This window comes from Onychomys torridus, chromosome 11 (assembly GCF_903995425.1).
Source record: "Onychomys torridus chromosome 11, mOncTor1.1, whole genome shotgun sequence".
In the NCBI taxonomy this organism is placed as follows: Eukaryota; Metazoa; Chordata; class Mammalia; order Rodentia; family Cricetidae; genus Onychomys; species Onychomys torridus.
In genome coordinates, this window is record NC_050453.1 from 15,065,736 (window position 1) to 15,207,971 (window position 142,236).

General features: G+C 50.0%; 3 protein-coding genes and 1 long non-coding RNA gene across 7 annotated transcripts in view; 2 read left to right on the top strand and 2 right to left on the bottom strand.

The window, feature by feature from the left end:
• Positions 1 to 10,749, bottom strand: part of Parp1 (poly(ADP-ribose) polymerase 1) — a 69,391-nt gene extending 58,642 nt beyond the window's left edge. Inside the window, 1 exon segment of the mRNA XM_036202588.1 lies at positions 10,660 to 10,749. Coding sequence (XP_036058481.1) covers positions 10,660 to 10,749 — 90 coding nt within the window.
• A 28,669-nt stretch (positions 10,750 to 39,418) lies between these two features.
• On the top strand, positions 39,419 to 93,994 carry Stum (stum, mechanosensory transduction mediator homolog). Of its 2 annotated transcripts, XM_036202194.1 has the most exons (4): positions 39,422 to 39,824; positions 83,181 to 83,360; positions 87,023 to 87,031; positions 87,871 to 93,994. In XM_036202194.1, the coding sequence occupies exons 1-4, from the start codon at positions 39,623 to 39,625 to the stop codon at positions 87,903 to 87,905; spliced, it is 426 nt and encodes a 141-aa protein (XP_036058087.1). In that variant the 5' UTR covers positions 39,422 to 39,622; the 3' UTR covers positions 87,906 to 93,994. The 2 variants fall into 2 exon arrangements, with proteins under 2 accessions (XP_036058088.1, XP_036058087.1); XM_036202195.1 differs by lacking the exon at positions 87,023 to 87,031 and having other exon boundaries at positions 39,419 to 39,824.
• A 9,014-nt stretch (positions 93,995 to 103,008) lies between these two features.
• Positions 103,009 to 142,236, bottom strand: part of Itpkb (inositol-trisphosphate 3-kinase B) — a 94,859-nt gene continuing 55,631 nt past the window's right edge. For all 3 annotated transcript variants that reach the window (XM_036202067.1, XM_036202069.1, XM_036202068.1), the window contains exons 3-8: positions 116,200 to 116,299; positions 114,928 to 115,141; positions 109,789 to 109,993; positions 107,731 to 107,832; positions 106,533 to 106,604; positions 103,009 to 106,252 (exon numbers count right to left, since the gene is read on the bottom strand). In XM_036202067.1, the coding sequence (XP_036057960.1) occupies positions 106,037 to 106,252; positions 106,533 to 106,604; positions 107,731 to 107,832; positions 109,789 to 109,993; positions 114,928 to 115,141; positions 116,200 to 116,299 (909 nt within the window). In that variant the 3' untranslated portion in view covers positions 103,009 to 106,036. The remainder of the gene's footprint in view (positions 106,253 to 106,532; positions 106,605 to 107,730; positions 107,833 to 109,788; positions 109,994 to 114,927; positions 115,142 to 116,199; positions 116,300 to 142,236) is intronic.
• Positions 138,859 to 142,236, top strand: part of LOC118592957 — a 4,520-nt gene continuing 1,142 nt past the window's right edge. Inside the window, exons 1-3 of the long non-coding RNA XR_004946171.1 lie at positions 138,859 to 139,078; positions 140,731 to 140,934; positions 141,295 to 142,236. The exon at positions 141,295 to 142,236 is cut by the window's right edge and continues 1,142 nt beyond it. This is a non-coding gene — a long non-coding RNA (uncharacterized LOC118592957). The remainder of the gene's footprint in view (positions 139,079 to 140,730; positions 140,935 to 141,294) is intronic.

Here is a 142,236-nt window from a genome sequence, read left to right on the forward strand (position 1 = left end):
ACTGACAGCTTCAGGTCCTGGGGAAACTGGAGAAGAGGGTATCCAGAAGGATACTCTTAAGTCTAAGTGTTGAGTGTCGCCCTTCACCTCTGCTTGCTTATACCTCCTGTATGTATTGAGCCTAGCCTTGGGACAGGGACCAAAAGGGACAAAGGAAAAGCTAAAAAAGAACAGCACAGTTTCTGTTTTCAACAATTTCTCTAACCTGACTATGATTCCAACCCTAACTGTTACCACATCCCTGACACCAATCCTAATTTGATTTTCTTTTTCTTTCCTAACTTTTTTTTTTTTTTTTTGAGACAGGGTCTCACTCTGTAGCCCAGGCTGGCCTCAAACTAACTGCAATCCTCCTGCATAAGACCCTTTGTTGGACTTACAGGTATAAACCTCTATACCAGGCTTTTAACCCTCACCTCTGTTCCATGACGACTTCTGTGTCAACCCAGATTGCCATCCTCGTGGTGATACTATATTTGTAAAATGTGATTTATTTGTATATTAATAAAGTTGCCTTGGGGTCAGAGCAAGCCATAGCAGAAGCTGGGTGGTGGTGGTGGTGGTGGTGGTGGTGGTGGTGGTGGTGGTGGTGCACGCCTTTAATCCCAGCACTTGGGAGGTAGAGCTAGGCAGATCTCTGTGTGTTCAAGGACACAGCCAGCATGGAGACACATGCCTTTAATCTCAATACCAACCATAGAAGACCTGGAGGTCTGTTCAGACAGGCAGTGATGAGGAGGTCATGTGGCTGGGTTTACAACCAATGAGAGAGCAGAACAGAAAGTTTATATAGAAGACTGGACACACAGAAGTAGGTCTCTTGTGGAGAGGAAAGACAGCAGAAGCAGTGAAGGGTAAGGCTCTCAGCTATTGCTCTGACCTCTTGGTTTTTAACTCTGCAACTGGCTCTGTGTGTCTTATTTAACAAGCCGGTTACATCTACACATCCTAGCTTGTCTTCTCACTACACCCTCGCTCCGAAACCAAGTGCACCCCGCCAGGTGGGCTGCTCTGACAGGGCCTGGTGTCAGCTGTCCACACCTCTGCCTCACACAGGCTGGGTTAGCAGCATGTGGTGGGGGCAGTTGGCTGGGCTATCGTCTTCTGGGACCTGAGTCCGCCAGCCTATAAGGATACTGGTGGAGTTGTGTGACCAGTTGGGAACAGAGAATGCCACTTCACCGACTTGGAGTTGAAATACAATTGCAGCCGATTGTGCTTATTTCTTTTTCACTGGCTTGGGTTTAGTAGTTTTTGAATTCATCCTTTAAGTGTATGTAAATTATCCACGCCAGCCCTGAATCCAGCAGTTTGGGAAAGGACTGTGATTTTTCCTATGATGACTGTAATTTTTGTGGGAGGGCTCTGTACCACCTCCTACGGGCACTGTCTCTGGGCTGAGGCCCAACTGAAGATTCAAACGAGGCATGAAAGAGCATTAGCTAAATCCACAGGAACAACGAACGGTCTTTAGCAAGCAGAAGAAAAGCAGCTGATGCTCTCTATTCCATACCATTCAAAAAATGTGTCTGGGATACGTGCAAGGTTCTAGGAGCCACACCGCCTGAGAAGGCCATGGAAGGGGACACAGGGGTGAGGACACAAAGCCAGAACAGAACTCACCCTCACCACCTCTGCCCCCCATTCCATGTTGCAGTATCAGGTCTTCTTGTGTATCCTGTGGAACTGAACCCCCTCTTGTGTGAGGCAGTGCCCTATGGAGAAACAGAAGTATGTGGTCCGCAGGAATCTTGGGGGAGCATCACTGAAAGGTGGGAGCAGGGAAAGGCAGCTAACTAGGGATGTTTGGGCACCCAGGCAGTGCTGTTCTCCAGAAGCTCTGGACGGTGCTGGCTGAGGGGGAGGAGGGGAAGGCATCCTTTGAACATGAGGTTGGAGCCAGGTAAAGGAGGAACTTCTGAGTTGGGTCACAGTCTTAGAAGGATATAACTCTTTAGGGCAGAGATGAGAGGAAGTGGGAAGGTAATGGGGGAGTGGTAGGAGGTGGGAGGGTAGTGGGGATGGGAATTTCCAGACTTTTTCTCCCTGCTAATGGTGGTTTGTTTTAATTTTTTGAGACAGTCTCTTAAGAAGCCTGATCAGCCTTGAACTCTGCATTAGTTACTTCTTTTCCTTGCAGAGGTAAAACACCTTCCTACTCTTGAGGGTATTTGTTCATCTAATAAAGTTTACAAGATGAAGTATCTCAGGCTCCCAGTTTGGACTTTTCTGTGGGAGTGTCTTAATTTAGCACACGGGGACCTGATCCAGCTGCACTCTATCCAGAAGGCATGAAGAGGCCTTAGGGCTTTCTCCTCCTGCAGATTCCCACCCCAGGTCATTGCAGCCCTGCCCTGACCATGTTCCCTGTTCTTGGTGACACTGGGACCACCTGAGAGAGCAGCATTGAGTCCAGGAGAACTAAGTCCACATTCGAGCTTAACTGTTAGGAAGGATAAATGAAACATTTTATCTAAGAAGTGCCATTTTTCTCTGAGGCCCCAACCTCCCAGTGTCTGGCTCGCTGTAGATGCACAACAGGTGTTGAACAGTTGAGGAGAATGCAGCCAGGATGGGAATAGGGCCTGGAATCTCCAGAGGGACTTGGAAGCATATTCTAATGGGGTCCAGGTCAAGAGGGGTCCCCTGGGTAGCCAGCAGTATCCTAGAGGGACCGGAAATCTCCTTTTCAAAGTTATCAAAGTAGCATGGGCATGCTTGTCCTTCATTTGGTGATGTCAGAAGTCTTCTCCCACAACAGTGGATCTTTACTCTTTTGTGGCCCACTTCCCAGAGATCACACACTTAGCAAAGTGGCCTCCCCTTGCAGATGGTTTCTGCAATAGAAAAAAGGGTGGAAATTGGCTAAATGTCCACCCCAAGGTGAGTGAGCGCCCTGCAGCACGAGACGCAATGAAGCCTCTTCTCATGTGTCCATATAGAGTAAGACACATGGAGGGCAGGAAACGAGACGAGTTAGTGTAGTGTGTTACCAGAGAGAGAGAGAGAGAGAGAGAGAGAGAGAGAGAGAGAGAGAGAGAGAGAGAGAGAGAGAGACAGAGAGAGACAGAGAGAGAGAGAGAGACAGAGAGACAGAGACAGAGAGAGAGACAGAGAGAGAGACAGAGAGAGACAGAGAGAGAGAGAGAGAGAGAGAGACAGAGAGAGAGAGACAGAGAGACAGAGAGACAGAGAGAGACAGAGAGAGAGAGAGACAGAGAGAGAGAGACAGAGAGAGAGAGACAGAGAGAGAGAGAGAGAGAGAGAGAGAGAGAGAGAGAGAGAGAGAGAGAATATCTGTATGTGTGGTGCTCATGATACGAATGTTACGCTAGGTGCTCAGGAACACCCAGCTGGTAATGCCACATTTGAGCAAAGAACCAAGGCAGGCAGAGTTGCCCATGTGTATGGGCACATGGGGTCTATATGTAGAATCATGTGTTCAGTCATCAAGGAAACCAGGCCATTCAGTTTGTTGCCTCTCAGGGAAGAGAGGCTGGATTTGAAACAAGGATAAGAGGGATTCATTGGACTATTTTTTTTTTTTTAATGTAGCCAGGCATTGCTTACTGATGGAGACAGTCTAAGAAATATGTAAGGAAGACTTTGTTAGGTGATTTTTGCCATGGTACAAAAGTCATAGCGTGTATGACATCAACCTAGGTGGTACAGGCTGATCACTTGACCGAGTTTCTTCCTTTTCTCTTCATTATTATTCCCTGAATGTTAGAGTATAGCAATCATTTACACAGCATTCTCATTGTATCACATATTACAAATAATGTTCAGGAGATCTAAGTCTACAAGAGGATATGAAGCGATTATACAGAGTCTATGCTATTCCATATAAAAGCATTAGGAATTTTGTCTTTGAAAAAGATCCCGGAGCCAATCTCCAGTGTATTGGGCAGCTTTCGGTCATTGCTGCAAAATGCCAGACACACCCACTGCTGTGGATATCACTCTGTGTAAATAAAGTTCTGATTGGCCAGTGGCCAGGCAGGAAATATAGGCGGGACAAGAGAGAAGAGAATTCTGGGAAGTGGAAGGCTGGATGAGACACCACCAGCCGTCGCCATGAGAAGCAACATGTAAAGACACTGGTAAGCCACAAGCCATGTGGCAAAATATAGACTAACAGAAATGGGTTAATTTAAGATAGGAGAAGTAGATAACAAAAAGCCTGCCACAGCCATACAGTTTGTAAGCAATGTAAGTTTCTGTGTGCTTTCTTGGTTGGGTCTGAGCGACTGTGGGACTGGCGGGTAAGAGAGATTTGTCCTGACTGGGCCAGACAGAAAAACTCTAACTACAACCCACCTTCTGAGGAAAGGTTCAGGTGAGCTAATGGTTTCAAAGGTTTTTGTTCCCAACCATGCTGCTCTAGGCCTGTGATGAGACAGCACATCATGGAAGCGGGTAGGCTGGACCATTCACTTCGGGGCTTCACAGTCCTCTTCTGGGCATAGCCCAAAGACACGACTTCCTCCCACTAGGCCCCACCTTCTTGAAGGTTCCATATCCCTCTTTCCAATAGCTCTATGGACTGATGATTGAGCCTTCAACACATGGGCCTTTTGGGGGACATTCCAGAACCAAACTCTAGCAGCTACCTGGAGAAGGATTGTGTATAGTCTTCTACACAAATCCTCTTCTCAGTTGTACACTTAGCTTTCCTTGCTGCCCCCAGGTTCTGGGTGCCTCGGGCTTTCTGCTCACAAGGAGCCTTCTTCCCAAACACTTCAAGCCTGCGTCTCCATCTGCTTGCTTTCTCTCAGACTTGGTTGAAACCTGTCTATAACTATTTCCTTTTATAGTCTCTTTCTTTTTGTGTTTATGTTGTCAAAAAATGCACCTGCTTTCCTGTTAGTGGGATTTTTAGGTGAAAGGCTAAACATAGGTATCTGTGTCTACTAGGCCTCAGTGTTTCTCTGATGGCTCCTGACCTCCTCCTGATGTTCTCAGCAGAGGCTGAGCACTGGTACCACAGCTTTCCAGCATGTCTGGTAGTGTCCAGTCTTTGGCGTCTCCTGCTGAGGAGTCAGAACCAGTGAGAAATGAGTGATCACCTCTGGCTCCACCTGGGGACACTGTGACACTGGGAACCTTTGCCTGTGAGGATGACTTCTAGGGTGTCATTTGTTTTAGGGGCCAGCCCGCTCAGTCCCGTTCTGGCTTGGTGGTGGGGCCCGAGAAGCTGATAGCAGAAGCCAGCCTGGGCGCAGGAATTCTGGCACCAGGATCAGTGGTGGCTGGGAGAATGGAGACAAGAGAACATCAAGCACCCAGCTGTGGGAGGGGCAGTGGTCCCAAGGGGTAGCACATGGTGCTGGCTCTGCACCCATGCAACGGCCAGAGTCAGTTGTTTGGACAGACAGTCACTTGGTCTTGGGATGTCCAGCCTCCTGAGGAAGGTACCTAGGCCTGATTTTAGGGGAGGGAGAATACTCATTTCCACGCCTGCCTCAGGGCAGGAGTGTAGAACAATACTGATCACAATTATTGGCATGGAGATAGAGGAATAGCAAGTCAGACAATGGGTCTCTGTGACTTTGAGCACAAGTCACAGCTTGCAATGTGACTCCCATGTAACACTTGTCTCCTCCATGTCTTACCATTCATATGACATCACCTCCTGGGACCCATGTTTGGGAACTGCTGTCCCAAGGCTATCACAGAGATGGGGATTGATCAGGGCTTCCTGCCAGTTTGGTGGGTAAGGTTCAGGAAGGTGACACATTGTCTTGCACTGGGAACATGGCAGGTTGCAGAAACCCTGAGCTGGACTAAGAGAGAGCCAATGTACATCTACATAGGGAACGTTTCATGGGAATTATCTCCTTTAATCCTTCCAGCAACAACCTGCCATGGTCAGGCTTCTCCATGAGCAGACACGGGGGCAAAGCCCAGGGGTTGGACAGGTTGGCAGGGCCCAGCTCGTACATGACTGATCCAGGATCCAAACTGTCCTGACCTGAAGCCAAAGGCCATCTTTCCCCCTCTACCTCTCTGTCTCCAAGGCGGGAGTCATGTTCCTTCAAGAGCTGAGTGGCTTGCCACCCTGATTTCAATGCTTCTGGTGAAAGTTCCAGAGCTGATATTGAAGCCAAGCAAAGCCCGGGATTAGCCAGTGGCTCCGTTCCCTGAGGATTTCTCCCCTAACCTCAACCCTCTATCAGAGGTAGCTAAGTACCAGTGTTAGGGGTGGGGACATGGGGGATTGTCCTAGATCACGACAGGGCTGAATGTTCAATTCTTCCTTCCTTCCTTTCTTCCTTCCTTCCTTCCTTCCTTCCTTCCTTCCTTCCTTCCTTTTCTCCTTCCCTCCCTCCCTCCCTCTTCCTCCTCCTCCTCTTCCTCCTCATCCTCTTCCTCCTCATCCTCTCCCTCCTTCTTTTGTCAAGGGAGGAGTTTTCTGTACATACCTGGCTGTCCTGGAACTCACTCTTGGAACTGGCCTCAAACTCAGAGATCTGCCTACGTCTATCTCCCGAGTGCTGGGATTAAAGGTGTGCACCACCACTGCCCAGCCTCAATCCTTTCTTGAGCCTCACAGGTCCATCCAGTTAATTGGGTTGGAGGAATCTGCAAGCTAAGATCAGGCGTTCACCCCATCCAGGGGGCTAGTGTAGACTGTTCTTCTGTGTTCAAAGTTGCACACCCAAATCCACTTCTAGCCGCTGTCCTGTCTCTGAGAGAGGTTCAGATAGAGGGGAAAGCCATAGACACAGGGGTCCCAATGTAAAAGAAGAACTAGAAATAGCCTCAGCTAAAGAAGTCTGGAGCCGGGCGGTGGTGGCGCACGCCTGTAATCCCAGCACTTGGGAGGCAGAGCCAGGCGGATCTCTGTGAGTTCGAGGCCAGCCTGGTCTACAGAGCGAGATCCAGGAAAGGCTCCAAAGCTACAGAGAGACCCTGGAGATGCGGGAATGGCTGGATAGGGACATAGACAGGCACAGATATTTAGACAGCCACAGAGTATCTGTGGGCAAAGGCACCCTGAAAATAGCTGCCACCCCGGCAGACCGCTTTGCAGGTCCTTCAGCAGCCATGCAAGTGAGGCACGTGTAGACAAGACGCTATCCATCCTGGCATTTTCCCCCAAGCAACAGGACACGGGAACGCCATACACCCTGGGTTTCCTCTGTCCCTTGTTCCCCATCTGTCATTTGCAAAAGCGCTTCATTCATTGTGCTCTGGGGTCTGTCTTGTGGGACCTGTGCCGGCCGGAGGCGTAGCTCCAGATGCAGTGGGCTGACGTGGTAAGTGGTACCCGGTGGAAATGCTTCTCTCAGCGAGTGCTTCATTGAGGAACCCAGGGGGTTCTGAGAGGATCAGGGAAGATGTCCCCTGAGGAAGTGCTGCTGAGGCTGGAGCTGAAGAAGCACAGAAGTGAGACAGAGCTCTGTAGTTGGGAACGCCGCCACCGTGAACTGAACAGTGACAGGGGTACAAGGAGAGTGGAAGTGAGGCAGGGGCCTCCTTAGCCAGTTGCTGTCTGCTGGACCTCTGACCACCCCTGAGCATGCGGACCCCCACCTTGTTCCTCCCAATTGCAATCCCAGGGCACTGTCACCCTCCCTGCCCCACTCAGGTTATTGGGGACATTGCCTGGTCCCAAGATTACATAAATTATTCCCTTCATCACATAACCTGCCCTGATGTCACACGAGTCTTGGCTAAAAGACCTTAGGACCCAAGCCATAACTCAGAAACCCTTTCAGCAGAGTAAGTGGCCCTTCAAATCTCAGAGTAAGGAAGGGGCGCCGGAAACTCATGGTACAGTCCCCTTTAGTTCTGCTGTTTGCTGGGGGTTGGGGGGGTGGAATTCTGGCTTGACCTCCCTGGAGCCACGGGATGGGGGGGCACCCCCAGAACCTGGCCCTGACCCAGCCTACTCCCACCTACCCTCCCCTGGGCTGATTGTCCCCACCGGAACACCCTGAAGGGCACGTGGTGGGGAGGAAGAAAGGGATGCCATCACTGGGCTTTGCTGGGTGCTTCCGTACATCCTGCCTCTCTACAACCAGACCTGCTCTGTCATTTCCTTTGATTAAGGTTCTGTTTTCCCTCAGCCCACTGGATCCATCTTCAGTTATTTAATTCTAACTGTAATAAAAAAACAAAGCAAAAGCATCGAACTGCACAGAAATGCATTATGAGGCTGCCTAGCAAACGGCAGGCCTGGGAGTTGCGGGGTGGGATGGAGCAGATAGGAACCCACAGGGCTCTGTCATTTCCTGGTGCTCCTGCACTTACATCTGAGCATGCCCACTGAGGCTGAGTGAGGGCTGGGAGATGCACTTAGCATATGCCAGGGGATTTGGGGGGCAGGGGGAGAGACTTATGCTGACCTTGATAGCAGGGGTTGTCTCCTTTAGTCTTAGCCACTTACTTTTGGGGTGCATGTGTGCCAGGTCCTGAGTCTCTCCCTAGCTGTGTTGTACGGTTCATATCCCAGCACCCTGTGGGAGACAGCTTGAGGCACACTTACAGAAGTTTTGTCTTAAACTGAAACCACATGCTCTGATTGCCCCATCAACCCCGACTCCAACCATACTGTCCAAACTATTCTTACATGCTTTTTGGGGTGGGGGAAGGCAGGCTCTTACTGTATTGCCTGGGTTGTCTGGAACTCTTTCTGCCTCAGCCTCCTGAGGCTAGGCCCATGGGTCCACACTGCTGTTCCCTCTCTTGGAGGGTGTCTATCTTGGAGCCTCATTGCCTTCCCTCTACTCTTGCCTCAACCCTAGTCAGCTCTGACACCCAAGTCTTGATTCTCTCTGGCTGCCCTAGAACTCTCCTCTGGACCAGTTAGCTCATTCTGTAGGAGAGACAACTGTCAAGGTCTAGAACAACCTCTACTTTGAGGTTTTTAAGTACTTTTACAGAAATCTACAAAGTCAGCACCAACACATTTTCCCCTACATAAGAGTGTATGCGTCTTTTCTGTGTCTCCCTGTTCTCAGGCCTAGCACCTTGATCTCACCATAGTGTGCTATAAAACCCAGGCACAGGGATGGAGCTCAGTTGGTCGAGTGCTCACCTAGTGTGCTGGCCAGTGTATGTCAACTTGACACAAGCTAGAGGCTTTTTAGAAGAAGGAACCTCAATGGAGAAAACGCCACCGGATTGGCATGTGGTGCATTTCCTGGATTGATCCTTGATGTGGGAGGGCCCAGCTCGCTGTGGGAGGTGCCACTCCTCTGCTGGTGGTCCTGGGTGATGTAAGAAAGCAGCTGGGGTGAGCCAGTAAGCCAGAGCCTCTGCTTCAGTTCCTGCTTCCAGATGCCTGATTTCCTTTGATGAAGGACCAGGATGTGGAATTATAAGCTGAAATAAAGCCTTTTCTTCCCAAGTTGCTTTTGGTCATAGTGTTTAAACACAACAATAGAAACCCTAACCAAGACACCTAGCACATGTGAGGCCCTGGGTTCGAGCCTCACTGGTACATAAACTGGGTGTGATGGTGCACACTTGTAATTCCAGCACTTGGTTGGTGGAAGCAGGAGGATCAGAAGTTCAAGGTCACCCTTGGCTATCTTATGAGTTTGAGGCCAGTGAGGGTTACACAAGACCCTGTCTCAGAAATAATTAAGTAGATAGAGAGATGGCTCAACATTTAAGAGTACTTGGACTCAGCGTGGGTCCCAGCACTGACTTCAGGCAGCTCACACTTGTGCCTGACTCAAAGCTGAGTCCAAGCATAGGTTCCTACTGGGGTCAGGTCAAGGAGGCTGGCCACATCTGAGCCCCAGTTGCTTCTTTTAGACCAGAAATTCCCACAAGAGGTTTAGATCCAAAGAATTTCAAGAGTTAAACACTTTCATCGTCTGCCTAGGGATAGAACAAGCCCCGGCAGTAAGCATCCTTCGTGCCCTGCGGGGCTAGTTCTGACCCTGCCATTCTTGTGGAAGGACTGCTGGGTTCCAGTGGAGGTCCGGAGTCACCAGGAGGGGCACATCTGTTTCAACACTTCACCTACAGGGTCCATTGCTCTGTGCTACAGAGCAGCCGCAGTCCTGGCTGAACCTGCCCATCGAGCATTGGATGGAAAATCCGCTCTAGAGGCTGGCGAGGTGGCTTGTGGGTAAGAGCACGTGCTGTCCTTGCAGAGGACCCAAATTCGATTCCTAGCACAATCATTTATAATTCCAACTCCAGGGGCCAGGATGCCCTCTCTGGCCTCTGCCTCTGGCCTTCACCTGTGGCCTCTGTGAACACGTGTGAATTGACTGACAGGTACATCACCCCACTCCCACAAATTTTAAGAATAATAAAAAGAGGAAGAAAATCAAGTGTGAACTCTAGAGCTGCCTGACTTGAGGGCCCCTCCGGAAGCCCACTTTTAGGAGCTGGTCTAGGTGCTGACCTCAGGCTCTGGGTCCTGTCCTTAGGAGGGACAGAGGAGGAAGCCGGGGAATTCTGTGTCGGCCAAGAACTCAAGCTCTGGGTCCAAGCTATTCTGAGTTTGACACCTGGCTGTGTCACAAGCTGGGTGGCTTTGGGAATGTTGCTTAACCTCTCTGAGGCTGGTTTCCTCATCTGAAATATGGAGTTAATCATGCTTCTTTCTCTGGAGGCCCCTACGTGTAAAAGGCTTAGTGGAAAAGAAGAGCTTGACTGATGGCAGCTGACACCACTGCCACTAGATCACACTGGTGGCTCAAGGCGGCCATTTCCCCGGATAACCTGACTGGGTCCATATTCAGCTTCAGTATGTTCCTCCTTGGATCTCAAGGCGGCCATTTCCCCGGATAACCTGACTGGGTCCATATTCAGCTTCAGTATGTTCCTCCTTGGATCGGACCACATGTCGTGTACTGCTAGGCAGGGGACATCAGAGGGAAATTCCGTGTTACGTAATATGCTTAAAGGTATCTGTGTGGGGCTGGAGAGATGGCTCAGTGGTTAAGAGCACTGGCTGCTCTTCCAGAGGACCCAGGTTCAATTCCTAACACCCACATGACAGCTCACACTGACTGTAACTCCAGTTCCAGAGGATATGACACCTTCAAACCAATGCACATAAAACACATTATTTGTTTTTAAAGGTACACGTGTAAGGTACTTGATACTGCCCACTTTCCAAACACTGTCTCTTCATTTGTCTCACTCAGAGCATCTCTAGCTTTAACAGTCCATTTCCCTGAATTTTGTGTTTGGTTCGTGTCCATGGGAAGATTAGGACCTGGGTTGAGGTAGTTCTATATTCTGCCCTTGCCCAGCAAACATGGGGCCCTGGGTTCAAATCCCAGAGGGATGGGGCGACAGGGTCCCCTGATTCAGGGTCCTGAACCTCCCCATCCCAGGCTAGAGACAGGCCTTCCGGGGATAGGTTGGGGCAGGTTCCAGTGTGGATTGGGAGGAGAGATGGCCCCTGTAGGGGCCTCTAGGGCAATTGTCCCTCCAGGACAGTCCACACTGAGCAGGACTTATTTCAAAGAGCCTGCAGTAGAGGCTGTTTTCAGAGTCGTTCAATAGCAAGCGCTCTCACAGACTGCCAGATAGCCCATCTATCCAGCCATCTTTCTATCTCATGTGGATTCATGGATCACATCTCAGATCTCTTCTCCACTCAGAAGCTGCCATGGCTGGAAGAATGAAGAATGGAGAGCTATTGCTCACAGTGTTGTTTGCTCTTGGGATCTCCCTTAATTAGTGTTCTAGTGCTGTGAAGAGACATCATATCCAAGGCAACTTATGAAAAAAGAATTTAATTATAGGCTTGCTTATAGTTTTAGGTTAGTCCTTTGAGCATCATGGTAGGGAGCATGGTGGCGGGCAGGCAGCATGGTGCTGGAGCAGTAGCTGAGAGCTTACATCTGATCTACAAGTTGCAAACAGAAGGAAGACTGGGCCTGGTGGCTTTTGAAACTCACTCCAACAAAGCCACGCCTCCTCCAATGAGGCCACGCCTCCTAATCCTTCCTAAACCATTCTACTAACAGAGGACCAAGCATTCAAACAGCTGAGCTTCTGTGGGCCATTCTTACTCACACCACCACAGGGACACAGAGCTGTGGGCAAGAATAGCAGAGTCCTTATACCTCTGCAATGGAGATCACTACAATTTTCTGCAATGAAGATCTGCAGGATGACTGGGGTATGTGTTGTGAAGGACTGATGTCACAAGTGGACAGGAGGCTCGACCACATGCTACAGCTGCTGCTTCCTGGTGCCCTGTACCTGTTACCTGCTCACATGCAATGCCCTCGCTGTGGCACACCAGCTGGCAGGTGGGGGAGATGGCACAGCATGCACCAGGCCATCTGTTTCTCACATTAGGAACGTGAAGAGGTGAGGCTGCAAGGCCTGCTTCTCAAACACTAAAGCTTAATTGGGCCAGAAATACTCCCCAGTTTCTGCTTCTGCAAGACAGATCTCAGCTGTCACCAAGCATCTGTGGCATCCGGAAGGGACAAGCAGAGTTCTGTGGGCTGGAAGCTTGGAGAACAGATGTCTTTCCTCTGTACCAGTTATGCACACAGCGCTGTTTTCTTTCGCCTGGACACTGTGCGTGACCATCACTTTTCAGGGCTCGCCTCGCCTGCCTGTGAAAGCTTCCCTGAAGAGCGCTTCCTCTCCTGCTCAGAATCCTTTTTGGGTTTCTCTGCTGTCACAGTGAAAAACAATGATGGCCAGAACCAGCAGGAAGGAGAGTGGGCAGGGGGATGGGGTGGGGAGGCAGCACGCTCATTTATTTCCGTGTTCAACAAGTATTTATTGAGCACTTACTGTATCCAGCAGTGATCAATCAGGGCAGAGCTTGCATTTGTTGCTGGAGAGAGAGATACACAGACAACAGTCTAACTTACGTAACTGATGGTATCTGACAGTGAAATCGGCTTTGATGAGAAATGAAGCAAGTTGAGAGGCGGGGGGGAGGGTTTGATTTGGATGGGAAGGTCAGTTTAGAAGGGAGCAGAAAGACCAGCAGATGTGAAGGTCCCTTTGGGACCATCCAGGCTCAGCAGGACCAGGTGTGTGGCACTGGGGACATCATGGAGAGTTGAGATGGGGAATACACGCAGATGGCACCCACAGTCCAGAAGTGAACGGCTAGATGTGTGTGTTATGCTCTGGATCTTGTGAAGGAATGAATTCCTCTTTCTACTCACATTCTTCAGTCAACATGGAGGTCAGCCCATGACACAGCCACCATTTGACAGAGGAAGGAATGGAGCCCAGAGAGGCTATGACTCTTCCTAGTTCACTCTCCTGGGGCGGAGGGAGGAAGCCAGGCTCTGACAGAGCTACCTGTGGCCGAGTCACATGACCACAGCACAGAGCTGCCTCCTCATGCCCTGTCTGTTTCCTGTTTACCTTCTTCAATGCCTGTCCTCTTTCCCTTTCCTCTACACCCCTTCCTGTTTTTTTTTTTCACCTAGCCCTCATGATGGGCAGCTGTGGGACTGATGTGGGATGAAATTGTTCCCTAGATAGCCCCGCGTGGAAACTGAGGTTCTGGTTCTGTGATGACCAGAGAACAGGTCTGCAGGGCGTGGTCACCTCAGCTGCGTACGTGGAGGAGCCTGAGCCCCAGCGGGCAAGACTGTAGGCTCTGTGTGCAGTAGTTGAGGCTAAGTGCAAGGGTCCTCCTTAAGCCAGGGGCATGCATTGAGTCCCAGGTACATGAATTGCTTTCCTTGTGTAGTGCATGCTCACAGGGGGAAAGGGAGATTCTGGTGGGAACTGGCTTTATTTCCAAAGGTCCCTGTAACTCGTCACAGACCACAGGCAGGCCAACTCTGTCAGTCTCACTGCTGGCTGGAATGACCCTCAATTCAAAAACTTCTCCAACACCTCTCCTTACAGAGGCTTTAAAAATAGCCCAGGTACTGCCAAACAGGCTCCTCCTAGACTCAGAGCAGGGTGAGCTCCAGGCCTGTAAATCACCCGGTGGATGACACTTAGGCTACTGCCCTTAATCAAAGCAACAAAAGGTTAACAATGGACATGGAAGGGTGATGGTGGGGAGGTTCACTGATTTTCCTGATATCACTGAGGACTATCTGTCCTTAATCCTGGGTCATCTTCCTCTTCCCCCCATGCCCAATCTTCATACTCTAGAAGCCCAGAGAAAGGCCAATGAAGGCACTGAGAGGTTGGAGGCACCAAGGTTTTCCTAAGCATTGTACCTAGTGGGTTTATCTGGTGCTTCTGAGGTTTGTGGTACTGTCACACTGACTGTCTGTCCCCTCAAAGAGGATGCCATCAGCCAGTTTAGTTATATGGTGTATATGTATGAGTATGAACAGAGGCTAGACAGAGGACACCAGGTAGAATGTTCTCTTCACCCATAGGCAGCTGTCTTGGCACTTGGGCATGAAGCAATGATTAGCCCTTGCGCTGCCCATAGACTTGCTGACAAGTTGGCCAGCCCAGCACAGGGAAGCGGGTGCCATGTGAAGCCTCAAGTGAGGTCAGCTTGTGGAGGACAGTCTGAAACTGGACAGTTCACACGATTTCACTTATCTCAGCCTTAGGATGGGCTCATAGACACAGGGTATGTGCTGGGAATTGAGAACCGGAGCCTGAGGAAGCCTTCCCCATCCTTGTGGGTGGCATGTAGACTGATTTTCTCTGTCCCCTGTGTCCCCAGCAAAGGCCAGGCCAGAAAGGTCGTTTGGGAGAGAGTGTAGAGAGGGGCAGAGTGCTTTTTAACGTAGTTTAAAGGGAGAGATGTTGGGAGTGGGAAGAGGGGAAGGTCAGGGAAAGGAAAGAACCCCTGCCCCTATGTGTGCATTTACAAGCCCTTCCCGATGCAGGAGGGAATGAGAGCTGAGAGAGGAACCAGGAGAGGTAGTCCAAATGACAGGGTGAATACTCACTGCATGATCATGTATGCTTGGACAACAGAACAAGTCGGGGATCACGGTTGGCAAGCATGGGGAGTCCTTGTTTTGATCAGCTTTCTGCCGCAGCAATGAAATAACATCCGCTAAATCAACAAGAGAAATGGTCGATTTTATTCCTGTTTTCGGAGGTTATGAGTTCATGGCGGACTGGCCCTGCTGCTTTCAGACTATGGCAAGGCAGTGCATCTTTGTATGGAGCTCTTGGGGGTACGAGCTCCTCACCTCATGGCCTCTAGGGAGAGAAGGAAGAAAAAAAAATGAAATGAAAAGGAAAAAATCAAGCAAGCAAGAAAACAAAGAATGAAAGAGAGGTAGTTTCACAACCCCTTCAAGGATTTGCCCTCAATGACCTGAAGACCTCCCAAGAGACTCCACCTCTTAAAGGTACCAACGCCTCTTAATATAGCACTACTCCGGTGACTAAGCCTTTAATATACATTCCAGATCCAGAAACATTCCAGATCCAAACTATAGCAGTCCCCCATGTGCTGGTAATTCTGCTGAGTGCTGGGGAAGGGAAGGTAGCCTTGGGCATCTGCAAAGCTTCCTGGGAGAGAGCTGTGCTCAGGCTGTCTACAGTGAATCTGACATGTGACTTGGAATGTAAGTTTCTCTTTGAGAAACTGTGGGCCTGTGTGTATTTTAATATTTTTGCATTTTTTAAAAATCATGGACAGATCTATTTTCCAACTGAAACCTGAAGAAAGGTTGAGGTTTGGGTTTTCCTTTGACTAGTAGGGATTGGATTGTACCATCTCCCTAGCTGTGTGGCCCGTGACCAAAGATTGGTAGGAACTGGGCTAATCCATTTCTGTCATCACCTTTAAGGTGAGTGGCCTTGGGTTTGAATGAAAAAAAGGAACTGTCTTATTTACAATTACCAGGATGGTCATCTTGTAGCAAATTCTCCAAATTACTTCATCTTATAATATTGTCAGCACACGAAACAGGTCCAAACCAGTGTCTCATTCTTGTCAGATTAAGGGCATTGAGCCATCCTCCCCTCTCTGTAGCTGGCTCCAGGGGTATTCTGACCTTTAAAAAAATGTGAGATAGGCCGGGCGGTGGTGGTGCATGCCTGTAATCCCAGCACTTGGGAGGCAGAGCCAGACGGATCTCTGTGAGTTCGAGGCCAGCCTGGGCTACAGAGTGAGTTCCAGAAAAGGCGCAAAGCTACACAGAGAAACCCTGTCTTGAAAAACAAAAAAACAAAAAACAAAAAAACAAAACAAAAAAATGTGAGATAGAGTGTGCTATGTGTGTTCAAAGCTTTGCCAACAGATTGTAAGGGGTATAGACTGTGAGCCCAATAAATACATACAGCAAATTGCTCCAATGCATATTGAATGGTACAGACAATTTTAAAAACTGTAATAGAAAAGTTCACATGAGTGACTAATTTTCTATATTTTAATCCTCCCTCTGGGTATTCCTTAGGCCCGTTGTGAGATTTGAGATTGGCTGACCCTGTCCTGGCTTGGGAGATGTCCAGAGTATATAGCCTAGCCCTTGTGGCACCAGGGCTCCAGGCCCTCTTCAGTTCAGAAGCAGAAGGTAGACCCTAGTCTGTGATTGCTGAGCTCAGGGTCTGGCATCCTGACTTAGGAATGGAGCTTTGTTGTGATTGATGGAGTGTAAATCCTGCTAAATAGATTGCTTCCATTATGTGTCTTTGGCTGGTAGAACACAGGATTCTAAATGTTGCTTGGTGTCGGGGCGGGGCAGGGGGGTTCTGTCTCTTTCTAGAAGCTCGAATACCTCCTGATGCTGACCCCATACCTGGGTCACTGACTTCTGAGCAGTGATATCACTTTCAGCTTCTGGGCTCAGCAGTGAGGTGTGTTCTGTGTGTGTTCTGGCACTGAGCCTGGAGCTGGTTCTCCTGACTGGCACCTCCCCTTTGCTGACCTCTTCTTCTTGGAGCTTTGGGTGGCATCTGCCTTACTCTGAGTCTAACCACGATCTCATGATGATGGCAATGGTGATGGTGATCACGGTGATCACGGTGGTCATGGGGAGGATGATAATGATCGTGGTGTTAGGGGTGATGGAGGGGATGGGGAGGATGGTGGGATGATGACAGCCGTTTCTGTACCTGCACTGCCCCCTCTTCCTTTTTCTTTTCATAGAAATGTTCAGATATCACGAGGAAGGAAGAATAGTAGGGAGCCCATATGTCAGCCAACTTCAACATTTTCCAACTCCTGTGACTCTTGTTCTCTCTGTTCTCTGTGCCGTGGCTGCTCATGCTCTTGTCTGTTGGAGCATTTCAAAGCAAATCTCAGATGCTATTTTAGTCACAAGGATACACGGCCTGCAGTCTTTTTCAATTTATTTATTTTATTTTATGGGTTTTGTTTTTTGGTTTCTTTTTCAAGACAGGGTTTTTCTGTGAGTAGCTCTAGCTGTCCAGGAACTTGCTCTGTAGACCAGGCTAGCTTTGAACTCATAGAGATCTGCCCACCTCTGCCTCCCTGGTCCTGGGACTAAAGGCATGTGCTACCACCACCTGGCTAATTTATTTATTTTATTTTTTTTTTTAAGAATTTATTTATTTTAAATTTTGTGTACATAGATGTTTTTCTGGATATATGGTTATTTATTACTTGGGTGCTTGGTGTTCATGGAGGCCAGAGGAAGGTGTCAGATCTCCTGGAACTGGAATTATACATGATTGTGAACTGCCATGTGTGTTCTGGGAATTGAGTTGGCATCCTCTGGGAAGAGCAAGCAGTGTTCTCAACTCCTAAGCCATCTCTCCAGCCCTCATTCTGAATTTATAATGAATATCAGGTGTATATATACACTTCTCTCTAAGCCATTATCACACTTAACATAAATTTACTTAATTGTCTCTATATAATTATCTTCATGTGATTATCTTTTACCAGTTGGTTTTTCTAAATCAGGAACCAAAGTTTGCACATTCATTTGTTGAAATTTCTCGACTCCTTCTTGACTCTGTCACAGCCCTTCCCCTCTGTCAGGCCTGTCATTTGTGAAGGGGCCAGAGTGATTTGTTGAGGGCACACAGCATTCTGGACCGGGGAAGCTTTAGCCTCCTTTCACACTCTTTGCTGTGTACTCATTTAGGCCTAGGAGCTTCAGCAGCCTCGGGGTGGGATGGTGGATCAGGGTTGTGCCCCCCGCCACCCCCCCACACCCCGAGAATGTTTTATCACTGACATTGGTGGGGGCAGACAGACTTGCAGTCCCTTTCAATGCCGGTTCAACCTTTCCTACAAAGCACCCCGGGTTTGGATCCATTCCAGGCTGGGATAGTTCAGAGTACTTGCCCTTCTAACAGCCTGCTAGCTAGAGGCACAGACTGTCTGGCTTGCTCTCTTGTTCCATAAAGTGGGCTCAGGGCCTGCCAGCCTGGTGGTCTTGGTAGCCCAGCCCTGTCATGTGACTTTTCAGTCACATCCTTTCTTCTGACTTACTGTCCAGTTATCTTCTGTAGAGACGGATCTCCCCTCCTTTTCCTTGTCTACTTTCAGAGGAACTGGTACTTAATTGAGCAGTCTTGACTGCTTTTAGCACAACTTGGGCACGCTGAATTCTTTTTGTGTTTGACTGTACAGGATACACTCTCCTAAAGATGAGAAAAAAACCCCAGGTTTCTATCTTGAATTCAAATGTAAGGTCACAGGGTTTCTACTTCAGTTGGTTGGGTTTATACTTTTTCTTTTGGTCTGTGCTGAAATGCTTGGTTTTAATGACTTGGAGATAATTATTTGCCGATTCCACCATGTAACTGTAACGGTTTCACAATAGCTGTGAATGTGGCCCCTAATGATGTGGTTATTGAATGTAGTGCCAGACCTCCGCTTCACACATGTCCCACCAGGACTGTATTGTCACAGTTCTCCATGTGAGAGTCATCTGGAACAATTATCTTCTTCATGTTGTTACATGCTGTTAGGCACATTTCTTTCCACTTATTCTCAATGTCTCCGATTTGCATATTGCTTTGCAAATATGTTTTAAAAATCTAAATTTGAAGTTAAAAAGTGATAAACTAAGAGGCACTTTAAGCTGCCTCGTTCTTTGTTTTTAATGTGTATGAGGGTTTGTTTGCATGCATGGAGGCCAGAAGAGGACATTCAATCCCTGGAGTTATAGACAATTATGAACTGCCGAGTGGGTGCTGGGAACTGGACTAAGGTCCTCTTTAAGAGCTGCAAGTGCTCTTAACTTTACCCTGAGCGATGCATCTCTCCAGTCCGAGCTGCCTAGTTCTTATCTCTACCTCCTTCATCTATTCCTTCTCTCTGTGTAGGTGGCTTTTATTAGTACTTGATGTCCATTCATTAATCTTTAGAACCACAACAAATGTGTGCGTGTGTTCATAGTCTCCCCTCCTGCATTGTAATTAATGATGGCGCTCTTTGGTGGTGGTGGTGCTCTTCCCAGTGAGACATGGAGTTTCTTTCTCCTCTTAGAACTGGGCCGGCTCTATGGTTGTTTTCACGATGATAGTGTAGCAGAAGTGATGCCATCTTGTTTCCAGGCCCTTGGCCTCCTCTTTGGTTCCTCTTTCTCCTTTGGTATTCAGGTTTCAGCTGCCAAACAACAAACCTCAATCTAGCCTGTGGCCGTAGAAGGCCTGGTCCTTACCAGGCTCCCAAGGCACCCAGCACCTGAGTGACTCATCTCAGACATTCCAGCCTGTTACCTGATCACAGGGGTATGAAGGACTCCTGTGGGAATCAGAACCCCACAGCCAACCCACATAATCATAGAATGAATGAATGCTCATTGCTGTTTTAAAACCACCGACCAGCATCTTACACAGAGCATTCTATCAACATCTCCTCATCTTGCTCACTCGATACATCCTGAGGTACATCGATTCTTAAGTTCATGATGACCCAGGTTATACGTGGAGACCTGAGGGATAAAAACTAAAGCAGCTTGCCTGGGCTATACAGCTAGAGCATAAGCCTGCTGGGGCTGCTATAATGGAGTACCTCACACCTTGGCTGAAATGATGGGATTTCATTTCCTTGAAGTGCTGGAAGCTAGCAGCCCGAGATCAGGGAGACAGCCATGCTGAGTTCTTTGAGGCCTCCCTCTGCTTTGCTTGCACATGTCATCTTCTTGAGTGACCACCCCTTGTGCACAGATACCCATGGAGTCTCTTTGTGGGGCCTAGTCTCCTAGTAAGAATGCCAGTATTGGATTAGTGCTGTGGAATGTCTTTCTGTATGCTGTGAATATGTGATGCTCCCACTGGCTAGTAATAAAATTCTTTTGGCCTTTGGCAAGGCAGCTTAGAGGCAGGCAGCAAATCCAGGCAGAGAGACAGGAGGAAGGTGGAGAGAGATGCCAGCCAGCCTGCTGCCTGAGGAACAACATGCCAGCAGACTGGTAAAGCCACAGAACAGGTGGCAAAACAGATTTCTAGAAATGGGTTAATTTAAGATATAAGAGCTGGCTAGCAAGAAGTTTTAGCCGTAGGCCATCCAATTTGTAATTAATATAAGCCTCTGTGTGTTTACTTGGGGCTGAGTGACTACACGACCAGGCAGGACACAGGAAAACTCATGGCTACAGATTAGGGCCCTTCCCCAGAAGCCATATTTTAACTTAATCATCTTGTTAAAATCTGTGTCTCCAGGGCTGGAGAGATGGCTCAGTGGATAAGAACACTGACTGTTCTTCCAGAAGACCTGGATTCAATTCCCAGCACCCACATGGTAGCTTATAATTGTTTGTAACTCTAGTTCCAGGGGATCTGACACCTTTATACCAATGCACACAAAATAAAGTTAAATAAATTATTTTTTAAAATGAGTCTTCCCTTAAAACAAACAAACAAACAAACAAACAAATCAACCAACCAAACAAACAAAAAATGGGTCTCCAAATTCAGCCATATTCTGAAGTATTGGCAGTTGTAGATTTTACATATGAATTTTGGGGCTTATGTACATTTGTGACATCTCCAGTTTGCATGATTGCATGTAGGATGTGCGCCCACACATAAGGTCCATTGGTGATGCTGGAGCATGCGTTTTTAATCTTATAAAATGGGCTCCAAAGTGATAAGAATGAGATGGATAAGAATCCAGAGTAAAACTCAATCCAGAAAGCATAAGAAGAGGGAGCAAGGTGGGGCCAGAGGTGGATGGATCTCCAGGCAAGTGCTTGCTGCCAAGCCTGACAGCTTGAGTTTGATCCCTGCAGCCCACCAGGTGGAAGGAGAGACCCGAGTCCTGTAATTTGTTCTCTGACCTCCACACATGCACTATGACATTCACCCTTGGAACTGTCTGGAGTTCTCATGTGCCTCAGCTAGTGAGTCCATGGGAGATAGATGGGTGAACAGAGAAACTTGCATTACACAGAGAATTAGCTCATGTGGCTATGGAAATTGAGAAATTCTGTGACATGCAGCTGTCAAGCCAGACTTAGAAGAGTCTAAGCCCAAGGCCAAGACCAAAGGCAGAAGGCTGACTTCACAACTTGAAGACAGAGTGAGGTCTCTCTTACCCAGCCTTTGCATCCCACTTGGCTGTAACTGCAATGGATGGGCCCAGTCTATTTGACACACGCAAAATAATGCTTAGTCATATAGGTCCGTGTCTGACTCAGGGTTTCTGTTGCTGTGAAGAGACACCATGACCGTGGCAACTCTTATAAGGAAAACATTTCATTGGGACTGGCTTACAGTTTCAGAGATTTAGTCCATTATCAGAATGGTGAGAAGCATGGTAGCATGCTGGCAGACCTGGTGCTGGAGAAGGCACTGAGCATTCTACATCTTGATCAGAAGGCAACAGGAAGTGAACCTTCACACTGGGTGTGACATGAGCATATATGAGACCTCAAAGCCTGCCTCCACAGTGATATACTTCATCCAACAAGGCCACATCACCTAATAGTGCTACTGCCTATGGGCCAAGCTTTCAAACACATGAGTCTATGGGGGCCATGCCTATTCAAACCACCACAGCATCCCATGATCCAATCCAGTTGACACATAAAATTACCATCACAGTGGGACTAAGAAGGGTCGGAGAAAGAAAATCCCTAACTTTCTCTTTATGTAACTAACTCTCTTATCTCATGAACCTTGGATCAGCTCTCAGAAATTCCTTGGGTCCATTTTTTTTCAAAGAGGAGACTGGCTTGGCTTTGACAGTGGAAAGAGCCTTGCAGTTAGCTGCTCAGGAGGAAGCCGGGAGTCCTGGCTGGTGATTAGGCAGCCTGCCTGGCTCAAGCCCCAGCAGCCAGAAGATGAAAGGAAGGAGGCCAGCGCTGTGTGGGGAGGTGCTGGGCGCAGGTGCCTTTCTGCTCTTGAATGCCTCAGCTGGACTCTGCTCTGAAGGTTCCCAGAGCCAGAGGCCCGAGGGAGGCGAAAGGGATAGATACTGAGGACAGCAAAGCCTGGTAGATGGAGAATCTGTTCGTAACTGACAATGGTAACAGTGCCTGTTCCTGAGGGGCATTGTGTAGTGGCCAAAGGCTCTCATACTGGGTCACTCACCTAGAAACAAATCTAAAAAGTTTTTTTTTGTGTGTGTGTGGGGGGGGGGGGGGGGGGTTATAAGCCTTTATTGTGTTTGTTCTTTCCCATGGTGTATCTGAATTTTATTTATGTCTCTTTCTATATATATATCCCCAGTCCCAGAAGTTCTATCAGGATGATTATGATCACTCCTTTACCCAGAAGCCTCAACTAATGATACCTTTGGTATGAGCTGTTTTTAAAACAGACTTACTTTATTTTATGTGTATGAGTGTTTTGCTTGCATGCACATTATGTGCACCATTTGTGTGCAGTTTCCTGAGAGGCCAGAAGAAGGCATCAGAACTTCTGGTACTGGAATGACAGACCATTGTGAGCTGCCACATGTGTGCTGGGAACCGAACCCTGGTCCTCTGGAAGAGCAGCCATGCTCTCAGGCACTTGTAAACTTTTCTTCTAAGACATTCAGAATCGCACATGCTGTGTGCAGACATTTCTTGGATTTCTTGTGGAAAAAAAGGAATAAAAAGGAGGACATGACTGCTCCTAGGTATGGTGGAGGAGATTATTGTAGATATGGGGAGGACATAGAAAAGGGTAGAGAGAGACAGAGACATCTGGGAGAGTCCAGAGAGGACATGATCAGCAGACTGAGCAGGGACCATGTGAGGGGAGGGCAAAGATGGGGGAAGAGCCAGGAGGCCAGGAGGCCCAAAGGGTAAGAAGGACCACCATGGCCCAAATGGCTGGATTATATAGGGAAGAGTGCCTAGGGGAAGGGCAGCCCAGGCCCTGGGCTGGAGAATTCAGGATAGAGGGTGGGGTATGCCAGCCAGGAGGACCCTTCACGGGTGGGGACTGAGGGATGCTGGGAGAACTTGGCTGCCAGGTCTGCTTTGATACATTAATAGGCCATTTGTCCCGGCTTTGAGTCCTAGGTTGTGAAGGGCTGGTGGGGGTGTGCAGGTGTGTAAACACGTGCACAGATTTCAAGGAATTACAGCAAACAGGTGTGGGAAAATTGGAGCTGGATAAACTTACCCAGCTCTTAAAAAAAGGATCTTATCATCTACCCTCTGATGTTAACTTACATGAAGAGGTTATGAAAATTATTAATTTTTAAATAATTAAGCAAAAGGCAGCCCTCAGGAGGTATCATCAATTGCTTATTAAAAATGAGCACCCAGGGATTTCTGTGCAAGACAACGTATTTGAGTTGCATCCCTGCATCTCCCTTCTTCAAAAGCGATCTCAAAATAGGGACTTTATGAAAAAGGAAAAGTATAAGTATGTTTCACTGACAGATGCAGATGCAAATACATTTAAACATCAGCAAATAAAATACTAAAATGATTCTAAAACCATTTCATACACTTAAATTAGATTTATCTTGGGTATTTGGAAAGTCTAATACTGGAAAATTGTAAATGCACTCACCATATTAGGAGTCTAAAACAGAAAATCCACCTCATTATCTCAATAGATATAATGTATCTTTGATGAGTTTGAATAAAGTTACACTAACATAATTTTTAACATTAGGCACAAAGACAATTTTCTTGACAATAAAACCAACCAACCAACCAACCACCCAACTCCCCCCCAAGACAAGTAACAAGATAGCTGCCCCCTCCCCCCCATATAGGTAGCACCTCTTTCCAGGCAGATAATAGCCAGCTGATCTAAGATTGGCCCAAAGTGGCCGGTTTCATGATCTACAAACCATGTGGCCAAGTGATCATGAAACCCCATGGTGGGCTTTGTAATATAAGGATAGGGTTACCTATCCTTATATAAGGATATAAACATAAGGATATAAGTAAATAAAGACAAGGATATAAGTATGTAAGGATAAGGATATAAGTAGATAAGGATAAGAAGTAGCTCCCTAGTACTTGGTTCTCAATCACAGTTCTAGTTTGACCTTTTGTCTTACCTATTGCTGTGAAGAGACACCATGACCAAGTCAACTCTTATAAAAGAAAGCATTTAACTGGGGCTGGCTTACAGTTTCAGAGGGTTAGTTCGTTATCATCATGACAGGAACATCACAGCATGCAGGCAGGCATGGTCCTGGAGAAGTAGCTGAGAGCTACATCCTGGTCTACAGGTGCGGGGGTGGGGGGGTGGGGGGTGGGTGGGTGCTGACAAGGATTTTTGAAACCTCAGAACCTATCCCTAGTGACACACTTCCACCGACAAGGCCATACCTTCTAATCCTTCTATTCCTTCTCAAACTGTCCATGTACAGGAGATTTAGCATGCAAATATATGAGACTATAGGGGCCATTCTAATTCAAATTACCACACTTTCCTTACAAAAGAGGCTCAGAGAGGCTGAGCAAGGCACTCAAGGGCACACAGCACATAGTGTTAAGAGTTGGGGTTCAACCTAGGCCTTCTGGTTGGGGAAGATAGGAAGTCAGTGAGTGTTGCACCCCGCTTTGAAGAACCTGACTCTACAGAGGTGAAGGAGGTCGAGAGGGCCAACAAGGTTATCAGCTGGGATGTGGATTGGGGGAGGAGGCAAGCAAGCGCTTCTTAGCCTAGCTCTCCCTAAGGAGGAGCTTTGGAGCATCCTCCAGTTTACCTTCTGGATGCTTGTCATTCATCACAGCAGGAAGGGACCTGATGGATGCCCCACCCCAACCCCCGACCCCTGGCTCTGCATCTCTAGTGTGGTGGGGAGTTCTTATCATTTGGTTCCTATGATTTCAGTAGGCTATAATGATACCTTTACATCTGAGCATTTGCTTGACCCCTTGTCCTGTTGTAAATCAGTGTCCACCTCACTTGAGACTGGTATGATGCAGAGCTAGGGGTTGGTTCTGCAATCTGTGGGATACTCCTGCTCTCCCAACGGACCTGAGAGGTCAACCAGGCAAGGTGGGACAGAAGTAAATACTGTTCTTCATTGCAAGGGGATCTGGGTAGAGAGAAGAGCACTTTTCCTTAGTGTCTCATGGAGCCTTGCCAGTTCCAAGGTAATGGGAGCCCAAGGAGCTGAAAACTCAAAGTGCTGGGACCCCAGGATGCTGGGACTGCAAGGTTCTGGGTCCCCAGATGCTGGGACTGCAAGGTTCTGGGACCCCAGATGCCGGGATTTTGAGGTGGTGGGATGTTTCTTGCCTTCTCTTCCATTCCTGACCTAACCCCTCCAGTCCTAGGGATGGTATTGTCTGTCTCTGTTATGAACACATCTCCAGCAGCCTTCTTGATTCTTGAGTTCCCAAAGGAAAGCATTCAGGCAGGATAACCACTGGGAACTGAAATCAAGGCAGGTGAAGCCAGTGATAGGTTCCACCATCATGATTTATGCATTTCCCCGACTTGTCTGTGTTCTTGAGTCAGGGTCTCTTTGTATCTCTGGTGCCTGGCCAAGCACCTGGTGTCTTCCACTGTTCAACACTATTGTTAAAGTATTACTACCAGGTCACAGTGGACCAATAGGGGGTGTGGCCAACCAGGGGTGAATGGCAGCTCAGAGAGATGCCTTATCGTCTATTTGGGAGAGCCGGTGGCACTCCAGCACAGTCCTTAGGACCCATGTGCTGCTCAGCTGCTACTGAAATAGAGTCCAGCAGCCACTGTCTGCATTTCAAAATCCATTCTGAGAGATGAAAGGCAAAATCTGAGGTCATTTGGTCCTTTACAGTAAGGTTTCCATGGTGACCATGACCAAGGCCTGGGGCAGGGGGCAGCCTGGCTCTCAGGGCCAGGTCCAATCTGCCCCACACATCACATATGAGGCACCCTCTCCATGTTCTCTTCCATTATCAGAGGAACAGGGCTGCACGTCCCTTTCCACCCCCGTCCCTTGTATCAGATGAGCCATGCTTTTCTGTAGAGGGGAGAGGTTGGGTAGGTCTGTCCCATCATACTGAGATGCTGACCCACTTTTGAAGTCCCTTGAGCTCTAGGGCAGGTGTTCCAGCCTCTTCGTTCTGAGAGAAGTCTCTGAGAGATAGTTTTTTGAGTGTTTCTTCTCTGCCATATTCCTCCGGGCTAGAGCTCAGCTTTGTAGCTGAGAACAGGCTTTTTTCCCTCAGTGTCCTCACCTGAATTGAGGCTCACCCAGCACGAGGAAGTTGTTCTAAACAGGGTGTTTATTTGTATCTCCACCTCACTTCTCCCCCAGTTAACCCTTTCCCTGTGGCTCTTCCCTCCTGTCCCTTCTCCATCCTCTCATTTTCTCCTCAGACGCTCTCCAGCTCTCTCACTTTACCAGCCTGGCTTCTGGCAAGCTCAGACCACACTCTGCCCTCTCTCCTCCTGTCTCTTTGGAATGTCTCTTGGGAGTCTCTGCCCTTCCTCTTGGATCTCCAGATGCTGTCAAAGGCTGTCCTTGAATGAAGGCCCAGCTAGGACAAAAAGGTAGATAGTTCAGGCTAGTACATGGCACGGCTGTCCTTCATTATTGGAGCAGGCTCGCTGGGTGGCTACTGAGGCCCACATCAGTTTTGCTGTGCCGGACTTGCCTCCCTGCGCCCCCTCCCCTTTCCTTTCCCATGACTTCCTGTCATGCTAGCTGTTAACTCCAGAGGCAAGCCCGGGATGGGTAGGCTGGGAGCCTCATAGACAAGAGAACTGTGAAGATAAATGAGGTCAAGCTGGTCACAGCCACCAGCTCAGGGCTCATAGACTGAGCCTCACACTCAAAGGGCAGCAGGTGGTTACCCTTTGGGCTTCTCTGTATGGGAGGTTTGAACTTGAAGGAAGGAGTCACTTTGTCCAGTCTTTGGGTTACCCTGCCCCCTCAGGTACGTTTGCAAGGCAACTGGGAGGTGCCCTTGGAGACATTTTGGCCTTGGAGGCCAGTGGAGAGGTGAGGGTCCCTGGGGTCCTCTGGGCCAGGAACAATGAGTGTTTAGTCTAAATCACCTTCATCTGCTGGCTCTTGCTCTAGGCGGCCTATGACAAGTAATATCCATTTCACAGGTTGTCCGGCCGACCGAGGAAACGTCTAGCACAAAGCCTCTCTGAGGACCAGTGGTTTGGTTTATTCTCCAGGAGAGGAGAGTTCAGAGATGAGACTGCTAGGGATGCTTTCAGGCGTTTAGTAGTTTCTACTGCTTTGGAGCTCCACAGCCAGAGTAGGACAAGGGAAGCCGCCATCTTGGACCTTCATGGCCTGGCATGCCCTCTGTAGATGCCTGCCATTCTTAGGATGCTCAGCCACCTTTCCCTCTTTATATTATTTTATAGACAGGAAGTGGGTACACAAGTCACTTGACCAACGTCACACGGCCACTTGACTGGCGGGGCTGGGATTCAGACAGATGTGGTCCGACTCTGGAATGGATGTCTTTAGGCACTGCAGGATTTCACCCACACAGGTTGAGCATTCCTATTCCAAATGTGAGGGTGTTGCAGATTTGGTTTTTTTTTTTTGGGGGGGGATATTTGTATATACATAATGAGATAGCTTGGAACCCTAATGTAACCATAAAAGCCACATCTGTCTCAAGTACACCTTATACACACACAGACACAGACACACACACAGACACACACACACACATACAGACACATACACACACAGACACACACACACATACACATACACACACACATACACACACATACACACAGACACACACACACATACACATACACACACACACAGACACACACACACACATACACAGACACACACACACAGACACAGAACTTGCAGTTAATTTTGTACAATATTTTTAGTGCACCTGTTTTGACTGGCTTATTAAGTCAGACATGATATTTTCCACATGTAATGTCATGATGGTGCTAAAACATTTTAGATTTTGAGGTATTTGGAAGTTTTAGATCAGGAGTATTCAACCTTTAAAAAAAAATGTCAGGGTCAGAATCTCCTTTCTGTGCTTCCTCCTCCTGTTTTCTTTCATTCATTCCCCCCTGGAGATGGAGCCCAGGGCCTTAGCCTCAACTTTCCTGCTCCGGCAGGTCCCCCAGTTTTCCAGCAGTCGGCCCTGACTTCCCTCTTCCAGATTCTGAGGTTGAATGCAAAGCCCACAACTTTCTGTGATCGACTCTCCTGGAAGGCGACCCAGAATGCGCCCAGTAACTTGGTGTGTCCGTGTGTCTGTGCATCTGTGTGTCCCCCCCCCCAACTTCCCCACTCCCCAGTGTGCAAGCTACTTTATTGAACTCTGAGAAAATGCCTCAGAGGCTTTCTGGAACATTCTGCTCTGCTATCCCATCCCAAATCACTGGGTGTTTTACAGCAGAAACATTTTATCAGGAGGACCTGAGCCTAGGACCCCCTGCTGTCACCATGCTCAGGGTGAGGGCACCCCCACTCCCATCCCCGGAGCATCAGTAGAGAGCTTTGCTTTTCTGTCCACACTTTGGGCTCAGTCCAGACCAAACTCTTCTGGGATTTGCTGTTTGTTTTTACTCTTGACCAAAGTGGCTTCTTTCTGTTGCTTAATTTTCTCTTTTACATGCTAGCTGTCAAAACAATGAATTAGTTTGTTAGCATCCTCAGTAGATCCCGGTGAACGGCTTTTAGTCATCCGTCTCCTGAGTGTAACCCATTTGACCCATTTCCGTCTTTTGGTATCACCACTAAGCTCCCATCGTCACACCCCTAGCTAGTGGGGGGCTCTTTGGTGGACCTGACTGACCCTAGTCACCTCTTGCTGCCTCCTCGGGGGCTGGTGTGACCCCAGGCTGCATGCTTCCCAGGGTCATCTCTTCTCCCACGGTGGGTGGGAGAGGGTCTAGCGGAGGTATGGAAGAGTGGTCCCCAACCAGCATCTCTGGCAGGGAGGAGTGGGAAGATGGGGAGGGAATCTTCTCTCTGTGTCTGGCTTACTCTGAGAGTATGAACTCACTTCCTTTGGATTGAGCTGTGCTGGGCAGCATCTACCTAGGATGGAGTTGGAAGAGTCTCCCCACAAAAGAAGGCCAAGGCTGAGGAGGGCAGGGTGGGGTTGGGGCCCATGCTCCCTGGGGATTCTGGGAAGAACTGCTACAACTCTGCAGGGGCCATGGTTGCAGGAGGCCCCTTCATGGGCAGTCATGAACTTGGCTTCTCAAGGGGGCATCCCTGTTCCAGGCTTAGTTGGGCAGAAATAAGGTTACCTACAGACCACGAATCCTGGGCAAAAGGCACCTCAGGAATGGATTGCCCCTTGAGGAGAGTCAGAAGAACAGTTCCCACAGCTCTGCTTCTCTCCAGATCAGCCTTTCCCCAGACAGGGTAGACTGGACTCATTGGCACCTTAGAGATTTCATTGAGTTTAGAGGCAGTTTTGAGGTGGTTCCCAGGGCTCCATCTACTTGGTATGTACCCAGGTGACTGCTGACAGATAGCAAAACAAAGAGCAATGGGTCTAAGACAAAGATCGGGAAGTGAAGCATCCTTCTACTGGTGCTGAAGGCAAGGCAGATCTTCTTACTCTGTCTCTGAACCAGGGCTCCCTGCTTTGCCTCACTTTCCGTTGTCTAGTTGTGTTCTGAGTGTCAGGGCTCTAAGTGGGTGCCTAAGGTGGTGTTTAGTTCCCCACTGAGCCAGTTGCTCTATGCTCTTTGCAAACTGGTTGTCCCAGGATGAAAATATCATGCCCATATTATCCCAGGAAGCTACTCCCAGGAACAGTTTTCAGTTACCTGCTACTACACTCCATCCCATCCCAACCTGTAGTAGCTTGAAAGAGTGATTTATTATTTAAGGTAGTTCTGTGGTCTGGCTGGGGTTGAAGGGCAGGTCTGTGAGTGACTGTCTTTAGCTGGGAGGTCATCAGAGGTTGGGACACACAACCTGTCCTCCTCGGGGCCTCTTTCCTCATTGTCTTAAATCATTTGGTGGTCTATGAAAAAGTCCTTGAGTATAGCAACTGAACACAGTAGGAGTTTCTAAGCAAGTAAACCCTAATTTGCAAGTGTGTCTAAAACCTAATGCTTGGACTGAGTATGGTGGCACATGCTTTTAATCCCAGAACATAGGATGCAGAGGCAGGCATAACTCTGTGAGTTTGAGGCCAGCTTTGTCTACATAGCAAGTTCCAGGCCAGTTAGAGATATACAATGTGACACCATCTCAGTAAGCAAACAAATAAACCACCACAACAAAAAACCTCAAACCCCAACAAACCTCAAGAAACCACTCTGAAAACATACAAACAAAAAACTAATGTTTACTAGTGTTCTGTTGGCCACAGTAAGTCACAGGACCAGCCTGAGAGTCCAGGAGATGGGCATGGATACCTAAAGATGTGGTCCCTTGGGGCACCAGTTTAACTACATGTACAACATCGTCCACTTCAGAGCTGAGCAAGGGAGGAGCAGACCTTCCTGGCACAGCCTCCTGGTCTTTAAGCTGCAGAGGTAGAGTGGGTGAGGGCAATAGGGCGGTGGGTGAGGACTATGATGAGAGCTACCCAATAGGGAAACATCTGCTTTCTGAGGTAGTGAGTTCCCCCATCGTGCTGAGTATTCAAAGACTACCTCTTTCCAGGCATGGTGTCAATCCCATCACTCAGGAAGTTGAGGCAGGAGGATTATCAGTTCAAGATCAGCTTGGGCTGTGACTTAGCAAGACTCTATCTCAAGAAATAAAATGAAATATGAATGCATCATCTCACTCCTTGAAAAGATTCTTTTTATTTGTTTTGAAGACCACCTCTTGAGGGTGCAGAGGATTCTCACTTGCAAAGGGAGCTGAACTAAATAATGGATAAGCTTCCTTTCAACTCTAAGTCTATTTTAAGCTTCCCTGGCAGGCCAAGAATATTTGTCTCACAGACAGCAAATTCACATGTTAGACCACTTGCCAGGGGCTGAGCATAGGGATTGCAGTCTTCCAGGTGGGAAATGATCAGAGGGGAGGACTTAGGGTCTTAGTTAGCTTCCTTGGGTTGGGAGCTACCTTTGAGCTCTTATTGACAGCTGCATTGATGTGAGAAGGTGGGACTTCCTGTCTTGCCAAAAAGCAATCAAGAAGGCCTCCTTGGCCTTGAACAGGAGTGTCCAAACTTGCAAGAATCAGGCAGGCCCTACCAAGTCCCTCAAGAGGCTACCATCACTGGTTAGGAGACAGAGGTAAGGCTAACTCCCACCCCTCCTTGAGGGATCTGGTCTGACAGAGCTCCACCCTTGTGTTCTTGAGATAACATGAGTTTTTGATGACTTGAGTCTTTGTGTATGCTTATTTTAAGAGAGAATTCTAGGGTTGACTATCAATGACTTAGAAGACACCTAGAGATTCCACCTAGGAAAACACCGCCAGTCCTCATGCCTACTGCTGTATGTGAGCACACAGGGGTTAGGGTCACAGCTCCATACACCTTTGGTGTCTGGGGAAGGCAGCTGAGGTAAGTAGGGGCAGGTAGGGTGGATCCTGAGTCAGTTTTGGCACAGGCCTCAGTCTGTGCTTTGGCTTGGTATGGTCTTGGGGAGTGTGGTGCTTCTACCTAGGGTGGCACTGGTCTACCTGTGGTAGTGAGAGAAGCCGGGGCATGGCTGTGGTAGAACTTGGTGTGTGTGAGGCCCTGGGTTCCATCCAAATAAAGGTGTTGAAAGGCCTGGAGACCAATGCTGGGTTAGCTCTTCCTTAGGAGTCTGAGGGGAGTCCTACAGTAGATCTGACCAGAGTCTATACCATCCAGTGCCAGCAGCCAGCCCCTGTCTATGTGAGCAGACTGGTCCCTCTTCTCCAGAGCCCTACTGGTCCTTGGGTACTTGGCAGTGAGATTCAGGAAGAACTCTGTCTGGTCTCAGGTCAGGCAAGTGGTCCCAGGGCAGCAGATCCAATCCTATCCACCTGGAAATGAAACTGATGGGCAGTGATCAGGGCTGATGCCGGTCCATGGGAGGAACACCTCCCAGTGAGAAGCCACATGCTAAGGTACACCTGTCTTCTGTGCCCTACTACGTACCAGGATGTCCCATATCAGTTCTTACTGCCATCGATTCGGCCACTGGAAGCGACACAGATTGTCCTATGGATGGCTTTGTAGGCTCAGAGCCTGAACTTGGTGTCTGGGGATCTCCTACGTTTTTTACTCTATCCTTCGTGGTGTCTCCTGGGTTGCCACTAAGGGTTAGCAGCCACTGCATTCCTCTTTGGGAAGAGACGACTTCCAAGCCCCCTCCAGCTGTTGACTGAGTTCGTATCTGAACAGCTGGACCACCAGGAACCTTGGTTTTGCTGCTAAACCCACCAGTGCCCTACCTCAACACGGCTATGGTGTGTCCCTCAGAGAGTCCCTGATTCAGAGGCTCCCAGCTTCTCTTTGAGGGTAGCTATCTGATTGACAGGTCCAGCGAGGGAAGTCTCCTTGAGAAGGATTCAAATGAGTAGATTCGGACCTCAGTGATACCTCCTTTTGCCATATTGTACAAGTTACAGGCACCTGTCCAGCTTAGAGTAGGTAATACAGGGTGTAGATGTTAGGATGTGGGAGTCCTGAGCCATCCTGGGGCATATTTTCTATACCTCTGTTGTAGAGACTCCAGACCTAATGCCCTAACTCTTCTTGGCCATCTGTGACCTTTTGTTCCCCTCCTGACCCATTGTGGTAGTTTGAATATAACTGGCCCCCATAAGCTCATAGGGAGTGGCACTATTAGGAGGTATGGTCTTGTTGGAGTAGGTATGGTATTGTTGGAGGAAGTGTGTCACTGTGGAAGCAGGCTTTGAGATCTCATATATGCTCAAGCCATGCCCAGTGTCTCAGACCATGTCCTGTTGCATGCAGATCAAGGTGTATTAACTCTCAGCTCCTTCTCTAACACCATGTATGCCTGCATGCCGCCGTGTCTGGACATGATGATAATGGACTAAACCTCTGAAACTGTAAGCCACTCAATCAAATGTTTTCCTTTATAAGAGTTGTCATGGTCATGGTATTTCTTCACAGCAATAGAGACACCCATTGGCCCTGTGGTGATCTAAGGCTTGCTCTTTCTTTCTTTCTTTCTTTCTTTCTTTCTTTCTTTCTTTCTTTCTTCCTTCCTTCCTTCCTTCCTTCCTTCCTTCCTTCTTTCCTTCCTTTCCTCCCTCCCTCCCTTCCTTCCTTTCTTCCTTTTTCTTTCTTTCTTAACTTCCTAATGATTCTTTGTGAATTTCACATCATACACCCAAATCCTATTCATCTCCTCATTCCTCCATATCCACCCTCTGCCCTTGTAACCTCCCAAAGAAAACAACAACAAAATGTATAAAAAATCTCTCCATGGTAGCTGCAGTATGTCTCACAGCATACCTTTTTGCCCAAATGGCTTTAATGGCAAAGTTCATTGCAATGAAGACTCAGTTTTTCATCTTACCCTAACACAGTTTCCTCCTAGCTGTTGGGCAAGGTGGAAGTAACTGGAGTAAGAACTGAATCACCCAAAGGGGCCAGTGAGTTAGTCCCATCAGGGGTCTTATCCTGAAGAAGTGGCTGTGGTGGACAGAGATGGCCGTGACTAGTTAGTCAAATAACTGGTGTATTTGGGTGTCAGAAGGCCACTCTTACTCTCTTCAGAACATCTGCTTTGCTCCACAGGACCATCTCTTGTAGTCTTAGGGCCATCTCTTCACCTCCTGCCACCCCAGAGGGTGACTGGCCCAGCAAATCACCTGCACTTGTATGATGGTGTTTTGAGGATATCTGGTCCTAAGGGAATTGTCCTGTCTCCTCTGTAGAGTGTTACTAATGGTGATTATGGTCATAGGCCCACTAGCTGAACACTGCCTAGGGGCCAGCATGGTGTCCAGCTTATGTGAAGTCCTCCAGTGTGCTTTAGGGGCAGGTACTACTATTTGCCCTATTTTGGAAATATAGAAGCTAAATCTCTGAGCTTCTAAGCTTGGGCCCAAGATTATAAAGTTGGTGAGTGGCAGAGGAGGGTTCTCCTCTCTGGAATGTCAAGACACCAAACCTGGGTGATGCTCTCTCTTACAGACTCAGACCACCCTGTCATTGGTGGTAGGTCTCATGTGCCCTGTACATGTCCAGGACATTGTCATGATTGGGACTAGCCATGCCTGGGAATCCTGAGGCTGTCCCAAGTGTCCTGAGTGGTGTTAAGGGTGCTGGAGACAGGGTAGAAAGAGCTGCCTCTGGGTGTTCTGGTTCCCTTTGCTGCAGAGCAGCACCCCTCCCCCACCTCACCAAGCCTCAGAGGTACTGACATACGTGCCGCCGGGTGGTTAAGAAAGAAACAAATCAACCTACGCCAGGAACTAGATGCTGAGAGGGACCAGTCTGTGGTGCCTGCCAGAATAACAGAGCTTCATGTCCCCATGTGTCATCACAGGAAGCAGGGGACCACGCAACCCGTGCCAAAGCAGCTGGGGCCAGTGTGCCGCCTCCTGAAGCAGGAGAAGGGCTGGCAGGCTGAGCTGGGCAGCTCAAGCTGCTGGTCAGGGATGCTGGTTAGCGGTTGAAAGGCCAGGATCTGCAGGGACAGACTCGAAAGCAGCTCACTAAGAGGACACTGTTCTCTGCTGCCCCATCCTCGGAGACTTGTGGATGAGGAAGAGAACAGCCCCTGTTGTCTCAGTTGGCTTTGCGTGGCTTTCTTTTCTTTGTTTTCTTCTTTGCAGACAGGATTTCAGGGATATCCGGCAAGCCTCGGACTCCCTACATTGGAGAAGATAATCCTGAACTCCCGATCCTCTTCCCTCAACCTCGAAAGTGCTGGGGTTATGGATATATGCTACCATGCTGGGTTTATGTGGTACTAGGGTCAACTCCTGGCTTTATGCCATGCCAGGCAAACAAACACTCAGCCAAGCTCTTCCTTGCTTTGTTTTGTAGGATACTGCTTGTTTAATGAAATGCCATGATGATGAGTATGACTGCACATGACTCACACTGTCTGTTGGATTTAGAGTCTTCCCTAAACGCCCATGTGCCAAAGGCTTGGTCCCTAGCTTGGCACTATGGGGAAGTAGCGGACCTTTAGGAGGCAGACTCTAGTAAGAGTTGTTAGGTTACTGGGGATATGTTCTCAAAGAGGGCTGTGAGACTCCACCCTCTCTGTTCTTTTTAGCCAGTCTGCCCACCACAGGTTCCCACCATGAGGTGGAATGTCAGGGTGGATTGATCACAGACTGGGCCAAAATAAACCTGTTTACAAACTCACTATCTCAAGGGTTCTGTTACAGTGGTAGAAAACTGGATAACATACCACTCTTGGGGTGTGGAGAAGGTGACCTTCAAGGTCAAAGGCAAGACTCCCTGTCTTTGTGTCCCTTCTTCCTGGCCCCAATCTCTCTGTCTCTCTCTCTGTCTCTGTCTCTCTGTCTCTCTCTGTCTCTGTCTCTCTGTCTCTCTCTGTCTCTCTGTCTCTGTCTCTCTCTCTGTCTGTCTTTCTCTCTCTGTCTCTTTCCTTCCCTCCCTCCCTACTTCCCCTGTCTTTTCTCAGTTTGGAGAAAGTCTTCAGTTCTGCTACTTCTGAGAAGACATCAGTGAATTGTGGTACATCAGGGTGTTGTATTGGTTGGCACCAGGGTGAGCAGGCAAATTCAGTCCATTGATTGTCTGGGATGGGCCAGCCTCTGCTAGCCATGGGCTGGGGATCTGGGGCTCCAGGTGGTACAACTGTAGAAACCAGGCTTGATCTTAAGGATGCTCAGAGCAGAAAGAGGTGGATGGTTGGCGTCTCTGTCTCCATAAAGTGTCCTTGTTCCCTCTCCACTTGGTGCTTTGGTGAGGGGGAGGAGAGCAAGCCCGACCTTCTGTTTCTGGGGTGTACTCATCATCTATGCTTCCTAGCAACCCCTCTTCACACATGCCCGCCCGCTCAGGTCACTGGAGCCTGCAGTCCCCTTCGGCTTCTGTCAGGAATTCCCGCGTCCCAGGGAATTTCCAGACCAGTTCAGAGACTGACATCTTCCAGAAAGCCCTGCCCTAGTTGTATCTGTGTGGAAGGGAAGAGATCTAGGGAGTGGATAGAGAGAAACTGATCAGGCAAGATCTGGAAGAGGGACATCCTCACCAGCGAGGAGGTTAGAATTCTGCAGGCTTCTTGCTCACCTCGAAGATGGCTTCCTCTGAGGCTATTGGGAGCCTGACCCTCAACCTTTGGGGTGGAGGAGAAGGATGGCAGGCAGCTGGCATGGTCAGGACCTGGCTAGATGAACTATTGGTTTGTTTTTGTTTTCTTCTCCTGCCAATCAAGTTGACTTATTGTTCAGGTTTTCAGCGGTGATTACAGAGACCCTCAGACTTAACCACTGCCAGCTTTAATCAAGAGAGTTGATCATAAGGATGCTCGGAGGATTGATTACAGCTTAATGGATTTATTAGGAGCTAAATAGGCCAGCAAGTAATCGGCTAAGTGAGGCTGGCTTGTTATAGAAAAGGAGCGAAAGCTAAATGCTGGGGGGATGGATCAGGGGGTGCTGGGGAGATGCCAACGAGAGTGGGAAAGAGGGCAGGGTCACGCAGAGTGAAATGAGCAAGTGGAATTGTGTGGTCCTAAGGAAAAAGCTTTGGGGGGGATCATTTACCAGCGAGTCTTAGAAGCGAAACAGTGCAACAAGCTGATTCCTGATCCTCCTGCCTTCCCTTTGCCAGGATGGACTGCAGGTGGTTTCTCTTCACACTGCAAGTCCAAAGACAGCCTCCCCCGTAGCTGCTTTTCCATCAGTTATTTGATCATGGCAATGAGAACCGTGACCAATGTGCCCCCAAACACAGCAGCTCCTTCCTGCCAGCTAATTCTGCCTAATATCATTTGGGAACTGTCTCTCCCATTCTCTGTCTTTACAGGTCAGGAAGAGTCTACCCTCAGTCCTTGTGGGCATGTGACCCAACCTTATCCTCCCCAGCCATCCTTCTCACTGCTGGCTGAGTGCTCTTGCCGGCCGACACAGTCATAATGCCAGTTTTAAAGCCTGGGCCCTCGTTCTTCCGAGAAGAGGTGGGCTGCCCTGTATTTAAGTCTGGGTAGGTGGTTGAGTCCCCTGCAGAGTTCTGTGGACCGGTGTGACTTCTGGAGGAGAGGGTGTTGTACTTCTTGTGGTTCTGAAGTCTCCATTCTCAGGAGGGCTCCTCTCACAAGTTCCATTTGAGAAACTGGCTACCATGTTTTATTGTAAAAAGTCCAGGTCACAGGGACACTGAATGGAGGTGACCTGAAGGACCACCCCAGAGGATCCAGCTTTCAAGCTCTCTTACTGAAGCCACTGACCTGAGAATATTTTTAGGAGTGGATCTTACGGTCCCAGGAGTTACAGCCATCAGCCATTTGAGTTGCCTGGGCACAGATCTGGACACAATGGAGTGGGGTGGGGGAGCTGCCTCTGCTATGTTCGCCCTATAGGGTATGGTCATTTGAAAAATAGCCACGTCAAGCTGCTCAATTTGAGGGCCACTTGTCGCTCGCACAGTAGGAATACATGGAACTCGCATGATGCCATATGCCTACTTACAACGTCAGTGGTTCTGAGACAAAAGAATGAAGTCCCCATTCCTCTGCCCTTCAGCATTAGGCAGCTTCCTGTCCACCTTAGCGCTCCAGGTCCCCAGCTTTACCGCATGTCTGGATGCTCCCTGCTTCCCTAGGCTCCCGTGTGTTGGCACCCACAATGACTCTGCCTGGGTATGAGGAAGACAGCCAGAGGAAACTGGGGACATGAAAATCTATTTCCTTCTCTGGGTTCTTTTTCCCCAGGACTAATAATGGTAGAGAGACCTAAAAGCAGGTCCAGATATTCTGTGAAGGAGTATTCACAGAATGGAGGTTAGTTTCTGGATCTTTGGATGAAATGACATTTGTGCTCATAGGGTTCTAGATGGAGATGCCCTGCATTCACATTTTCATGGATGGCTATGTGCAGTTACTTAATCTCTCTATGACCACTTGCTTCACTTATAAAACAGAGTCATATGTAATACTTCACAGAGTTAAGGCAGGCATTACATGTGGCTAAGAGTTCAGGATGGTGCCCAGCAGAGGATGTTTTGATAAATGTTAAAATAAAACACATCTGCAAGTAGTTTCCTCTAGTCATTAAATCTTGTGTCACTTTCTTGGAGACATCTTAGTAGTTGATGGCACCCCAAAACTGGCCCCATAGGAGAGGGTCTCAGTCACAGCACCTTCGGCACCTTCCCACATCCCAGCCACTATATTTGTCACTGGCTCTATGGTGCTACCATTGTAATCTTGATAATCCTGCAGTTCACCTAGTACACTTTAAACCTATGTATCTATTTAGAAGTGTAGTCTCGCTCAGGCTGGTCTTGAACTTGATAGGAAGAGCACCTCCTGCCTCTACCTCGAAAGGGCTGGGATTGCAGACATGAAGCACCATGTCCAGTTAGAGAAGATTACTTTTCATCGATTTACTTATTTAAGGTGTAGATGAAGAGTCTTATTGGGAAGACCGAATTCTACACGAATCTGTTGACTTGGACGCTGCCAAGTCCTTTCATTTATTCCCACTGGTGCATTTTCAACACCAGGAGGCGCTGTGGTCGCAACTGGTTTTTAACCACCAGGTAGTCTGTCATAAACCGCCCAAATGGCCCGCAACACCGGTCAGGGCATGGCCCTCATTACCCACTCCCTCAAGAGTTCTCTGCGTGAATCTGTACGCGAGACAGCGTGTGTGTGTGTGTGTGTGTGTGTGTGTGCGCGCGCGCGCGCGTGTGCGCGCGAGGGAAGGGAACATCTCTTGTAGACATGCATGGGTTTATAAAGCTGCAAGCTACATCTCTCCCTGCCAGCCCTGTCATCATCTGTGATTTGAAACACGTTGCTTTTGCTCCGTGACTCGAAACGCAGAGTGAGCTGAAGACTTCCTAGATTTCAGGCTCCACGCGTCCCTGTCCCCCATCTCCCTAGCATTAAATGCACACACCAGAAGAGAGGCTGAACCTTGAGGTTTTTCCAACTGGATCAATCTAGTGCACGCCCAGCTCTCGGGGACCTTGAGTGAGGTTCTCAGTTCACTAGTGGTAGGAGGGTGAGCCTCGTCCATCCCTCCAGGTACCTGGACCACCAGCATCCTTGCGCTTTCCTCGCACTTTCTTCGCTCGCCTGGGTCTCCATTGCTGGTGAATGATGTAGGGGAGAGGTGTGGAGGGGGCGGGGGAAGGGGCCCGGAGGGGAGGGGCGAGGGAGCGCTGTCACCGAGTGTCACGCTGCCCCTCCCGCCCTCCACTCGGGGTGGGGGCGTGGAGCGCGGGAGGGCGGGCTTCTCCGCCCGCCTCGCTGCACCCGGAGCGCGCTGGCCTCCTGAACCGGGCGCGGAGCGCGCAGCCCAGAGCCGGCAGCCGGCTATTGCCTGCCCTCGTGTCCTGGGCGGCTGTCGGGTTCCTGGAGAGCGCGTCCAGCCATGGAGCCTTTGCACAAAGACGCCGAGACGGCGGCGGCGGCGGCGGCTGTGGCAGCGGCTGATCCCCGGGGGGCGTCGTCGTCCAGCGGGGTGGTCGTGCAGGTTCGCGAGAAGAAGGGCCCCTTGCGCGCCGCCATCCCCTACATGCCCTTCCCGGTGGCTGTCATCTGTCTCTTCCTCAACACTTTCGTGCCGGGCTTGGGTAAGAAGTGGGGGGGAGGGGGCGACCCGTGACCCTTGTAACCCCCGCGGCCCCTATGACCTGGGCTGCCTGCTGGGAAGTGAGCAGGGCAGGGGCCCGTGGGTGTGCCCACCGGCCTCAGGCTGTGCTCCCACCACTGGTCTTCTGGCAGGTGGCTGATGCCTGTGGAGTGGGCATCCTGAAGGAGAGGTGCCACGTTGGGGTCTCTGACCCGCAAGCGCAAGCAAAGTGGCCAGGTAGAGAAGAGCTATAAACCTGGAGGAGAATCTTGGAATCTCAGGCAGGGACCCGACGGCTCCCTGGCTCCAGGCTAGGCTACGGTGGAATCTTGATTCTTCTTCCCTATCAAGCGCGTCTCTACTTCAGGAAGAAAAGAGGCAGGACAGGAGGAACTCATGGCTGTGGTTGGGTTTGACCAAGCCCCAGGGAGTCTGAGCAGTCGATTGAGCTGGGGCGGGGGGTGGGGGAGGCACACAGGTTTAGGAGACATACTGTACCAGGTCATACTTTCATAGGGTGCGGAGCCTGTAGGGGTGACAGCTCTTTAGCCAGAGTCTTTTTTCCCCGGTACCTGCATTTTTGCCAGAACCCCCGCTGTACACTGAGGGAAGGCGGGGGGGATGATTTTATTATTTAGTTTACACACATGTGGGTTTGGACTGCATGTGGCCAGAAGTGAGTCTGTAAGAAAGCGGAGAACGCTCCCCAATAAGTCTGTTTCGGGCTCTGGCTGTCTGGACACACCCTAGCGGCATCGCTGTCCCAAAATAGTGCCTAAGGGTGAGTAGAGGTAGAGAACTAGAGCTTTCTGGATCTCTTCTCGCCAGACCCCAATCTCTGACTGCATGCCCCTCCTCCACCCCCCACTGCTTGCCACCAGTGGACCCTGCACACCGAGGAGACACCCTCAGCAGCGTGCCGGTCTGGCAAAGCAGGCATCCTATGCATTCTCCAGAGAGCCTACCTTTGCCAGCCAGCCAGTTGCCTGCGCATGGCTGCAAGTTCCCAAAAGCAGAGGTCAGCTAGAAGTGGCCTTTTGCTTCCCTCTGGCCTTTCTCACGGCCTTGCTCCTAGCAGGCTCAGCAGGGACCTCTTCTGTGGTGATTTTAAAGGCCACACCCACTCAACCGAACCTGTTGGTTTTGCCTCTATGATGCTTAAGTCTTTCTGTCCCCAAGGATGCTGTGGCCAGGAGTCCTGTCTGAGTAGAAAGTCAGAGTCTTTAGCCGGGCTTCTCCCTTGAAAGATGCTTTTCACCACTTTTGATGTCATCAGGCCAACTCTAAATGATACTGCTGCTGGTGGACAAGCTAGTGTTAATTTCCATCCATCAGAAACGTCCACTTACTGCAGTAAAGAGAAACCTCTTGCCCGTCTCTCTGACACACCAAGATCACAAGGCAAGGTGCATCTTGACAGAATCTTTTTCTAAGTGTTGAAATGAACATATCATAGGCTTTTGAGAAAACAGATGCTGTGGAATCAGGTGGGCAGGGCTGCACTGAGCTGCTGCTGGAGAGGAAACTGGTCCTCGGAGGTGGCAGGGTCCACCTGTTCATGGTGTACCAATGCACGTCCTTCTGGTATACTAAGCCCTACTGCTGCGATAGCATCCTTTCCACTCACCTCTAAAACCTTACGCCAGGGATCTAGCTTTCTCTCCTTCCCAGCTCCCTTTGTAAAGTCAGAATCTTGAGGGAGTTTTACACACAACACACACACACACACACACACACACACACACACACACACACACCTTTCTAAGAAACCTGGATAAAAAGAAATAAGCAAACTACAAAGAAATGGCAGGCCAGGGGCTGGGGATTTAGCTCAGTGGTAGAGCGCTCGCCTAGCAAGTGCAAGGCCCTGGGTTCGATCCTCAGCTCAAAAAAAAAAAAAAAAAAAAAAAAAAAAAAAAAAGAAAGAAATGGCAGGCGAAATGTGGTCCATAGACTTGAGTTTTCAGCAAGTTAACCCAGGTATTTTTTTTCATATTTGCCTCTGTTGCTGCTACATAGTTTTCTGGGTGTGCAGGCCTTGGGATCTAGCCACAAGGAATGGGAGATCTCAGGCCCTTCGTAGGTAGGGCTTCTGATCTGTAAGTTTGAGATTCATGGCTCTCTAGGAGACTGGATTAACAAAACGTGAGAGGTTAAAGCTGAAGACTTATTATTAAAAAACACTCTAGAAATGGTGGGTCCATCTCTCTCTCTCTCTCTCTCTCTCTCTCTCTCTCTCACACACACACACACACACACACACACACACACACACACACACACACACACACCTTTTTTCTTTTTCAGATAAGTTCTTGCCATGTATTCCTGGCTGTCATGGTACTTGCTAGGCAGCCCAGGTTGGCCACAAGCTCAAAGCAATCCTCCTGCCTCAGATTTCCATGTGCTGGAAATCATTACAGGCTTGCACACTGCTGCCCTCTGCTTTACCCTGTTTGTCTCATCTCTGGGTAGGGTAGCTGGTCCAGTGGCAGCTCTGCTGCTGGGTACTCCTCATCTTTCAGCTTCCCTCTGCACCTGCATGGTGTCCTGGACCCCAGACCTGGAAGGCATCCCCCACGCCCTGCCTTCCTGCTACCTCCACTGCCTTGGCTGGGGAGTGGTTTAGACGGTCTCAACTCCTGGAAGTCCTTCTCTTGGCTCAGGTCTACTTCTGCTAATCCTCCTGGCTTGTTCAAAGCTCCAGAGACAACTGAATACTCAGGCTTCTTCTACTCTTTGATGAAATGCAGCTTTTAATCCATCTACCCATTCATTGGGCCAACACAGACATCACCATATGTCAGGCACTGGGGATGTGAGGATGGATAAAGCAGCCAAGACCAAGGGCTGTGCTGGAGAATTCACATCAACTTTGAATTTGCTCAGTGTTGGGAGGGCAGCAGGAACAGAGAGTCTCAGCAGCAGTTCATTCTCCCTAGGGGTGGAGTGGGGCTGTAAGAGGATGCTTTCCAGAGAGGCAGTTGTAGGGAAACTCATCCTGTGGTCCCACACACCGCTCCCTATAGCACCCACTCTCTAGAAACTGCTCAGACCACTGACACAAAGGTTCTTCCTTTCTTCTGGAAATTCCTTTCTTACAAGTTCTTTCCTTTTTTTGCAACAAAGAGGGGAGCTGGCATTGGCTGAATGAAAACTACCCACCACCCCATGTTGCTGGTTACTCAGGCCCATCCATCCATGAGACCCACCCTGGAGGAGCCATATCCTTTAAATCCCCCAGACTCCTCTCCATCCATGCAATGGTGTTCCTTGGCTAATAAGGCCTATCCATAAGAGTGATGCTCCCTGCCTGGGTCAGGCATGGGGAGGAGAGATGATTTATAATCACTTCCCGTTGTCACCGTGAAAATGTTTATTTATTTTTGTGGTGTTGGGAATCAAATTCAGGGCTCTGCATGTGATAGACAAATACTCTACCACTGAGCTACACATCCAGGCTGAAAAACAATTCTTCCAGATGGTGATGTGATGGTGAGGAGAGACATCTTCATCCCAATCCAGATAAACTACTGATAAAGGCGATTGCCAAGTAGTGTGTGTGTGTGTGTGTGTGTGTGTGTGTGTGTGTGTGTGTGTATGAAAGTTAATTGTTGTGCCCTAAAATGGTCCGAAAACGTGTCTGTTAATGAAGGGTAGGTATCATTATGCTGCCATATATAAAAATTATTACCTGCTGTGATATTGGTGAGATATAACTGTTGATGACTCAGAGAGAAAGAGCAGGTAACATGAAAGCCTCGTCCACTGAGCATTGACTACTCCATCAGACCTTATGTTGGCCGTCAATCTACTGCTGACTGTCACATAAACATTTATCTCTCCCTTAACTCACTGCATATACTCTGACAGGGCAGAGGTCTTAGTTCAACAGGGATGCCTCAGGCGGGCTCAGCTTCTAGTTCTTCCCTTTAGACCAAGGATCAAACTGATAACCAATCAGCCCCTACCTTGCAGTGTCTTTTGTATTGATGACTTCCTGTTACTAGTTTGAGAATTTATGTGTTCATCTAAAGAAACCTCAAATCCCTCAAGAGTAGAAACTATTTAAAATTTTCTCCTTGAACTCAGAAGCTATAAGCGGACACATATTGACATATTGGGATAGACATTAAGAGCACCTGGCCTGGCACCTTTTTAAAATACATACATGAAAGGGAGTTACTTGAAAAGGCTTCTTCAGCAGAGTAAAGGAGTATCTGTAAGAAGACCATGAGCTCCAGGAAATAGCAGATCTTACTAAGACAGGAGAAGGGAGCCCATTTCTCCCTTGGGCACTGGGCTAGTGCTAAGCATGGCTAAAAATCTGTTAAGATCACAGTTGGTTTTAATGATGAGGAAGCTGGCTGCTGGACAGCTGAAGAAGAAAGAGAGCATCAGAAGAAGGCAGCTAAGGCAGAGAGAAGGCAAGGGAGGGCAGCATGCTGAGGCTGAAGAATGAGAAAAGACTGGAGGGCCAGAGAAGAGACACCACAGAAGTTTCAGAGAGTTGTAAAGTCTTCAGGGCCAAAGGTCTCAGGCCCTGAGCCAAGAGCTGACACTGGCAGGTGTAAAAGGCTAAATAACCCAACTTCCTAGGTCCAAAACAGTAACAAAACAATAATACTGTTATCTATACAATATACAAGGCCTATACAAGGGCTGCAACACTTGTGGGCTAAGGATCTTGGTGCTGGAGGCCTGAACGAAAACTCTAATGCAAAGATGCTATCTGTCGTTGCCTGCTGCTAAACACTGAGTGGGAGATAAAAGCTGCCAGTGGCCAGGGTTCAAGAACTTCTTGCCTACTCATGGCTCCTACCTGGGTAGAGCAAAAATACCATCCTGCTGACTGGCAATGCTACTCAGGCCAGCCAGGAAAAGCAGCCGAGCGACAAGCTTGCTCAGCAGCCTAGAAGTCAGCCAGTCTTCATTAGTGTAGGAGAGGCGGAGGGCCCCATTAAAGAGGTCTCTGAGGGTGACATGAAACCAGGGCATTGCACACAGTAGAGAGTATTACTGGGGAAAGCACAAGAAATTAAGATCCTAATGGGGAAAAAGAAGGCAAACAAGAAAAACTGAAGTCAATTAGTGGGCTCAGCTTGGTGGCTTATACCTTCAATCCCTGTGCTTAGGAGGCTGGAGCAGGAGAATTCCAAATTGAAGGCTGAGCCATGTTAGCAAATAAGAGTCTGCATAAAAACAGGAAGGAAGGAAGGAAGGAAGGAAGGAAGAAAAAAGAGAACTACACCCAGTAAATAAAAAGACCATTCAAAAGCATTAAGATCCAAGTGTGAAACAGCCCAGTTAGATCAGAAGTCATCAGACTTCAAAGCCAGAGGAGGAAGATTTCAAATAATGGCTGGGGAAGAATTTTGAGGCCATTATCTCGGGATGTGTCACACAAGGAATGTTTCTCCTATCAACAAGAAAAAAGTAAAGGCAGTCAGAAACTCCATGTTAACAAACACAGTTTCATGAATGGCATATATGAGCCTAAACAGGAGGCCATTTAAAGTGTGGCCCAATTGTGAGTAATGTAAGTGATAGAATGTACAAAAGCATCTTTGAAGTCTGTGTGGTGTGCGTCCTTGGTGCTGTGGTACAGGATATGGGCTCTTTGGCTCTGCAGTGGGAGGTTTTGTGTTTTGTTTTTGTTTTGTGTGTCTGTGTGTGTGTGTGTGTGTGTGTGTGTGTGTGTGTGTATGTGTGTTTTGCTTAGTTAAAATGATGTAAATGCTGCCTTATGGGATTCATCTTCTAAAATCAACAAAACACTGCAGACCACTAGAGAATCGCCACAGAGGAACGTGTAAAGACTTGCCACCTTTACAATATTAAATGAAAACCAGCCTAGAGAAGGCAGACAACACAAGAGGAAGTAAGTGGGAAGGTGAGGGACTAAACCGTTGTTCCCAAATCTTCCTTATCCTTCAGAAAAGAAGGATGCACACTCTCCCCTGACGCTGTAAGGCTTATCCGCCTCTCGTGGAGGAGGGTACTTCCTCCTCTGTCCTTTGACTTCAGGCCTGGCACATGATGGACGAACTGTTCATGCTGAACAGATCCTGTAAGAGGTGCTTGGAGGTTCTGCCCTCTCTCTGAATCCTGGCACATTGGAAGCAGGGTATGACATGCCACGTGAGACCTGAGTTGGAATTGTTAAGATTTTGGTGTTGGTTTTCATTGCTGTTGTCCTGGAGTATGCACCAAAACAGACTCATGGGGAGAGGTGTTAGTACCCTAATTAGATAAGGTGGGGAGTGAAGAGATGCTCCTTATAGTTGATAGGTTAGTAGAGGGTACCAGGGTGACCAATAGGTCAACTGTGTGAGTAGCGTATTGGGATAATGGGACAATGGGGGCATGATGGATGAAGTCAGAACAAGAGTAAAGGGAGATGATGGACCAAGCTGATTTTGATATTTCATAGCAGAAAGTCAACAAAGTCAATGGCATCCAAAGGTGATAAATCAGGAAGCAGCAATGCAACATGCTCTCTGAAGATTGGGAGAATGAAGAATTGGCGCCATTTTGTTTCCTGTCCAGTGGTTCATCCCAGCAGCATATATACATGCAGAAATTGTGTCTCTTCTTTCAAAGACAGTCTCTCTCTCTCTCTCTCTCTCTCTCTCTCTCTCTCTCTCTCTCTCTCTCCAAGCCAGAGTTTCTTTACGTATCTCTGGATGTCCTGGAACTTGCTCTGTAGACCAGGCTGTCCTGGAACCCTGGAACTCACAGAGATCTTCCTGCCCCTGCTTTTAAGTGCTGGGATTAAAGGCATGTACCACTACCTAGCTCTAAAGCCAGCCTCTCTTGAGCATGCGTCTGCCTCTGGCCATTTTACAGTTCTGTCCTCTCTTTTGTAACAAAGCTCTCTCTGGAAGTGTCCTTGTCTGTGATCTCCAGCATGTTTCCCCTCTTTCTAAAGTCTTTACCTCTGCCACGCACCTAACTTGCACTTGTCAGGGTCACCATTCTCCCCCAGGCTGCTAAATTCAGGGGCAGTCCCTGTCCCTCCTTGCGCTGGACTCCTTGAAACGTTTCTTCCTTTGGCTTCCTGTTCCTTATCCCCCATGCCTTCCTTTCCTTCGCTGCTCTCAGCAACTTCTAGACGTGGGAGTTCCCCAGGGCCTCGATCTTGACTTTGATCTCCTCTCTTCTGCCTACTCTTGCTGCCTCGGCTTTAAATCTCAGCTTCATGAGGATGACTCCCAAGCTCAGATGTTTGGCTCTGTCCCCGCCTCAAACTGCAGAGCCTTACATCCACCCCAGCACCTCCCTCCCAAAGCACAGGGTATCCCAGACCCGACCTTTCCAGAAGCAAATGCCAGCTTCCCCCCAAGCCTGCCTTTCTCTTACCTCTCTTCCGCTCAGTGAAAGTCTCTGGCTGGAAACCAGACTCACCCTTGACTCGTCCTCGCTCACACACATCCCTGAGAAATACTCTTTTCTCTGTTGTCAAATTCCACTCAGGCCCTGACAGCTTCTCGCCACTCTCTAGCCTACCTCTACCTTTCTTCAAATTATTGTGACAGCTCTGTGTGTATGTGTGAGTGTGTACAGTTTGTGTTTATGTGCACACACATTTATGTGCATGATGTGGGGATGCTGTGTGTGTGTCTGTACAATCTATGTTTGTGTACACATGTATGTGTGTATGATGTGGGGGTGCTATGTGTATTGTGTATACAATCTGTGTGTGTGTGTGTGTGTGTGTATGACATGGGAGTGCTCTGTGTATAAAGTCTGAGTTTATGTGCATAAACATGTGTATGGCACAGGGTGCACATGCCACAACATGTGTATGGAAATTAGAGAACCACTCAGGCATCCGTCCTCACCTTCCACCTTATTTAAAACAAGGTCTCTGTTGTTTTTTCTGCTGCACACACCAGGCAGAGTGGGCCCTGAGCTTCTGAACTCTCCTGTCTCCACCTCTCACCTCCCCACAGGAATCCTGGGTTACAGACCTCATGCAAACTCCCACTGTGCTCTTGGCTTTTACATGAATTCTGGGGATTCAAACTCTTGTACAGCAAGTGTTTTTATCCTCCGAACCATCTCTCTGGCCTGTTGGATTTTGAGGTAGGGCCTCCCTCTGCAGTCCAGGCAGGCTTCCTGAGTCACAACACTCATCTTCGATCAGTCCCTTCCTTTTGTGTGTCTTGCCTGCGTGTGTGTCCATGCCCCTGGCATGCAGTGCCTGTGCAGCCAGAAGAGGGCGGTAGAGCACCTGGGGCTGCAGTTACAGATGGTTTTGAACCACCAAGTGGGTGCTGAGAATCAAACCTGGGCCCTCCAGAAGAGCAGCGGGTGCTCTTAACCACGGAGCCGTCTCTCCTGTTCTGTGATGGCTTCACTGTCTGCCCTTTACAGGTGTCTCTTGCAGTCTGTTCTCAACATGTCAGCTAGCTCAATCTTTTCAAAATGTGACCAAGTTAGATCATTTCACTTTTGTTTTAAACTCTCAAAAGCAAACAAGAACAAAACAACAACAAAACTAAACCAAACCCCCTCAAATAGCTCCCACAGCACTCAGTAAAATCTCATGTCTTGTTATGACTCATACAATCCTAGGATGGAATTTTTCAGTGGGACATTATAAAGGTCATATGGGAATTTCATAAATTTTATAAGTCTTCAACAATTTCTGGTACCTAAATTACAAAAAGTAAAAAAAGATACAGGGAAAATTAATCTAACAATATATTTCACTACACACACACACACACACACACACACACACACACACATATATATATACACACATACATACACACACATATATCTCCAAGGTATTATCATTTCAATATATAACCAACACTAAATTATCAATGAGACTTTGGTGTTTCTTTTGGTGTGTCATGAGTTTCCAAAACCTGACAAAATCCAGCATGTGCTTTACACCTGCAGAATTTTAAGTGATTATGTAAGCTACGCTCATGTTTCTTCTGAGCTATGACTTGGGAACTAGCTACAGCCAGGAGCAGACACTGTCGGAGGAGGGGGCCTTTCAGGGATGAGGAGGCCAGCTGCTGAGCAGAGGAGATGATTTGTGACTGCCTTTTGACAGACCTGTGCTGCACACCTACTGTGTGACCTCTCTGCTTAGGAGCTAGAGTACAAAGACACAGCAGATAGGTCCCAGCACGCAGGAGCTGACGGTCTCCCCAAGAAGGAAGGCCAGTAGATACAGAATGAGGTGTGTGCTTTCTTGAGGGTGGCTGTAGCCTTTCTGACATAGTCAGCTGCAGTGAGGGGATGCTTTTCCTGGGAAACTTGAGGACTTGGAAAATGAGCATCAGAGAGCCTGACCTGGCTGCCTGCGTCTGGGATTCTAGTCCTTGGGAGGCAGAGACACAGGATCACGAATTTAAGACCAGCCTGGGCTGCATAGTGAGACTCCATCTCAAGGAAACAGAGCAAAAGAAAACAAGACAAAGTAAAGAAGGAAAGAGAAAAGGAGGGAAATGGAAAGATGCAACAAGTTCAGTGGAATGACAGGAGAGCGCTGAACAAGATGCTCCCTGATCTCTGTTAGACTCACTTTGCTGCAAAGCATCATGGGCGGTGTGTGAACCAGAAGGCTTCAGACCTGAGTGTGGTCCCTCATGTGGCTCCTGGGAGACCTGTGAGCAGCTCACTTAGCCTCTCCTGAGCTGGTCTTCCTGCCTGGCCTCCCCACAGGTCATTATGCTTTGTTAACCAAAAATACTCAATGGGTGGAAATGTCATCATCCGTGAGTGTGCCGGCATGTCTTCCGTTCCCAAGGTCACTGAAGGGATCATCCTCAGGCTGACACCAGAACTGGAGGACATAGTGTGTAACTGACAATTGTACCTGCCCAGCATGGTCCTCCCATGAGTCCTGTGGAGCCAAGACCTGGCAGTTCCCTCTGGGTATTCGTGCTAGCCACCACAATAACAGTGTGTCTGGGACAACCAGCTTACAAGGAGAAAAGCTTGATTTCACTTCACAGTCTTGAAGTTTTCATAACCACACTTTGGGACTGTGGTGAAGCGGCTCATCATGGCAGGAACCTGTGGTGGAGGTAAGCTCTCACCTGGAGAGAAAAAGAAGGGATCCTGTCCTCTCCGAGGGCATGCTCTCAGTGATGTAAGATCCCCTCACTAGGCTAAAGGTTCATAGTGCTTGGAATAGGGTCACAGTGAGAGCTTTCAACACTTGGGCCTTTAGAGCAAGATCTAAAGTATAACAGCACCTGACCAGACTGCCCACATCCAATATGCCAGGGAAGAGGAAAAGCATAGGGACTCTAAGATCTATTCAACACACCAAGAAGAAGGCATCTGTGTGGCATGCTCCGTGTTCAAGGAGTGTGTCCTGAGGCTAACTTCAGAATTTGTCAAAAGGCCATGGAAACAGTAAAATAGTGAATGAGGGTGTGTGTGTGGGGGGGAGCATACATGTACACACACACAGACACACACAGATACACACACACAGAAACACACACACTCAGACACACACAGACACACACACACAGACAGACACACACACACACACACACACACACACACACACACACACACACACACACACCCCTCTGAGACTTTGCCTATGGCTATTTTGCTATGGACACTGGAAGTTCCTGTTTGTGTTTGAGACTTCCAGTCTTCTGAGACCAGTTTGCTGATACATCCTTGAGGCATGCATGGTGGTGGCGACTTAGCGTCCTGAAGCTTCAGTTGGGGTTAGGCCGGGTAGTAGTTGGATCTTCAGCATGGGAACATCCCTACGAGAACCGAATGCTGGTGTCACCTGGCCTGGACAGAGGGCTTTTTCTCAAATGGGATGGGAACAATCTTTTCCTAATTAGAGGCTGAATATAAGGGTTAATTATACATTGTTTTTTATGAAAAATCATGTTACACAGAAGAAGCAATTCTTCTTTAAAAGACTAAAAAGACACAAGAGCAAGGTGATCCTTGATCATGAATGGGTGGGAGCCATAACTAGAGAGGTCCTTGATCATGAATGGGTGGGAGCCATGACCAGAGAGGTCCTTGATCATGAATGGGTGGGGGCCATGACCAGAGAGATCCTTGAACATGAATGGGTGGGGGCCATGACCAGAGAGGTCCTTGAACATGAATGGGTGGGTGCCATGACCAGAGAGATCCTTGAACATGAATGGGTGGGAGCCATGACCAGAGTGGGTCCTTGAACATGAATGGGTGGGTGCCATGACCAGAGAGATCCTTGAACATGAATGGGTGGGTGCCATGACCAGAGAGATCCTTGAACATGAATGGGTGGGTGCCATGACCAGAGAGATCCTTGAACATGAATGGGTGGGGGCTATGGCCAGGGTCCTCTATTTCTTTCTTTCTTTCTTTCTTTCTTTCTTTCTTTCTTTCTTTCTTTCTTTCTTTATTTATTTATTTATTTATTTATTTATTTATTTATTATTTTTTATGTGCATTGGCATTTTGCCTTCATGTATGTCTGTGTGAGGGTGTCAGATCTTGGAGTCAGAGACAGCTGTGAGCTGCCATGTGGGTGCTGGGATTTGAACCTGGGTCCTCTGGGAGAGCAGCCGGTGCTCTTAACCACTGAGCCATCTCTCCAGCTCCCAGGGTCCTCTATTGAGCTGAGCATTCCATCAGCTTTGTTGATTGAGAAGTTTGACCCTGAAGCAAAGATGAGTTTGGTCTGAGTGGAGAACATTCCTGAAACTCGCACAGACAAAACAGCCCAACTTCTCTAGGATGATGGAACTAGAGGGCCTTCTAACCCCTTCCATTACAGAGGAGGAAAGGGGCCTCCTTTCTCCCCAGTGCTCATCCCATTTCCCCATCCATCACCGTAGCCTCATGCTTTTCCTTCTTGGTCACTAAATATGTGTTAAATTAAGGGAATGTGGGAGGAGAAGCACTGTGGACAGCCATACAGCCATTGGACGGACAGAGGATGGCAAGCCAGAGCAGCCAGCTCCCTCCTCTCACACCTCTATGTCTCAATTCATTATATTCCGCTGTAGTTGCTATAGTTGGTGTATCAACATAGGTGCTTTTATCCATGACTACACAATGCCATGCACGTCTGCTGTTGAAAGTTTGGAAGCTTTGTCCAAGTGCCCTGGTATCAGAGCAATGGGTAAGGGCCCTACGTCTTGTTGTCTCAGAGCCAGGCAAGGACACAAATGAAGTCACCTTAGCACCACAGTTTAGAGGTGAAGGGCTATTTGTCTGGAAGGCTGCTGGCATGTTTTCTTTTTAAAAGAAGCATGTTCCCAAGTGGGACCTCTTCTCAATGGGGCAGAATGACACCGTGCCATGGGCACACATTGAACACACATTGAACATGATGAGTGACTGTCTTTCTCTGACCCTGCTCTTGGCACTGGTCAGGTGGATGACATTGTCATGCAGAGACACCATGAGGCCAAGCTGTGTGAGGGAGGACCAACCACAGCTCAGGACTTCCCAGGTCTCCTTGCAGTGTGTCTGTGGCACTCCCTTACTATTGTAGACTTGCTGTGTTGCAGGTTAAGTATATGTCTGCCCATGTCTTAGTTCTGGCCATTATACCTCCCACCCTGAAGTCCTCAGTCACTCCCCATCATTCACTGAACTAAGTTTACAGTCCATGTTGGATCTCAAAGGTCTAGTGAGCCGTAGTTGTGTTTTCTGCCTCTGCCTCACTGTCCAGCCCTTGCATAGCCTCCAAGTCCCACCTCAGACAACCTCCTCTGAAAGATAACATCACCACTCCAGGGAGGTCGGCTCTTCTTTCCTCCAACGGATCAATCCACTCAAGCCATTCTCTGCCTCAAGCTCTGGTTCTTTTGTGACCATCTTAATTCTCTCCTGTGAAATCATATCCTGGAGGGTAGAACTGTGCCCCACCCATCTTCTTCCTCCTGTGGCACTTTCTGCTCTTCCAAGGGGTGACTGTTGCATGAATCCTAATTGGTCTTATAATAAAAAACTGGAGCCAGGTCAGGGTGAAAGCTGAAAGGTCAGAGAAGCAGAGCAAGCCACAACCACCACCTCTTACCCCACCAACTCCTCAGCCTGAAAGAGAGTGAGTTTCCATCTCCTCCTGCTTTATATTCCTTTCTCTGCCCAGCCACATCACTTCCGGTCTCAACCTTCCTAGTGCCGGGATGAAAGGTCTGTGATCCCAAGTGCTGTAATTAAAGGTGTGTGCCACCACTGTGGCTAATTCTGTGGCTGGCTCTGTCCTCTGATCTTCAGGCAAGTTTTATTTCTTAGATTACAAACAATGTATCACCACAGGTGTTTGTTGGAGTGGAGATACATTTACATTCTGACTGTATAGTTGGTGGAGTAGGCCTGCTATAGTTTGGAATGAGTGCCCCTTGAAGGTCAGAGGCTCGGTCCCCAACTTGTGATAGTTTTAGGAGGCCATGGAACCTGTAAGAAGTGGGACTTAGTGGAAGGAAGTTAGGTCACTGGGGCATGCCCTTGAAGGAGATGTTGGGATCCCAACCACTTCCTGTCTCTTTGTTTCCTGGCTGCCAAGGGGTAAGCAGCTTTCATTCACCCCAGACTCCCACCACTATGTGTTAACTCACCTGCCTCAGGCCTAAGAGCGCAGACAGAGCCAAACAACCATGAGCAGAAGCCTCTGAAACTGTGAGTGAAGATAAGCCTTCCCTCCTTTCATTTTCCCTGGTAGTTTGCTGCGTAGTGGAAGGCTGACAAAAACAGCATCCTTACTCTTTGATTCTAGGATGCCCTTATCCAGGGCACACAAGTTTCCACCCACTTCTCAGTCTCCCTGAGTTAGAGGCAGGTAGGTTGGCATTCTCAAGGCTCTGAGTAGGAGAAGTATGTGTATCTCTGATGAGCCTTTGGAGTCTTGACTATCAAAATAGGAATATAGAGCTAAGGTCCACGTGACTTGATCTGTGGGGGGCTCACTGGAAGATCACTCACTAGCCATCATCAATCCTCTCCTTTGAAGTTGTGTTTCTAACTACTGATATGTGTTTAGGAAGTGAAGGAGTTGATCAATCCTTTTACTACTACGACGACTACTACTACTATTATATGTGTGTGTGTATTTCAACTGAATATGAATCTGTGTGTCACGTTGAATGCCTGGTACTTGTGGAAGTCAGAAGAGGATGTTGGGTCTCCCAAAAATGGAGTTACAGATTATTGTGAGCTGCCATGTGGGTGCTGGGACTAATACCTGGGTCCTCTAGAAGAGCAACAAGTGTTCTTAACCACTGAATCATCTTTCCAGCCCTGAGCTGATCAATATTAATAAAGACTGGAGAAACAGAGGTTGGGGAATGGTTCCAAGCTTGTGGGAAATGGGGACTGACCACTAACAACTGTGGTGGTAATGAAACATCTCTGGTATTCTGAAAATGATAGTGGTGATGGTTGCCTAACCCTGTGAGTATACTAAAAGCTGCTAAATTATTAAACAGATCCGTTTTATAATATGTGAAAGATAACTAAAGCCGCCAAGGTTAATGTCACCCTAAAGAGGCATATCGACATCCTGTACCTCCTGATGTGAGTTCCTGAGGAATATGAGTTTTGAGTAACTAAATATATTCATGAGAAAACATCAGACAAACTCAAATTGAATCATGAAAGTTGTCTTAGTTAGGGTTTCTATTGCTGTGAAGAGACACCATGACCATGGCAACTCTTACAAAGGAAAACATCTAATTGTTGTGGCTGGCTTACAGTTCAGAGGTTCAGTCCATTATCATCATGGTGGGACATGGCAGCATGCAGGCAGATGTGGTGCTGGAGAAGGAGCTGAGAGTCCTACATCTTGTAGGCAATAGGAAGTGGTATGTCTCAGTGGGAATGGCTTCAGCATATATGAGACCTCAAAGCCCACCTCCACAGTGACATACTTTCTCCAACAAGACCACACCTACTCCAACAAGGCCACACCTCCCATTAGTGCCCACTCCCTTCGGGGGCCATTTTTTTTCAAACCACCACAAAAGTACTTAGGCAGTTTAAAGACATTAGCCAGGTAAGATGGCACACACGTGTAATCCCAGCACTCAGGAGGCAGATAGGAAGACTGCAAGTTTGAGGCTATCCTGGTCTACACAGTGATAAGCAACTGTGGCCTTGGACCAGATCCTGAAGAAGAAAAAGGTACCAACATGGACACTGAGACAGCTGACAAAACAGGGCCATGGCTGTAGACTTGATAAGATAGTCTATTAATATTTAGCATCCTAAGTTTTATAATTGTGCTATAAATATTTGAAAGAATATCTCTGTTCTCGGGAAACTCATGCCAGTGTATGAAGGCATACCATGAAATCAGCAGCCTATTCACAAGTGGTTTAAAAAAAAGGATGGACTGGGAATGTAGCTTAGTTGGTAAAGTTTTTGCCTAGCTGACTCCCATCCCTGGGAATGATCCTCAGCACCACCTAAAACCTAAAACCATTGTGGTAGCAAGTATGCGTGATGCCAGCACTCAGAAGGCAGAGGCAAGAGGTACAGGGGTTCAAGTGAACATCCTCAGCTCTCGAGAAAGGAAGGAAGGAAGAGAGGGAGGGAGGGAGGGAGGAAAAGGACAAAGGAAGAAGAGAAAACTATCAGGCAAACAGAAATATTAGATATTGGTAAGCTGATAGAATTAGACTGGGGTTCTCTGAGAAATCCTTGATTTTTTTTGCCAGTTTAAAAGTATTTTAAAATAAAAAAATTAAAAAGTTACATAGCTAAAGGCCAGAGATAGCCAAGTGGTTCAGACAGAAATTGTACCTAAATCTCAAATACTGTCCCTAAGGTAGTCATGCCTTCTTAGCTTTCTTGTGGTAGCATTTACCTGCGTTTCCTGGGGTGCCTACCATTAAAACTCCAAGGGCATAAGAAGTGTATTGCCACTGTTTGGAAGTCTGAGGTGCCCCTCGGCCCATCAGCAATGGCTTGTCACTCTGGCAAGTTTCCCCATCGTGCAAAGGCAGTGCACAAGGCCAGATTCCCCTTGGTGGCCTGACAGGTCCTTTGGGACCAATCAAGAATCTGAATGCTTCAGCCAGAACTGGACCGGATGTCAGAAGCACAACATTGTTAGGATGTCTTTCTTTTCTTGGTTATTCTCCATCTCATTTGGAGTTCAGGAATCATTCATGAGTCTCAGAGAAACCAACTCAAACCAGTAGTCACTGCCCATGCCAGACCGAGAGAGGCAGTGTGGGTTAGCGCACAAGAGGAACTGGTTCAGGAATCATCATATGGCCTGACTCAGAAGAGAAAGAGTAAACATGACCATCTTAGGACTAAACTGCTAGGCTTCTGGACTCTTCTACAGAAAGGGTGGTGGCCTCGTGCCCCAAGCTCAGAGATTTGGCTTCTGTGGTCCTGGGTCTGCTGCCCACAGCTAGATTGAGTCTCATGGGTCCTAACAGGCTTATAGAGCTTGGAGATCGATGTGGGCTGGAGGGTAAGAGGACACAGCGGAGTCATGGGTTTGTCGTGTATTGATACTGAATTGCTCAGGCTGATGGCTGGCTGGGCCACTGTATGCTTTATTTTTCCTGTGGTTCTCTAGAACACCGCGGTGGGTTCTGCTCAGGCCCGAGAACAGGCTCAGGATGGAGGTCTTCCGGGGAAGTAGACCCAGGGAGGGGAGGGGTGGATGGTGTGTCTCCCCAGGATTGTTCTGGTGCCTCGTTTCAGTTCTTAGGGGGCTTTTGGGGACTGCCCCCCCCTGCGAAGGGCAATGCTCTGAAGATGGTAGTAGAGTGAGGACCCAGTCTGCATTGAAACCAGGAACCCACTCTTCCCAGTGTCTGGGCTGCTTGCAGCTCAAACGCGGGGTATTCTGATGTAGCATGTGGATTAGCCTGGTCTTTTTGCACCTTCTCTGTGTCTCCTCCAGCATGTGGCCCAGGGCAGAGCCCCAAATAGAATTCCATCCATTCCTGGTGACTTGTTGAGCTGGGCAATGTGCTTCTGGGGCTGAGGCCTGCATTCTCGGGAGACTTCCTGTTCCAACTCTGTAATAAGTGTACTCTTGCTGTGATGATGCCCACTGCTTCTGCCTGGCCCTGCTTTGTACCCATTTGGGGTAGGGCGGGTTATTAGTCCTGCTTTCTTGTCTGTGATGAGATAGTTAAGGAAATAAAATCAGGCCTAGGGGTGCCTAGCTCTGTGCTAGTCCTGTGGGAGCCCAGCTCCCTGTCTCAGCCTCTCTCATGCTTTCAGCTTCGGAATGCCTGAGAAGTTCTAACCCTGCTGGGGAATGGGCTCCCACTGTCTTCTCTGCCCCCTCGTCTGTTTCTACCCTCTTATGATCTGCTCTGCACCTGAAGGCTGTCCTTGGACGCCTGCATCGACACTCCCTGGTCCTGTGCCTTCCGAGGAAGGTTCTGGCAAGGTGGAGGAGATGAGGGGAGAGGTTGGGGCTCCTCTGTTCCCTCTGGCTACCAGGCTATGGCCATGGCTTCCAGCCTTCAGCTCCTCTCTCCAACCCAGCCTTCTGGCCTAGGTATGCAAGCTTTTGCTTTCTGTTCCAAGCTTCTCTGATTTAGAGGTTGCATTTCAAGTTCAAGTGCCCCAACTGGACCATGGAACCCTGAGCTGCCAGCCCTGGCTCACACTGCACTCCCTCTCCCTCTGCTTTTCATGAAGAAGTTGGTTTCTACTTTCCTCCTCCTGGACGCTGTGGCAACAGCCGGCTCCAGAGCCTGAGCATCCTGCTGTCTGAAAAGCGTGGGTGTCCGGCTTCCAGATGGCTCTTGGCTCAGGAGATGCCATGATCCCAGGTGGGCTGGCAAGAGACTACTCTGGGAGGGACGGCAGGCAGCTTTAGAGGGTGCAGCATAGGACTCCCCAACCTGCCTCCTCCCCAGGCAGTCCTGGATCCTGGATCCTGGCCTTCAGAGCTCGGTGCCACCTGCTCTTGACTCGAGCGTTTCCAGCAACAAGACTCAGGTTCTACTTGATCCCCAGGGGAATGCCAGTCCTTTCCTTTGCCCGGAGCCCTCGTTTTGGAAGATGCAACATCTGCCAAGCCTGTGGTGGTGCTGATGCTGCACAGCTGTTGCTCTTCGGTTTTCCAGTGGCAAGAGAGGCTGAAGGAAGCGAATCCTCACTCCAAACAGTGTACTTCCCACTTTGAGGACCCATCATTTTGCTTGTTTACCCTGCTTCTGGTTCCCCTCCTGTGGTGCTGGAGACCCTGTATAGAAGGAAACCATCCATTGCAAGGTTTGATTTTCTTCCCTGCACTCACAGAAAAAGCCTCCAGTGTTTGCACTGTTCTAGCTTGCAGGGATCCCTTGTTATGAGCCAAGTCATCACAACACGCCTATTGTGCTTTAAATCTTACAAAAGACACCAAAAATTAGTGCATCTTCTATTTAAAAGCACCCCTCTTTCCTAGCCACATCAATTGCATACTTAAAAAGCAAAGAGGTTCTGACTGGGTTCCTATGAATCTGGCTTTTTTCCCTTCCCGTGTGAGTTGTGTGCAGACTTCTGAGTGAACAGGTTTTATAATAGAGATTCAGCCAGGCTAAATCACAGTGGCGGAGGCTTATGCAACTGCTAAAAACCTATGAGCTAAAAATGGAATAGTCTTGCAGAGTAGGGAAGGTAATAATATCAGTGATGTGGAAATAGAAAGTTAGGAATGAGTATTTCAGCAACTTGAGTCTCTTTGCCACATTTCTTCGGCGCCGGAAAGAGTTTGGTGTCATTTTCCAGAATAAATTCAAAGAGCGACCTCTTATTAGAGAAGCCAAACTTTGCTTTCATGGAGTTAGCCCTCTGCTCCTAATTAATCTGGAGTCAAGAGCCCTTTCTGCTGACTCTTTGCCAAGAAACACATTGTGTGTTTTGTTCAAATCCCTGCCTTCGTTAATGCCCATAAAGGAACAGATTTTAGATTTTTTTTTATAAGTGGGTTTTTGTTAATTTGCTATTTTAAAAATACTTGTGAGACCTTTACTGTTGCCATGGTGATATGATTTCCATAAACATGATTTTTGTGGGGAGTTTTGCACATTGAAGGATGAGGTTGATATGCTGTGTTGGGGGAAGTAGGTGGTGAATTTGGCAGCTACCTCGGGACTGTTTCCCTCAAATGCTGCAAATACATTCCAAGAACCATGCCACAGCCGGGTCCTGGGTCTCCATAAACACCACTGGCACCTTCAGGACATAGCCAGGTTAGAAAAGCAGGATGAAAGGTCACAGGCTCTTTGCTGGCTGCTTAACCTGTCCAGGTCAGAAGGACCCAAGGCCTTCCCCCAAACCACTAGGCATCAAAAGCCTTTGGGGACTAGATAGCCTGGACCCACCCCAGGAGTGAGGGCTCCTTTTCTCTTTAACCGTACTTTCCCGAACTTCCACAGAGTGTATTGTACTGCTGAGGTGCAAAGACTTGCGAACGTCAATGAGGGTAAACTGAGCGGCTAAACAAGAAAGCATCGACTAAGAAGTAGTTTCTTACCTGGAATGCCAAGGGTTAAGGGAAGTTTGTCCCAAGAGGTAGATGGTCTCAGTGAAGCAGGTACTCAGAAGTTGTGCTAAAAAGCACCAACCCCTCGCTTGTGCCCAACATAATGGAAAGCGGAGTAGAAGCCTGGCCCCCCTGCCTTCATTTATCATGTCTCCCTGACTCTGGTTCAGACTCCCGCTTGACCGTCGTAGACATGGTGATCCCTCCAAGTGTGCCTGGCTACCTAACTGGTCGCTTTGGATTCCAGGAAGAGCAAAGCTTCCTGGGACAGGCCCCCACCCCGAACCAGCGTGTTACCTACAGCGAGGAGGCTGTACCCCCAGAGCACCAGCATTCATCTCCTGAGAGGACTGCCCTGGGGGCTTGTGCTGGAAGGACAGCGGCAGGACCACACTTGGCCAGGACTGCTTAATCATGCACGCACCTTCTCGCTGTCTCTCTTCTCAGTGTGTCCACCTTGGACTAAATCTCCTCTCTCTGGCTTTATTTATTTATTTTATTTTGGTTTGTTTGTTTATTGGTTTGATGTTCATGTCTTTCATTGGCATACTGGGATTGGGTGGCCAAGCCCAGCCTGTTGGGGCTGCCAGAACGGAGGCTTTTGCTCTTGGAATGCCAGCTATGGCACTAAGTGGTATCATCGTCTGTCAGTAGTGCCAACCATCAGTGAAGACTCGCAGAGGAACTGTGTCCCTGGGGTGGACTATACAGAGAGGTGGAGGGAAGGGTAGGGCAAATGAGGAAGAACTGGAAAGGCCATAGGAACTGTAAGTGGCTGTATGGGGCCTCAGGCCCTACCAGGACTCCCAAGAGAACGGGTCAGGATTTGACTCAGCGCTGCCTGATTGAGCACCTGGGCATAGCCAAGGGGTTTGAATCATACAGAAGTATGACTCATAAGGAGTTATGAATTACTAGAAAGCCTTTGTGTTGGCTGCTATTATTTATGTAGTGCCAGAAACACAAAGAGGGCCACCCAGAAGAGGAGGTACTCCATATTGTTTCTGGCCAAACATAAGGTGGTGTGTGAGCCAGATGTGTGCAGGTGTGAGCATAGACTGTCGTTGTTCTGTGTGTGCTTAGGACAAGCATGTGTTGGGAAGTTTGTATACGTTAGAAAGATGCATCGCTTCAGTCCGTGATACATAGTCTCACCTTTCACACCTGTAACTCTCCCCTGTACAAATGGTCCAGGCAGCTGGCAGCTGCTGGTGACGTGTGATTTGCTGAGTGTTTTGTTTTTCATAAGAATGATGAATGAGAGGTGTTGGGTAGGATTTTGTGCCTCCATAACAGTAGTGAGGTCAGGACAGGGCTTATGTCTGGGTTGCTCTGGACTGTGGGTCACACTCTAAGCTCAGGGAGAGATGGCTTCCTCTCCTGCTTACCCACCTGTCCATCTGTCAGCTCTAGCAACGACTCGTTGAGGGCCTGCCAGGGCTGCTTAGAGGACTTCCCAGGCATTTTGAATGTGCTCTAAAATAGCCCAGAGTAGTTTGGCAGGGACAGCTGCAGGAGCGTGGCTCACCACCACCCCGTCCAGGGTGGAAGTGGGAACCGGTACATCGCCTGCCACGCAGCCCCAGACTCTACCCACAACACATTTAATTGAAAACGTTTTAAAGCATCCAGAGCTGGCAGCTTGGCAGGGACTGGTGGGTGGCCAGGAGAGAGGAGCCTGCTGAATGAGGAAAGCATCGCCCATGCACAGGGACTTGCTGCCTGTTACCCCCTCCGATGACCACTGTTGGGGCTGAGCTGTGGGCAGGAGCCTGGACTTTAAGGTACAAAATGCCTTGGGAAAGAAAGCCAGCTGGTTCATTCTCTGAGAAGCAAGAAGCAGAAACAAAGCCATCCAACTGCTGCCCAGAGGAGCGTCTGCTAGGGGGCAGGCATCCTTAGCAGGCTCCCCAGTGAGGGCATAGTTGATGGCCATCAGTCAGAGGCCCAGCTCACTGAAGCAGGGTCTGTCACGTGTGAAAAATTACGTGTGTCCTTCCCCAACCCCATGATCTTTTTCTGGATACTTTCTTTTTAGTTGAAAGAGAGTCCACTGGCTTGTACTCTACCACGTGATAGCTGTACGAGCTTGGTCAAGTGACCTACCTCTTTTGCATTTGAGTTTCTTTTCCTTTTAAAGTTTTTCTATTTTAGTAATCTTTCCTGCCTCCAGGTTACAAAGTTTGCCTCCTGAGTCTTCTGGAAGTTTGATAATTTTTAGGCTTTACACTGTTTCTACGTGTGCCTCAGTTGCTTGATCTGTAAAATGGGGACAATAGTTCCTATTTCTTCAGACTCTCTTAAAGAGAGCTAGTCGAGTTATTACATATACAGTCCTGGAATACATAGTACTTTGCACACAGTGGAGATTAAGTGTGATTATTGCCCAATGAAACGTCACTGTGGTAAAGTCACCTCAGCCTCTCTGGTCTAGCTCCACAGGTCCTAATGTTGTGTGACTCAGTAGGACCACTAGACCATGGGCTGGTCCAGTGGAGGAGAGATTCTCATTCAGACTGTGTCTCTGAGCTTGGTGCCTTGCCTGGCCTGAAACACATGCTTAGTTAATTTGGAGGAATAGAGCTGATACCTAATCCTATACTGCTGACCCCTGACCTCAGACTCCCTTGGGAAGTCTGACAAAGAGTCTGATGTAGCCAGAGCAGGAGTGGAGTGAGCTGTGGTCTGCACAGTTTAGAAAGCACTTCTGGGGGGCCTCAGTGCAAGGTGACCCCGAAGCCTGGACTTAGAGAAAGGAAGTCCCACAGTAACTGCTTCCGACAGCAGCTTGCCTTTGTATCTCCTGTTTATGTCTGTGGTCAGGAACGCATGGGTGAGTGGGAACCCCAAGCCCTTGCGCCTGTTACGGTCAACCCAGAAAATCCCAGTCATCAGGGGCAGGGGCACCGGGGATGTAAGTGCATGTGGTTTAACTCAAACTGACCATGGAACTGCTTGGCAAGGAGTAGTGAGGTCGGGCATCTTAGAAATGCAAGAAGCTGCTGGCACAACAGAGCCACGGCTCAACTGGTCCTTCAGAGAGTCTGCCCCAGTAAGATGGTGCTAGAGCTCCAGGCTGGGCTGGCCCACACTACTCTCTCCTCCTCTGTGAATGTCCTCCTTCCCTAGTCCCTGCTTGAGGTTTGCGGTGACTGTGGCTGCTACGGATCTTCTTCTCTACCCCAAGCCATTGCGCCATGCTCTGAAAGTGGTTCCTCTGAGTAAATGGAGCATTCATTGGATTTTCCTTGAGGTTCAAAATGTGGCCTTTGGCAAGTAACTGTTCACATAAACTAATCAGGGCCCAAGAAAAGACACCGTGGAGTTGAGTGAGGAGGAATGTGCTTTTCTAGAGCAGTGTTTAAAGATACAGCTGGGATTTGTTTCTTAGCAACAGGGCTCATCCAAAGCACACTGGCAGTGTCAGAACACCCGGCAATGCTCGATGCCCGCAAGCACCGTGTAAAATAAAATAAAAACGTACTGAGCAGGAGCCAGGAGCCAAGCACAACTCCTCCAACAGGTGGAGAAACTCAGAACCGCAGACAGATGTAGATGCTGTGGGGTGAGTCTAGGGCACTAGGGTGGGCACTGGGGCCAGGCCACACTCTGCCTCCTTCCCTCCCTCCCTCCCTCCCTCCCTCCCTCCCCCCTCCCTCCCTCTCTCTACCCCTCCCTCCTTCCCTCTATCCCTCCTTTCCTCCTCCCTTCTCCCTCCTTCCCATGAGAACTTCTTTCCCTTGGTGAACATCACTAAGCCTCCTCCTCCTCCAGCCTCCATCCTTCCCAGCCTTAGAGACCCAACATCCAGTCAAAGGACTTTCGAGCCTGTTCACCTGCAGAGTGGGGGGTGACATTTCGAGGAAGCAGTTAGAGACTCAAAGTCAGAGTTTCTTAGCCCCATTTTGTGCCACCAGACCCCTTTACAGTCTAGACTCCTCATGAGAACACCATTATTTTAAAATACTTTTAAAAGTGTATCTAATGGGTTGACTTCTCAAAACACCCCAGTGGTCTTGGCAAACAACTGTCAATAGGAGTGCTGTATGTGGTGATATTAAACAGGACAGGAAGCTCCGGTCCCGGAGTATTGACAGCTGTAACCTTGAAGTAGTGGCGTAAGGGTCGTTTGAGAAGGTGGCTTCACTGCTGCTTGGTGGTGCAGAAACTTCTGTCCAGGTAGAAGTCCAGCTTGGTGCCTGCCCTCTCAAGGAAATGAGCCAATTCCGTCAAGGTAGAGGTGGGCAAAAATTGTGGTGAGATTTTTTTTTTCCAGTGTCACATTGTAGATCCTGGCTGTGTGCACCAGGTTACCCCCCTTATGGCCATTTCCGGTCTCCATCCTCTTCTTCCTATGTCCTGGAAGCCTATGCTTCTTCAATACCCACACTGCCTTGTGTGCACTGGCGTGCACAGACAGACAGGAGCAGCGGGACAGACACAATAGTTGAAAGCGGGTGAAGAGATGGAATGTGATTTCGGCTGCGGTGAGAACTTGTCACTGTGCCATTCAGTAACCCCCCAGAGTTGCCTTTCTTCATAATGCAGAAGGCTTCACAGCACAGGTTTTCTCGGGTCAAGGCCACTGAAAAGTCGTTTGAACTTGCGCAGAGAGCTCTTTGTTATTCTTGGAACATTTTCAGTCTGTTTCCCCCCTCAAATCTACCTCATTTATTTAATCATTTTGTTAAGCGTGTATTAGGTGCCTGAGATGTAGGAGATACTCGGCTACATCTGAGGTCTACAGGAATATTCTTAGGAACCTGCACTTCAGTGGATACCAGGAACCCTAAGATGAGAGGGTGTCGCTGCTACACTTTACCATGAGTACTCTGGGCTGGGGATGCTCATGGTTTGTGCAGGCTCCTTTTAGGAGGTGGGGCATCTTAGTTAGGTTTCCAGAGACCCTGTGCTGGCTTAGCGATGTCTCCCTGGGACCCAGGTAGTCTGACTGCTTGGTCTCAGAGAAGCAATCCCAAGCTCTGAGCAAAGACCTCAGTGCCCCAAGAGGCTCTGGAGAGGCATGTGTAGGAAAGTCGTGGGCCTCACGGTGCTTAGCTAGCCTGGAGAACTGGACCACGGCCACAAATGCTCATGCTGAAGGGACCTGTGAGAAGCCTCTCATTTCATAGATATGGATACTGAGGTGGGATTGACAAACTTCTCAGGGGAACTATTCACATTAGTTAGCATCTTTCGGCCTGGAGCCTTTTAAAATCTACTGAGGAGCCAGGGCATCTGAATGGCCTGGGTTAGCATCTGAGCTGGGAAGTCAGCTCTCTCAGTGAGCAAACAGACTGTGGGAGTGAGGTACAGGGGGACAAGCAGGTGTGGACAATCCCCCTCCCCAGTGACAGTTATGACAGCACCGGTGTGACTTTGCAGGTACCTGGGCTCCCCACCATGGGCTGCCAGACCGCTCAGGGGCTCTGTGTGTCATGGTACTCCTCACACCAGACCTCTGAACAGTGTGCTATGACTGTTACCCTACCCGACAGGAGGAGATGCAGAGGCCTGACTCCAGGAAACCTGGTAGCCTAGCACTAGGGGCCAGCCCTTGGTCTCTGCCCAATATCTCCTCCTTTGCAAATCGTTTTGATCTCAAGGGACCGTAAGGCCTGCATGGAGTGGGCCAGCACAGAGTGACCCCCTAGTAAAGACGAGTGTCATGCTACTCTGTCACTCTGTCATCAGATGAGATGGGGGGACACAGTAGTGTAGGAGAATTGGGCAACACCTTGAGCTGAAGGTTAAGGGTTCCAGAAAGACAGAGTGACCTGAGTTGAGGTTCCGCCCGGTTGCTGCCCACCTCCACACCATTGGAGCCTCTGGGGCTGCTGAAGCAGACAGTACAGGCAGGCTCTAAGCAGGATGAGGTGGCTGAGTGGCCATAAAAAGTTTGGACAGAGAGGGTGAGGGGGTTGGCAGCCAACCAGCCCTTGCTTCTACAGCGCCTGCCAGGAAGAGACAGGAGACAGCTTTTGGTGTCAGAGGACCAGATTCCCCATTGTGCCGTTTCCAACGGGGAGGGGGGCGGGGGGCGTGGGGAGAGAGAGAGAGAGAGAGAGAGAGAGAGAGAGAGAGAGAAAGAGAGAGAGAGAATATTTTTAAGAAACCAACAAAGCAAAACACAAACCCACCAGCCATTTCTACAGCAACTGCATGCTGTGCTGGCCTCTTGTGTTCCAGTCCTTTTTAGCATCGCTGCCGGAGCGCCCCCCCCCCCCCCCCCCCCCCCCCCCCCCCCCCCGCTCCTTAGGACTCCATGTTGAAGGCGATTATGCTGGGTCCAGGCTCCGCCCTCTCGTCTGCTGCTTCTTGCCCTAATAGGAAACGTCTCAGCGAGTTCTCCCCAGGGCTGGCTTTGGCATCTGGCTGGCCTGAACCCTGACTCCCATCTTGGGCTGCTTCCTCCACCCCTTCTCTGCTTGTTTAGATTGCTGGAAAGAGGAGCCCCTGGCCTGCCTTATGGAATACCTCTAAACTGTCTCTTTCTAGGAAGTTCTGCTTTGGGTCGATATCAGTGGCAGAGCTTCCCCGCTCTGGCTGGTGATTCCTTCGATCACACAGTGGGCAGGAGCGTGGCTGTTCTTTCAGGGATTCCTCAGCAGGTAGACTGATAAGCTGTCTTACTTACTCCAGGTCTCAGAAGAAAGGAGATGGCAAGCCATGGAGGGGCTGGATGGGAACTCCAGGAGCTTGGAGAATCTATGTGTTTGTGGGACACAGCTGCGGTGGGGATTCTGGGCTCCCAGGCCGGAGACGCATAGTAGGCTGGCCGCCCTGGTTTTGGTGTCCTATGGCCCCTTCCCAGGGCGGGGCCTCTGTAATCAGAAAAGGATTGGTAGTGTGCTCAAAGTTGCACGGACATGAACTTCATCTGATGGATGAAATGGCTAGACGTGTTTTATGGAAGGAGTCTCATGAGCAGAAATGTCTCCATCAGCCTTCAGCTCCACACTACCAATGTTAACACGTACAAGCACATGCATAGACATATATAGGTACACACATACACAGACAGGTGCACACCAAGAATTACTTATGGCTAGACAACCTTTTTTCTTTCTTTCCTTTTGTGTGTGTTTTTGTTGTTTTGTTTTGTTTTTGTTTGGTTGGTTGGGTTTTCTACACAGCCCTGGCTGTCCTGGAACTCTCTCTGTAGACCAGGCTGGCCTCAAACTCACAAGAGATCTGGCTGCCTCTGACTTCTGAGTGCTGAGATTGAAGATATGCACCAAGTCCAGGCTAGCTAGATGATCTTAATGAAAAACTTCCTTAGCTTGGTGGGGGGGGAGGGGAGACTGAAGGTGCCTCTGGAACCCCAGGACAGTTTGTTACCAGTGGAGTAAGAACAGTCACAAAGGACAGGAGGCTCATAGGCAGCTCCATCTGTGGTAGGAGCAACCATTGCTTTTGGAGGTTTCAGTCCCTGTCTGGGTCAGATGTGATTCCATGGCCTATATGGGTAGGACACCACCATGGAGGAAATGCCACTAACTGCATGGACAGGCTACATAGAGGAGAGCATGGGTGGCAGGGAGTGGGTTTAAAATTCCCAATCATCCCCTGTCTCCTGGCGTTGCCCCAGGTGGGGGCAAGGGCCTGGGTTACTTCTTGCATAACACCTGTGGTTCTGGCTGCTTCCAGAAGCCTCCTCTCAAAAGCAACTTGTCAATTTGTCGTTCTGAGTCGAGGCTATCCCACTCAGCTGACAAGATGTGCCATGAGGCACTGGTCCCAGGGAACAAGGGACCAGAGCTGGGCCTTGGGCAGTGGTGGACAGTGAGGTCATGGCTGTTTGTCAGCTTCCCAGCATGCCTCAGCGTCTTCAGCATGTGTTGGCACCTTGCTCTCACATGCTTTCTTTCTTTTGGTGGTGCCTGGGACAGAACCCAGGGCTTTATTTACGCTTGCTCACGGAGTGCGTTCTTTTTTATTTTCATTTTTTGTTTTTGAGACAGGGTTTCCCTGTGTAGCTTTGCACCTTTTTCCTGGAACTCGCTTGGTAGCCCAGGCTGGCCTCGAACTCACAGAGATCCGCCTGCCTCTGCCTCCCGAGTGCTGGGATTAAAGGCGTGCGCCACCACCGCCCGGCATCGGAGTGTGTTCTTACCAAGTTCCTCTGTCAGCTCTCTTGACAAACGATAGCCTTGCATGCTCTCCTAGACCCCGCTCAGACAGGCAGCCCTCTCTGATGAGTGCTGGGGACTCTACCTGCTGGCCCTGGAGTGGCAGAGGAGGTGCCTTTGTTGGGCGAGTGTAGAATGGCGGAGACACAGCTGCTGGGGGCTCTGCCCTTGAAGTCAGGGTAGATTTCCTTCCTCTGCGTCTTGTGGTCGCAGGTGCTGATTACACAGGTAGTGAAGCCAGTCTTCCCTCTGCCTGGCCAGAGAGGAGGAGCCCACCGGAAGTGAGGGCCGTGGGGAAGGCTGCAGCCTCGCCTGCTGCTGCGCTTCTGGGGGCATGTGCGCACGGCTGGTCCTTGAAGGCCACTCTCCCTGACCTTCTGAGTCCTTCTCAGCTGTCTCTCCAGCATCAGGGTTTTCTCTTCTGAGCTCCCTTCCAAGCAATGAAATAAAATGGGGACTTAACTGAAAATAAAGTTGCATTTTGAAAGAGACTCTTAGGGACCTAAAGGTAAACACTGACAAGGAGCAGGTGCTACAGCTGTGTCAGGTGTCTGGCCCTCCCTATCGCCCCCTACTGCCTGTGGGTTGAACCCAGGGCCTTGTACATACTGGGTAACCACTCAACTGAGCTACATCCCCAGCCCATTATTTTGTATTTTGAGACAGTGTCAGTTAGTTACCCAGGCTGGCCTTGAACTCACTTTGTAGTTCAGGCTCACTTTGAATGTATCATATCCTTACCTTAGCCTCCCAGGTGACTAGGATTACAGGTCTGAGACAACAAAATGGACTTACAGCTGGCTTCTTAAAAATATCATTATTATCTGTGTGTGTGTGTGTGTGTGTGTGTGTGTGTGTGTGTGTGTGTGTGTGAGAGAGAGAGAGAGAGAGAGAGAGAGAGAGAGAGAGAGAGAGAGAGAGAGATTTGGATATGTGTGTAGCATGAATTTTAAATGGTCTTATTAATAAAATCAAACCTGAGGCCAGTTATTGGGGTGAATGCTGGAAGATCAGAGGAGCAGAACAAGCCACAGTTTCCTCACCTCACCAGTTCCTCAGCTGGTCTTGTTTCCTCAGACTGCAAGCTTCTGGGTCCTCATCCCAAAGGCTCTCAGTTGAACTGCTGCTTGAAAGCCTGAATGCTTAACCAGCCAAATGCTTCTAGTTTCTTCATGCCTTATATATCTTTCTCTTTCTGCCATCACTCCCTGGGATTAAAGGCGTGTGTCGCCATGCTGGCTGTATCCTTGAACACACAGAGATCTGCCTGGCTTTGCCTCCCAAGTGCTGGGATTAAAGGCATGCACCACCACCGCCCAGCTTCTTCTATGGCTTGTTCTGATTCATTTTCTAGCCACCATTTTTGGCTCTGTATCTAGTGGCTGTCTGTCCTCTGACCCCAGATAAATGTATTAGGGTGCGCAATATTTTGGGGAACACAATACCACCACATATGTGGGTGTGTGATTGTTGTAGCACTTATGTGGAAGCCAGGGGGTAATTTTGTGAAGTCAATTCTCTCCTTCCACCCTCCCATGAGCTCTTGGATAGGATGGGAACTCAAGTCACCAGTCTTGCATGATAAACACTTTGCCTGCTGGGCCATCCTGTTGGCCCCAGAGCTTGGTTTCCGATCCAGTGGACACACATCTGTGCTTTCTGCACACCCCGAGTACTATCACCTTGCTAGGGTGTTCCCCCGGCCCATCACAGTGCACTGCTTTATGGTCTGGACCTGAAGCCTATGCCACACTTGCCAAAGATGCTGGTCCTAATCTCATCATCCCAGCCTCTCTCAAACGACTTGTGAAATGTCCTGGTAACAGATTGAAAAAAAGAAGACGGCATGAGACACCAGTCCAGCGCTGTAAGGAGATGGCTAGGGAGTAGGATACTGGGCTAGCTGGTAATGGCTCAATATAAAACGCCCCAGAAGGCTCAGGCATGGAAAGCTTCGTTGCTGATGGCTTTGGGGAAGTTACTGGGTTTGGGGGACTTGCCTTAAAGGAGTCATTTGATGGCTTTTGTGTGGCTTTCCCTAGGGACACACGGACAGATACCTACTCACCCTAGATACTGCACTGAGGACAGGCCAAAGAAACAACTTCACCCAAGTCCCATCTGTGGAGCGATGGGTACATTAGGCTTCCCTACAGGCACATGGGTGAGGTGGTACAAAATTGCGGTGGCCTCAGAACAGTCGTGACACTGGAAACTCCCACTGGCATGGGTGACAGTCCCTTGCAAGCCACATGGATGGAGTTGTCCCTACAGGTACCCTTCCACCCTCTGTTGGCTCTGGCATCTCCCAAGCCCATGTGCAGGCGTCAGAGTGCAGGAGGGCGTGGCAGGACTCTCAGGTGAGGGTCTGATGCCAGCCCTGTTCCCATGGGACTGGGGATAGGTCCAATTTTGGGCAAGTGTCTGTGGGTAATCACAGCCCCTCTGATTTCAAGGTTGTAATGGCCATGCCATGCAGGGACAGTGTTCTGTTGCAACGACATGATTGAAAGGTGGTAGAACCCTGAGGTGTGTGTGTGGGGGGGTACCAATTGGAGGAAGTAGGTCACTGGGGGCATTTCCTGGAAGGGAACTTTGTCTCTACCCACCAGCTTCCTATGAGAGGAGCAGTATGCTCCCCTAACCCCCCTCCTACCATGATGCTTTATCATGAACCTACAGCAATGAGGCCAAGAAACTGTGGACTCAAATCTCTGAAGCCGTGAACCGAAATAAACCTCTCTCTTTGTTTTCCTGCTTTAATCTAACACACATGTTGTCACAGTTGGGACCACCAACTCCAGACATGGAAATGCTGTTCTGTGTTAGGCTGGGTGCAGAGGACACAAAGGTATCAACAGGAACTTATGTGTCTCTCTCGGCAGGGAGGGGGTGGGGAGAGACCAGTAGGCAGTTAGATAAGCTATCTGTAGGGTGAAACTTAAGTAATGTGGAGTTCTGGGTAGGCAACAGAAACTGTCAGCCAGGAGACCATTGAGGATCTCCTGAAGAAGCCACACTTGGCTGGGACAGAGGCAGTGGGAAGTAAGGCTGCATCTCTCCTCTGGCCAGGCCTCTAGGAGGGAGGTGGGAAGAAACATGAGTCCAGAAGCAGAGCACAGAAGGCCTCCAGGACTCCAGTCAGATGCCACACAACTGCTGGACAGCCATACGGCCCAACCCATTTCCTGCTCTCTTCCTACCTCACTGCCAACATCTGCCTAGAGACCCTCCGATACTAGCTGTCTATTGCTGCCCTGCTAAACCACCCCCGAATTCCATGGCGTGAACATTTTCTTATGCTCATTAAATGCTGAGTGTCAGGAATTTGGGCCGGAAGGCACAAAAAATGGGGATATCTGGTCTCTGTCTCTGGGTGACTTGGTGGCAGGGGAGAGAATCATCACAAAGTCTCATCTCTTCCAGATCTGCTGGCTGATATGAGGAGGGTTGTCACAAGGCCTTTCCCAAGCATGTCTCATGCAGGCTGGTGTGGCATCCTCATAGCATGGCATCAGGGTTGTAAAGGGCACCGGTGTCCTGAGCCAGGAAAATAGTCCTGTCTTTTCTATCCATTTCTGTTCGTGTCTGTCAGAGGGTAGCTCTAAGAAGAGTGTCTGTGTTCATGACTAATAACCTTTCTGACTATTGATAAGAAGTGTCAATGAATCTGGAGCCATGTTTTAAGAAAACAATACCCTACTTGGAAAAAAAGTTGTAAACAAAACCTGAATGGTTCCTCTGCTTGCGTTTCTAACAGGCTTCGCCTCTGAGCATGAATTTTGCAGACTTGTTTATGCTGCATCATTTAACCCTCTTTCTATATCCCAAGATGACTTAGGTTTCTCTCAGGGACCCACAGTTCCTTTGTGCAGCCGGGGCATTGTGGATAAAGCTGAGCCAGAACAGATTTCATTACTTAAGACAGTGGTCACATTCTGTCTGTGCCAATGATTGATTCAGCGTGCATGTGACTTACGGAGTCCAGGCTGGGCAAATCTCAGGACTCCTGGTGGAATGCTGGGAGAGAAATGCCCTTTCTTCTCTGGACATGTGGTACTTGGGTGTGAAAACTGGAACTGCTACAGTTTTGTCATCATGAAGGATGTTGGCCTTGTGAAAAACTCCTGTTGTGGAACACGGAGCAGGGAGATGGAAAACCCTGGGTTATAGTGAATGATTGGACCAAGAAATCAAACCAACCCTGAATGACTATTAACAACAACAACAACAACAACAACAACAACAACAAACCCATTACTAAGAGTTTAGATTGCTCCAGGCACTTTAAATGTGTGATCCCTATTAAGTTCCTTGCTGTATGTACTTGGACATTGTTCTGTCCCACATCTTTCCAGGGAGGACACTGGCCCTTTAAGATTTGGTGGAGTGAGGCCTGCAGCAGGGACTGGCCTAGGCTCCCACAGCCTGTGAACCCTGAAGTCAGCAGTAACACTCAGCAGGCTGACCCTTTAGCCAACACTCATAACTACCACCCCACTCTGCCTTTCCAGGCTTTTCCAGCAATTCACTGGAAAATTAAGCCCATAGCAGTTGGTTGTGTTCAAAATAAGGGTCCCAGTTGGGGGACTCTTCACTATAGTATGAAATACTCCAGTGTTGTGAGCAGCAACGCCATCCTGGTATGGAAGAAGCCATTCCTGAGTCTGTTCTATGAGCCCTGGCAGGAAATGACCCTTGGCACTGGGGGTATACACATGGGCTCATGGGCTGCCATGTAGGGCATGGTGCCTGGGGGGGTACATGAAAGGCCTGTGGGGAGTCATCAGCCAGACAAAGAACACCTGAGCCTGGCCACACTGCTTCTGCCTTCTCTCCCTGGTCCTCGGGAGGCTGGGGAGCCAGCTCAGCTCACTTAACCCTTCTTTTGTTAAGTGGTCACCTGAATAAATCTAGGATAGCCAGTTGAGCTCTCTTGGGAATGGACTCCTCAGAACCCCCAGGTCTTTCTTCTATCAGCACTGGGTGCCCCAGGGCCGGGGATGTTCCTGGAAGTTCAAGGTTCTTACAGGCAACCCTGGGCCAGTTCCACGGCACCAGTCACTTCTGTCAGGCGTCTGTGTGTCGTCTGTCCCCTTGCTTGCTTGACTGTTACATCACCTTCTCTGTAGCCAGAAAGACGCCGCTGGGGGACATCTTCGTAAAGCTGAATCTCAACAGGTGATTGTGACTTTTTTTTTCTTCAACTGAAAAGAGTATTTGTTTTTGCAAAAAATAGGAAAAGCCACCAGCAGTTCAGCCAAGGTAAAGACAATTTTTCATTAATTATTTTTTCATGAATACGTGCCTGTCCTTGTCCACACATGTAAATATTTTTAAATAATCTCCTTGCACAGTATGCATACTATTTTTGTAATCTCACTTTAGAGAACTTTCCCATCTCTCTGTGTAGCCATGATCAGACTTTTCCTGGCTGCATTAAATGTCGACATACGGATGAAACCAAAGCCGACATGGTGAACTTAGCACTTAGAGTATAATTGTTTTAAAGGTGAAAGGGCTGGGAAGATGGCGTCCTGGGTAAAATGCTTGTTGTACAAGCGTGAGGACCTGTGCTTGTCTCTTCAATATCACACTCCCAGGAAAGCCAGGTGCAGAAGTCCACACCTTCAACCCTAGGGTTGGGCAAAGACCTTAGAGGGGTTCTGGGGACTACTAGCTAACTGGTCTGGCTCCAGATTCAGTAAGAGCCCCTGCCTGAAAAGATGAGATGGTGAGTATGGAAGGAGACACTCAAAGTTATCCTCCAGCCGCACACATGCACAAACACGTGAGTGCACCCCATCACACCTACACAGACGTACACCAAGCAAAACATATTCTTAAAAAGTAGAGTGAATAATAGTGTCATCGGTTACTGTGATTACAATCCTAGGCTTCTCTGATTTCAATTTCACTTTCATATTTATAGTTCATAAGTTCGCTTGTCAAGATTCTGCTCCAGTCCAGACTACTCAGGAGGACTGTCCCCCACCAGTCACTCTCGATGGCTCTCACTCATCAGTCCTCATTAGTTTGCATTCTGAGCATGTCATACATTCCCTTGTCCTCCTGTCCATCCAGCAGACACTGAGCATTACCTTACATAGATGAGGAACCTAGACATCTCACCTGCTGAGCTCACAGTGCCATCCTGCCTCCCCTTCCTCCACCTCCCCAGTGACAGGCTCTGCAGCATTGCATCTGTGGGCTCGCTCTCTTGGTACCCTGTGAGACTCTTGACCGCTAGGATGCTGGCCTTCTGTGATGGCATCCATAGTGTTGCCCTTTTCTTGGTCCCCAGCAGGTGCTACATGAATGGTAGCTGAACCCGTGTGGGGCCGGCCTGAGCTGAGTGTGTCTTTCAGGAAGGGAGAGTTCTAGTTTGGGCAGCTATAAACTACCAACATTTGCCTCTCACAGCTTTGGTGGTTGCAAGTCAGAGAGCAACCAGCTAGAGTGGCTAGGAGCTCATGAGGACCCATCCCACTTCTGTTTATAGAAGGGACACTCAGAGGACACTAGGAGCTTGTGTGTGTGTGTGTGTGTGTGTGTGTGTGTGTGTGTGTGTGTGTCCCCTGTGAGGGCCTGGTTCCACCATGGGCACCAATCCCAGCACCCCAGCCCAACCATTCTCTAAAGGCCTGAGAATACCATCCTATTGGAGATCAAGGTCTCAACATGTGGACTTGGAGACAAGGGCTCAAGCATTCATCCATGGGAACGTAACTTTCAGGTCTGGCGTTAAAGTCTGAGATGTTCTGCTGTGACATGTCATGTGTGTTAACCGTCCTCTGAGGCCTCCACAGTGACCAAAGGAAAGGCTGCAGGGCACACTGGTATTCTTTCTTCTTGGAGTATGTGACCCACGATTTCTGACACCTGAAGGCAGCTCCTTCTAGCATTCCTGATGACCGCCCCGCCCCCCACAACACACCTACCCTTGAACTTCCCTTGGTCTTTGACAAACCCTGGCTTCCACACACTCCAGGGGTGGGGGCCCAGGACCCCTGCTCCTTCTAGAGTTGATAAGCAAAGGGTGACTTTAACACATAATAGGCATTTTATCATGTTACTCATTAGGTGATTGAATGGGGCTCAGTCATGAGCCCAGGTATCTCAGCCTAGCCCCTGTGTCAATGACACCATTAAGGAAGAAGGCAGGTCTAGGCTCCTTCCTCAGCATCTAAGTACCCTGGGAGAATAGCCTCTGGGCCTCATCAGCATTGGCCATGTAGCATTGGCCATGTCCTTGATCACAGACAGGCTCCGGGCAGCTGCCAGCTTGGGTAGGGCCCCTCTCTGCTTTTAATCTCAGGGCCTCTCCATCCGTGGAAATGTCATCTGGCCAGGTTGTAAATTCTTAGGCAGTGGAAGCTGCCTCGTCCTCTTCAGCAAATGTTACCGCTGATCCGTCCCCCACTCTGTCACCTACACGACCATCCTCAGTGAGGCACATGCCAGGTGGGGGTAAGAACAAAGCAGAGTGCTTTAGGGCCTTCCTACTGCTCTGGTCCTCCTGCCCACACCCCATGCCCTCTCCTAGGTGTATCCTGTGGGACTGAAGTCCCGGATCTGTGATGAGACTCAGCGCATCCTGTGAGGTTAAATTTCTCCTCATGCTTAGTGTCTCAGGGAGACCCTCAGGGACAACTCAGGTGTCTGGCTCTGCTCTGCGGCTTCCCCAGATCCCCACAGCCTCTCCAGGTCCAGAGATGGAGGAGGAAGGGAGACAGAGGGCAGACATTTGCTAACAAGCCCAGCGCAGCTGATGCAATGCCCAATGCCATTAAAATTAATGACCGGTTCCAGCTGAGTTGGCCTCCAAGCGGGACAATCAACCCCAGGTCAAGGTGGAGGCATTGAGAAGGGTGGAGGTGGGGCTGGTCTCATTTTCACAGTCCTCATCCTCAGAAGGAAGGTCAGTAGAAGCTGCTGACTTCAGGAGAGAGCTCCAATAGGTCTACTGAGATGATGTCCGCATGAATGGTGTGATATCTTTACGAAGACATCTGGGCTCTTTGCAAAGTTGAAAGCTATCCATTGACCCTTCCTGCCATTGGTCCAGGGTGTAGGTATCAAATTCACAGGTGAATTTGTTCTGAAGAACTTTGAGGATGTCAAGATGATGAAAACATGAAACCCGCCCATGCTTTCCTCACGATACACACCCTGGCTATGAGATGGTCTTGCAAGTCCCTTGCCAGCCAGGATGGGAAACTGTGGGCCCAGGCCGGATCTATGAGATGCTCTCTCTGGATGAACGATTCAATGCTGTTCCATAGGAAGACACAGCTGGCCTTGGAACCCAGGGTCTTGACCGTGCTAAGCAGGCATTCCATTCAATAACAAGTCACATGGCAACCCCAGTTGGGTCCTCCAGTTCTACCTCTCTGCCCTGTCTAGCACAGCTTTCTTCTCAGACTACTTGAGGGTGACCATGCTGACAAGCCAACAGGCTGTGGCCAGGAGGAGCAAGCCTGTTTACTTTTGAGGCTGTACTAGACACTGGCCCTGGATTTTTGTTTTCGTTTTTTTTTTTGTTGTTGTTGTTGTTTGGTTTTTCAAGAACAGGGTTTCTCTGTGTAGCTTTGGAGCCTTTCCTGGATCTCGCTCTGTAGACCAGGCTGGCCTCAAATTCACAGAGATCCACCTGGCTCTGCCTCCCAAGTGCAGGGATTAAAGGCTTGCGCCACCACTGCCCCGCATCCCTGGGTTTTTATGCAGAGATGTTTGTGGCCCTCTACTTCTCTTTCCCTCGGACTTCTCTTGAGGACTAGAGCTTCCTGGGCTTGAGATTAGCCCTACTGCAATCTGTCTGTCTTTACCTCATCTGCCATGAGCCAGGCTGTCCTCAGTGGGGCCTGTTTCTAGGGGTGTGGCTTGAACTTCCAAATGGCTCTAGGGTTAGGGCTCCCTTGCCATTATCTTCCTGTTCCCCAAAGCTTATTTTCAGTCAGGCCCTGAAGATGGATGACTGTGTTCAGCTGAGTGCTGGAGGTATTTAGCTGTCCTTCACTACCACCAACACAACTTAACGACTGTAGCGGCAGCTGTGGGCCACATCTGGGGCCAGGCCTGACTCACCGCCTGGTACCCGGGGGCATGTTTTACTACTGCTGCAGCTTTGCTGAAGGGCAGAGGGGCTGTCCTGTTCTTCTCCAAGCTCCAAGAGTCAGTAAGATCTCTCCCAACCCAAACCCATCACCGTCTACAGCTCCCCTGTGATGCAGAGGAGAAGCTGAACCCCACAAGAGTGCGAAGGACGGACTTTTCCAGCCCCCGGGAGCTATTCTTGTAAGCAGAGACACCACCCCCCCCACCCCCCACCCCCACCCCCCCCCCACCCCCCGCTCTTAGAGGGGTGACTCCATGGCTCACTTTTTATTCCTGGCAGCAGTGGGGGAGGGGATGGAAGGCGAGTTCTGGGAACCCTGCCCAGTGTTCCACCCCAGGCAAGCCCTTCGGGAACTCCCACGAGGTGGGAGAGAGGAGTCGAGGGCTCTTTCTCCTCCCACTTCCTGGCTCAACCTGCATCCTGAGTTCCCTGGGGAAGCTGGGCACAGACACCTCACCAGGTGGAATGGTGGCCAGAGGGACTGTGGCAGTGAACTGGCATGCCATGTGTTTGCTGTGACTCTGTGGGAAGGCCTTCCTCAGGCTGCGCCTGCCTGCTAAGCACTGCCACAGCCAGGGAGGATGTGTGGAACACACGCCGAGGCCTGCAGGCCAGGTGCTACGGAGCACAGATTCCTGTGTTTGATGGTAGTGTGTTATCATCAGTTCTCTGGGCTGGTTGGTGCATTGGTCACCTCAGAAGCAGCACACCCAGGGCCCTGGCCCCAGAGCAGCCCTGCCCTGTGGCATGGAGAGGCTGCCACACTGATCAAAAGGGCAAAACCATGGACACTTGAGTTATTGATAAGGTTGAGTCTCTCTTTCTTCTTTTTTGGTGTGTGTGTGTGTGTGTGTACACAAATATATGTGTGGGTGCTTGCATACATAGAGGTCAGAGGAAAACGACAGGTATCCTCTATTGTTCTCTATCTTAGGTTTTTTTGTTTGTTTGTTTGTTTTCCAGACAGGGTTTCTCCGTGTAATTTTGGTGCCTGTCCTGGAGCTCACTCTGTAGACCAGGCTGGCCTCAAACTCACAGAGATCTGCCTGGCTCTGCCTCCCAAGTGCTAAGTTTAAAGGCATGCGCCACCACTGCCCAGATCCATCATAGTTTTTGAAGCTGGGTTCCTCACTGAACTTGAAACTCAACATTTCTAGGCTGGCTGGCTGGAGAGCTCTTGGGGTCTGTTTGTCTTCATCCTGGTCACTCCCACCCGACCCCACCCCCAACTCTGGAATTGTGGGTGCTGGGGATTCAAACTCAGGTCCTCTTGCTTGCACAGCATATGCTCTTACCCACTGACCCACCTCCATCATCTGGTGGGGTAGTTTTCTGATGCTCTCTATCTGTGAGGCAAATCTCCGCACCCCTCAAAGTGAGTATTCTCAAACCTAGCCGCCCATCTGTGTCAGCTGGGGGAATGCTTGTGTTCTGTTTATTTTGGTGCTGAGGATGGAACTCAAGGCTTCACGCATGATAGTGAGCTACATTCTAGTCTCTGTTACATGTTTTTAGAGAAGCAGTTTCCAGAGTCATCCTTGTGCCTTCACAAGCTCAAGCTGGAACTCTAGAATCCACGTCTTTAGGAGCCTCCATATGTAGCAAGAGTCAGTTTCTCAGCTGATCCTATTTCCTCAGACTGGAAGCCTCTGTGTCCTCATCCGGAATGAATCTCAGCTGAACTGCTGCTCCAAAGCCTAAAAGCTTAACCAGCCAAATGCTTCTAGTTTCTGGTCCTCACGCCTTATATATCTTTCTGTTTTTGCCATCACTTCCTGGGATTAAAGGCATGTGTCACCATGCCTGGCTGTTTCCAATGTGGCCTTGAACTCACAGAGATCCAGAGGGATTTCTACCTCTGAAATGTTAGGATTAAAGGCATGAGTGCCACCATTCTCTAGCCTCTGTATCTAGTGGCTGTCTGTTCTCTGACCCCAGATAAATTTATTAGGGTGCACAATATTTTGGGGAACACAATACCACCACATTCATCAAAGAAAGGGTTCTCATGTGCAAACTGCTTTGGATTCTGTCTCTGTTTCTTTTTCTGTTGCTGTGATAAAATGCCCTGACCAAAGCAACTCAAGGGAGAGAAAACTTATTTTAGCTCACATTCATGGTGGTGAAGTCAGGCATTGGGAGCTTGAGGCAGCTGGTCAGCATTGCGCATGCAGCCCAAAAGCAGAGTGATGAATGCATATTCGACTACTGCTGAATTCTCTTTCCCTGTTTTATTCAGTCCAAGGCCTTCTACTTGGGGAATGGTCCATCCACAATTATGATGACTCTCCCCACATCAGCTAACATAATTGAGGTAATACTCCACAGGCATACCCAGAGACCTGTGGTCTGTAACGGGAATCTTAAAAGTTCTTATTAATAAAAACAAACCTGAGGCCAGTTATTGGGGTGAATGCTGGAAGATCAGAGACACAGAACAAGCCACAGCTACCTCACCTTGCTAGTTCCTCAGGTGATCCTGTTTCCTCAGGCTGGAAACTTCTGAGTCCTCCTCCACATGGCTCTCAGCTGAACTGTGCTGCTCCAAAGCCTGAATGCTAAACCAGCTAAATGCTTAACTGACTCTGCTGCCTGGTTTTCACATCTTATATATCTTTCTACTTTCTGCCCGGACTCCCTGGGATTAAAGGCGTGGGTCACCATGCTTAACTGTTTCTAAAGTGGCCTTGAACACACAGACATCCACCTGGCTCTGCCTCCCAAGTGCTGGGATTAAAGGCATGCACCACCACTGCCCAACTTCTGCTATGGCTTGCTCTGACCCATTTTCTAACTACCATTTTTGGCTTTGTTCTAGTGGCTATCTGCTCTCTGACCCCAGATAAGTTTATTTTGGGGAACACACAATATTTCAGGGAACACAATACCTACCACATTTCCTCTGTTTTTGTCTAAAATTTAGAAAGGTTATAACTAATACAAGAAAAATCATATCCAATAAGTATATACATTATACATAGTCAGGATTACATTAGTGATGTCTAGTCCATTAACATTTGACAGATTCAGGTGAAAAACTCCATTTATATATATTAACAATGTCCAGTCCAGTAACATTTGATAAACTCAGACCAAAAAATTTTCATTACTTATCCTATTTAAAACAAGTAGTTCCTTTTTAAAAGTAAATTCAAAATTTGATATTTTTTCTTATCATATTCATATTCTCTTTTTTCTTTTCATAAAAGTTTCAATAATCTACCTTTTGTCATTTTTATATCTTTCCCTTTTTCTTTTTAGTGTAGATTCAATGATCTACCCATTTATCCTATTATTTCTTTATCTTTTTTCTCAGGGTAGATTCAGTGATCTACTTCATATCTATAGTGGTCTGTCAGTTTCGATGAGCTACCATCTACTGTCAGTGATGACAGATGCCTAACTTGATCTGGGCATGATGGGACAAATCTGAAATCCCAGCACGTGGGAGACTGAGGCCAAGATTTCAAATTGGTCACCTAGGCTATATATTATATCCTGTGGGGGAAGAATTCCTATTTTAGAGATGTTTTCCTTGGCAGGAAGAGAGAAGGGAGGCCCTAGTTACAGGGGCAGAGGGTCAGAGCACCTTAGCAAAAGCCCACAGTGAGTGACAATGGGTGAAGTGACTCATGGATATATGAAAATCATTATGGATGAAGCTTTTAGCTGGGCATGGTACACATACCTGTAGTTCCAGCACTTGTGAGGTAGAGACAGGGTGGCCAGGGTTTCAGGGGCAGCCTCTCTACATGAGACGCTGTGTTAAAAAAAAAAAAAAAAAAAAGCCTTCTCCATTTTGTGTATATGCACACACATGCTTTGATGTTTGTGTGTTTGTGGAGGTGCCTGTCATGAAGCCTGCAGGCCTGAGTTCGATCCCTGGAATTCACATGGTACAAGGAGAGAACTGACTCTTGCACATCGTCCTCTGATCTCTAAACACATGCAGTGGCATGTGTGTCTCCCTCTAATAAATAAATAAATGTTTAAAAAAAGCAGCGTAGGTAGAGAGGGGGTAGCGTGTGCTCAGCACACCAGCTCTGCAAGTAATGGCATCTGTGTTATTTTCACTTAATATTTCCCCCACGCATTTGAGTTCCTCTCCCACCATCTTTTGACATCTGCAGGTTCTCTTGTGCAACGCTGTCAGCCTGCGCTGTCTCGGTCCCCCCCACATGCTACTCCCGCAGCAGCAAGGGATGGCGCCTGCACTTCTTCAGTCCCCCATGGCCCTGTCACTTCTCAGAGGCTGCATTCTTCTTCCAGAGATGCTCCAACCCACCAGCACCTGCTGTCAGATTCTCTCCCTTAAGGCTCCGTTCCCATCACACCCCTCTTCTGCTCACCACTCCCTGGAGCTCTGCTCTCCGCAGGCTGGGTAGAACTTATCCCCACATTCAGAGTCCTCCACAGTGACCCGGCTTCCTCACCTTCATCTCAGCCCACGTCGCTGCTGCTGCTGTTGCTGCTGCTGCTGCTGCAGTACTGTCTAAACTCACCTTTCTCTCTCCACCAGATAAAGTGGGTCTCACGTCCCAAGGCCTTCTTCCCTTCTCTAACTCTGCACAGGCCTTCAATCTCCCCAGGGGTGTATGAGTCCCTGTAGCCCTACAGACTGCAGGGGCAGGATGGAGTTAGTACTGGAGGCAGCCTACACAGACTTACAAGGGGTAACCCTGCCTCATCACCCAGAAGGGAGAGCCCTCAGCTGCTGGGTGCCCCCCACACCACCACCACCACTGGACTGTCCATTCTGTGAAGATGGGAGTTTGGTTTTGCAGCTCCCACGGGACTGCCATGGTCTGGGCAGGCCTGTGTGGCTGGTGAGAGGTTGGCCTTCTGATTGTCATGCTGTTCTGAGCTCCATCCTTCCTTAGGATGGGGTAGGGGGAGTTGTTTGGAAATGCAGAGTCCTGAGTACTTCGGGTGTTCAGGGGTGTTGGATAGCTTGGGTTACCGTGTCTGTAACCCATGCTACAGGTGGTGCTATAGGCTCTGAAGATACTCAGTGCAAGGCTTCTTCTGTGGCCCCCACAGACCACCTGCTGGGTGAGAGGTACTGTACCCTTGTTGGATATCTGAAAGTAAAGGAGATGGCAAGATGGGGTGGGGCCTTCATTGGGGTGGCAGTTCAGATGAGGAGGAGTATGGGGAGGGTCAGGATGAGAAATCAGCAGCAGGACTCAGTTTCTCATAGCCTTGATCTTAGGCATTAGGGCAGGCCAGAGTAAAGCCTGCGTCCCAAAGCAAGTAGGAGCCAGCAAGCTGGAAAGGGGGGCTAGAAACCGCATTCAGCAGGAAGTGGATGGACTATCTCAGTGTCCTCCAGGGCAGGAACAGAGAGAATTGGGGTCATGAGAATGGCCACCAGTCCATGGGCCAATTTCCCAAATGTCTTAATTTAGATCCTGGCCTGCTTTTGAAAGGTCATGGACCTTTGGGGGTCAGTGTGGGGTCAGCTTGTGATTGTGACCTTGAGTAACATACTTAATTCCTGAGTCTCCATATGTAAGATAAAGTGGAGGGCTGAATACCTGCTCCCAAAGATGTTTGTGTCCTAATCCCTACACCTGTGACTATGTGAACTACATGATGAAAGGGTCTTTGAGACAAGATGAAGTGGGGGTTCTTGGGAGATGGGGTTATCCAGGTGTGTCCTCACAGAAGGCAGGCAGCAGGACCAGGGGTCAGGGATGAGAGGACAGAGCAGATCAAGGACTGGGCTTTATGCCACCAGCTCTAGCCACGGAGCAAGGGCCCATGAGCCAAGACCACAGGCAGCTTCTAGAAGCTGGGGCAACAGGAAATGGTATCCCCATACTAGCCCCGAAGGCCCATTCAGACTATCCTGACCTCCAAAGCAGAGGAAGGATGCATTTGTGCTGTGGAAGCCACTAAGCCTGTGGTAATTGTTGTGAGAGCCCCCAGGGAACAGTTATAGAGAGAACAGGCAGGGGGAGGGGGGTGGGGAGCTCAGAACTCACATCAGTGAAGATCTATAGCCAAGCAAAACTCAGTAAACAGCAGAGTCTTCAACAGGGGTGAGAGAGAGCTGGAAAGGGGGAAGGGAAGGGGGGAGAGGAGTGGGTGGGAAAGGGAGGGAAAAGGAGGGGAGGGGAAGCGGGAAGGGGACCAGGAAGAGGGAAAGGAAGGGAATACCCCCCAGGTGGCTCTTCCTCTTACACCCCTCCCCTGTGGGTTGGAGTGGTTGTGGGAACATCAGGGACACTCTGAGACTGTCTGGCTGAAGTCTTGCACGCCACAGGTCCCAGCCCTGTCTCCTAGCAATCATCTCATGGGCTGAGGTTACTTCCTGGCTCTCCATCTCCATCTCTCCGAGACTGACTTCTGGGTCACCCAATGACTCCTGTTTTCCAGAAGCCACAAGCTTGGCCATGGGCCTTAGTGATCTCCCCCCCCCCCCCACCTCCCGAGTGTCACACCTCCTCCAGGTAGTATCCTAACTCTTCACTTTGGAGACACACAGTGGCTAGGACCTGAGCAGGACAGAGGCCCAGAGGACAGAGTGTGGGATTTCCTCTGCTTCTCCCCGGAGCACTGGCGGCTGAACAGTGTGTGTGTGAGTGGAGGGGGGCTGTTGGCAGCTTTGCAGTCTCCCCTGAAGCTGTCCCCTCTGGCCTCTCCCAGGTACCTTCGTCTCGGCCTTCACTGTGCTGTGTGGGGCCCGCACTGACCTCCCAGACAGGCACGTGTGCTGCGTCTTCTGGCTGAATATCGCTGCGGCCCTAATTCAGGTGCTCACGGCCATCGTTATGGTGGGCTGGATCATGAGCATCTTCTGGGGCATGGACATGGTCATCCTTGCCAGTGAGTAATGGCTGGTGTGTTGAGGGCAGAGCGGGGTGGGGTCTGGCCGGGGTGCCAGAGGTGGGGAGGAACCTAGGAGGAATAGGAAGTCTACACTTGGGCCAGGACCTCTCACCCCAAAGACACCTGTATCCTTGGACACTGCTTCCAAGGGCACACCTGTTTCTCTACCCTAGTGCCCTGGCCACCTGTGCCAGAGGCCTCTCTCTACTACAGCAGCCCTGCAGGGTGGGTCTTCAAGGGAGGGCCCTCTCCAGCATTAGTCAAGGAAGCGGTTCTCCCACTGACCCTGGGTAAGCTGGTGGATTCAGAATGAGCTCAGCCTCCTGGCCCACGGTTGTGTGTCTGCATCACAGTTTCCAGGGCAAGAGCAAGGCCACACACTGCCTCCACCCGCAGGAAGCCATGTAACTGTGTTACACACACGCACCTGAACGACTCCTCACTGGCTTGAACCACACACTTCGGTTGGTTGGTGCGAAACTTCTCACTGTCTTTGAAGGTGTTAGGGATTCATCCATCATTGATGCAAAATCGGTTTAGGCATGCAAGTGTTTTGTGGAAGTATATAAAGTTTCAAAATCAAATTTTACCAAAGACAAATGATTATTTCAAAAATAACCTGGCAGACTCTTCAATCAGACATCACCTCCCTGAACAGCTGTTTCCCCATACCTCCACTCCTATTCCTACCCCACAGGGTGGAGGGCCTCAGTGACGGGGCCACATCTCCTCAGTGGCTTGGTTCTTTATTGGTGAAATTAACTCCACGTAGTTAAAAGGGAGGTTTATTTTGTGGGGTAACTTACAAATGAAGGGATAGGTTGCAGGGTCTGGGAAAGGTATGGCACAGTCCGGCGGTGTTCTCTGGAGAATTCTGCTCAGTCTACCTCCTGCGTCCAGGGTTCAGGAACCAAGAGAGGCCTCTCCTTTTGATCCTGGGTCTTCAGCTTCCTCCCTCAGCCCTGCCTTGTGGGTGTGACCATTACAGAAGCCTCAATGGGGGTTGGAACTTCTAGGCCAAGGCTGGGATGGCTACCCACTACAGTTCTTTGTACCCTCTCCCCACATGCTGCTCCTCTCTGGTTCATAGCTTGAGTTGCCAGTGTAGAGGTGAGCTGTGCCAGGTGAGGACCCTGGAGGCAAGAGGAGAAGCCAAGATCCAGAGGCCATAGAATGACTTAGAATAGTCTAGAATGATCCAGAACTTACTTAGCCTCAGCAATTCTTTGGACGATGCAGGAAACTCAGGCACACACAATGCTAGGACCAGAGTCAGTGACTAATTAAATCACCCCACCAGAGAAGGTTCAAGTGTCAGAGCTGAGTGGGACTCAGTGTGGGTGGCCAGGGTGCCAGATCTGATAGCAGGTCTTCCCAGAATTGAAAGAGGAAGTCAGTGGGCTGGACTGTCTGGATGTCCCATAGGTAGAGCCAGGGGAGGCACACCAGGCGGCAGTGAGGGGAATACCCCTTTCTGCTGGGAAGAGCCGCATCAAGGTGAACTCACCCCAAATCTGATGACCCCCTACACTGAGTCTCACTCCCACTGTTGACTTCCCAGGGGCCACTAGGCCACTTCTCCAGGGACTCTGCAGGCCCCAGATCCCATTCCCAGTTAGATCCTAGGAGGTACGGCTACTCTAGAAGACCTGGGAAGGCTAGACCAGCCTCACACCACTGGCTTGTCTGCTCCTTAAACAGGCCTCGGGTCAGCGGTGTTGGGATTCTAATAAGAGAGTTAGTTAGCTTTCTGTTATCGTAACACACCTGGGATAAATCAACCTATCGAGAAAAATGAGTTCCATCACCCTGAGTTTCAGAAGACTCGATCGAGGCCTGGTGGGCCTTGTTGCTCTGAGTTGTGACCAGCCATCACTTCATGGCAGGACAAAAGCCACTCACTTCATGCCTTGGGAGGGGAAAGGAAGGGAAGAAATGAGTCTCCAGATCCCCTTCAAGGGAATGCATCAAGTAAGCCAAAGACTTCCCATGAGGGGGCCAGCCTTCATATCTGGGCCTTTGGGGGACGTTCCAGGTCTGCCATGGCAGTAAGGAATGCGCCAGACTAGGTCTCCATAAATGTGTGTTGATGCCGAATCTCAGTCCCAGAGCTTCCTGCATCCAGATGCTCTTTGGCCTGCCTCTGATTACTGCCCATTGAACCCATCAAATGCCATGTCAAAACTGAGTTCAGGACCCCAAGTAACACAGCTTAAACTTGAAATGTCGTGAGTTGAACCACTCTAAGTCAGGAATCTTTCACATTTGTCTTTGGTTCTCCTTAATCTCCAGGAACAGGGCTTTAGACCAAAACCATAAGTTTAAGAGCACTCTTGTTAGCCCTAGATAAGACAACATAGACCCCAAGATGTGTTGATGGGGGTCCATGCCCTCCTTGCCTGCCTGTCTCTCAGGCTGCTGGCTTGGCTGGAACTCTGTGCGCTGGTGTAGGAGCTATAATCTGGTTGCAGGACATACAGATGTCAGGGCCTCCAGCCCAGCTCTTCCTTCTCACCTTCTAGGCTCCCTTGTGGGTTTGTTGGCCCCTTGGGTATTGGAGATGTAGCCAGGGATTTTGTCTTGGCACCAAATTTTCACCATGATTTTTAGGGGCTGCAGAAGAAAATGGGTTCCTGCCTTCTCTTTGCAGACTTCCAGATGCACCCACCGATCTCAACAGCTCCTGCCTTTTCACTTCTCAAAAGGTGGATGCCCCCCTCCCATGAGATGGGCTGGTCTTGCACTAAGCAGCCATGTTTGAGGAGGGGTCTTGGAATATCCCTTTAGGAGGGAACAGCTGCAACTGACTTTGTCCCAGGAACAGTTGGCTAGAGGGCTCTTCCTCTGGCATCACTCACATAAGAACACAGGTTGGGTTTCCATGGCACCTCGGCCACCAGCAAACACAGTATCAAATAAAAACTTCCAAGAAGCATCAGAGAGTCGGCTGAACATGGATGTTCCATCTGTGTTAATAGCGAGCAGCAACAGCCACAGCAGCCTGTCTTGATCGCTGGTCACTACTTGCCTGGTAGCTCTCCTGACTGTTCTTCCTATTGCTACATCCACAGCAGACACTGATCATCATTTGTGACGTTTGTCTCGGCATTAGGCTCAGGGCAGTCATTACCAATTGATCCAAGATGTCTGCAAGACGTTTTCCATTCTCAGGTCTTTCCCAAAGCAGCGGGCTTTGTGGAAATGTGGGTCCGGTCCGTAGAAAGAACTAATAGTGTAGCCCAGAGAGAGCTGGACTGGGACCAGGGCAGGTCACTGCGGCATCTTTAGTTTGTCAGTCATACCTGCCTTCTCTGTACCTGTCCCTCTTCTAAAGCACCCAGAATGCACCCTGAGAGCATGGGCTGGGAGTAGGGAGTGAAGAAGGCAGAGTCAGGCAGTGAGCAGAGGTGTAGGAGCAGCTGGAGGCGGCTCTAGGCAGCCCGGACAGGACGATGTGATACAATCAACCAGAAGAGCTGGCTGCTGGCCGCATCGGCTGCTTGCTGGGAGGACCAAGCCCACCTTGGCTGAAGCCCTGTTTTTGCAGGGTCTTTGGTAGAGACCCCTCACCTTACATTCCCAGTGCTTTGGCTTCTGTGTTCAGACTGTTTCTCTCTCTCTCCTCTTCCCTCTGCTGCCTTGCTTCTCTGCGGCTGCAGTCTCCCAAGGTGAGTCTGTTGGTAGATGTACACCCTCTCTCTTGCAGATACCCAGCCTTTTATAGGTTAGTGGTTAATTGCATTTTTAGCTTTTCTTTGGGAAGGAGAGTGCCTAGCATAACAGGTCCCACACGTCTCCACCATCTTTGGCCACTCAGGACCACGATCATCACTTCTATGCCCCCGACCCCAACCATCACTGGATTGTTAACACCTCCGACTGACAGGTGGCCCACTACACAGAGAGACCCAGCTGGGGCTCCTGGCATTCCTTCTTAGGCCAAGGTCACTGGCTGGCAGAGTCACAGCCTAGTGCCCCCTCCCCTGCTGTCTCAGCTCTGTGATCTCACCCAACCAGATTAGCAAAAATTCCCTCCTATCATCAGTGCTCCAACTTTACCAGGGAGGGATGTGGAGACAGCCAGGGGAGACAGAAGCACTAGTTAGTGCATATGAGGGCCTGGGTTTCATCTCTGGTATGGGAAAACAAAATTCTCACGATTAGTAATGATGTTCTGAAGACGCAGTGTGCTCCAGCCCTGTTCCTGTCCCAGCTATCCAGTTGGTTGAACATATGTCAGACAGTCGTTCCCTTCTTGGATGGCCAACCTCATCCTTTCTTCCTTCCCTCCCTGCCTCCTTTCTTCCCTTCTTTCCTCCATCTCTCCTTCCCTCTTTCCTCCTATATAGTCTTGCCTGTAAATAGTAGATTTTTGCTGCTCACTGTGCAAATAAGGTCCTCATATTATAAACAGGGTCTCCTTAGTATATTCTGGTCTGGGGCCATGTTAGACAAATCTTAAAGGGAGTGTCCCCCTAACTGCCTCTCCTCTTCTCCTTCCTCACAGGGTACAAGGATCAGGGTATCCCACAGCAGCTGTGAGTCTGCAGAACCTGCCAGGGAAGTCCAGGGTCCTGTGAGGGCTGCACCAGGTGACTCCGGGCACAAGGACCTTCACATGTTCTCTTCTGTCGCCTCTCAGATTGGGGTAGAAAGGGAGTATTTAAAAACATACTATTTATTTTGAAAAACACACCTGCTTTTCTCAGCAGGCTCTGAGGCCAACTTCTCCCTCTGCTCCAGAGGGCACAGGAAGAACAGGGCCAGAACTTCAAGACTGGGCGAGAGGCAGGAAATTGACCAAGCACCAGAGATGCTGGGCATGCCTATCCAACTGCCCACTCAACAGACACCCAGGCCTGTCAGGATGGGCTGCTGTAGACCCTGTGCAGGTGATCAGACATTCTTCCAGGCATTAGGACTTCATGGGGCGCTTCCCCTGGGCCCTCACGCCCTCGCTCAGCCATGTGGTTCCCTGTATCTACTCTGTGTTCTCCTGGGGGTGGAGGGTTCAGGGTAGCCAGGTGGAAGCCCAGTGTAGAAGGGTCCCTGGGTCTCTGCAGGTGTCTGATGACACCCCAGCCTTTCAGCCGCCGGGTGTGCGTGTATGACCTTTGCTTCCCAGAGGCAAGGGCGGCACCAGCTCCCCTCTGGGATGATATTGCTGGAATTCCAGATGTTTATATGCAAAACGACCAGACTGAGTCATGAGTGGCTGTGGACCAACAGCCTTCTTGGATGTATTTACTACGGTTTCTGGTCCCCTCTCCTTCCAACATCCATGTGTTTCCGAATCCAGATGGTTTGGTTTGAGGAAGTTGACGGCATCCATTCATTGCTATTTCCTAATCCCTCCCCCACCCCCCAGCTGAGTCTGGGCTTCCCACCCACTGCCAAGCATGCAGCTCTCTCTAGAGAGTCCCGTGAACAGTCAGATAGCTTGGGACCCATGAAATGTAAATAGCCTTGCCTGTTCAGGTCTCCCAAGCAAGGCCTAGGGGACACTGGAGACTCGTCTGCATTTGAAGTGGGAGAAGAGCAACATCATGAGGTTGAGGACTTCCACCTGGAATTCATACATGCTGCCAGAGGATGCGTTGTGAGGCTGAAGTGGCTGGCATGACGTGTGGACCTTGGTGCCCCTTTAAGCGGCAAACCTGGGAGTGATGTACCAGCACAGAGCTAGATCATTAGTAGGGGGAGAAAACAACAGAAACTTTGCAGGCACCAGTCTGATGAAGAGAAAGGCGATCCAAAATTACAGTGATGGTGTGGCTATTTACATCTCCCTTCATCCTCGTTCTCACGTAGGAAGCGCTAACAAGTGGGACAGGCCCAGAGCTCAGTTCCCAGCCGCACTGGCCACGAGCCATCAGTGGGTCCCTCTTGGAGAATCTTCCCTTATCTAACAGAGGCTCTGTCACAGCATGGCCAGGCCTAAAGAAAGGAGCTGTCCACTCACTGCCTTGGTGGATGGAGGCTCTTGGGAAGCAGCTCCCATTGCCCTGGGGTTCCAGCCCCCTACCAGGCTCCTCAATAGCAGTCTTTGGGAGCAGGCCCCCAAACTGGACAGCCCCTGACGTCATCATGAAGAGCTGTAGTCCTCTGACGGCTCCCTCCTGGACTAGTTTGCCTGTCCTACCCTGTGTCTACCCATTAGTTTCTTCCAGAGCCGTGTGGGACCAAGGTGCACCCTCAAACACCTGCCAGGGTCCTGTATCTTCTTCCTGTGTTCCCTTCTGTTGCTTCTGTGTGTCTACAGCCCCTGTGTTGGGCTACCACTCTGGCAGATCACTGCTCTCAAGGAAGCTCCATCAGGCACCAAAGCTGTACCAGACAGCCAGGGCACAGAGAAACGATGGGTCAATGTGCTCTCCTCTACTGCCAGGGCCCCTTACTCCACCTAGCCGGTGATGACCGGCCTTGGCAAGGGCAGCCCCCAGAGTGAGGGAGAAGTCTATGTGCCTGGTTTGGAGTGGGGGTGGCTACTCGGGGAGTTAAAAGGAGATAGCAATTTGCCTTGCTTGTTTCATGACGTGAGCCACACTTAGTGGGACTTTTCTGAGTGACAAGCGTCACCATGAGTTCCAGTGTGGGATGACTTAATACAGGGGTTTGTGAGCTTGGGAAGTTGCCTCCTTCTTGGCACCCCTCCCACTCCAGGAGGCCGATGTGGGTGGACTTAGGAGCCCCCCAGAATAGTGTGTCTGAGGGTTGCTGTTAGCTACAAACAGCAGCCTCTGGGTGAGGCACAGCTTTAGTATAATTCTCAGATGATGGACAGTGGCTAAATTACTCCACATCGTCCAACCTGGCCATTGGATCTAGGTGACCAGAGTTCGTTTACTAAACACCAGCTATCTAGAAAGCAGGACCATCAAGCCAGAAAGTGCTTCATGGCTACAGGGCCCTTTCGGAACAAGGCTGCCTGGATGGCGTTGCTCAGGGCTGCTGTCCCAACCTTGGGAAAGAATTCAGAAGAATATTCCCTGGCTATGAGTGCCAGGGGCAGAGATCAGAGGCACACAGAGAGCATCCTGGTGAATGAAACACTGCCAGGAACTGATGCGACATCATGGTCAGAGTGGCCATTTTTCCACCACAGTGGGACCCCGGAGCAACAGTGAGGCACTGCGTAGCCTGAGCGCCCTGGTTTCATTTTTGTCGCCATGATAAAATATGCTGACGAAAAAGCAGCATGCGAGAGGAAGGGGGCTTTTGTTTTGGTTTCCGTTTTTTGCTTCTAATCCAGGTGATGTACCGTCTGTCATAGCAGAGGAGTCGTGATGCCGGAACTCGAAGCCGCGTGTTGTGCATCCGCAGTCAAGAGCAGAGGGGAGTGAATGCATCCGTGTGTTTGCTCTTTTGCACCTCAGCTAGTTTTATGTACACTTACAAAGTCCAGGACCGTGAAATGGTGCCACCCACAATCAGGGTGGACCGCTAGCTTCAATGAACAATTGTTCAATGAACAATTAAGATAATCCTCCACAGACATGCCCACCGGTCAATCTGATCTAAATAATTCCTCATTAAGACATTCCCCATGTGGTTCTAGGTTTTGTTAAGCTAACACTAAGCAGCAGTATGTAGTGTATTGTGGAGACCACTGGGGACCCCAGACCATGACCAGGGGTCCTGTGGATTGTGGACTGTGGCCACTATGGTACCACCCACTCCCAGCCTCAGACTGATTCAGCTGCTGCCCTGGTTCAAGTCTCCAGCTGCCCTGGAGAGATGAGAAGGAAGTGACAAAGACATGATCTGCTCCCTGCCTCCAGGCCCCAGACCCACCCCAGAACACAGCCCCCCAGAAGGCCCGGCCCGGGTGTTGCCCAGAGCAGTTCATCTCTTGGGTTCTGTGAACAGCCTGTGGAGAGGGGGTTAGTTAAGCTTTCCCATGGAGAGTGGAGGCATCTCCCCCAGACACACACCCCTCAGGAGTCACAAGGAGGGATAGTGAACCTCTTCAGATGGATGGGGCAGTGCCCCCCCCCCTGCCTTCCTGGATCCTTGACCTTATCTGCCCTCAAAGCCATGCCCCCTGGCTTCTACGGGCCCCTGATGGAGGGTGGGAGCAGATGGCAGCTAGAGACAGTTGGTGCTGAGAGCTGCCTGGCTCATGGGATCCAGTTCCTGCACCCCCTCACAGGACCAGTGTTGCACTGATGCATAGAATCGTGGGGTGTAGGATGCTGGGGCCTGGGGAGCAGAGAGGTGAGCTCAGCTGAAGGAGACCCGGAAAATGAGCCACATGGCTAGCATGTCCCCTAGACAGAAAAGGATCAAGATGTGCAAAAGAAAAGCCATCTATACATCTCAAACGCTGGGTCTAAGGCCAACGTACAGTGGCTGAAACCACAAGACAACTCCCCCACCCCCGCAAAGGTCTAAGGTTTCTGAAGGGGGAAAGTGAAGCTGAATGGCTAGTCCTTTTTCCTTAAGAAGCAAATCACAGCTGTCTTTCTCTTTAGCTGGTCTCTTCCCAGCTGGCAGGGTGGCCACCTTAACACATGCCTCCAGCTTACATGAGGTGGGAGTGGGCCATCTAGTCCCTAGTGATGTGCGTCCTTCTTAAAGACCCGCATGAAAAAAGCTGGGGCCATGTACAGTATGCTGGGGATGCAGAAATGTAGTGCTCTGTTAGTGGTAACGGCAGGTCTTTCTCACACCCTCTGGATCATGTTCTAGCTCCACTGTAGGGATCCAAGGGGAGCTTTGGGAAACCCCCAGCCTCCCTAGTCATGGCTTCCTAGAGGCTGGCCTCCTTTGTGGTTTGGGAGGCTTTGGGCTTAGAGAACACTCCGTAGACACTGCCATCACTTACTCCGGGCAGAAGTGTGCCCAATGCAGACCAAGGTTTCCCCCTAGTGGAGGCAGGAAGCCAGGACACCATCTGTGGGCCAGGGGTGGGGTCCACGGGCCCAGCTGTGTGGTTCTGCAGTTAGCAAATGTTCCTTCAGTACTAAAAATGCTCAGGTCCTGAGCTCAGATGAAAGATGCCCTTCACTCCACATCCCTGCAGTACCCAGCTTCCACCAGTGACAGCAAGGCCGGGGAGACCCTTTCTTCAAGGACCAGCTGCTCTGTATCCTTCCAGAGAGTTCTGTGCCCAGGTTGTCGGGGACATGGAGGTCATCTTGGGTATTGCCAGGGACATAGTGTTGTGAAGAGGTCAGCTGAGTGGCGAGGGAGAGGTTCAAAGCCCACAGTCTTCCTCCTCTTCCTGTCGGCTTTCAAAAGCCTCTGGATGTTACTGGCTTCACAGAGGCAGAGTATGATTCCACTCAGAGCATGACCCAGCCTCAATCCCATGATGCACTATGACAGAGTGAATCCCAACCATGGTGGTCCCAAGTACCCTTCATGTCCCGGGGTGACTATGGTCTAGCATCACCCATGTCCCTCTATCTGCCTTGTTCTCTACAGTATAGGAACTAAGCCAGCCCTTCATTTCCCCAATCCTGCCAAAGTCAAGGGTTTAGAGAACCCAGGCCCACCCAGGCAGGGGAGGCATGTTGACCTTACTACTCACAAAGGCTGGCAGCCCAGAGCCGGAAGGGCCCAGATTCTTCTTGGCAAAACAAATACTAGTCCAACATGCCACAACCCTCCACCCTGCAGGGCAAGTGACCTTTTTCCCAGGGAAACACAGAGAAGTACCTCTTTGCCCCAGATAGGCCACCAAAGGTCTGACTAAAGAAAGGATCACACCAAAGTTAATTCTGGGACCCAGTGAGTTTATGGGTTACTTACAGGAACATGGGTGACTCTTGGTAAGCTACGTCACAGAAAAGCCCCACCCCAGCATGGGTGACCACTCAGGAGCGCTGTATCATTGCTATCATCAGCCACCTCGCCCCCAACTCCGTCCCCTACGCACACCGGGGTTCCTCTCCCTTCTGGGCTCGGTATCCCCAGGGCGCCACATTCAGAGGGTGATGATGGCGTTTGTGACAAACTGCTGCAGGCTTTTGTGGAGCTGCGGCTGGCCTTCTCACAGGCTCAGCTGGATACCGTACACAGGCTGCTCTTTTGGTTTCAACAGCACGTAAAAGGAAGACCCTGGCTCTGTCGCTGAATTATGGCAAGTGCTGTGTTGTGAATTCTTGGTTTGGTGTTGCCTTCGTTTGGGACTCTTCTCTCTGTTAAATTAACTGCTGTACATCTTTCGTGTTCTCTGACGATATCCACGGCTTTCTTCTCTCACTCCTACTCACAGAGAGTCCACATGCCCCACTCTGTCCAGGGCGGGCATTACCAGCCCATTCCAAAGATTGGAGACTACTTGGAATGTCTCAGCTCCAGGGAAGAGTCTAGACTTGCCTGGCTGAAACTGGGGCCCAGGTCTGACTTTGGCTAAATTTTCCCAGTGTTCTCAGGCTTGACCCCGCCCCCAACCCCCAGTCTCGGTCTGGGACCCGCAGGGTCCCACAAGGGCTGAGCAGAGCTCCTGCTTCTCCAGCCTTCCACCAGCTTTGAACCCCTTCCGTCCAGAATGCTACTGCCCATGTGATGGAGAACCACCCACAACAACAAAGCCAATGTACATATCTCCATATACATATGTGTACATACACATGCGATCCTGTTATAAATATACAAAGCATGGCATTTCTTTGGCATTCTAATTCGTGTTTTTTTTTTTTTTTTAATTCTTGAAAATACAGTTTTGGAAATCTTCTTTTTCCTCTTTTCTTTGTAATAAACATTCATGTGACCTTTCTGGTGGCTTCTCAAGTTCCCATGTGTTCCATTTCTGTAACCAGACAGATCTCCAACTGCTCTAAACACTTCCATCCTTGTCTCCCTCCAACCTCGGCTGCAGATCTTTCCATTCTGAAGGCCACCTTCCCATCTCCTGGGGGGGCTGACTCAAAGTGCTCTCTGCTCACTGGGCCCCTTGGAGCCAGGGATGCATACTCTCAACAGAGTCCTGGGACCCAAATGGTGCACAGTGGGAGCCCATTTGCTTTCTTGACAGCTGGACTGGCTGGCAAGGGAAATGTGTATGAGATACATGTTGAAATGATATCTTACATAAATGTGCATCTGGGTGTGAGCCGTCAGGACTGAGAGCTGGCTGCTGGCCATCATGAGGGATCTTCTAAAACAAGGAGGGGACGGCAGAGTGTCGTCTACAGCCCAGTCAGCATCTTCACTGGTTGATGCACAGAGACCTTGGGAACTTACCACATTTACTGATGAAGGGAAATAAATACATCACAGATGAACATAGGAAAATGCAAAAGGTGTTCTAAAATCTGACAAAACAGGCTTCAAATCCAAGCAATAATCCATCAAAGGGACATTATGATTCTAAATGTATCTGCCCTGAATACCAGCACATACAATCTCAGGAAACATACTATTGGATGGAAAGCCACAGATGAACCTTAGCCCTATAGAACACAAAGCCAGCCTCAACAAAGACAAGAAAAATTAAAATAATTTCTGTGTCCTGACTGATCACAATAGTATAAGACTACAAATCTTATAGAGCAAGAGAAACTCCAGGACACATACAGATTCATGAAGAATCTAGAAAGTTCTGGGCAGGCTGAAAAAAAAAATCTAATAACATGGGACCCACTTGGGTTAGCAAAAGATCAATGCCTGGAGAATAATCAGCCTCTGTGCTTCCTTGCTCCTGTAGAATGTCTTAGGGCATCTCGGGGTTCATGAGCATCCAGGTGGATAAGTACATCATCTACTGTGGTTGCTTTGGGAGCAGCAGGCTGGGGGATGGAGTGAGACATGCCTGCAGTGGTGCAGTCCGTGGTGGGGCAGTCAGGGACCAGCGCTCGACTCCTCATAGGGTAAGGGAAACGTTCAACCTCTTCCTGTTCCTCAGAGCACCCCACCCCCGTGTTAGCTTTCCCGTGGCTGTTTGTGTCTAACATAAGTGACTCAAAGGAAGAAGACCTGTTTCCCACATCGTTTCAGGGATTTTAATCTATGTTGGGGAACGCGGTGGTGAGGGCATAGTGAAGCAGAGCATTTCACATCATGGCAAGCAGGAAGAAGAACAGTAACAGGAAGGGGCCAGGGCAAGGTAACACCCCTAAGAACAACACACTCCCAGTGACTCACTTTCTCCAATCAGGTCCAACCTTGCAAAATCAAGGACAGAAGGGAGGGCCAAGGTCTCTTCACCTGTCATCCACACACATGTCTGGAGCCAGGTGTGTATTCTTGCCTGCCTTAGCTCACACACTCTGCCTTCCCTACCACAGAGGGAGGGACCGAGAGCGACAGTCTGACCACACTGTGTTCTTCACAGTGCTGCTGAACTGAGGAAATGGTGAGCCTCAGCGGGAGACTCTACAGACCCAACATCACTATAGTTGGGCCGTCTCTGGCCGTGGTGGTGTGTCCCATGCCTGCGACCCCTTTTCTGGCCCATGGTGGACATCTGTTCCCCAACTTGCAGCCAATGCTGGCTCATGAAGTTATGGAATAAGAATCGGTCTGGGGGAGGCTGGAGAGATGGCTCAGCAGTTAAGAGCACCTGCTCTTGCTGGACCTGGGTTCAATTCCCATTGCCCACATCACGGCTCACAATCATCCATAAACCCAGTTCCAGGGGATCCAACAAGAATGTACACGGTGAACAATACATGCATGCCGGCAAAACATTCGCACACATAAAGTAAAATAATTGAATCTAAAAGAAAGAAAGAAACTGCCTGGGAGGAAGATAGCTGCAGCTGGGGTTGGGGATTTAGCTCAGTGGTAGAGCGCTTGCCTAGCAAGCACAAGGCCCTGGGTTCGATCCTCAGCTAAAAAAAAAAAAAAAAAAAAAAAGATGGCTGCCGGTCACAAAGAGCCTCTCACAGTGATACCCTGGACCAGATCACATCCAGGAACTTAACTCCCAACATCCACGACGCAATTGTGTCTGGGGATGGGATATTGAAAAGGTAATGAGGTCATTAGGGTGGTCCCATTCTATGATGACTCTCAAACCAGGGGCCGGAGAGATGACTCAGTAGCTAAGAGCACTGGCTGCTCTTCCAGAGGACCCGGGTTCATCTCCCAGCACCCACGTGCAGCTCACAACTGTCAGTAACTCCAGCTCCAGGGGCAAGGCACCCTCACACAGACACATATGCAGGAAAAACACCGGTGCACATAAAATAAAAATAAATAAATCGGAAGAAAAGGAGGAGGAAACCAGGACACAGACACATTCAAAGGGAAAAAGGGAAGATTGTGTAAGAACACAGCAGGAAGGCAGCCATTTGCAAGTCAGGAAGGGAAGCCTGTTGTTTGACTCAAAGGCCTGTGATTCTTTGTGACTGAAGCAGAGCTAATTAGTGTTATGCCACAAACCAGAAATGACAGAGATGGTCACGTGACTAACAGTACAGTAGAAGGGAAATGTCCCAAAGAAAGACAGGTCACTTGGATGGGGCAGCATGTTCACGAACAGCCCTGGGCCCAGGAGACCTTAGATAGTCCTAGGGTCCAGTCTTCCTCAGTGTCCGGAGGGCTCAGCTGAGCCTTGGGTACCCCCTGGGTTAAACCTAGGAATGCAAATATTAGTTTGAGGCTGTGTTCTTTCTAGGGACTTAGATACTGTAAGCTAATGCCTTATTTGCCCTCTCTGAGTTTGAGCCCTTACCACCACCAAAGGGTCCCTGATCTGGAGAGAACCATGAGGCCTGTGCTTGGCAGAGGTCCACAACTCCTTCCTAGGCAGGGGTGTGTGTGTGTATTCCCATCGAATATTGCAATGCCTGGAGGCAAAGATGCTGTATGGCAAAGAAACTTCTATACTATGGAGGAAGTAGGTTTCATCTGGGAGCCATCCTGGGCTTCTTAGTGTCCAGGCCAGCAGGGGAGTCTGGAAGCCAGAGAACAGAGGAGCCACCTCTGTGTTGGTTTCTAGGGAAGCTGGGCACACATCCAAAGTCCTTTGGAAAAGCAGAAGCAGAGATATAAGGGTCTCCTCCAATACGGCAGTGCCTCACAATCTGTACCTGCTGCTCTCTCTGCATAGACAACGGCCCTCCTCGCTGTTGACACCCAAGTCTTTCTTGGCTAATCTTAGCCTGGCACTCAAATTTACCAGTGTGACGACACAAGCTGGCCTTTGCTCCACCAGGGGGCACACTCCTGCTTTACTCACACCCATGTGATACTGGGGAGACTGTCAATCCCAGAAGCCACCCACTTCTGAGCAAGAGTGAGTGGGTCTGCATGCAAGCCCCCTCCTGCTGCACTTCCTGGGATAGCCCAGGATCTGCCTTGAGTCTCTCTCTACCTGAGCAAGATTCCCGCCTTCGTCCTTAGGCTGGAGTTTGTGAGCCTGGAGCTGCTTGTGGCTAAAGTTCCTACTCCTTGGAACAAGGTGCCAACATTACTCCAAGGGAAAGTGCTTTTCGTTTCTTTTCCTTAATGTGACTGATGCACTATTGGTGACCCCGAGTTTATTACTACGGAGTTCAAAGCAACACAATGCACATTCTTAGCACTGGCATGGCGTCTCAGGCACACTGGGAGTCACTGACCAGTGAGTGAGGGCAAATGAACTGGGAAGTGAGTTGCTTCAACATTGTCTAAGCCTTTGCCTCTTGAGCCCTGAGGAAACCAGTGCAGAGGGCAGCAGGTGGGCTTGAGTGTCCCCTAAGACACTAGTCTGTCAGCCATTCCCACTTTGTCCTCCACAGAGCAGGGCCTGGGGTACACATCACCTTAGAGAGAGGGCTGGGAGTCTCAGACACAATCCACTGAAACAGCGCTGACTTCTGAACATGTTTATTTTTCTCCCGCCGGCCATGTCCCTGAGCCAGGTCCACTTAACTAGTGGGTGGAATTCAAAGTGCCTGGCTGCTGGGTGACGAGAGGCACACTTGCATATATCACCCCTCCCCTCTTCTTCCCAAAATGGAGAACCTTTTATGCAAAGGATCCTCTGCATCTAATGGAGAAACAGAATTTGTTTTCCCTGGCTTGCCGCCTCTTTGAAGTGTTGGCTCTTTAGAGATGCCATTAACCACACGCCTGCAGGAGTAGAGGCTCAGAGAGTTTCATGTGACCCTGAAAGGAGCTGGCCAGGGAGAGAAGACACCCTTGGAAGACGATGACAAGCCAAGCCTTAAGAAAGGGTGGCAGGGCTTTCTGGTGACAGGAGTGAGAGCAGCTGGCCTCTCCCCGCGCTGTGGACCCCGAGGCACGATTCCACATGGCAGTGCCATCCACACTGCCTCGCTAACTTCCCTCTAGCTTTGGTCTTGACCTCATAATGGGGCCTGGCATCCCTCCACTGGCTCAGCAGCATTTCCTCCATGCAGGAGGCAATGCACAGCTCAGGAGCCTCCAGGGACACCTGTCTGTCACTGGGAGAAACTCCACATGCCCCATTCTCTTCTTCCATTCTTTCCCCAGGCTTGAGGTCTGACTGGGCCCGCGTGGCTAGCTCTGCATGGATCCTCTGCTCTGGCCACTCCGCTCGGCGTACAGTGTGCTTCCACGTGAGGCTGTGTGTTCCACTTCCTCCATCCTCCAACCCTCTGGAGGGTTCACACTCAGCTTCTACATTCATTCTGGTGGTGCTTCTTTTGCAAAGCCTTTCTGGAGTTTCCTTCATGTCCCTGTCTTAGGTCAGGCCTCTTCTTTCCCCCATGGGGCCCCTTGTTTTCTCTGCTCTTTACACTGTACCACACATACCTGTTACCTGTCCACGGCCTCCACTGTGCCTTAAAGCTGGGCACTGTCATTTACCAAAGCAGGTTTGTTGATTAAATGCATTCCTTGACCAGCTTCCTTGTCCTAGGACCGTCTTGCAATGCACCTTGATGTCCACAAGGAGGCAGTCTCCCTGGTGGGGCCTTGCTGTTTCTCAGCTGTCTTGAATGCACTCCAGCATGAATTCTCAGAAAGAAGCATGACTGAAATTGGGATTTTTTTTTTCTCATTGAAATAGAGCAGGGATGCTGTTGTCGGGGGCTGTCGCAGATCCTGTTTGTCCACAATGTGCAGAAACTATTTTTAAAATGGCACGTGCTGCCGCGCTGAAAAGCACAGACGTTCATGTGGGATGTTCTTTCCTGCCCTCACTTTAAATCCTGTTTTGCTCATTCACAAGTTTGGAAAGGTACAGGGAGAAAACACCGTGACAGATAATAATGCTAGTTGTAAGGGGCCCACCTTTGTGACCTGAACTCTGTGGTCTCTAAGTGTCCACGATAGCCCTGGTCCTCAGGAGCGTGTGTGCAGAGTAAGGGGACCACAGGGTAGGACCCCAATGTCTGGTGGATATTTTTTCTTGTGAACTTTTTATTGGGATCTATCATGGGTTGTGACTGTCACCTAAAGTGTCCCCTGGTTCTGTAAACCCCCCCTTTGAGCCTCCCCACATCTGCAAGGCGCAGAAACGCCTCTTCTCCAAGCTCTGTTTGCTTCCCAGTCTCACTTCTCTGTTGAATGTGTCATCTCTGGCCTGTGCATGGTGCGCCAAATGCCAGGAGCCGGGCCACAGCTGTCACAGTGAAAACTGAAATTGAAAAAATGACACACACGCTGTTTCTTGGCGTTCTCAGGAACTGGATGTGTCTTCTGCATTTCTGTGGAAGGGCATGTGAGCCAGCCTGTGAGCGGCAAGCAGACTTGGTTCTGCACCCTCAGTCTGCTGGGAAAGGACACTGGGTGTCACAGATGCTAACACTGAGCTTCTGGGAGGGTCACCCAAGCCTAGAATAAACATCCTCTCACTGTAGCAGGCCCAGGTCCCCAGCCCCATCTCCAGGCCTGCAGGGCCCACCAGGTGCCTTGACCCTGCCTGGCCTTTGGTAGCTCTGCCCCCATCTACCCCGGGCTCCAGCATTCATGGGGCTGTCCTAGTAATCCTGTGGCACAGCCAGGTACCAGGGAGACAGACATGCAGAATCACAGGCAAGTCTTGAGTTTGGTCCAATGCCAAGGTCTGCTGTTTCCTAGTCATGTGATCATGGTAACCTGCTCTTCCTCTCTGTCCTACTTTCTCATGTAGAACATGGGACTGATGAGGTTCATCTCACAGAGGTTTTTTTTTTTTGTTTGTTTTGTTTTGTGTGTGTGTGTGTGTGTGTGTGTGTGTGTGGTTTTTTTTGAGACAGGGTTTCTCTGTGTTGCTTTGTGCCTTTTCCTGGAACTCACTCTGCAGTCCAGGCTGGCCTCAAACTCACAGAGATCCGCCTGGCTCTGCCTCCTGAGTGCTTGGATTAAAGGTGTGTGCCACCACTGCCCGGCCTCACAGAGTTTTTATGAGTATTCAACTACTTTGTTTTCAATCACCTGACACTTAGCAATTCCTAACCACTGATCACAACTCCTTTCAAGCAGGATTTGGCAGCCCTTGTAAGGAGAGAGATAATAAACAATTTTAGTCCTGCAGCCCACATAGGTGGCAGAGTATGTGTCTCATCTATGATTATGGTACAAAAGAGGCCCTAGGTGCTACATAAAGCAGTGGCCTGGTTGTTTCTAACAAAACTTTATTTATAAGGCCTCATTTCTAAGAGGTTGTCTGCTCAGGTGGCTGCATAGTTGAGGGGTGGGAAAGGGGGCAGAGAATGCAGAGTCAGCTCTGGCGTGGGGAGGGGAGGAGACGGACGTTCTCCTGTAGAATTCAGAAGGGTTGGTACAGCCTCTTACGACGGGCTTAAACACCACCTCGGGATGTACAGGAGCAGATATCTATCCTGCGTTCCTCACATGTCCATAACATTGCTGTATATGAGCCTATGGGCACTCCACTAGGCTTTGCTCCCTTGTGCGTCAGTGAAGATGGGGCACCAGAGGAGCCTGCACAGAAGTGGAGGGCATGTAGGAGGGCTAAGGAAGCTGGCAGATGCTGAAATGTGTTCAAGTCCCCAGGCGTCTCCTGCACAATCACAGATTCAGAGCAGCCCCACAGAACTCTCCAGGCTGCTTCCTGTGAAGCCTTGGAGCACCTTTATTTTCAGCTTCCTCCTCCCTCCGAGCCTGAAGGCTCAGTGGTAGTCCCACCAGCCAGGTTCCCTGGCCAGGGGCAGGGGGAAGACTAGCCAGAGGGTATGGCCATGGAGCGCGGGGCTCCCGGGACTTGATAACCGGTGGTAACAGGGCTTGCCCTCCCCACCTTCCGGGATGAGTGTCTAAGTAGGCAGAGTCCTGTGCTGACAGACATGGCCAGGCCGTTACAGAGACTCCAGGGGCTGATGCAGCAGGATTTGAGCTGGATACAGATTCCTACCCTGCCTCCCTAAGGGGTTCTGTCCCCAGTCAGGCAGAGTATCCACTCCCTGAAGATGTCCCACAACACGAAGTTGGTCATAATTATTACCCCATATACCAGCAGGGACCAGTTTCTTGTGAGCCCAGGCTTAGGCACTTAAAAGCGGCCCTGAGATGCAACAGGCAATGGGCCACCCACTTCCTTGGATGCTCCAGGGTCTGCTGGTGACCTCAGGTGAAGGTGATGAAGGCTCTGTGATTGGGTGACCATGGTGTCCTGTGGGTGGTCTGGAGGACAGGTGGCAGGTGAGGTACTGGGGCCCATGTGACAAGGAGCAATGGCAGGCCTGAGGACAGGGATGTAGTCTGGTCAGATGGCTCTGGACAGCATGCATGAAGAATGTGGATGATTCAGGGCCACTCAGTCAACATAAGTTGCTACTGAGGGTTCTCGAGGGAATGTCTCCTTCTCTAGGGCCTAGGGCTTTGGCCATGACCACAGGTTCCCTGGGGCTAGCCAGGAGGGCACTGATTTGACACACTGGCAGATGGCTCACAGGCTTCTCCCATTGGCTTGCTTTCCTTTAGCAAGTGCCTTGGGGCTGTGGGATGACTTTGCTTGGAAGGGTCTGCAGCTTTGCACACAACAGTGTCTAAAATCAGTCTTCGGGGGTCTGAGCTGGGCAGCCTTCTAAAATGCAAACAGCGCTATCCTTTGGTGGCTGTGGCTTATGGCAGAGCTGGAGAGAAGCTCCATGACCCTTGATATGAGACCAGGGTTTTGCTCTCAAGGGTTCCCCTAAGATGCAGCCATGGCTCCCAATTGAGCCACTCTGGGGTCTGGAGCCCAGCGCTCTGCTTCCTACACTCCTCCACTAAACAGGGGTAGCAAGTTCTGAGTTTAAATCTTTTCTCCTGACCCATTACCCAGCCCAAGTTGTTAGACTTTATTTTTTTTATTAATGGTTTTTTGAAACAGGGTTTCTCTGTGTAACAGCCCTAGCTGTCCTGTAACTCACTCTGTAGACCAGGCTGGCCTCGAAATCACAGAGATCTGCCTGCCTCTGCCTCCAGAGTGCTGGGATTAAAGGCATGCACTACCACTGCCTGGCGTTGTTTGACTTTCTGTGCCTCAGTTTCCCCGTCTGATCAGCAAGGACTACACAGTTTTGTTATTGCAGGTGATGCACTGTGAGTGAAGGGATGTATGCAGCACAGAGCCCACCATGAGCAGGGGAACCTTCTTTGTCACTGGTTGACATCCTCAAGCCACTGTTTAAAGGGGCAGCAGAATATGTAGAAGAGACTCCTTAGAAAGAGTGTTTCACATTGTTTGCAGATTAGAGTGTTACCCTACCAGACAACCACCAGGTCATCATAACTCTTCTGTGGTAGTTGAAGGGGGTATGTGTAGGGTGGGGGCATAAGGATCACATGATGCTAATAATGGTCTCCAAGGCCTTTATTGGGAAGGGGGAGAGCATCTACAGTTGACTGATGGGCACTGGGTAAGGGATGTAACAGTCCCAAGGGGAGAGGAATACAGAGGAGGAGAGCCAGTCAGGGTGCAGGAAGGGTCCTCTCCTCCCAAAAAGGCACTGATGGGTGAGCACCCTGGAGCAGGGGGTGGGGCCTATACACACAGGGTTGGCAAAACACAGGCGGTCTTGAAGCTAGATACAGCCAGCCAAAGGTGAATAGCATCGTTGAGGCTACAGCTGCCAAGGGCTCCCACAGACATGAAGGAAAGGCCCCCTGAAGGCAGGCAGAACTTGGGAGGAGCAGCCCAGCCTTTCATCTTAGTGTTTTGTGCAATTAAAACAAAAACAAAATAAATATAACTTACACACTTCTTAAAGGGCACTAACGTCTAGTCTGGGGAAAGTGGCTGAAGCAAAGCCTTCGGAGTGTGCAAAGCAGGGCTGACCACCAAGAAATCTGGTGGCCCAAGAGCGGGAGGGCTCCATGGACCCACATCTGTACACTGGTGCACGTAGCCTGTCCCGTGTCCCAGCATCTGCCTAGCCTGTCTCCACCAGGACTGTGAACATGGTTTACCAGACTGCTAGAGGTCCTGGGAAATTCCATCTGTGCCCTAACCATTCCAGGGGGACAGGAAGGAAGGGCCTCTGGCAAGAAGGAAGGGAGACAACGGTTTGGGAGAAACAGTGTAGGTGCTAGCATGGTAAACACAAAAACCCAGTGAAGCAAAACACCCTTGGTAACAGAATAACCCTAGGGAGATGCCTTTCCACGCTACTTTACAACATACTCAGCGCTAAGCGCTGTCCAGGACTGTCCTAAGCTCTTGCTGACCGGCAGCCAGTCACAGTACCTGAGCACGTTATTGTGACAGGTGACTCCTTCTTAAAGTGCTCAGTGAACTATGTTCTCTTACATACATTAAACTGGTCCCCAGCATCTTTGTTCATAGCAAGTTTGCTTTAGCAAATATTTTTCTGAGATAGCAGGAGGGGAGTTTTGGCCAGATCCTAGCTACAGTCTCTTGGAATTAATGATGCCCCTTCCCAGCCTGTACAGACCTCAGGGTCCCCTCAAGCCCCCGGGGCAACTACAGCTGCAGAGTACCAGAGCTTGCTGCCCGGTTGCTACTGACCTCCCCCACTCCAGGCTGCCTGTCTTCCCAATCATGTGCAGTCACAAGGTCTGGGCTCGCTGATGGGGGTGCGGGGTGGGGGTGGGGGTGTGACCTTTAGAAAGTCAGCCCACACAGGAGCTCACCCCATCTGAATAGGAGCCAGGAAGTTTAAATGGGTTCCTTTTTTAAAATCTGTACTTATACATCCTCGTGGGTCCCACCTCCCGCCCCCACCAACTGTCACTCACCCACCAGCATGAAAGGGGAAACACACGTGTCACATGGGCCAACAGTTCTTCTAGAACCCCAGGGAGCTAGGGTAGGCGGCCAAGAGGACCACCTCTGACCAAAGCTATCTTGACAGGGGTGTCCACATTGATCTACCCCATTTCTCCGTGGTGTCCCCAAGCAGTGCTTGCTGGCCTGGGACCCAGAAGAGCACCTGTACATGTGATCCAGGGTCTCTCAGTAAAAGAGGCAGTGACAAGCCCAGAGGAGCAGAGGATAGCTCCAAACGGCAACCGGGCTGGAGTTTGGTCTTTTAAAAGTCACACAAATCGTCCACTCTTCAGTCAGGTCACTGGCCTCACAGTTGGCCTGGTGATTAACAATGGTCCCACCTTGTGCCCCCCATGGCCCTTCAAGCAGCTCAGGACTCCAGAAAGGAGAAGGCTTGGGACAGCTCTGGGCACCCCATGAACCCTGGAAACTACCTACATGGCATGGAGAAACATTGGTCTAAGCCCTTCTAGCTGGACGAGGGACTCCAAGGGAAATTCAGAAATCACTGCAGGAAGCCCAAATCCTGCTTCCCCAAGGCCTGATACAGCCCAGACTGTTAGAGGTTCTCCCATGGAGGGACTCCGGGTATGGAGGTAGGGGTGCCTGACTACCAGGGATTTGAAGGGATAAGAGATAAGTCTGCTTCTAGGTATGGTAGGCTCTCAAGCTGCTGCCGATCCCTGGAGGCAGGTGTGGGCCTTGAGTGTTCTACCCAGCTCTGGACTTTTCCGTAGCAGGGCAGAACTAGAGCATTAAGCAGTAGCTCTAGGAGGTGGTTTCATCCCTGGAGCTCAGCTTTGCAAAATGACCCCTCTAAATTCATGGGCAGTGGTCCCAGATGGAAGAGCAAAGTTCTTTAGAAACAGTTGAGCTGCTAGCCATACTCCCGGCTCCTAGCCTGGCCTGAATCCCATGCCAGCGAGGTAGGGTCCTGATTTAGCAACTCTAGAAAAGCCACACAGTGTTCCTGGAAGCTAGGGCCTCTCACTGGAGGATTCTTGGCTCGTAAGTCACGTGCAGATCTCCAGAGGTTGTGTTCCCTTACTCCCGGAAATCAGGACCCTGGCCTGGCTTCAGGGGGCCCATGGTGGGAGGCACCAATGGGGCTGTGTATACTGATGGCATCAACCACCAGGGGGCAGAAGGGATCTACAGGTAGCCAGTCTGGGCCTGAACTTATCAGGGGTCTTCCAGAGGGAGGCTCAATCTCTCAAGACCCTCAGCAGCCAGAGAGCCCATGGCCTCTTAGACCCATGCCAGCTCTAAGTACAACGGACTGTACAGGATGTGGGGCCTAGCTTTGGGTAATTCTCTTCCAGAAGGTAGTTCTATTTAGAGAGAATTAGAAACGCCACCTCCAGGCCCTTGTGTGGGAAGGAAAAAAAAAAAAAAAGACCTAGAAAATCTCTTTTCTTTTCCAAAGTGTCCTGTAGTGCAGATGGGAGGCTCTGTTCTAGGTGGGCGCTCAGAGAGGAGCGAAGAATTGGAAGGAAGGAAGGAAGGAAGGAAGGAAGGAAGGAAGGAAGGAAGGGAGACGGGAGAGGCAGAGGCAGCAGGCTAGGCAGCGTGGGTAGGCAAGGTGGTGGTGGCCTCAGGTGAGTGGGCTACCCTGGGACATTTCTGTCAGGATGTCGATGAGGTTGTTCAGCCCTGAGAGGTAACCATCCTCGCGGTTCCCCTCCTGCCAGGGAATGTCATGTTGGAGGGTCTGGCCTTCCGGGAGGGGTGTGGTTTTCCCAAAGTCAATCATCCACACCTTGGCTTGCTCCTTCTTGTCATGGATGAAGAGGAGTGAGCTGCCAATGACCTGGAGGGAAACAGGACTGTGAGAAAGGACGCCGGGAATTGGAGCCAGGGCTGGGGTGGGGCAGGATTGGGAGGACAGGGGGGCCAGGAGGAGGGAGAGGAGGGGGGCTTGGAGGGGACACGGCTGGGGTACTCGAGGGGCTAAGAAAAGCCTGGGGCTATATAATCCTGAGGGAGACTTGGATCAACAGTTTCACTTCCTACTGGAACTGGGCGTGATGGTGAAGGGTGTCAGTCAAGCAGGCAAGGCGTGCTGTCAGGCTGAAGGCTCAGTACCCTACCTCATGGCACTTGAAGAAAGGAGAGACTTCCAGGGTTTCTCGAATGGCCTTCAGCCGGTCCCGGTAGGCGATCTGAGGACAGAGATGGCCACAGTTTCACGTACTCTGTGTTGGGGTGGGGCCGTGGAGTCAGATCTGTTTAGTTCATCCGGGTCACTGAATTGCAAGCAGCAATGACCTTGTACTGAACACTTACTCCAACCTCACCTACCCGAGCTGAGCTCAGAGTTACACCTTTCCCAGAAGACTATGTGACCCTCAACCTCCTCCATGAGGGGGCAGCCAATCCCAGCACGCCAGTCAACAGTCAGAGCCCAGAACTGGTTGCCATGGTAACTTCCTGGCCACAAAGTGCTGTGCCCCTGACTAAAGACAGGGTAAGGGGAAAGCCACAGTATAAGAGTCCCCTCCACAGAGCCTTACTGATCTTCCTGTGTTAGCAACAGGGTGCCTGATCATCCCCAAAGGCCAACTCTGTGAGTCTCATCACCCACGACTCACAGGGCCACTAGGGAAGCCCATACCACAGGGTTCCAGCAGTGACACAGGCAGGACAAGGCAGCAATACTCTGGAGTCCCTAGCAACAGCAATCAACCCTTCCCTGGAGTCTCCTAGCAACAGCAATCAATCAACCCTTCCCTGGAGTCCCTAGCAACAGCAATCAACCCTTCTTGGAAATGCAATCTGTGGCATGACTCTGAGGGTCTGAAATGCTCCGGACAGATGCCCAGGAACCAGAGGACTGGTGCTGCAGAACTGCATGCTGTGCATTCCAGCCTTAGAGGTCTGGGCCTGCAGGCAGCAGGAAATGCAGGGACCTTAGATGTGACCTCTAGCTCTGTCTTTCTACCTGTGTGTCCTTGACCTCCAGAGTCTCCTTGACTGTCAAATGGAGACAGGAATGTCTGCTTGCTTGTCCTCATCAGAGGGCCTCTGGGAGGATTTGAAGAATGCTCAGTTCAACCCTCGGCCAGCAGCATATGTGCTAAAGAACTCCTGCCAAAGTTCCCTCATAGGGAAGGACAGTGTGCTGGGACAGAGTGACTGAGAGCTCAGGAGAGTGTCAGTGTTCCCCACGCTTCTCTGAGCACCTGTGGATTCTGGGGACGACCACATCACCTTCATACAGAAGTCTGGGGCTAGGGTTTCAGCACCACTCCTGGCTTAGCTAGGTTTGGACCCCAAACCCTGACTCACCAGGATGTTCTGGTTTCCTTTAGTGAATTCTCTGAAGGCCTCGGTGACCTGCTCTCTTGTTTTGGTCTTCTTGAAGTCACGGTTCACAGAACCATCTTCCTTCTGAGGAGGGAGTCACCCAGAGGGAGTCAGCAGAGGGCCCATGGGACGGACAGCTCATGATCATGACCCTCACGCTGCTCTGTGGAGGTGTCAGGTGCTGAGGTACAGCGAGGCAGGTGCAACCAGGCGATCGTCACCTGGCACAGGAGAGCCTGTCCTGGGCCCCAACAGAGGAGTTCGCAGAGTGGCACCAGGTCCCCAGCTAGACACTACTTTAGGAAGTCTTAATGGTGTGAGGGTATCTGAGACAACAGCGGAGAAGCGCCCATTCTAGGCAAGGGCAGCAGGGGCCCAGGGTGACTGAGAGCTTCACTTCCTGCTCAGAAGCTTGGTCCCTGGACCAGTGCCTCACAGTGCGTCCCATTAGTGTGCTAGCAGCCATCTGGATGATCAGGCTAACGGTCACCCTATCATAGGCTTGGGTTCAAGTGACTCTCATTTAAGAGTTATCCAAAGCGTGAGAGTACAGTGCTGGCAATTTTTATGACATGGCAAACTGAAGCTGTAAAGTGTCTCTAAGGAAAAGGCAAAAAGGAAATGTGTGTGTGCACATATATGTGTATGTGTGTGTATATATATAGATACGTATATATATGTATACATATAGATATATATTTGTATATACACACATTCATATTAGTTCTATAGTTTGCCGACATTCAGTTTGGGTCTTGTGACACATAGCAGATCAAGGGGATACTATGCAGATTCTCCCAAAGTCAAGGTTTAAGACTGTGTGGCTGCATCCCTACTTCCTCATCCACCATCTCCATGTTCTGAGCTCAGGTAGCCTGGGCAAGTACACAGAGCTCTGTTCTTTAGAGATAAAGGAGGAGAAAGGGTGGGTCCAGCAGGAGCCCTGACATTTGCACCTGTCCACCTCCAGCTGGGAATAGGTGACAGCTATCTCTTCAGGGAGGCTCCTGCAGGAGAACAGCCAGCAGCTGGGTCTGAAGGAGCCGTGGAGGGGATGGCACCTCAGGGGAGCCTTCCTCATAAGACCTCCCTGCTAACCAAGGCAGGGGAGGGCAGTTGACATGTGGTGCGTGCAGTCAGCCCCTCTCAGCCAGTGGATGCTGCTGGCTGTATGATGCCACGGCCAGGAGCACATTGTGCCTGGGTGAGAGGTGCCAGGGCATGCTGTCCAGACAGACCGCCAATGGAGAGGACGTGTGTGTGTGTGTGTGTGTGTGTGTGTGTGTAATTTGTGTCCAGTCTGAGAGCTGGATACTGTCAAGAAGGAAAGATGGTTTCAGAAGAAAGGACAAATGACTTCCTCTGTCTCCAGCTCTAGAAACCAGTGAGACACTGGTGGTCACAGGAACTCATATCTCCACACTCTGTGAGAGAAGGTTGTAGGAGCTGCCCCTCATTTCAGCTACCCAACTCGGATGCCATGCTGGAGAGGGGGCCAGGCAGACCAAGCCTGGGCCAAGAAAGGGAGGACCAGGGCCCTTGAAGGGACTGCCACCTGAGACAATGAGGAGTCTGTGCACCCTCTCCCTGCTCCTAGCTAGGTCTTGCAAATCTAGTAGTTAGGGACATGGGCCGGAACATAGGGACAAGGACAGTCTTCTGAGACCCTTTTCAGGGCACCCAAGAGGAAAGGATGGAGGAGGAATTTTCGAGGCAATCCCAGGTAGCCACAAACCTCTCCTTACTGGAATTTCACTGGCACTGAACCAACATCTTCCCTGTGGCGGGTGTATAAGCTGGCTCCCACGTAAGGTTCTCTGTACAGCCCTACAAATAAGCCACCTCCACCCCAAGGTCCAGTGGCCTTTCACAGCCAGTTCATCTGCACCTCCAGCTGCAGAACAGACCAACACCCCTGAGGCTGGCTGTCCACACTTAGGCCTGTAGAGGTAAGCCTCACAGACTCCAGCATCCCAAGGCCCTCATCACCACCAAGAACCGAGAGGCCTCAACATCCTCAGGCCACACCTCAGCTCTCACCTTAATGCCCTCGATTCTGAAGCCCAGGGTAGCTGTAGAACTGATAGTTTCTCGCCACTGCATGTAACGTGGCTTGGTCACAGCACGCTGGGCTTTCTCCTCCTCAGTGGGGGCCTCAGGGTCCACCTCAACCATCTTCTGGTACATGTCCTTCCGCAAGCTCGGCTTCTTCCGGGCCTTGGTGAGTTCTTCCTCCAGGTATGTCCTGCATGGGAGATGAAGGACATGAGGGCTGGGTCACAGCTTCCTGTAGCCATGAACTGTCTGGTGAATGAAGACTCTGAGCTGGCTGTGTCTGGTCTCAGGACAATGGTCAACACAGCAACATCTATGAAGAGGTGTATCTATTAGAGAGCCATGCACTGTTTGAGCTGATTTGAGGAAGAATGTCCCCAGTGCTTCCAGAGCACCTTGATGCTAGCACTGTGAAGGCCTGATAAGCTCAGGAGCCCCCTCCAAGGGGCCTTTTCTAGGGTCAGCAGAAGGAAGATGCCAGAACAGGGCTCAGTTTGTGGAAGAGACAGAGGGCAGGGTTCCCCTGGGAACTCTGTTGTGCCCTGGCTGCCTGGAAAGCACATTCTGTCCTTTCAACCCTGTCCTCATGCAGCCCGAGGCTGAGCTGCAAACAGGATTCTCCTAAGCACCAAAGGCAGCATAAAGTGGGAGCAGCAGTGACCTATGCTGGAGAGAGCTCCGTGACCTATGATGGAGAAGGAGCTCCGTGACCTATGATGGAGAAGGAGCTCCGTGACCTATGATGGAGAGGGAGCTGTGTGATCTATGATGGAGAGGGAGCTGTGTGATCTATGATGGAGAAGGAGCTGTGTGACCTATGATGGAGAAGGAGCTGTGTGACCTATGATGGAGAAGGAGCTGTGTGATCTATGATGGAGAGGGAGCTGTGTGACCTATGATGGAGAGGGAGCTGTGTGACCTATGATGGAGAGGGAGCTGTGTGATCTATGATGGAGAAGGAGCTGTGTGATCTATGATGGAGAAGGAGCTGTGTGATCTATGATGGAGAAGGAGCTGTGTGATCTATGATGGAGAGGGAGCTGTGTGACCTATGATGGAGAGGGAGCTGTGTGATCTATGATGGAGAGGGAGCTGTGTGATCTATGATGGAGAGGGAGCTGTGTGATCTATGATGGAGAGGGAGCTGTGTGACCTATGATGGAGAGGGAGCTGTGTGATCTATGATGGAGAAGGAGCTGTGTGATCTATGATGGAGAAGGAGCTGTGTGATCTATGATGGAGAAGGAGCTGTGTGATCTATGATGGAGAGGGAGCTGTGTGATCTATGATGGAGAGGGAGCTGTGTGATCTATGATGGAGAGGGAGCTGTGTGACCTATGATGGAGAGGGAGCTGTGTGATCTATGATGGAGAGGGAGCTGTGTGACCTATGATGGAGAGGGAGCTGTGTGATCTATGATGGAGAGGGAGCTGTGTGACCTATGATGGAGAGGGCTGCTCAGGGCTCTGTAGCCCAGTTGTGTCTCAGAGATAAAAGTGCCACACCAGGTCACTGAGCCTCTGATTCCAGGCAGACTAAGAAAACATGAATTGCCTCATGCCGTAAGTAGTCTGCAGGCTAATGGGTGAGACACTATCTCCTGGGTGAGGTGACAGGCAGAGTCAGGCCAGGCTCAGAGCAGCCTGGAGTGGAGTCCTTGGTCCAGAACTCTGGGGACCAATCCTGGTTCCAGCACCACCCTCACAAACTTCCACCACCACCTCCAACTGGGCATATGACTCACCCCAGCCCCCTCCCCTGTGACAGCCTTCCCAGCTATCTGCATGCTGCCTAGGGCCCTCATGAGGCAGCAATCAGCAGTCAGCTTCAGGATGGGGAAGTGGGCCCCCTGAGCCCTGCGTGGGTGTGAGCTGCCCTCAGAGGCACCCTCCCTTCCCCCTGCCCCCCCCCAGGCACTGTCCCAATACCCCTTTCCACATATTTCCCAGAATGCCAGTCTAGGTCCCAGAGCAGACAGAACAAAAAAATCTACATCTTGTAGAGGAGAGGATTTCAGATTTCATGTACTGAGAGAAAATTCCCAATTCTCTGGGATATACGTGTGTAAACAAGTCCTGGTTATTTGGGAAGACTGTAAGGGGAGTGCATTAACTCTGGTTGGGTACTTGCATGCATACACATCCCATGCGGTTATGCATACTCATGCACACAGCACACCACTGTGCATGCAGATACCAAGTTATCAGTGGACCTGTGTACTGTGGGGGAGGAACTCATGCCTCACACTCCTGAGGGTGCAACACAGGCCTGCCGGGCAGGCAGTAGCCGTACTTCTGCAAAGAGTCCTCAGTAGTTTCTTAAACAGGAAGCAGACACCAATGTCACAGCCCTATCCACATGGACCTTTCTTCTAAGGGGCCCCCACAGCTCCAATTAGGCAGAACCAGTTGTTCTCAGGCACTGAAGGGGGCCCGGAGAGGGGTTCCCAATGGATCCTAGCTGGGTAATAAGTCTACTAGAGGAACCATTGGTACCTATCACTGCCCTGCTGTGGAGGGAATGCTTGAGCTTTATCCCTTGTAGGGGAGTGGAGTCCTGCTCATCAACTTCTAGAGCCCAGAGAATGGATCTGGGGTCACAGAGACCTGTTCCCTGATGGCCAGAATCTGGGAGAGAGGCAGAAAGGGAGGTGGCAAGTCCATGGGACATCAATAGGTGTTAGCTCAAGGCAGGGACAGCTTTTCTGGGGCCCAGGGGCTGGAAGTCAGCCCTAGGTCTGGATGACAGAAGACACAACCACAGTGAACAGGAAGTTATTAATGCAAGGATACCTATGAGCAGGGTACCTGTTCCCTTGGAGCCAGGTCCCTAGGAAACACCCTGGTTTAAGATGCCTCCAGGGTCCACATGGCTTCCCTCAGTACCACCACCTCTTACCCAACATGACTAAGTCCAGCCCAGCTGATGGGCCTTCCTACCAATTTTGCAAGCCTCTGCCTCATGCCCTGAGACTTGGTGCTTGACAAGGACCCATGTCCCAGCCTCTTCCTGCAGCAGGGAAAAGCTGTGCTCTGGTGACAGCTGTGGACTGCTTATCTCAACGCAAGCACAGAGGGCTGTGTTTCTGTGCTACTGCCTTTGAGAGAAAGTCACAAGTTATGGACTGAAGAGGACTAGCCTGCCACTCCAGGGAGCTCTGTGGAAACTGGACCCCTGGCATCTCCATAGAAGGCAGGCCATGGTTGAGGTCCTGGTGTGCAGTCCATAGGCCTAGGTACATCTGTACTATGTTGCTACCTAGGAAGTTATCCCTGGAGAGTCCTGCTCAAATGATAGCGTAGCCTCCTGGACTCCCAGTGTGGCTGGCTGTGGGACATGCTGGGACAGCGTACATCTAATACTGTGCTCAGAGCACAGAAGGCCCTTAGGGTCTGTGTGGGGGGAAGGTAGGGCTGCTTCTGGGGAGACCTCCCCTTCCTTAACCCCATGCAGGGTGGGGTTAACTAAGCCCTTTAGGGTAGAAGAGCTCTGAGGTACGAAGAGAGAGAAGTTACCAGGGTAGCAGACGTGGGAAGCCCAAGGGGATGGGTGCCCCGTCCCTGTAGTTTCCCAGGGAGTAGTCAGCCACACGAAGCAGAAGGCACAGGCAGTGCTAACTTTCAGGTACAGTTGTACATGTCTGGGCACCTGCAAGAATGCCTAGTGGGACTGTGCATGTGCCCACCTCCCTCCCCGGCAGGCAGACTGAGCCCTGGTCTTCCCATGTTGGAAGGAAGGGCAGGGCCTCTGCTTGAGTGGTCATAGACTAGTGCCTCGTGGAAAGAATTTTCTGGAGACAGAAATAAGGTATCCAGAGATCTGAGGCTGGGTGGTGGCAGCGGGGACATTCTGCTTTCTCCTTCACTCACCCTAGCTCCTTGTGGGCCAAAGCATCTAGGAATGGAGGAGGAGGAGGAGGAGGAGGAGGAGGAGGAGGAGGAGGAGGAGGAGGAGAAGTGATGGAGAAGAATGAATAGCAGGGCCTGTATTTCCCCGTGACCCCATCTCTACCCCGGGGACAAGGGGAAAGGGACATGTCTTGGTCGGCTGGCAGGAGGTGATTTTAGGACAGAACTCCCAGGAGGAAGGAGAAGGAAAGAAAGGAGCTGTGATTGGCTTAACCCGAGTACACTGAGCTCTCCCTCCTTCTCGATACCATCATATAAGAAACAGCATTTAATGGGCTGAGGAGATGGCTCAGTAGGCAAAGTGCTTGCCACACAAACACGAGGACCTGAGTTCAATCTCCAGAACCCACATAAAAAAGTAAAGCATGGGGGTGTGCATGTGTTATCCCAGTGCTGGGCAGGTGGAGACAGGTGGGTCCCTGGGGCTGGATGGCCACCAGCCCACCTAATCAGAGAAGCTGAGGCCGTGAGAGATACCTTAAAAAAGAAGCTGGACAATTCCTAAGGAACAAGACCCGAGGTTGACCTCTAGTCTCCATATGCACATGCATACACAAAACCACACACTTGTACACGCCCACCCACATGCTAAAGAAACAGATCAGTTGGATTATTCAAATCAGATACAAGCTTCATCTCTGAGCTCAGTCCACTGTCCAGCGTGGGTATCTGCAGCCAAAATCAGGCTCTCTGGGGTGGACATGTAGTACTGGAAACTTCACAGGCTGACAGCCAGGAGGCTGTCAGGTAATGTCCACTTCTGCCTGACGCTTTATGGCCCTCCAGGCTTTGGAGCTTTCTGCAAGGTATGAAGTCACCTCAGGCTCACCCACCACCTGCCACAGGGACCTCTGAAGCTCCCAGACTCTATCTAGAGTTGCATCCTGGTGGCAGGTCTTTTTTTTTTTTTAACCAGCATGTGCTACAAGCCAGCTCTGTGGTCCCTCTCCATCCCTGTCTCCCCTGCAGTTCACTTAACAGGAGGTCATTGTCTTGCTTCCTCCCTGCTGGATACTCACCTCACTTGAGGACCCCACCTGACTAGACCCCTTCTGTCTGCTCCCCGGGAGGTTCAGCACCCAGCCAGGGCCCCTGCCCTGTCTTTTCCAGCTCACTAGAGAAGAGAAGCTCTGGGCATGGCAGAGCTAGCATCCCGTGTCCTCTGCCCAGCCAGGCATGGCGGGGAGGGGCATATGCAGCAAGGAGCCTGGCTCACCTGATGCCCATCTTGCAGTCCATCACGCAGGGCGAATCGAAGTCAGCCAGCAGGTCATCCATCTGGTTGTAGCGCTCCCCATCCTTCACCACGTCCCCATGGTAGGCTGGCACGAACGGTCTCAGCACATCAGCCATCAGCCGGTCCAGGCAGCGCTGCTCAGATTCACAGTGCTTCTTTAGGATGCGGCCATTGGCAGCTGCCTTGAAGCTCCCTGCAGGGTAAGTAGGAGGAGAGCCTCCAGCCTCAGTGGAAACCAGGGATGTCTGGGATTGCCCCCCCCTATCCCCATCTCTTGCAACGACCCCTTGGAAGCTGCATCAGGACCATCCCCCTTCCACTGCAAGATACTACAACACTGGCTAAGCTGAGGGATGAAGTTGTGGCCGTTTGTGGACAAGTGCCTTAAGGCAAATGGCTTTGAGTCCTGGTGACTCATTCACTGACTGCAACTCTGGCTGCTCCCTATCTGGCTCCAATCTCCTCACAACCAAAGTTATCAACAGGACTTTGCATAGTTCTACCCACTCCTCAGTATTACTACGAGCATCCCACCCCCACCTCAGCCCTACTTCTTAACCAAGTAGGTATCCCTGACTCTTAGGAGAAAAAGCTCAGTGCTGGACAGGGGACAGAGTGGGCACAGGCCGTCTGGGCAGTGCTTCTTTGGAGCCACACCCTCAGGGAGTACAGAGAGCCACACCATCTATGTCTTGGCCTGAAAAGAACCTGCAGGGCCATGGAGTCATGAGAGCTGTGGAGTGGCCATGGAGGTGTCCCCAGAGGACAATACATGATAAAGGGCTCCATCTGGGGCCTAGCTGACTGCTATCACCTGGGTGACTGGGTGGCATCCCCCTCCAATCCAAGTTCCCTCCTGGTAGAGACTCTATCTCCACTGATGCTGTAGCCGCTAGAACACGGTGATGCAGGCACACACCGCGGCTGCTCAGTGCAGTGGTTTAGCTTTGCCTCTTTGTCCAGGATTACAGAGGGTAAACAAACTATAAAGAACTGATCTGAGACCGTGTTAGTGAGGGAAACTAGAGGAGAGGCTGGGAGACAAAGAGAGAGTGGGAGAATCAGGGACAAGACAGGTAGGATGGATATATTCTTGGGGACACAGTGACAAGAACTTTGGAATGTTCTGTTGTCCACAGGCCACACCTTGTGCCAAGGTCTGTCGAGGGCTGCCGTCTCCTGGAGCACCCTGCACCAGCCTTCCCCTCCTACATTCACCCAGGACCTCCCCAGGAGAGCCGAGTCCACTACCTGCATGTCCCGCCAGCTGGATCCAGGGGTACTTCTTCTTGAAGGACATGACAAAGGGGGACCACTGAACCATATTCTTTATCTTCCTCCATGACTTGCTCTGGAAAAGCAGCAAACAGAGTGATCTGGGTGAGACACTGCCACCGCGTTCTGGTCAGAATGAATTTAAGACAAGGCAACTCGACACCCATGGCCACTGCACCCGAGGGGCCACACGCACACCTCAGGCGCCCATGGGTGGGCTCCAAACACCTTGTTGGCTATGTAGCAGGCACAGTCAGTCACAAGTAGCTTTGCCACGGTTTACAAACAGGCTGAACAAGGAGCTCGAGGGATTTCTTAGGGGCTGTTCAGGTAGGTGAAGGAGGCAGGCAAAGCGTTCCCAATTCAGGGCTCTTTAACCTAGACCCTTCCTCAGCAGGGAACAATTAAATTAAATCGATATCACTCCTTTCATGGACCCACTGCCCCTGGTGCTCTGGTTTTCTCATCTGTCTAGTGAGGGGCAGACAGCTGGTCCACCGGGTTCTGGGGACTCATGGATACCAGGACTCTGGAAAATGACCTTCTGTACCAAATTCAGTGGTCTCAGCTAGAGGGTCACTGTCACCAGCAGCTAGGTGTCGCCGCACATTTTATCTGTGGATGCTATGGTAAATTAGCACTAATGAAGAAGCATTCCACAGAGGGGCCATTCATAGATGACTGGCGAGTACCAGGTGGGATGGTACACCTGGAGTCCCGTCAGCAGGCCAAGACGGGAGGCTCGCCCCAAAGCTTGAGTCTAGACTAGATGATACAGTGAGATTCCCCCAACTCAACACGTGAGCACACACGCGCGTGTACACACACACACACACACACACACACACACACACACATCAAATCACCTTCTAGGGAAGTAAGGGTCTGGAGGTTGCCCAGCTGAGGACAGACTCTGGAGAGGATAATGACAGCCAGCTTTGGCACAACCCGAACCAGCTGGCTGCCATGGAGCCTGGAGACAGCGGGAGGCAAGTGTGACCAGGAGCAGGGAGCGAGCACAGGCAGGTGAGTGTGATCAGAAAAGTGAACCCCCAAGTTCTGGGGGTTCCAGAGTCTTTCCACATCTGAGATGAGGAGACCCGAAGCCTCCACTGAGAAGCACCATGAGCAAGGGCTGCATGGCCAAGGCCAGGGGGTCCTAGCATAGCGAGACCAGTTGCAGGCTGGTGGAATATTCCACTTGGAAGGAGTGATGCGCATTTGTCCCAGAGACCCTGACATTCAGGGTTGACCTCGAGTTTTTAAGCAGCAGCTGTGCTAGGCAGCATCAGAAAAGGCAGTCTCCTTGGGCCAGGCAAGGGAAGAGGCTGCAGGGAGTCTGTACATCCTTCTTGCTTGTAGGAGTAGAGATAGATGACAGGGCAAGGGACAGACAGACACTCATGACCTCACGAACATCCTGGGAAGCACAGCAGCCCATCAGCAGCCCGATCCACTCCCAGGAGAAGCAGCTTTCCAGGCCTGGGGCAGCCTCCCTCCAAGCACTTTCAAGCAGGAAGCTGTTGTACCTATAGAAAGGTTCCAGACCTCTTGTCCCAGCAAGGACAGGGAGGAGAGGAAGGCACCTACAACCTGGGCGAGCTCCATCAAGGGACTGGACTGCTTAGCCTTGATTCTCTCCCAGCAGAGATTCTACCTGAACTCAGACCACCACCCCAGGCTTTGACCTTCCCACGTGGCTTCAGACGCCTCTCCCTGAGTGGCAGAGTGTTTCCCAGGTCTGTCCTTTGTGACCTCCTAGCCACCACAGTATCTACACAGCATCCGTGGACCCTCCCTGAGTGTCCTTAAGAGCTCCAATGCATGAGAGGTCCTTCAGAGCTCTATGCACATCAGATCCTCCCACGGGACTCCAAGGAAGCTGGCTGGCTGACTGTAGTCAGCTCTTCTGCCTCACTGGCCTGAGTCAGGATGATGAGCCTAACGGTGTCACTGGGGATGCCGAGTATGACAGCACAGGGGACCCACTGCCGGCTGGTTTCTGTCACACACTCATTCCCCCACCAACCAGTGGCAGATGGCAGAACTCCTATCAGCAGACATGTAAATACAGGCACCAGCCCCAGCCAGCACAGGGCTGCTGTGTGGGTGCTTGTGACAGGCTGGGGGTCCTGTGGACTTGTGCTGACCTTCACCAAGTCTGATGGTGACACAGATGAAGCACCCCAGCTTCAGCCCGTCATTTCCCCTAGTCCAGCGGTTCTGAACCCATAGGTCATGACCCCTTTGGAGGGTCAAACCACCCGTTCACAGGGGTTGCATAAAGACCATTCTGCATATCAGATATTGACATCACTATTCATAAGAGTAGCCAAATTGCGGTTATGAAGGAGCAATTAAAATAATTTTATGATGGGGGGGGTCACTGCACATGAGGAACTGGATTAAAGGGTCGCGGCATTAGGAAGGTTGAGAGCCACTGGTCTAGTCCATTCTCCCCCTTGTTGGTAAGAATCAGGTCACACTGAAAACCTGCAATCCATCTTCTGTCCACAGTGACAGCTAGCATTGGGGACAGGGGACAAATACGAGGAGGGGATTCTGTCTGCTCCCTCAGTGGAGGAGCCCAGAACCTTTGTAACACGCCTCCAGTTGCCACCAGAGCTTGGTGATGTCCTGTTCTGGGGCTGGTACACCTCCAGCACAGTCACCAAGTGACATAAAGTTTACATCTGCTGGGTATGAGCAGAGCTGGTGTGTGCTTGCGGACTCCGGAAGGACTTGTGTATGTACAGTGTGCATGGGAGCTCACTGTGCACAGTAAGGAAGGTGCCACAGAGGAAGCTGGTATGTCCACCAACAAGTGAGGGGATGTGGGGACCGCTGGGGACCCAGGGCTGCCGCTCTAATTTCATGGCAGAAATTAAGCCAGCTAAGTCACAGGCATGAAGCCTTCAGCAATTCTTTAAGCAAACTTGAGCTGAGGACCGAACCCAGGGCCTTGTGCTTGCTAGGCAAGTGCTCTACCACTGAGCTAAATCCCCAACCCCAGCCTTCAGCAATTCTTTAAGCGACTTGAGCTGAACCAATTCCTGGATTGTTGTCCTCTTATTCAGACCAGCCCTGGCTGGGCCTTGCTCTGTATCCACATGCGGGCAGGATCATTTCTTACCCAACCTGACCTCAGGTTGTACAAGGAATAGGAAGGTCCTGACTCATCCAGGACTCGTTAAATTTGGATCAAAAGGATCAGAAAACTGCCAGGTTAGGTAATGCAGTTTTTAAAACCCTCAAGGTGCACGAGATGTGGGAAGCCCTCGAGAGCTGAAATTGCTGAAGCCACCGAAATCAGTCTGGACAGCTTCACAGCTGTGAAGCTAACTTGAAACTGTGAAAATATCCAGAGGATGTGAAGAGGGGTTTGTAGTGGGAGGAAAAACAAACAAACAAAACCCCCCCAAACCAAACAAAAAAGCACAATAACAAAAATACAGAGGCCCACAAACCTCAGCCCTCTCCACACCTGAGGTGTGGGGGTGTCACGGGGGGGGGGGAGCAAGCAGGCCACCAGCAGCACAGTGCCATCAGCAGGCCAGTTCCACACCACGCTGAGCTATAGGCCACAGGATCAGTGAACAGGAGACGGGCAGCTTAGTGAGCTCAGGCAGCCACAGCCTGACCTACATTGTCCCTTTTCCTCTTTGCCATGAGCTTCTTCTGCCTCAGAAGCAACTTGGGCTTCTACTTCCAGAACCCAAGGCCACTTGCGTCTCACTACTCCCTACTCTGGCACCTCTGTCTTTTGGTAGAAATGGCCCACTGTACGGAGGCCACAGGAGAAAGCCTGGGCAGGATCTGACTTTGTATGTTTGTGTAGGCTACAGTTTCCGGGGTATGCCACCCTCTGGCTGCCTTTCCTTCAGGCACCTGCAGACATGCTATGGGGATGTAATGCCTTAAACAGGAAGGAATCGCCGCTAAGAGTGGCCATTATCTTTTGCAAAGCCATCAGAAAAGGAACAGTGGTATCAGGGGTGAGAAAAAGCACGGAGTTCCCAGCACTGGCTGTGGGGATGAGGGGTCTCTTGCCTACCTCTTTCAATGTAGCAGTCAGCAAGGGCTTGGCACAACATGGAAATGGAAGGCCCCTTGTCCAAAATGTGATGGGGCTGTCCAGGCACGGAAGGCAGTGGAATGTGACCTTTCCAAGGCCAAGTAGGTATGGGCTCTGCTGTGCGGCTCCCCAGGGCTGTCAAGAGCCTCAGTGTACCCATGCCCAGGCTGTTGCAGGGGAGCAGACCTCCTGGGGACAGCCACTGCTGTTTGTCTCTGGTGGATGCTTGTCTGTCTGTCTACTCTCCTTCAGTGCCTGATTGATGAGTCCTCTGCTGAAGTGACAAGCTGTCCCCCACCATCAGATATTGTCTGAACACTGCCTAGATCCTATGGTGCTGGGCTGTTTATAGAGGCAGGGTGATGGAGCTGAGTGCCACTGAGCCTTGGAGTAGGAAGCACCCTCTATTCTTCCAGGTCCTACTGCCCTTGGATGGACAAGTGGAGACCTCAGTGTCCCCATCTGGGTACCCCTGTGGTCACTTGGTGACCTGGTGGTACAGACCTCTCTCCTACCACGTGCTCTGCTCTGCACATGGCCAAGTCCAGGCAAGCCATAGGATCCACTCTGTCTTGAGTTCCAATCTCTCTGTTTGTTTGCTTTTTCCTCTGAGACACAGTGTGCTGGCAATAACCTACCAGGCACTTCCAAAGAGCCGGAGGGCAAGTGGGATGGCCATGGGGTGAGCCAACGTGTGACTGATCATTTATGGGTCCCCACCCGCAGGCCCACAGGGGTAGACCCAGACCACATAGCCAGAGCTCAGGAGCCCAGTGTCTCCGTCGTGCCACTGTCTAGAGCGGTGCTTCTCAGTCCTCCTAATGCTACAACCCTTTAATGCAGTTCCTCGTGTTGTGGTGACCCCAACTATGAAGTTATTTTTGTTGCTATTTCATAACTGTAATTTTGCTACTGTTATGAATTGTAATATAAATATCTGATATGCAGGATGGTCTTAGGCAACTTCTCTAAAAGGGTCTTTTGACACAGGGATCATGACCTACAGGTTGAGAACCACTGGTCTAGAGGCTCTGTGACACTGGATCCCCAAATGACTGACATCACCTGGGGGGCCATATTTTGTGGGTCCACAAAATCCAGTCCATAAGGAGGTGAGACTCTCTGGGAAAGTCCCTTCCCCCCCGTGACCCATGCTTGTTCGATTCTTCCCCTCCAGTAGGTCTCTTCTCATTTCAATAGTTTAATAACTCAGCTTTTATTTTTAGACACCTTTAAAGAAAAATTATCTCCCCTGCTCCCCCTTTTTAGGGTAAAAGAGATGAGGGGGAAATATCTAAAATATCACTGCACCTTGACTCTCCTAAAAATCCTGCCAGACTAACGCTCGGCTATGCATGCATGAGGATCCGTGTGCGTGCACAAGCAGGGAAATCACATGTTCAGGGTCTGTGGAGTTGCTAGGTTCGGGGCTGACATCAATGGAAGCCTCACAGGACTGACATGCTTGTTTCCCTCCTGCTCAGGGGCATCAGAGCTTCCAGCTCTTTGTCATTTAAATTCTGAAGATTTTGTTTCAGCCAACAGGATGCCCGGCCCCCCTTGTCTCCTAGTTATAAAACAGCTTCCCATAGACAGTGAGCACCTTGTCACAAGACTGACCTTTCAGATGGGGGAGGCCTGGAGAGACCTGCCTTCCCCCTCCCTCCGCGTCAGAGGCTTTTCCCAGAAAGCCCTGGCTGACGCGCACTTGGGGAAGGCACATTTGACAAAGTGGACGGGGAAGGGTTCATTCTGTGTTAGACCTTCTGCTCCACTCTTGCAGAAGTCAAAGACAAACGTACTGAGTTCTCCATGTTTGGGAAAAATGCCATTTCCCCCTTCTCTTTCTTTTGGGCTTTCCATAAAAGCAGCTAGGGTTTCCCTAGTGATCAGTGTCTGCCCTCTCTGGGGAAAAGCCTGGTGCTTCTCCCAGGCCTTGTGGCCAACTTTGTTCATTGTGATCTCCTGGCAGAGGCCCCAGGAGGGTGGTGGGGTGCAGGCCCAGGCAGGTAGGGCACTCAATGCCCCTTCCCAGAGCCCGCTTAGAAACAGTGCCACAAAGGCCGGTGAGCTGTGCTCGGAGAGGATGGAGGGCGGGCATTGGGAAGGCAGGTAGCTCCGGCTACAAATAAGTCTGTGCTGGAGACTGATCGCCTCCCCCTTTAACAAACAATACTTTCAAACCAAGTGAAGATGCCTCACTTGGTTTGCACTGCCTGCCCACCCAGCCCAGATCTTGCACTGCCCCACAAGGGGGCAGCTTGGCGCCGTTGTTTTCAGAACTGTTGTGTCTTCACAGACAACAGGCACAGGGTGGGAATGACCCAGAGAGCTGAGGTGAGCCCAGGGAAGGCTGAGCATGCCTTATGTGAACTCTCTGGGATGACCTTTTTCAGGTCTTAAGAGTACGTGCACATACATCATGCTGTATCTTGAAGATGGGACCCAAGTCTAAACATGCAACTCCTTTTGTTTCATACACACCTCATAGCCCGAAGGTGATCTTACACAACATTTTTAGTGCACCTGTATTTGGAGTGTGACCTAGGCATGCTATTTCCCGGGTGTTGTGCCCCTGTGGATGTTTAGAACATTTCAGAATTTGGAACATTTGGGAACATCTGTATCTCCTTCAGAATCTGCTGCAAGCCTTCATTTGTGCCAATCCCCGGCTGCTGCAGGTGTGGAAGGCATCACTTTGCTGAGGGGCAGCTACTTGGTCAGGGTACTTACTCCTAGCAGTGATTCGGGGCAGAGGTAGGAAGCATTCCTGTAGCTCTCCAGCAGGCCCCTCCTGCTCAGTTGCCTTTTTCTGTTGCAACTCAAGGCTGAGTTTCTAGACCAAAGGCAGTAAACAGAACATTGCCGGGATGTTCCACCAGCCTCTCTCCTGCCCTCCCTATCATCCAGAACCCTGGGAAAAGGCCTTGGACACGGCTGGCCAGGGCAGGCCTACCCCAAGGAGTGCCATCGTGGCTCCCTAACTACCCACAGAGGGAGAGGGTCCCACTGTAGAGACAGGACCACTGTGGATACTCCCCTATAGTTACTCCACACTCCCACTCTCTTGCATGCCTGAGACCCTGCAGGGCATACCATCCTCCAGTCTCCAACCTGTCTCTCTCCAGGTTGTGCAGCCCCCTTATCTAAAATGCTTGAGACCGGAAAGATTTTGGATTTCGGGCTATTTTCTTCCCTTCCCATCCTGCTCTGGGACTCTGGGATGTCTTCCCTGGCAGCCATCATGTGCATCCAGGACACAAGGGACAGAGGCAGGGTGAGCTCCCACTAGAGACCATGCTCAGGCCACTCCTCTCCTCTAGCCTGACTTTTCCCCATCTGCCGCCAAGGGAGCCTTCGATCCTTGCAAACCAATCTGTGTTGTTGCCACCCAAGAACTGAGGTACCCCCATGTTCCCCAGCCTCCTCTATAGGTGGACCCAGCAATTGCTGGCTCTGGTGTGAAGGTCACCACTTGGCTTTTCCCCTCCTCCTCCTCCTCCTCCCAGAACTAAAAATAATGGCAGTGAAGAGGAGGAGGCAGCAGATAGGGAAATGCCTGACCACACAGAGCCTGGGCCTGCACCGGGAGCTGGCTCCCCTCGGCCTCTCTCAAGGCTGCAGCAGGGCTGAGAAGGAAGTAACAATTGTCGGAATCTGGGAGTGGCCGCCAGGAAGAGCACAGGGGGGGGCTCAGTCCTCTCCAGGACACTTCCTCATGGAAAAAGGCAGAGGACATTTAGCTTTCGTCTGGGAAAGGGAGCCAGGCACTGTGGCTGTCCCCACAACCCTCCCCAGCCCCCTCCCTCTCTGTCTCCCCAGAGATTTTATTTTTACTTTGGTAAATGCAAAAAAACAAGGCTCAGCTATGGAGGGTGGAAATTTACTGAGGGCCCTCACTGCGCTGAGTACCCTGCAGTCTTAGGGGTTGATCTCTCGGCTGAGAAGGGTGAGTGGGGTGCACTCCTAACACAGCTCCTAAGGAGAATTTCACAGCCTTAGGGGCCAGAGCGATTAATTCTTCCTTTCTGCCTAAGGCTCTGAAAAGGTAGGGCAGAGCCGCAAAACAGTAATTACCAGCTCATGTGTATTAAGGGCCTTTGACAGGCAGATGCAGCAATAAGTATTTCATACATACAATGAATGTATGCTGAGGTTATCTCAACTTGTCACGGAGGTGCTCTCAATGATCCCATTTTACAGATGTGAACACTGAGGCAAAGAGATTAGTCAATTTGCCCCAGGTTCTAGAGGTGGTTGGTGACAAGCCAAGCCTGTGGAGAGTCCCGGGTCTGCATCATTCTGCTGGCTGCTTGCTTTGTCATTTGTAACATGTAACTTTATAGCCAGATGACCTGGGACTCAGCTCCTGTTAGTCCTAGCTGATGGTCCTGGGCAAGTTTCCAGAACTTCCTGAGCTTCAGTTTTCTCCATCTCTGAAGAATGGAGATACCACCTGGGCTATACCATCGGCCAACAATAGGTTGTTCTCAAAGTTGAAATAGAACTTTGTCTGTGTGGGACCTGCTACAGACAGGAACACTCAGCCTCTCTAAAGTTCTGTTTGCTCTCTGAACTCCCAACAGCACAGGCCTGCAGAGATGAAACCCAGGAGAGGCAGCTCAAGGCTGGCTTGGCAGGTGTTGGCAGCAAGGCCTGCCATCCTTCTCATCCACCCCGCTACCAGTCCCATCTTTCCAGGAAGGGAGAGGGGGTGGGTGGGAGGGAAGGCCTCCCGGCCAGAGGAATGGCTTTGCCCTAGACACCTAAGCGCATCTGAGCACGTGTGAGTATTCACAGGGTGTTTAGATCCAGGAGCCGGGCAGAGAGGCCACAAGCGGGCAGTCCAGTCTCACCCCAAGCCAGGGCCCCCTGGGCTGCTCTGATCACCTACGCTGTTCCTGACGCAAAAGGCCACACAGCGGCGGGACACACGTTCTCTGGGCGGCCACATGTGCGTGCACACGGACTGCTTCGTCCTGGCTGGAAGATGACATTTAGAAAGCCAGGCATCTGAAAGGAAGCTCGCCACGGAAGGCGGAAGGAGCTCAAATGTCACCTTCCCTCTCCTTTCACAAGCAGCTTTCAGAAGGAGATCTCATTGGGAACCATGGCACTCCGGCACCACTCAGAGCCTCGGAGATGGAGAATCCTTCGGGAGACAAGCGCAAAAGCCGGAAGACACAGGTGAGCGCGCAGAAGGGACGAGAATTCCAACTCAAAGGCTGAGCGCTGGGAACTCCCACCTAAGGAATTTCTAACAAGGAAACTTTTGAGGAAGGGCTTACAGGCGGATCACACAGCTATATTTAGAAGATTATTTCCAAGCAAGACACACTGAAGCAATTCATATTTCTGAGAGATAGCGCCGAGTTGCCTGTGGCTAACGACACTCTGTAACATAGCGCAGACTTGCCGAGAACCAGAAGTCCCCAGCTGCCTTCCGAAGACACTTCAGCAGCCTGTCCCGGCAGAAGCTGATTTGCAGCTCCCAACTGGGCCATGAGTCACCCACTTTCCCTCTCTTGACTGGCTGTTCCCGGTCTCAGCTCAGCAGCCATGCTTCTGTTCACGTGTAGACTGCTGCAGGCACAGGAAATGGGTTGCCAAAGGCACACCAGTGAACCCCCAAGCATGAGCAAGATGCGTCACCCTCAGAACATGAGGCCCAGGTCATCCTGACGTCTGTGGGGATGTGTGACTTTCATAAACAGTCTGACTCACTCCCGTTCCTCCTGCATCTGTCAACTTGGGGCCCTGCTGGTGGCCGTGGGTGCTTACTTAGCCCTTTCTCCCCTGTGGTGTGAGAACCTGCAGAGCCAGCTCAGAGATAACATACTTGCCTCACTCTTTCAGAGGAGCAAACAGGGACATATTCTGCCTGTGTTAGTGTCCCCAAGGGGACATAACCGGGGATCAGGCTCAAGCCATTACCCCGGCGACCTGTTTGCCTGCTGAAGTAAGGAGGGATTGTCCCACTTAGTCCAGCAGGGACACCCACAGTCTTTCCATCACATCTTCCCTTAGGCTGCAGCCTTAACATTTGTTTGCTGAGATCCCATGAGGCATCTCAAGACCATTACACGGACAGGGAACAAAGTCTATAAATACAGCAGCAATGTCCGTATGTGTCACTACATTTTTCTACCCAAAGGACCTTTGCCCTTGGCCCACACAAGAGTCCCCTTCTTGACTGCATAGCTGACAGAAGGTTCCTGGTTCTCTTAGACTAGGGAAACACTGAAGGGTGTGAGTGAGTCATTAGAGACATCTGGAATGCAGAGGACAAGGAACAATAGCGACCTGAGAACCCCCCTCAGTCAAGGATCTCAAACCAGACCTCACTGTTCTTTGCAGACTGGGTGTAGCCCCCTCCCTGAGTCAGGACTGAAAGGCACGATGCCTTTGAGGGTCTAGGAAGAGAGGGTTGCCCTTGCCAGAATGTACCTGCTGCCTTCCTGGGCAGTGTGCTTGTCCCAGGGTGGGGTTGGCGTGTGCCACAGCTTACGAACTTTAGTCTGGATAGACCCTGAGAATGGCACAGGATGAACACAGTGTCCCAGGATGTCCATCCTCTCTCAGTGACCAGAGCCCTGTCTGGTAAGCTGGGCCCCGTCGAGGTCTCTGGGGAGAGCCCGTATTTAGGAACTGTAGCGTCTCTTCTAGGGAACAGACCCAGCTGGTTGATTTACTCCTCTTCACTTTTGATGTTATTATTAGGCACATCTGTCTCCGAGTGAAGTCACCAAGGAAAAACCCAAGCAGAGGAAAATATTTTCAAGTAGTAGGTCACTTCAATCTTCGGAAAAGGAAGCAAGTGGATAAACTAACTGCCAGAGGATTCCAGAATTCAGGATGACCAAAGAGGAAAATGGAAAGCATGTGTTCTGGGAACGGGGGACAGCTGAAGGCCGGCCAGCCAGCTAGCCACTCTCCCTGAAGCTCAAAGATCCAGGAGAAGATCCTTTTAGTGACGAATGACCAGTTGATAAGAGACAGAGCTTCCTCACTCGTGGCCATCAGACTTAACCTTGGTCAGCTATGATTTTCCCTTTTTCCTAAATTAGTTGCCAAAATTCGAAAATCACATTTCATATGAAAGTCCAATGCCTCTTGCACACACTGAGACTGCAGTCCTGGCAGCTTGGGACTGAAGAGTGGCCACTTGGGATGAGGTCCTAGTTTTAACCTGTCAATCACTAGCCTGGTGTCTGGCAGCATCTGTGTTAAGAGGCAACCGAACGTGAATACCCCAAAGAAAGCACCCAGCCCCAGCCCTCAAACATGGCCATGGACTCTTTCTCCATCTGCAAACAGATGAAAAGGATGGACCACATGTAGCTCTCATCTACAGGGAGGATGAGGAAGGCAGAGCAAAGAAGCGTTGGAGGAACCGAGAACGTGTCGTGAGCTGGGTGACATGTGGCCACATGGGTACAAAGACTAAGACACATCCAGAGCCAGGGAGGGGACAGGGGGAGAAACACACCAGAAGCCTCAGAGGTCACCTAGGAGGGCAGAAGCTGAGGTTTTGGAACTTGCCGAGTACACCTAGTACCCGGGTTAGGCACCCAGTCCCACTGCTTTCCTGGGCCTGGGGCCATGACACCGGATCCCACTCATTCTGTGTGTGTCTATGTCTTATATGAAGCCCGGCCTCTCCAAACCCTCATAGACAGAGACCAAGCTCTGTCTGGGGACTCTCCTGGGTTCCTACCCTCCATGCCCTCTCTCCCTGCAAAACTGACCTATTCATGTTTGCCTGCTGGGCCTGGGCGTAGAGATGAAGACACTAGCCTGTCTGCTGGCAGTCACCTGCCTCACCTAGAGGACAATGACTTATCGTTTAAATGATGCTTCTCAGCTCCTCCTCTTTGCACTTTCCCAGGTCCTGTCTACTCCCCACTGTGCCCCTGAATGGCTTCTCCTTTGCAGGGTTATTCCTCCATGCCTCACACAGCCCACATCCTTTTTTTCTGCCTGCTTAGAGGTCTGGTTATATTCTGAGTATCACTCCTTACAGAAACCATTCCTGAGGGCAGGACCCCAGACCCTAGCAGCACACTTCCTGCCCGGAGCTGGGAGCTAATGATACATATTGAACTAAGTAGCCATGGGCCTCCCGAGCCCTAGATCCTGGCTGAGAGGACAGGAAAGAAATCTCACTCAGTTTCTACAGCCATGACTGAAAATGTCTGGCTGGATGCAAGCTGAGATTTCTAGACCAGAAGGATGCCTCCTGCACTCCTGGGGGCCAAGAACAAGGGGAAAAGCTCCCAACTCCACTCTACTCTAGCTCCACCTTCACTCACGTGGCATGAGGTGGCCGCACGGGCGTAGAGATTAAGACACTAGCCTAGCCCCTAGGGACAGCGGTGGACAAAAGCCAAGGATTAATTTGGAAGACCCAAGCCCCATCAGACCATCTGCATTTTCTGACCTCAGTGCTGTTCCTGGCTGCTGACAACAAGGCTGGGGCTACTTTCTCCCATAGACCCGGGCCAGGGCGGGCCAGGGCCAGGCAAATGAGAAAGGGAGATCCACAAAGGTGAACATCAAGGCAGGCAGAGCTAGACAGAAAGGTATCCCAGGCTAGGAAGGGGACTTATTTCTAGAGACACAGCTCCACAGCAAGACCTGTGTAGACACTCGTCCCCTATGCCATCTACTCTTAGCCTGCACTACCTTCCTCTAGGAGGTTTTAGAAAGATCCATGCCAAGTGAGAACAGATCTACCGGGCTTGCTCCATGTCCAGCCAGCCCCTTTCTGGCAGTGACAGCCTTGCTACCTCCCTTCTGTCCTAGGTAGGAGTCCAGTGGCCCTGGTTTGTCATCCCTACTGTCTGCTCTTATTTACCCAGCATATCCAATACCGTATCCACTATGGGTGCCCTGCTGCGTTCTGGCTTCAGGCTTAAGCCCAGGGAGTACGGAACGAAGAGGGATAAGCACGGGCCTGGTAACCCAAACAGCAGAGGATGCCAAGCAGCTTTATAAAGGAAGGCACAGTCACGGGCTACCGATAAGGGAGGCATTACTTGGGGAGGAAGGGGGAATAAATGAAGGGAGTTTCCGGGAAAGATGGCCTTTCTTTAAGAGCTGTGGAAGGAAAGCAGAACATGGGTCAGAGGGAAGGAAGAAGGAAAGTGAGTTTCGGGCTTGCAGAAAGCATGAGCAAAAGTGGAGAAGCAGAAGGGCTCACACAGAACCATAAACAGTGCAGTGCCATGGGACGGAGAGGGTTAAACCGCAGGGACCGTACAATGCAGAATTCAACAGATTCCAACCCACATCCCAACCTTCGGTCCAACTCTCAAACATTGTGTCAGGCTTAAGTCTTTTTTCTTCCCAACACCAGGATTCAAACCTAGTGCAGTGTGGCACATATCTACAACTGAGCTCTACACCCCTAACCACAGACTTTTAATAACACACACAAGCATCAAATCCACACAGAGATGCCTCTCGTCCCTCACAAGTATCATATTCTACATGGAAGCTCGTTCAGAGAACTCTGGTTATAAAGCCAGCCCCAGACTTACACAGAGGGAACTCCCTAGGTTTCATGAGAGACTTTCCGGCATTCTCCATCAGCTGAGCGCACTGTGAGCCAGCTTCTTCCCAGACCCTATGTGATTGCATGTTCCTGAGCGTAGTGCTCAGTCTAGAAGTTAAGTCTGGAAGCACAGTTGTTGTAAAGGCATGGAAACAGAGCCCCATCGCCTCCATCCCGCCATCTGAGGGGAACCACTTAGGGTTTTGATTTGTGTTTAAAGCGTGGTAACAGTGGTTAGGGACATGTCTGAGTGGGTGAAGTGTTTGCAATGCAGGCATGGGATTCTGGGTTTGGATCTCTGGGCCCCATGTAAAAGTCAAGGGCAGAAGCAAGTGCCGAGGGACAGCAGTGGACACCAGAGCTCAGTGGTCAATCAGTCCAGCCAAAACAGCATGCCCCAGCTTCGCTGAGATCCTGTCTCAGAGACTAAGGTGGAAAAGCAAATGGAGAAGACACCCCAACTTCAGCTTCTTGCTTCTACCCATGCACACACTGGCACACCCCCCACATCCACAGGCACACAGTACACACAAAAACCATATCAATAGCATAGACATTCGATCATCCTGACGAACTGAGGCTAAGAAAGGTACTCCAGTTTTTGGAATTCACTGTGATGGGATTTTCATGAGTTTAGGCTAGGCTTTTTTCATCTAGTCAGGCATCTGTTGCTTCAAGTGAAAAAAAAAAGTTCTGAAATGATCATGAGCTCAGAGAAAAGCAAGATCAACAACAGACAAAGAAGATCTATTTTCGTGAAATCTGATACATTTACAGAAGTCTTGGCAACAAAAATTATAGTGTTCCTTTTGTTACCACTACAAACCAATGTGTAAGTAAGTATCCCCAGTAAAGATAAGGTAATTAGCAAGTGTTTAACACATTAATAACTCTGCCTTTTAAAAATGAGCATGATCAGCTACATAAAATTCATTAGCAGAAGTTTCACTTTCCTCTTACAATTTATTTGTCCTTTAATTGCTGAAGATAATTTTTGTCATTACAGAGATAAGGAATTGGGTGCCTTTTATTGTTGTTGTTTTTTTGAGACAGGGTTTTTGTGTGTGGTCCTGGCTGTCCTGGAACTTGCTCTGTAGACCAGGCTGGCTTCGAACTCACAGAGATCTGCCTGCCTCTGCCTCCCGAGTGCTGGGATTAAAGTTGTGTGCCGCCACTGCCTGGCTGTGTTGTTCTTTTTTAATCTGCTTCTGGAGCCAGATAAGCTAGAAACAGCGCTGGCCACTTCTGATGAGAAAGTTAGAGAAAGAGGCAAGTCATCTGGAATAGCAAAAATCATCTAAGGCCCCGCCACCATGCCGAGGAATTTGGACTGCCGTCTGTAAGTGACACTGAAAATGGCCAAGAATTCTGACTCTTCAAAATGTAAAACTGCCCAAGGAAACTGTCAAAAGGAAAAGTCAAATAAGTTGGAGAAAAACTTGTATAAAACACATTATGGTTGAAGACAACAGATTTTGAATATAAAGGACTCAAACAAAACGGCAGGGTGTTAACAAACAACCTAGCAACATATGTATAATCCAACACACACACACACACACACACACACACGCACGCACGCACGCACGCACGCACACAATGAAAACAATATACCGTCTGTCTATCAAATCGTGCAAAGGTTAAAAAATAATAAAGATGAACTCTGCAAACAAGACTGTAGAGGATCACAGGCCGACACACTGTTGAGATGTGCTCCCAAAATGCACGTGATCTTCTGGAAAAAACAGACCAGGAATATGTTTCTAGGGCTCTAAAAATGTCTCAACCTTTCATTCACTTATTTTTACCTCTGGAAATCTACTTAAGGAAACACTCTAAAATATGGAAAAAGTTACAAGCACAAAAATGTTAATGAAGCCATTGTTTCTAATAACAATAGTATTGAAAATAACCCAGCATCCAACAATGGAGGAATGATTAAATAACTGTGGGGTACATCCGCACAGGATTTAATTGATCATTGACCCAACTGATCATTTGGTCCTCAGCTATAAAGACTAAAAAGCTACATGAAAGTTCTTCCTATAACATTAAGCTGATGGGAGGCAGGAAGGACATAAAAATGTGCATAATTTGTTTCTTTTTGCAGGGTTGACAATCACATCCAGGGTCTTAGTTATGTCAGAGACATGCTCTACCACTGAACTACATGCCTCACCCCCAAATGGACTTTAAAAGGCTGCAGAGAAATATAGCCATTGGTAAGTACCCATTTCTGCACTGTGATCTTACACTGACCCCAACAGACTCTCTGACCCTTTGCTCTGATTTCTATTTCTTATATTCTATTGTACTGCATGCAAATAAGCTGTCAGGCTTCCTCATACCATTCCTGAGTAAGACGGAAGATAAACCGACAGATTAATAAGCAGCAAAAGCCAGGTATGGCGACACTGTAAGTTTGAGGGCAGCCTGGTCTAGACAATGAGTTGCAGGCCAGCCGGGGTGTCAGAGTGAGACCCTGCCTCAAATCATCATCAACAGAGTCTGTGTCTACTTATGATGGCAGCACCACAATGACCCACTTTATTTTTATTCATGTGCACGGATGCTTTTCCTGTGTGTATGCATGCACACTGTGTGCGTCCCTGGTGCTCTTGGAAGTCAGAAGGTACTAGGTCGCTTGGAACTGGAGTTACATATGGTTATGAGCTGTCATGTTGATGCTGAGAACTGAGCCTGGGTCCTCAGCAAAAACAGAAAGTGCTCTTAACCAGTAAGCCATCGCTCTGCCCCTGCCTTCTTTTAATTTATTTAAAGTTTCTATACAGCTTACTTTTTTTACAATTATATATATATACATATATATGTATGTATATATGTATGTTTACACACACACACACACACACACACACACACACACACACACACACACACGAGAGAGAGAGAGAGAGAGAGAGAGAGAGAGAGAGAGAGAGAGAGAGATCACGTGAGCAGGCTGCAGCACTAGCTTACCCAGCTCTTTCATGTCTCTTCCTGTGTCTGGCCTGAGAACACAGTCCCCTCCAACAGGGCCCTTCCTCTGAGAGACACACAGATTTCCTTTCCCTCTATCTTGGTCCCACAAGGTCAAGACCAACCCTGTTCCCTGCATAGGATGGCTGTTCTGTGAGGACTCCAGGGAACTGCAGAAGCCTAGGAACATTAAAGAGGGGCCAATTTGATGGCAGACGGATATAATAGTTTGGTGGGGGCCTTCCTAGTATTAAAATCTGAGCCAGGAGGATAGAGAAATGGCTGAGCAGTTAAGAGCACTTGTTGCTCTTGCAGAGGACTTGGGTTCAGATCCCAGCACCCCCATGGAGACTCATACCATCTGTAATTCCAGTTCCAGGGACTCTGATGCTTCCTTTCCACCTTGAGGACTCCAGACACACAGACATTGTGCACAGACATACACGCAGACAAAACCCTCATAGACATTAAAAAATAAATCTTAAAAAACAAAATCAGTGAGGACAGTAGTGGAGATGACACCTCTTGAGGAGAACTTTCCACAAAGAGCAGATGAACCCACTGGGAGCAGATGAACCCACTGGGAGCAGGGACCATGGCCTCAAACACGCTACAGATATGATGCCTCATAGCAGCCCTCAATACAAGTCACTGCTAACAGATTCGTTCATTTATTGTTGAAAAACACTTAGAGTGTGCTAATGTTCTAGGTGTATGTACCTGGAAGCAGCTTGAATTCTAGGTGGAAAGAGACCATAGAGATAAATATTGTGCTGGGTGCTGGCGAGCGTTCTGAAGATTGCTAAAGGCAGGTGTGGGGACAGGGCTGGCCAGAGGGCAGCGGGGGTGGTCTCTGCAGCCTGTTTTCTGCAGGGATCGTGGGGCTGGGCCATGCCTGGGCAGAAGGAAAGACACTGCCGGTAAAGGCAGCAGGTTTGAGCAGATGTCCTGAAGTTGGGCATGCTGGGACAGTGTGTGGAGAGTGGAACGGAACCAGGTTGGACCCTACAGAGATTTTCAGGCTGTTCTTAAGATGTGGGCTTTTTACAGGGTGGGAAGCTTCCATACATTTTAAGCAAGGGGGTCTTCTAAACTGCACTGGTTTTTGTAGAGTGGACCCGGGAAAAGCAGATGAGAAAGGGTGAAGGTAACAAAGGTCAACTCTGAGGGGGCTGTAATTGTCTAAGAGAGAGGGGACTATGTATACATACAAATACATACACATATGCATATGCATACGCATACACATATGCATATACACATACATACACATGTGTTTTGAGACCTCCCTTTCTCCACTGTAAGCTAACTAAGAATGTCTTTCAGTGTGTGTGCAGGGCCCCAGCTCCTTTGAAGTTCCACTCCACCAGGAGGTCCGGTCTCTATTGAGACAAGGTTCCTGCCATCAGCAGGGCAAGGGACATACCTCTTTGCACTAGAAAAAAGAATCAACAGCATGGCAACACCATACCAGGTGCACAGGGATGAGTCTGGGTCTTGCCTTAGGAGAGGGGACCTGGATGATGGGTCCCAGGCTCACCTGGTTGATGTGACAACCTCATCGTTTCTTGACAGCAGCTCCCAGGGCAGCTGTGATCTTGAACAGATCTGGAGGGACCTGTACTTGGCTCTTATACCCTAATTCTAGTCATTAGAAACAAAATGAAAAACAAAAAAACCTGTCACACCGAGAATTGTGGCCCTTCAAAGCCATCATCCTGCTAGCATGTATCAAGAATACAATGACATTCTTCTACTGAGTCCAGTTTAAAACAGATGAACTGGATCATGGTTCAAAAATTCTATCCTGCTTAGGAGTAGAGACGATTTAAAGAGTTAGTACAAGGAACCTGTTGGGCTAAAGACAACCACAGCAACCAGGTAGTGGAACCAAAAACTAGTCTAGCCAAGCACTAACCTGTTGTCAAAGTGATATTGAGAAACTATACAACGTTGAGAAGTTTCTTGGACTTGTACACAATTATTTGTGTTCTCACCTATAATGAGATCCTTGGAAATTCTGCAGATGTATGGAAGCCTCTGGACACAGAATAGAGTGTATGAAACAGATACAGTATCAATGCATTCTGAAGACAGAGCAGCATCAACATAAAATACACACTTACATGGAAGAATGACACAGGGTCAGACATAGTATCTTCTTGTGATGGTGATATTGGTTATCAACTTAACCTAAGAGACAAACCTCTGGGCGTGTCTATGAGGAAGCTCATAAATTGGGTTAACTGAATTGAGAAGACCCATCCCAAATGTGGGGAGTACACCACACCATGGGCTGGGGTTCCATACTGAATAAAAAGAAGGACAGATGAGCACGAGCATTCATCCCCTCTGCTTTGTGACTGTGGCTGGAAGGTGACCAACTGTCTCCCTCTCCGGCTGCCATGACCTCCCTACCCTTGAACTGTGAGCCAAAGAAAACCTTCTCTTCCTTAAGCTGCTTTCCTGAGGCATTTTGCCACATCAATGAGAAAGTAGCTAATCCACTATCAGTATAGATGCATGCTGTAGAATAGATATCGTACGTAGTGTGTACATGTATCTATAGTATAGGTGCATATACTACTGTACTATATACATCAACATACACACACACACACACACACACACACACACACACGCACGCACGCATGCACGCACGCGACGTAGTGTGTACATGTATCTATAGTATAGGTGCATATACTACTGTACTATATACATATACATCAACATACACACACTCACACACACACACACACACACGCACGCACGCACGCACACACACACACATGCACGCACGCGTGTGCTATTTACATTTCTTGGCCTTTCCGCTCTATTTTCTACCCATCCAGAGTAGGAAGCATGATGAGCATAGATGTCTATATCTGAATGTCTTGCAAATGTCTCAGACAGCAGAGAGCTAGAGGAAACTCTCAAGTATTCCTCAGAGAGATCTTGGCCAAGGAGGCTTCTTGCCTCTCAGGTTCACTGTTCTACTGAACAGTGAGTAAAGGTTAAGCAAACACAAAGGCTGTCTTGACGTGTTTCCTCTTTTTTGGCTCAGTGACAGCATGTTTAGGGGCTGGGCTGGGGATGCTTTATAGCCGTATATGCCCCCAGCGCCTCCATTTTCCACTTGATTTCAGTTGTTCAGGGGTGATTAGCTTCACCCCACCCCTGTTTTCAGTGACAGAATTTCTCAGGCTTGAAGGCTTTGAGAAACTAGGGTGGGTTTCAGAGAGGCTCTCCTCATCCCACACCAGCAAGTGACTTTGAAAGCACTAGTATCTAAATATCTAAAACTAACGACTCCTTCAGGCTCTCAGCCGCCCTCTCCTGGCATCCCACCTCTTTGCCATCCTTCCTTGTCTCCTTTTGCTCAGTAGCTGCCCACTGAGTGTGGCTCTGCTCCCATTCCGCGTTCAGAACAGCCATTGTAGTGTCTGTTCTGGTTCATTCCTGAGGATGCGACAGGCCTGTGACCTTCCTATTTACCCACACGCGTGTGGCTGCAGTGTCCCTCAATAGCTAAGGACCCTGCGTCACCACTGTGGTGACTCCTGCTTGTTCCCTCTCTACAGAGCTCAGGAGAACTGCACTTCGGGTTTGCTGTTCCAAGGCCAAGGGACTGTCAAGACTATGCCAGAGGAGCCTTGTCCTTTAGAGAACCTGAAATGTATGTGCTTAATGACACAAGCTTTAAAAAAAAAGGAAGCCGGGGAGCTCTCTGCAGCAGCTCATGCTCCACCCGCCCCCTGGGTGCTGAGGAGGAAGTGGCTGCTGTAACCCCAAGGGGAAATACTTGCTTGACACAGGAAAATGGAACGCTTAGCACTTTCCATCAGCAGCCTGAGAGCAGTAGCCACACCTGGAAAGACTTGCACCAGAGCTCCCCCCGCCACCCCACAGTCACCCCAACCCCAGGCATGGACTGGATTACAGACACATACAAGTTCACTTTTTTTTTTCCTCTTTCAGAAACACTTCAGCTCGGGGAGAGCACTCATTGTGACTTCCCTTACCATTGGCAAGGAATGGCCAGGAGCCTCCCGGGAACTGTGGGGAGGAGGAAGGGAGGAGGCTGGGTGGTGTCCTTGAGAGAACACTGAACAAGAGGTAGGTAAGCTGAGCTCCAGGGCCTGCCTGGCCATCCCTAACCATGGAACTCTGGGAGAACTAGTTGTTCTTGGCACCTACTTCCTCTGTACCCAGGGGAATCATCACTGGTGGGCTTATATGTTCATGTTGCTGTAAGAACCATACAGGGTGGCAAACAGATGGCGCTCTTGGGGCCTATACCTACTGGGTGTCAACTCTCACACCTTAAACTCTGTCCAAGTCCTGACGTGGCTCCCAAACGCTTCCCCTCAGCTCCTCTCCACTCCAGCCTCAGTCACCCCGAACCCCATCTGCAGTTGTACCCATACTTCTGCAGAGTTTTGCTAGAGTATCCTATGGTGTCAAGAACAGCAAGTCCAGTACCAGAGATGGGAGGAGCCTGAGCCCCAGCGCTCCACTCCCACATTCTCTACATCCAAAGGCAGCCTTCATCCTCAACGACTAATTTGCCTGCTCGAAGGGTCAGTGGCCCCAATTTTCCATGTAGTAAAATGAACATCTGGTTGCAGTGTGGTGCCTTATGCAGAGCCTTCTAACTCAGAATTCCCTGCAGGGTGATTCCGACGGTTAAAGCAATCCAGAAAGCGTAATCACAGACACCCCATCCTACCTCATTTCCCTTTAGCTCTGTACAGGCTAGGCCTGGCACAGCAGGTCAGCCATCTTGGTTTCAATATTACTTAAAAATTCTAAGGAAACAAAAAGTGGCAGTTTGTATAAACCACTGCCCACAGGCCCTGATACTCACAGGATGCTTCTCAGTTCTTTCAATACACTCGTTCAAAGGGATCTTAGGTCTGGGTCACCACCCTGCTGCTTCAGCTGGAAGTGCAGCACTATGGCCCTTCCCACATGCTCCCCCTGCTTGGTGACCTTGAGAAACAGCTCAACCTTTCTGACAACCTTGGCTTCCTCATCTGCAAAAGAGGGATAACAGACAAGCCCTGCCCCAATCCCAGGATATTATGGTAACGGAGTGGGAAAACAGATGTGAAAGTGCTTTACAAACCACAAGACATGCTCCAAATTCAAGTCACCAAGATCTAGAAAATAGTCTTGAGAAGAGTCCAGAAACCTGGGAGTATTTTATTCTGATTTGTTAAGGGATTTATAACATACCTTGACTTAAAAGGAATTTAGGGTGCTGGGCGTAACGGCGCTCCTCTGTAATCTTAGCATTCAGAAGGCTGATACAGGAAGATGGTGGATAGAGGCCAGCTTGGTCTACAATGAGACTCCATCTCAAAAAAGCCAAAGGGGGAGGGGTGGAGAAGCCAGTGTAGGTGCCCAGAAGTATCCTTGATTTCTAAACCAGCATCTCCAAGCATGGCACATAAATAGCCTGTTGATTCAGGAAGCCTTAAGCATAACATGAAGACAGAGCTCTTTCCCTTGTCTCTTTTTGCTTATTTTGGGTTTTGAGCCCTGAAAAGAACATGGACAACCTTACCATACTGCCTTTTAGTTGAGAATTAAAGGTCGTCTCCTAGAATCCTCTTCCCACCCTGGCAACTGGCTCTGTAGTCAGCAATATACCCGCTCCAGCTGGGTGCTGGGGTGGAAGCCTAGAGCTATGTCAAATGCTGTTTAGCCAAGATCTTAAGGACAAAGACATCCCCATCCACTTTCCCTCGGGTGGTGTGACCCCCCCAGGAAGGAGACAGAAAGAGTTTCCAGGACACACAAAGACTTATTCTGCTCACAAGGGTATTTACCAACCCAGCCCACTAGACTGTGCCAGGATTGGCGTGAAAGAACAGAGTTGGGACACCTCTGCCTCAGCTCCTGGCAGATGTGCCCTTCTCTATTATTAGCAACCCAGGCAAGATGCCATCGGCTTGGGGACACCCCTTTGTGTCAAGGGGGAAGGAGGCAGGAGGAGGAGGAGCATGTGCTGGAGAAAGAGGCAGGTGGAACTGCCTGAGGCTTCCTCTAGAGAAAAGAGAGCAGGGGACGCTTTCCAACAGCCTGTCCCCTCAGCTTGCTAAACCTCAGACACACCTAAACTTCAAAGTTCACCCTGTATGTAGCTCGAGGTGTACCCCTGCACAGCTAGGCCCAGCTCAGTCACCGGAGGCCTCTGGGTGTGGAACCGCAGCAGCAAAGCTGGAGAGGCCTAGAGAAACAGAGTAAGTAGAAAATTGGAGAAGCCCTCCCTCCTCCCTCCCCCCTTCCTCCTTCTGTGACAGAGATGCAATTTACTATAGCCCTAGACTGCAGCCCTAATGCACTTACACTCCCTTCAAAGGATGGCTACCATTGATGCAGTCCTGTTCCATGAATCACTTTATTCCTGTGAAAAGTAGGGACCATCCTTGTGTTACAGATGAGAAGCAATGGAGAGCCTAGGAAATTTGTCCAAGGGAAGAGCATGGCATATGCTGATTCAGTGGGTCAGGATGAAAGGCAGAGGACTGTCACCTCCTACACACACACACACACACACACACACACACACACACACACACACAGAGCCCTGCTATAACACCTATGCAATCTATGAGACACTATGCGACACTTTTTTTTTTTTTTTAAAGCGTAACACCTTTTGTATAAGAAAAAAGGAGAAGGATTTCTTTAAAAAAATATTGCCTGTCCGTAGTAGAGTCTAGATTTAGGAAGATCTGTTCAACTCCAGAACATGCCTGCTGGTCACACATCTTACAGTATAAAAAGGAATTCTGCAAAGGAACCAACCAGCAAGTGGCATTTATTCACTAACCAGGACAGAGTGGCCTAGGGAAAGTCAAATAAAATTCCACACAAGTCAGCTACCAGGAACGGGTAAGACAGAATCAAGGATATTGTTCTATTCAGTGTTTGGGGACACTGGCCTCTGACTCCGTGGAGAAGAGAATCCAATTTGTTGCAGAGGGCTGCAGACCTCCTACAGTGCTCTGCCCGACCCAGGGCAAGGGCTGAGTCCCAGAAGGAAGCGGGGTAGCCCAAAGCAGAAGAAAGGCTAGGGACTGGTCTCTACACTACAGCGTCATGTTCATTCTGGCCTTCCCTAGTCCTGTGCAACTTCAAGCCAACCTGTGTGTGTTCCCCGTGGGTTTCTACATCTGTAACACGAGCTTGGGACATTGACAATTAATAGGAAAAGTGTCTAGCAGTCGATGATACCAAAATGTTCATTATTATTATCATGACCAATCTTGGTCTGGGAGACAAAGAGTGGATTCAATACATGGGAGGTGGTGGTGGCGTTTAGGGCCAACCCAAGGACTGATGCATGCTAGGCAAGCATTCTATCACTGAGATCCACTACCCAGCTCCAGCTCCATTTACTTAGACTTCTGTTGTTGTTATTTGGGTATTATGTTTTTGAAATGGTCTCACTCTGTAGCCCAGGCTAGCCCAAAACTTACTCCGTAGCACAGACAATCCTTCTGCTTCAGCATCCCAAGTGTTGGGTTTACAGACATGAGCTACCAGCCTAGCTCCGTTCTTTGCCTACTTGTAAAAAAAAAAAAACTAGGGCTTTGGTGAGGCTTGTTCACAGGAGACTCATTCTAAGCCATTCTGTTACCCAGAAGGTGGTTTCCTGTGTGTAGAGTGAGGCCTCCCCAGAAGCACCCACAGGTGTCAATCAAACCACTCTCAGCCAGGCTGCAGGAAGAGGGGCATCACAGGGGCCAAGCCCTAGGCAAGCATTGCTTTGAGGGTAAGCCTGCAAGGGAGAGAGTCCCCAGCCACTTTCTCTAGAGATTGCTTCCTCGGTCCCTTTCCAAAGAGGTGCTTACTCCCCTCAATAACTTATCTTCATTGTTTGCTCCAGGGGTGACCTCTCCATTTGTGGAAATTAAAATGTCCTCAAACTCCAAAGAAGACTATCTCTTTCCCAGTGTGCCAGCCGTCTCCTGTGCGCCACAAGCCCTTGCTGCTTTGAGCTCCTTCAAGTCTGGTGGTTTATGTTCCTGGAGTTTGCAGGGAGCTAACCTGGTCTCACAGTGTCCTGAATCTGACAACTCATGTCAAACATGTCAGTTCTCAGCCTCCACGCAGAGCCTGGGAAGATTACAGATTCAGGGGTGGTCTCTGAGATCCAGTGGTTGGGATGATTTGTGAGGAATAACCTTAATGTTCTATGTCTCCTTTCAATTGGTGTTTTTTTTTTTGGGGGGGGGGAAGAGATGGACATATTTCTTTATCAGATTAACTCAAGGCTCTACTCAAAACTGCACTGGAATAGTAATAAAAGCAAGCGATGCTTAGGAAAAAGCCTAACAAGGCAACTACGAGGGGTTTTTACTTCATTTTCTGAATTAATCCACAACAAACATGAATGTTTTTTCCTTTTAAATAGGAGCTAAAGGTTACTGTTTTAAATTGCACTTCACAGGGAAGAGCCAAGAAAGTGTCCAACTTCTGAAAGCCGCTTTTACCAGTGTTGAAGGCCGCTTTTACCAGTGTTGAAGGCCTCATTCTCCGCCAGAGAGGAAATATGAGAAGGATCCTGAGAATGCCATGCAGGGAAGAAGAGGGGAAACGCCTCTGTGGCCTCTTCACTGATGTCTACGCCTTAGACCTGTTCACAGAGGCCATCACCCCAGAGTCAGCAGAGCCCTCAGGCCGCTAGGGACCGCTCCAGGGTGGCACGTCCCATCCTCACGGAGGGCGGGACCTGAGAGCCTAGGGTGTCCAGGACGTGGCTCCACCCTGCCTTTCCATGACGCCGTGCTCCGCGGGAAGGGCCAAGTGCGTGAGGGGCGGGACAGAAGGCGGGGCCAGCACTAGGACAGAAGGACCTGAGCAGACTAAGGGGAGGGCAGGAAGGAGGGAGGGCATCGCAGAGGAGGGAGGGGCAGAGCAGAGTTAGCTGGGGGCCTGAGTTCCTAAGACCCTGAAATAGCGCTGGGCTTCCTGAAACCAGTTTGCCTTCCTGAAAGGCAGCACCGAGTCTCGCTCGGTTTGGCGGGAGAAGTGGGAGGTAGGAATGTCTGTGACCACAGTAGAAGGAACAGAAATCCCTTTTATGAACAGGAGAGTGAATGCTAAACAGTCGGTGGACTTTAGGAGAGCAATGGCACCACAGTACAGAGAGGAAGGAAAAAAAGAGGACCCACCTTTCCCAGCAAGGGCAGGCACACAGAGATAGACGGCTGTCACAGGAATTTGTCAAGAGTTGTGACTCAGTTTAGTTGAAGCCAAAGCAAAGTCCAGACTGTGGGACTGAGCCTACGGACTTCTGCGGTCCCAGACACAATTTCAAGCGACTTCGTCCACCGGGAGAATCTATCCGCCCCCTTGCCTCCCGAAGCGTCTAGATACAGCAGAGCCTGCC

Excerpts from the sequence above, each read along its gene's own strand:
- Stum (XM_036202194.1), top strand. The coding sequence starts at position 39,623 with ATGGAGCCTTTGCACAAAGACGCCGAGACGGCGGCGGCGGCGGCGGCT. Across the intron at positions 39,825-83,180 it reads CACTTTCGTGCCGGGCTTGG|GTACCTTCGTCTCGGCCTTC; the intron begins GTAAGAAGTGGG and ends GGCCTCTCCCAG.